Source organism: Cupressus sempervirens, chromosome 5 (assembly GCF_028749045.1).
Source record: "Cupressus sempervirens isolate cs-2001-9-10 chromosome 5, ASM2874904v1, whole genome shotgun sequence".
Lineage (NCBI taxonomy): Eukaryota > Viridiplantae > Streptophyta > Pinopsida > Cupressales > Cupressaceae > Cupressus > Cupressus sempervirens.
In genome coordinates this window covers 276,360,559-276,504,737 of record NC_143122.1, presented here as the reverse complement: position 1 = coordinate 276,504,737, position 144,179 = coordinate 276,360,559, and positions in this window count along the sequence as shown.

Below are 144,179 nucleotides of genomic sequence, written 5' to 3'. Positions count from 1 at the left end.
CTCTCCCAATTTGAAAGAAGAGAGATTAAATTTTCCCTGCTAAAAGTTGGAGGTTCCATCTTCATCATAAGTTTTCCACGATAGTCTAGTACTTGGAAGTGCCATCTTCATCACAAGTTTTCCTTGAAAATCTAGTAGTTTTTAAAGCCATCTTCATCATAAGTTTTCCATGATACTCTAGTAGTTGTAGGTGCCATCTTCATCATAAGTTTTCCATGACAATCTAGTAGTTGTAGGTGCCATCTTTAGCACAAATTTTCCATGATGGTCTAGTAGTTGTAGGTACCATCTTGATAACAAGTTTTCTATGAAAGACTAGTAATTAGAGGTTCCATATTCATCACAATTTTTCTATGATAATTTAGTAGTTGTAGGTTCTATATTCATCACAAGTTTTCCATGAGTTTATTGTTCATCCAAATGATGACCCTTATAGGGAAGACCTAATTGCAATGAAACAATACAATATAAGGCGAGGACATAGGAGAGAGATTCTTGTAGTTAAACTAGAAGATAAACCATATTTTGAATAAATGACATAGATTTCCTATAAAGGATTTGAGGTATGTTGATTCAATATGCTACCACCACTAGATTTGGAGGGAATTAAAATGTAGTCATAATTTTCCTATGTGGTACACTTAATTTCATATGTCTAGTAGTTCCAGGGGCCATCTCCATTAACAATTTTCTATGAAAGAGTAGTAGTTGGAGGTGCCATCTTTATGACAAGTTTTTCATGATAGTCTATTAGTTGAAGGTTCCATCTTCATCACAAGTTTTCCATTAAAATCCAGTAGTTGCAGGTGTCATCTTCATCACAAGTTTTCCATGATAGTCTATTAGTTGGAGGTTCTATCTTCATCACAAATTTTCTATAACAGTCTAGTAATTGGAGGTGTACCGAAGACCGTCTATCACTATGTGAGATACTAGTAGATGATGAGTATTCATCATCATCATCATCATTATCTAAAATAGGGTTACATGCATATCATATGTTAAGTGTAACCAAGGTGAATGTTAACTAGGGATTCTCCGTCTCTAGAATTATAATAATCATCAGAGCCTGTCAATATGCCACCACCACTAGATTTGGAGGGATGGAAATGAAACCATTATTATCCGATGTGGTACACTTAATTTCATATGTTTCTATCATTTTGTTATTTGTATACATGAGCTTATTTCTATTGAAACAAATATATGTATAAGTATTTGGGTTTAAGTATGTAGTTATGAATCTACAAGTTAATTGTCACACCTGACTTTACTCCTATCTATTTCTTTTCATCTGTTTCAGTTTGATGTTGTGGTTTATGCTTTATGCAAGGAAACTATCAAACTCTATTTTTCATTTTATTTAAATTCTAGTAGTTTTGTTTTGGTTTGCGATGTTACAGATATATTGTTCATTATCTGGTTTGGTTCGTAGATTGTAAAAGGATTCAGATATGTAAAATTTGCTAATACGCTACTTAATTCTTGTATCAAAATTTATTGCTTAAAACAAAAAAGATAATAAATTTTTGATGTTTTATTTAGGCAAATGAAAAATAAACTTATTTCAATGTTAGTTTCATTTCTTGGTCATTATGGTAAGGTGATATCTATTTTAGTCTATAAATGATATAATGTTAAGGATATTTATGGAATTTGTTAAATAACTTGTTCCATGGTATTGTTTTGTTTCAAGGATATACACATATGATTAAGGTTTATTTGATTTAAATCTAGTTTCATGTGGTAAGTTTTTATGTTTTGTAAGGGAAAAGGATACCCTAGTCGTGATTGTTTAAGCCTTAGTAGAGAGGCTTTGGCATGTATAAGGTGTTTATTGGGTTTGAACCCATGGCTGAATTCATTTATATCCTCGAATATGTTATGGAAGCCTTAAATGGGCTATCGGTAATGTATTATGTGATAGTGATTTTAACATCACTTAAACTCGAATGGAATATATCGAGGTTTTGGCTGGGTTTTGTGTTGCATAGTATGTGGCAGTGGTATCATGCAGCCGTAGTATGGACCTGAGATATAGAAATTTCATTTATGGCATTTATTGGAAGTTTTAAAGAGCTTGAAAGTGGTTGTCGACCAGTTCTTTGAGCTCTGTAATTTTGCCGAGTTTTGGCCAAAATAAGGGCCGTTCTTCTCTGTTCTGTCGAGTAACCGGGTGGGTTGCAGGAGAATCGGCTATATGGCAGGGGTAAAACGATATTCATTTGATATTAGTTATGGCAGAGATGTTTGTCGTCATTTGCTGTTGCTCATCTTGATTTATCAGTTGAAGTTGCTCTTCTGTGGTGAGTGTTTGTTCTGCTGGTAGATAGATTCGCTTGAGCAGCGAACTTGGTTGTTTGGGTTCATTTGAGGCATTGTCTGCTTTGATTTGGAGGTAGGGGGCCTTTTTCTTAAACCCTATTCTATTTTTTTTCTGCATTTCATTTTTGAAGTGTTTAATGGACAAACAAATTTAGTTGTTGTATGCTATTTTATAATTGTGACATCTACGTCTGTGTATGTACATAATTTGGGTTTTTAAACCAAGTTCTGTATGTACCCAGATGTGGGTGTGGGAAAAAGAAATATTTAGTTTGTGGAAACAAAATTTGGGGTTATGTTTGTATTAGGTATTAAATAATTTGTTGAGTAGGGCACGAATCAATGTTGTATTATGAATTACTTGTAACAAAATTAAGGATATTTGTGGGAAGGAGGTTATGATTATTGGTTGATCGTTCTTTTAATTAAATAGTATGGTTGTTCATGTCGGTTTCATAAAGATTCAGGAACATGATAACAGTGGTGTTGAGTTTAGAAGGAATAGGTTTATACTCTCTATTTTGTTATGTTCTTTTTGAGAAGGTAACATGTATAGAAAAGGGAATAAACATAAAAAGAAAAAAGTTTTGGTTGTATGCTATGTTTTAATTTAATTTTTGAATTCGAGAAGGAATTGTGATTAGGAAAAAGAAAATAGTTTTGCTGCTGTAGTTTTAAATGGATTATAGGATAGTTTGGCAGAAGTTAATGTGAATTTGTGGTTATGTTACAAAGCATATTGATTTCAAAGTTTCAATATATAGATATTTGGTTTTAGTCGATGATGTTTAATTTGTTAAATTAGTTGCAAACAGAAGTTGCCTTTCTTTGATGTAAATTGAAGTGTCGGATCTTTTAATGTAATTTCCTATTAAATATCAATTACATAAAAGATTATTGGGCAGCAACTCTGTAAACATTTTGAGATATTTTAAAGGTTTTAAAGATAGAATCTTGTCTAAAAGATTTTTTAAATTCGTTATATGTTTGGAGAGATTATCATCATTGATATGGTAACCTAAGTTTATTTTCGAATATGGCAGTAGAAGATAAGTAACAGTAGAAGAGAATGTAGAAACATGTGATGAACAGAAATGTTGTCTAGAAACATGTACATTCCTTTTATTTATGTATGATGTGTGTTTTAGGAATAACTGTAATGATCATATATCGGGGTGGCTGAATTTAGGTTTATCCTATTCAGTTAATTAATTCAGTGATAACTCTAAAATGAATTGGGTGGGTTAAATTACATATAAAAGATAATTGGCCTTATCAATGACTTAAACCTAATATAGTTAAGTTTGAAGAAAAGGTAAAACTCTATTATGTCAAATGATGAGTACAATAGAGAGTTCCACCATGTGTTGACTATGGGCATTCTTTTCACGGATGCAGTATCTTAGTACCATGGTGATGACACCTCAGTATATATATGAATCATTTAAAGGTTTTTCTTAGTGCGAGTTTATTTCTTCTTTAGTGAGTAGTTGAACACTTCTTGCTTGTGGACCTTTAATTTCAAATTGCACTATATTTGATTTATCTGGTGGCTGTATATTGTTTATGTATATTCAATTCTAACATGATTGCAGGTGCACATGCTTGAATTTCAGAGTGTACTGAGCCCCTTTTGTGTTGTGTTGTACTTCTTTGTGATTTTTTTTCAGGTGCTTCTAGTTGGCTAACAAGAGTATAAGGATTTTTGTTGAAGTTCACCTAGATTAGAAATTTGATTATTGTAGAGACCTTGTAGAAGGCTTAGGAATTTTTTTAAAGATGAAGTTGTTTCTCATTCTTATTCTAAATTCCATATGTATTTGTATCTCAATGGAGATGTGTGTAGATGAAATCGTTTATTATTATGAATTTTACGCACTTAGTGTAGACAGATCTATGTATGGACATATTTACTATGTTGAATTAAAAAAATAAAAATAAAAAAATTTGTGTTCATTTTCTTGTTCTTAGTATCAGTTGTATTTGTTTTCTTAGAGTAGCATTACATTAATGGGTTATTGGATATTTCATGAAGCTTCTATATACCCATGGAATCCTAGTTCAACAAATTCTTCAAAATGGAAAGAGAAAAGAAAAAAATAGATTGACCTAGAGATGGATAGAGGTCTCAAGTCAAGATACAAATAACATTTTTGAATCAAGTTTGGTTTGATATGGTTTTTGATAAATAGAATGCTTTATATGTTGTCATCCCTCCTATAAGATCTATAGAGCTTATCGCCAAACTTAAGATTTATGTTTTCATGTAGGTATTATAAAAGGACAAGGAGATCTAGATGGGAGAAAGATTCAAAACTGACAACATCAATTGAGGTGAGATATTTAAGATTATTGCAGATCCAATGGGTGTATCTCCTCCATTGACAAATATAAGTGCTTCCAGATACTTGTTGGATCTAATGTATAGAAAGAGGTCATGAGGGGTCCTAGTGTGCCGGAAGTGACATTAGGACCCCTTAAGATCCCATTAGATCCCTTAAAATTTTGTTTCTGAGTGCATGTGCACTAAAGACCTTCTATTACTACTTGAGATACTAATAGATAGCGAGTATTCATCGTCATCGTTATGTAACTTTAGGTCACATTCATATCTTACTCCTTTCCTTTGCTACTTTCCCCTTTCTATCTCTTCATGTCCTTATCTGTAACTTTTTTCATGGGTCTAAAAATCTCTTCCCACTTTTTTCCATTAAGCAACTGGCCTTTGTCTCTCAATCCTTACTAATTCATTAATAGTTTCATTCTTAATAAAATTCATAACCAGATTCTCCATAGCTAGTTTTCTTACTGGTCTCTATAATATTTTCTCATCAACAAAACATTTTGTAATTAGTTGATATACAATCACAATTTTCTCTTGGCCAATCCTTTAGGCATGTGATTGAGATTATAGATCTACAAAAGGGTTGAAATATAGATCTAGTAGAAAAATAATATTAGTGTTGACATTACAATCAAGTTTGTCTATTAGTGACACACACACACACACATACACACACTTATTTAGATGGTTCATAGCTACCGAGCTTATAATACAGTTAACAATGTTAACCAAGTAGTTTAGGATCTACCAAGTTCTATAGTTGCTACCAAGTTCCAAGAACAATATTCAATTCTCACTGAGCAGTATCAACCAAGTTGGTGATTATCAATATAAAATGAGCTTCATAGTGTTTACCAAGTTTCTTAGTGCGAACTAAGTTCTCCAGTGTATATCGAGTTCACAACTTTAGCAATGTGAATCTAGTGTTGACTGAGCTATACAGTGTCAACCAAGTGATTTAGTGTATATCAAGCTTGTAGTGATAGTGTTGATCGAGCTATGTAGTGTCAACCAAGTGATTCAGTTTATATGGTGACTTTTAGAGAATTCATTGAGTTACCAGTGTAGACCGAGTTTAGACTACTTAGAAGTGATAGTATGAATTGAGCTTCTACATTTACCAAGTGCATGATGATGCCGAGCATTGACAATGGTTATCAAGCATCAAAACCTCACCAAGTTTGTCTTCAGAACCTAAGTACCAGCAGTTGGGCCAACTTTGTGTATTTTGGTGAAACTTATATTCTAGCCAACATTGATGAATTGTAAATTGGACTGGTATATATGTAATGTATTGTATCACATCCAAAAATATATGGAACAAAGATAAGAAGACATAAGAGAAGAAGTGTGAAGTAAAAAGGGTACAAAAGTATAAGGAGCAACAAAAGATTTATCTATCACAACAAGGTGATTATTACACTCCAAAGGAATCTCATTGAACAAATTACGGTTGCAGATTAGAGATCAACCACTGGTTCATCCTAATAGGTGGAACAATTAAATCCTTTCACAAGGTAGACTTAGTAGTCTTTTGTAAATCTCTTTACCAAGTGCATACTTCATTGTATGTTTGTAAATACTTTTGTGAGGTGGACCTAGTAGTCCTTATTTCTCCTAATAGGGCAGATCATTAGAAGTGATCATTGTAAGCCTTAACAGACCAACTTTATATTGTAGTACGAAAGCTTGTGGGTATCATCCCCACCCTAGTTTTACTTTCTATTTGGAAGGTTTCTAGGTTACCATATTGTGTGTCAAAGTGTTATGAATGTTGTAATACTTTCAATTTTTCATGCATACAATTAGATCAGAATACACATGAAGGATTAATTGGTGAATTAAGATTAAGTTTCATTGGTTACTGATTCACCCCTCCCCTCTCAGTAAATTATCATATCTTATATTTCCAACAATTGGTATAAGAGTTTTTTGGTTCTCAAAGAAGAAGTTTAACAAATTAAGCAAAGATTAGAGGTAATGGAGGTATTTAGACTTGATAAGGCTATTGACAATAAAAAGCTAGATTTGAAATTAGATATTGGGTAGCTTAAGAAAGAAAATGAGCAGCTCTATCAATCCCTAAAAAGAAGAAAATATATTGTAGTACAGATGAATGACAAACTCTACATTGAAGAAAGAATTGAAGATATCCATTCAGGATGTAATCAAGATAAAGCTAATGAGGAAATCAGAGAACTATTAGAAAAGAATGGTACACTTCAAGACGAAGTTAGAAAGCTGAAAAGAGAACATAAAATTTAGTTAGTATGATTGTGTGAAGTCATGGAAGAGAAAAACAAGATAAAAGAAGAATTAGAAGGAAAGAACAATGAAATTCAACATCTATCTCTTCAACAGGTAGACTTCATTGATTAACTTACTAATGCAAATGAAGAAATCATGAATCTAAAATAAAAGATTGCAAAATAATCTAAACACTGAAAAGAAAACCAATGAGAGGATGATGAATTCTAAAGCAAACATGAATCAATTGAATGAGAAAATCTAGTATAGATAGAAAGGAAAAGCAGGAATTGGATATACAGAAGAATGTGAAGCATCCAAGCAAAGAGCTCAAAATAATCGAAGACCTACTTGCAATCACTATGGTAAGCTAGGTCATACATAAAATAAATATTGGCATAATGGTAAAAGCTAAATTCAATGGAAAATGTTACAATTGCAAAAAGAATGGTCATAGAGCTAATGAATGCAAAGAGAAACCTAATTTTGAAGGAATATGTCACAAATGTGAGAAGCATGGGCACAAATCTTCTAAATGCAAAAATAAGATATTGAATTCAACAGAACAAATTGTAAAAGCTATATTTGGTTGGGACTACAACACTTGGTGAAGATGTCACTATTGTGGAGAATTTGGACACATTGGATTAAACTGTATGAAACATCACATGAGAACAAGGGACACCATAGAAGATGTTTTATTTGTATAGAACTTGGACATCTTGCCAAGAACTGTATGAATATTGGAAGAGTTGAAGATGAAAAGAAAGCCAAGGATGATAACATCAGAAAACAAATGAGACAACAGTGGATTCCAAAATCTTCTGAGAATGCAAGTCCAAGCAATGAAGAAAATGTCACTCAAGAATTGGGTGACTCAAACATTTCTACTTGATCTCCCACAAGGATAATTGGAAATAAGATTCTAAAGAAAACATCCTACATCAGTTCCAGTGAGCTAGAAGGAAAAATCCATCTCAACATTCAAGATGCAAAGGGATCATTGAGTATCTAAGGAAATTTTGGACCTTACCGAGCTAGGTTGGGTTGCAAGACCTTGCCAACCAAGGTTAGGAGTAACTAAGTCATTTTTTGGACATCAAGTCATGAATGGGTTTACTAAGCAATTAGTTCAAAGCAAGTGGAAGATATTTTATCATCAAGCAAACAGACGTACCAAAAATTTATGGTGATTGGAAAGTGAAATTTGTTAAAAAGGGTGAAATAAAATTCATTTGTCACCATGAATTTTCAAAAGCTTATGCGAAGAGCAATTTCTATGCATCCAAGTGGTCTGTGCAAATTGTTGTTGAGGTTTTCTATGTTTTTCATAAACCCTATGGAGCAATGGCATCCTCCAATAGCAAAACCAAGAAAGGATTTGAGATGTTAATTCAAGGAGTTGAGTGGAAAGCACTAGACTTCAAATTGAGTCTGGAAATTATGAAAACACTTGATCCTACTAGATGTCAATCATAGATTCCATTTACGGTACTTCTAGTTAATGATATTCACTCACATTTTTGTTGTTCAATTCAAGACATAGGAACCATAGAAATGGATGAAGCTTTGGAAAAGTTGTGTGTGAATGGTGTGTTGAAACTGGAGCATCAACACTTGGAAGCCAAGGGTTTAACTCACATTCCACATATGCCCCGAGACTTTTAGATAAAGTGGATAAGGTTTATCCTTATCTGTATACACAATAGATAGCTATGCTTGTAACAACCTATTTTGATAACAAAGAAAATAATTCATCAAATCACAGGGTCCTCGATTTTGGTCAAGGAAAAGACTACCAAAACCCTAAGTGGGGTAGAACTAGAAAAGAAAACTATTTTTGAATGGGATGGAAGAGGTATGAATATTGGCTATGTAGCTAACATGGGACTAAAATTTGGAATTCATATAATTAAACACAAAATATATAGCTCCAGTCGACTCAATAGTATATCATGTGAAGTAATCAATCTCTCTCTCAAGGTGGTGAAGAATAACATCTTCTTCAACCTTGCTGAGTTGATGTTTAACCAATTGAACAAAAACATGGAGAGCATCAAGACATCAAAGAATAACCCATGTAAGTTTGGATCACTTTTAACCTATTTATTCTTCTTTGTGCAAATGTTTTCCCTTCAAAAGGTACAGTTGTATGGAGAAAAGATGTGCCTATACTATATCAATTCAATGAGTATATAGAAAAAATGGGTGAAGATCATGTTAGTATCATGGACAATTATTTTGATTCATTGAAAGAAAATATAAATAACATATTCATAATTCCAAATAAACTTGTAGAAGACTACAAGGATGATATTTTTTTATGGTAGATTATGACAAAGTGTATATACAAGAAGTTAGACCTACAGTGGTATGGGGCAAGCCTCTAGGCTATGATGTTAATATTGATTACACTAAGGATATTATTGAGGCATTGTTGAATGAACCTATGGATCCCAAGGCCACATATCTTGGTACATATGATGAAACCAAAGCCATAATAGAACTAGAGATAAAGCTTCCTTAGGCTATCAACAAAGGAAAGAAGAGGATAACAAAACTAAGTCAAACTAGTTCTACTCTCCTATTGACAAAAGGTAAAGGAGATGATGTAATAGAAGATGATGAAGAAGATAAGGCAAATGAAACAAAATCAGAAGAAGAAGAACCAATCAAGAAGAAAGGTAAGGTTATCATAACCAAACCTACCAAGTCATCTACTGCAATGTTTACAAGAAGAATATCTAGAAAGAAATTGAAACTAGGTGAAGAAGTACAGGGTGTGATTTTCAAATGACCTCCACCTACATTTCAAGAGAAAATAAAAGAGATTGATGTAGGAGCTGGCATGGAAAATTTTAAATGAGGTATGAAACCAAAAATACATAAGAGAAGTAGCAAGTTGAAGACATGGTTATGTCTAAGCTAGGTAAATGGAAATATTCACTAGACCAAGTTGTACAACAAATTCCCAATGAACTGATGGAGAGAATCAAGACAAGATGGGAACATGCCAAAAAACCTACAAAGGATATATATGAGAAGACTTTGAGGAAACTCATGTCGAGTCTTAATGAAAAAGAAGTAAAAGAGTCCATCAAGTAGAATTAAGTAAAAATTACTTTGAAATTTAACACTTGCTTGATATTGGTCAATGACATTGAACATGTCATGAGGAATGCCACTAATACACGAAGAATATCTACAATATTTATAAGTAGAGTGATTTTTTTGTTCATGTCAGTGATAAAGATGATGATGGTGAAGATTCTAAGGAAGGAAAGGAAAATAATGATGGAGAAACAAATTATGATAATATAGATGATGAGGAACAAGAATAGGAAGGTGCCGAGGAGAATCTACCTAAGATTCAGAGAACTGAGGAAATAGACCCTAAAAAGATTGCAACAATAGTTATAGCCTTACTTCCTCACTCTTTGAGCAAAGATTTAAAGCCATCAAGCTCAGAGAAAGCTATTGTCAAGTTGGTTATGGAAAACACTACAAATCTAAGAACTCAACCAATCTTTGCACCTGTTCAGCTCAATACTTCATTGACTGAAGTGACCAACACTTCATCTATCGAGAAATCAATGATTCCTTCTTCATTCATTTTCATTACTCAACAATAAGGTATTTCATCAATTAGTATAGTATCTACTTTTGTTGCTAGTCCTTCCATTTCCACTATTGTTACTATTTCGAGTATGCAAATAGTTAGTATAAAGATAGTTGAGAGCAAGCCTCAACCAAGTATAAAAGTTTCTAGTAAAGGAAAAGATAAGAAAGAAGACATTGATCTTGATGAGGATATAGTTATTCTGAATTGGGATATCTCTACTCTAAATCCTAATCAAATGCATGTAGTAGGTGAGCTTTTGTAGAAGAAAGCTAAGCAATAGAGGCTTAGAGAAGAGAGAAACAAAGAAAATCAAGTGCTTGAAGATGCAAAGAACATTCTTCCAGATGCACTCAGTACTAATATTGATAATTCTCAACCTATTTTGGCTCAATTAGCAAAAGTGTTTCAAAAATTTAATGAATATTTGAATGGGCAAGAAAAATTGTTGCAAAGAGTAGAGAAGAAATTTAAAAATAAAATATTGGAGCTAGTTGCAAAGAAGATTGCAATATACCAAGTAGACTTGTCTATTATTCTTAACTCATTGGAAACCTTTGCCAACAATGTCACTTCTCTATTCAGTAAATTATGTGATACATCTATCTTTATATAGGAAATCAAAGGTAAAATCTCCAAAATAGATGAAGATTTGAAGGCAAGTGTACACTAGCTGTCACTTGACGCAAGCTACAGTTCTACTCATTACACAAAGATTATAGCTGATCACATGATGGAATTATTAGTTGAAGTTTAGATTGCATTGCATGCAAGCAAGGTGTTACAAGAAAGTTGGGACAAGACAATGTCACTAATTTTAAATGTACATTCTGACTTCTTATCACATTTTGGCATTACCATATAGCATATGCCTTTGGCATTTATAAAAAAATGGGGAGAAGATGTAATATAAGATGTGATATATAAAGGGGGAGAATATATAAAAGGAGAATATCTGATAAAAGAGGAGAAGATGAGAAGTTGTATATATTGTATAAAGTATATTGAATATATATGTATGGGGAACATCATAATATTATACATATACATGTATAGATGTTTAGATAAACATCTCTTACAAAAGAAATTTAATAAAAATTCAAAAATAGAGTACATTATCAAGTTGAAGAAATGGAATGGAGACTAAAGGTTGTTTTTAACTTTTTGAGAATTCAGTTTTGATTGATAAGTGTTTTTGTCACTAATGCCAAAGGGGGAGATTGTTGACATTATAGTCAAGTTTTTCTATTAGTGACACACATAAAATTATTTAGATGGTTAATAGCTACTGAGCTTATAATATAGTTAATATTGTTAACCAAGTATTTCAGGCTCTACCGAGTTCTGCAGTTGCTACTAAGTTCCAAAAACAATATTTAGTTCGCATCGAGTAGTATCTACCAAGTTGGTGATTATTAGTATAAACAAAGCTTCATAGTGTTTACCAAGTTTCTTAGTGCAAACTGAGTTCTCCAGTATATATTGAGTTTCTAGCTTCAACAATGTGAATTTAGTGTTGATCGAGCTATATAGTGTCAACCAAGTGATTCAGTTTATACCAAGCTTGTAGTGATAGGGTTGACCAAGCTATGTAGTGTCAACCAAGTGATTCAGTTTATATGCTAAGTTTCACAGTATTCACTAAGTCACTAGTGTAGACCAAGTTAAAATTACTTGGAAGTGATTAGTATGAATCAAGCTTCTATGTCTACCAAGTGCATGATGATGCCAAGCATTGACAATGGTTGCCGAGTGTTAGAACCTCACCAAGTTTGTCTTCAAAACCCAAGTACCAACAATTGGGTTGACTTTTTGTATTTTGGTGAAACTTGTATTCTAGCCGACTTTGATGAATTATAAATTAGACTAGTATATATGTAAGGTATTATATCACATCCATAATATATATGGAATGAAGACAAGAAGACATAAGAGTAGAAGTTCAAAGTAAAAAGGCTACAACAGTATAAGGAGCAACAATAATTTTATCTATCACAACAAGGTGATTGTTACACTTGAAGATAAATTAAAAGAGATTGATGCAAGAGCTGACATGAAATTTTTTAAATCATTGAGGTATGAAGCCAGAAGTATAGAAGAGAAGCAACAAGTTGAAGACATGGTTATGTCTAAGCTAGGTAAATGGAAATATTCACTAGACCAACTTCTACAACAAATTCTGAATGAACTGATGGAGAGAATCAAGCCAAGATGGGAACATGCCAAAAAAATAAAAAGGATATATATGAGTAGACTTTGAGACAAATCATGTTGAGTCTTAATGATAAAGAAGTAAAAGAGTCCATCAAATAGAATGAAGTAAAACTTGCTTTGAAATTTAACACCTGCTTGATACTCGTTAATGACATTGAACATGTCGTGAGGAATGCCACTAATACATGGAAGAATATCTACAATCTTTATAAGCAAAGTGATTTTTTTGTTCATGCCAGTGATAAAGATGATGATGGTGAAGATGTTAAGAAGGGAAGAAAAATGATGATGAAGAAGAAAAAAATTATGATAATATAGATGATGAGGAACAAGAACAAGAAGGTACCGAGGAGAATCTCCCCAAAATTTAGACCACTGAGGAAACAAACCTTAAAAATATTGTAACATCAATTATATCCTCACTTCCTTACCCTATAAGCTAATATTTAAAGACATCAAGCTTAGAGAAAGCTACTTTTGAGTTGGTTATGAAAAGCACTACAAATCCAAGAACTCAACCAATCTTTGCACCTGTTCAGCTTAGTACTTCATTAACTGAAGTGACCAACACTTCATATACTGAGCAGTCAATGCTTCCTCCTTCATTCATTTTCATTACTTAGCAATAAGATATTTCTTCAATTGGTACAATATCTACTTTTTTTGCTAGACCTATTTCACTATTGATACTATTCCGAGTATGCAGATAGTCAGTACAATGACAGTTAAGAGCAAGCCTCAACCAAGTACAAAATTTTCTAGCAAAGGCAAAGATAAGGAAGAAGACATTGATCTTGATGAGGATATAGTTATTCTAAATTGGGATATCTCTACTCTGAATCCTGATCAAATGCGTATAGTAGGTGAACTTTTGTAGAAGAAAGCTAAGCCATAGAGGCTTAGAGAAGAGAGAAACAAAGAAAATAAATTGCTTGGAGATGCAAAGAACATTATTCTAGATGAAATTAGCACCAATGTTAATACTTCTCAACCTATTTTGGCTGAATTAGCAAAATTGATTCATAAATTTAATGAAGATTTGAATGGGCAAGAAAAATTGTTGCAAAGAGCAGAGAAGAAATTTGAAAATAAAGTATTGGAGCTAGTTGCACAAAAGATTGCAATATACCAAGTAGACTTGTCTACTATTGTTAGCTCATTGAAAACTTTTGCCAAATGTCACTTCTCTATTTGGTAAACTATGTGATACATCTATCTTTACACGGGAAATCAAAGGTAAACTCTCCAAAATAGATGAAGATCTGAAGGCAAGCACACACTAGTTGTCACTTGACCTGAGCTATAGTTCTGCTCATTACACAAAGATCATATTTTTGACTAATAAGCAAGGAAAATTACTAAGGGAAGAAGCCAAGATAAGGGCTACACTTGTAAACATATGAGGCATGATTCTTCCAAACATGGATGCATTGCAAAAACACATTGCACATGGAAAAAATCTTATCCATGATAACAACTTCTTCATAGCTGATCACATGATGGAATTATCAATAGAAGTTTAGATTGCATTGCATGCAAGCAAGGTGTTGCAAGAAAATTGAAACAAGACAATGTCACTATTTTTAAAGGTACATTTTGAATTCTTACCACATTTTGGCATTACCATATAGCATACACCTTTGGCATTTATGTCAAAAATAGGGAGAAGATGTAATATAAGATGTGATATATAAAAGGGGAGAATATGTAAAAAGAGAGAATGTGTGATAAAAGAGGAGAAGATGAGAAGATGTATATATTGTGTAGAGTGTATTGAATATATATGTATGGTGAGCATCATAATATTTACATATACATGTACATATGTTTAGATAAACATCTCTTACAAAAGAAATTAAAAAAATATATTCAAAAACAAAGTACATTATTGAGATGAAGACACAAAATGGAGACTAAAAGTTGTTTTGAACCTTTTGAGAATTCAATTTTGATTGATAAGTGTTTTTGTCACTAATGCCAAAGGGGGAGATTGTTGAAATTATAGTCAAGTTTTTCTATTAGTGACACACATAAACTTATTTAGATGGTTAATAGCTACTGAGCTTATAATATAGTTAATAGTGTTAACCAAGTATTTCAAGATCTACCGAGTTCTACAGTTGCTACTAAGTTCCAAAAACAATATTTAGTTTGCATCGAGTAGTATCTACCAAGTTGGTGATTATCAGTATAAACTAAGCTTCATAGTGTTTACCAAATTTCTTAGTGCAAACTGAGTTCTCTAGTGTATACCAAGTTTGCAGCTTCAATAATGTGAATCTAGTGTTCGTCGAGCTATACAGTGTCAACCAAGTGATTCAATTTATACTGAGCTCATAGTGATAGTGTTGACCAAGCTATGTAGTGTCAACCAAGTGATTTATTTTATATGTCAAGTTTTGCAGTATTCACCGAGTCACTAGTGTAGACCAAGTTTAGACTATTTGAAAGTGATTAGTATGAACTAAGCTTCTATTTCTATAGAGTTCATGATGATGCCAATCATTTACAATGGTTTCCAAGTGTCAGAGCCTCACCAAGTTTGTCTTCAAAACCTAAGTACCAGCAATTGGGCCGACTTTGTGTATTTTGGTGAAACTTGTATTCTAGCCAACTTTGATGAATTTTAAATTATACTGGTATATATGTAATTTATTGTATCACATTTAGAATATATATGGAATGAAGATAAGAATATGTAAGAGTATAAGTTCAAAGTAAAAAGGCTACAATAGTATAAGGAGCAACAAAAAAATTATCTATCACAACAAGGTGATTATTACACTTCAAGAGAAAGTAAAAGAGATTGATGCAGGACCTGGCATGGAAAATTTCAAATCATTTATGTATGAAACTAGAAATACAGAAGAGAAGCAAAAAGTTGAAGACATGGTTATGTCTAAGCTAGGTAAATTGAAATTTTCACTAGACCAACTTGTACAACAAATTCCCAATGAATTGATGGAGAGAACCAAGCCAAGATGGGAACATGCTAAGAAAATTACAAAGGATATATATGAGTAGACTTCGAGACAACTCATGTCAGGTCTTAATGACAAAGAAGTAAAAGAGTCCATCAAGCAAAATGAAGTAAAACTTACTTTGAAATTTAACACCTTCTTGATACTGGTTAATGACATTGGACATGTTGTGAGGAATGCCACTAATACATGGAAGAATATCTACAATATTTATAAGTAGAGTGATTTTTTTGTTCATGTCAGTGATAAAGATGATAATGGTGAAGATGCTAAGGAAGGAAAGGAAAATGATGATGATGAAGAAGAAAATTATGATAATATAGATGATGAGGAACATGAACAGGAAGGTACCCAGGAGAGTTTGCCTAAGATTTAGAGCATTGAGGAAATAGACCCTAAAAATATTGTAGTAGCAGTTATAGCCTCACTTCCTCACTCTCTGAGAAAAGATTTAAATCCATCAAGCTTAGAGAAAGCTTCTATCGAGTTCTTTATGAAAAACACTACAAATCCAAGAACTCAACCAATCTTTGCACCTATTTAGCTTAATGCTTCATTGACACTGAGAAGTTAGTGCTTCCTCCATCATTTATTTTTATTATTGAGGAATAAGGTATTTCTTCAATCAATACAATATCTACCTTTTTTGCTAGTTCTGCCATTTCCACTATTGTTACTATTTTGAGTATGCAAATAGTCAGTACAAAGATAGTTGAGAGCAAGTCTCAACCAAGTACAAAAGTTTCTAGCGAAGGAAAACATAAGAAAAAAGACATTGATCTTGATGAGGATATAGTTATTCTAAATTGGGATATCTCTACTCTGAATCCTGATCAAATGCATACAGTAGGTGAGCTTTTGTAGAAGAAAGCTAAGCAATAGAGGCTTAGAGAAGAGAGAAACAAAGAAAATCAAGTGCTTGAAGATGCAAAGAACATTCTTTCAGATGTTCTCAACACCAATGTTGATGCTTCTGAATCTATTTTGGCTAAATTAGCAGAAGTGGTTCAAAATTTAAATGAAGATTTGAATGGGCAAGAAAAATTGTTGCAAAGCACAAAGAAGAAATTTTAAAATAAAGTACTGGAGCTAGTTGCACAGAAGATTGCAATATACCAAGTAGACTTGTCTACTATTCTTAGCTCATTGGAAACCTCTGCCAATAATTTCACTTCTCTATTTGGTAAACTGTGTGATACATCTATCTTTACATAGGAAATCAAAGGTAAACTCTCCAAAATAGATGAATATTTGAAGGCAAGTGCACACCAGCTGTCACTTGACCTGAGCTATAGTTCTGCTCATTACATACAGATCATATTTTTGACTAATATGAAAGAAAAATTACTAAGGGAATAAGCCAGGATAAGGGCTACACTTGTAAACATACAAGACATGATTCTTCTGAACATGGATGCATTGTAGAAACACATTGTACATTCCAAAACTCTCATCCATGGTAAAAAATTCTCCATAGCTGATCACATGATGGAATTATTAGTAGATGTTTAGATTGCATTGAATGCAAGCAAGGTGCTTCAAGAAAATTGGGATAAGACAATCTCACTAATTTTAAAGGTATATTTTGACTTCTTATCACATTTTTTCATTATTATATAGCATCCAACTTTGGCATTTATGTTAAAAAGGGGGAGTAGATTTAATATAAGATGTGATATATAAAGGGGGAGAATGTATGAAAGGAGAGAATATGTGATAAAAGAGGAGAAGATGAGAAGATGTATATATTTTGTAAAGTATATTGAATATATATGTATGGGGAGCATCATAATATTGTACATATACATGTACAGATGTTCAGATAAATATCTCTTACAAAACCAATTTTAATTTTTTTCAAAAATAGAGTACATTATCGAGTTGAAGACACATAATGGAGACTAAAGGTCATTTTGAACTTTTTGAGAATTCAATTTTGATTGATAAGTATTTTTGTCACTAATGCCAAAGGGGGAGATTGTTGACATTATAGTCAATTTTGTCTATTAGTGACACACACACTTATTCAAATGGCTAATAGCTATTGAGATTATAATACACTTAATAGTGTTAACCAAATATTTTAGGCTCTACTGAGTTCTACAATTGCTACCAAGTTCTAGGAACAATATTCAGTTCACACCAAGTAGTATCTACCAAGTTGGTGATTATTAGTAATATCGAGCTTCATAGTGTTTACCAAGTTTCTCAGTGCAAATTGAATTCTCTAGTGTATATTGAGTTTGCAGCTTTAGCAATGTGAATATAGTGTTGACTAAGCTATACAGTGTCAATCAAGTGATTCAGTTTATATCGAGCTCATAGTGATAGTGTTGACCAAGCTATGCAGTGTCAACCAAGTGATTCAATTTATATGCCGAGTTTCACAATATTCACTAAATCACTAGTGTAGACCAAGTTCGGACTACTTGGAAGTGATTAGTATGAACTAAAATTATACATCTACTGAGTGGAAGATGATGCTGAGCATTGAAAATGGTTGTCGAGTGTCAGAACCTCACCAAGTTTGTCTTCAAAACCCGAGTACCAGCAATTGGGCCGACTTTGTGTATTTTGGTGAAACTTGTATTCTAGTTGACTTTGATGAATTATAAATTGGACTAGTATATATGTAATATATTGTATCACATCCAGAATATATATGGAACTAAGATAAGAAGACATAAGAGAAAAAGTTCAAAGTAAAAAGGATACAAGAGTATAAGGAACAACACAAAATTTATCTATCAGAATAGGGTGATTTTTACACTCCAAAAGAATCTTATTAAGCAAATCAAGGTTACATATTAGAGATTAGCCATTGGTTCATCCTAATAGGTGGAACAGTTAAATCCTTTCACAAGGTAGATTTAATAGTCTTTTGTAAATCTCTTTACCGAGTGCATACTTCATTGTATGTTTGTAAATCCTTTTTCAAGGCGGACCTAATAGTCCTTATTGCTCCTAATAGGGAAGATTATTAGAAGTGATCATTGTAAGCCTTAATGCCAATTCTATACTATAGTACTAAAGCTTGTGGGTATCATCCCCACCCCAGTTTTACTTTCTATTTGGAAGGTTTCTGAGTTACCATATTATGTGTCAAAGTGTTATGAATGTTTTAATACTTTCAATTTTTTATGCACATAATTAGATTAGAATACATACAAAGGATTAATTGGTGAATTAAGATTAAGTTTTTTTGGGTACTGATTCACCCCTCCCATCTCAGTAACTTAGCCTGTCTTATATTTCCAATAGTTAGATCCACTTAGGGCACACTTGATGGCTATAATGTATCAAAAGGGGTCATAATTGGTCCTAGAACTTCTTGAAAGAGACATTATCTCACCCCTTATGACCCCATATGACCCCTTGGAACACATTACAACCATTAAGTGTTCCTTAAGGGGTCTTACATCCCCTAAAGAAAATTTGATAGATATAATACTAATCTTCTACTAGATCTAGATTTCAACCCTTTATTACATCTATAGGCTCAATCACGAGCTTAAAGGAATGACCAAGAGAAAACTGTGATTGTATATCAACTAATTACAAAATGTTCATTTGAGGAAAAATACTATAGCGATCAAGAAGAAAAATAGCTATAGTGAATCTGGTCATGAATTTTGTTAAGAATGAAAATATTAATAATAATTTAGGATTAAGAGACAAAATCCACCCAGTTGATGGAAAAGAGTGGGAAGAGCTTCTTGGACCCATGACAGAAGCTCCATATGAGGACCTGAAGAGATAGAAAGGGGAAAGGAGAAAATGAAAGATGTAAGATATGCATGTGAGCCTATGCCAGATGATTATGATGATGAATAATCACCATCTACTAATAGCTCAAGTAGTGATAGAAGGTCTTCAGTACACATGCACTCAAAAACAAAATTTTTAGATAGGGAAGTGACAAGTGCCATGGAATTATCCATAGAGCAATGCAAACTCTATCATCCCCCCCCCCTCTCTCTCTCCATCCTCCCTTAAATTTCCTTCACCCCCTTTCTCTATATATCTCACTCTCAGCTTCTGATTCTTCACAACTCGATGGGGTTATTGAGAACTAAAACCAATGCTTCTAGTTCTTAATACCACAATCATATTTGGTTAAGTATAACACGACCACATTTATAATGTGATTGCATTATTGAAAAGTTCAAAAATTTTAATGTTTTTTTCTTGGCTTGTTAATGAGCCAAGTCCAATTTTGAAATTTGATCAAAAGTACACATAACATGATTGCCTTATGTGTACTTTTGACTTTTTTTTTCATGGTGTCCACTTTTTTGTACACCATATTGGTGCATATGCCCACACCACAAGTGATAACTTAAAAAATGATAGCTAAAATGAGCAATGAATTAAAAAACTAGAAAAATAAAAATTAAATATTTTTGGTTGATGCAAGATTGATTCAAACCCAAGATGTTCCTGCATCAAATTCATTGAATCATTTTTTACTAACATGGGATTCTTGCACCCTCAAATTCAATTATTTTTTTCAACTTTAGATGTGGTCCTTTATATCACTTATATTGACTAATCATAGAGAGGAAAATGTTGAATAAAGAATTGACTAATAACATGGATACAACATAGAGGTACATCAATGATATCAAAATGTGCTTGAGTGAGTGACCATTGAGTTTTTAAAGGAAAATAAATATCATGTGTATGTTGTCTCCATAGTGATATTATAGATATCATGAATTATTAGTGGATCAAAGACACACAAGGACCCTATACATTAGGCTAGTTGTGTATAAAAATCTACTACATCTAAGAGGGCCATTAAAGTATGATGAGTTATAAAATTTTGATGTCAAGATGGTTTCAATGAGAAAAAAATTAAACACTTGACAAAATATATTTTCTAAAATATGACTTATTATTGACCCACTCCAAGATGGGTGTAAAGAGAAAACAAGAAAGTAATAAAGGGTTTTTATAGAATGTATTTACTTACATCTATTAATCCATGAGAATAATCCTCACCTTTCCTTTGTCTAGACTTTGTAGGATCCTCACTAAAGGGGTTTAGGATGTCTTTATTCAATACCTAATTCCACAAAGGGTGATAGAATCATTCAAGATTTATACATGTAATCAACATAAAAAATTGAAAACCATATAAATTATATTTGCAATTTAATAAATAATACATTTAGTATATGATCAATAATAAAATTGTGTTTAGCATCAATAAAATAACATCATAAACACTATATATATTTTGTGTTCCTTTCCTTTTCTTTATCTAGATTGTGCATGATCCATCACAAAAGGGTTTAGCTCGCCTTTTCTCAATTACCTATTTCCACCAAGGGTGATAAATGTTGGAATATTTAGGAAACACATGCTATTGAGAGGTGGGGGAGGGAGGTGAATCAATATCCTTTAAAATTTTATACTTAATTAAAATTTGTTACGCCTTTGTCCTTTTCAAAACTCAGTAACAATGCATGTGTAAAGGATCAATACTAAAAATGAAAGTGAATTTATCTATTCTAACTTTTAGTTAACATGAAACTATAAACCATAATAGCATAACTCATGACACAATAATTTTGGTCATGCAGAAACCCTTAGTAAGAGGGAAAACTACAGTGGGGATGATACCCTCAATTCCATCACTACTATAATAAGATGTTTCCTTGTTAGGGCTACAATGTTGTGTCACTTTTGGTGACTTACTCTACTAGGAGTAATACAAAATATCTTCAAGGATCTACATTTTCTAAGGATTTTACAACACTATATAAAGTGTGCACTTGATCAAGAGATTCATAATAAGACTGTTAAGTCTATCTTGTAAGAGGATTTTATCTCCTACAATGATTAAAGAATATAAGTAAACTGATCTATATACATGCAACTTACATTTGCTGATCAGATCCCTCTTTCTGTTCAATACTTGATCATCTTCTGTGATAGATATATTTGATTCAGTCCTTTGCTTCTCAAAAATCTTCCTTTGCTTCTCAAAAATCTTCTCTACAATATATTTGTCTTGTCATCCCTCTAGCATATCCCTTTTCTTAACATATCATAATAACAAAAACAATTAACTATATAGCTCCTTATATAGTATTTTTTTTTCTTTTTGATCCTTAACCTAATTAAGGTTTAGGAATCATCTAGAATATGTCATATCTATCAAAATCAACAATCTATAATCATTCTTATATCTTCACGTTCCTTCATTTTCTTTTAAAAAATAAAATTATTGGCCTCTATTTTGCCTTGAAATCATAAAAAATCAAATTAAATTTACCAATGGATATTACCAAATCCTTTCCTTAAACTATGAAAACATGATTTCTCACTCAGTGTGGTCATACACATGGTGAATACTTTGTTCATGCTCGATAGTTGTGTTGTCACTCAATGTCCTTTCTACTTGATGAATCTTGACTTTCTCGGTAACATCTATGCTTAATGTATATAGGATCACTCATAAATAATATTCTTGAGTATATATAACTCATACTTACACTTTTGGCTTCTCTTTATTTAGGTAATATCTTATGGCTCTGTGACAATATTCACTAGTCAATACCTCTATTCTTCTTCTCTATCTTTTTCGCACTAATGACAACATAAATGTCTAATGGGAGTAACATTATCCCCCTTTGGCATTAGTCACAAAAAAATTACGCATGATAGCTCAAAAAATGGTCTTAGTTAAAAATGTAAAACTCCCCCTACATATATACTTCCTCGGCATCAATTACTCATCCTTGGTATAACATGTGTTTTGTAAAATCTTTTTCAAAAATAGTTAAAATCCCCCTTTTCATTATATACATATACATTCTCAAACACTTACACAGACACACACGCATGCACACACACACACGCGCGCGCGCACACACACACACAAAAAAATAAATAAATAAATAAATAAAAATTTACATCATCTCCTTTGATATACACACATATGCTCAATTATCCCCCCTTTTTGACACTCATGCCAAAAACTTAAAATATTGAAATATTTACCCAAGGCATACACCTAATTGATCGTTAAGCTTATGATGATTCTTCTTCATGACTGTCATAGTGGTATTTGAGTTTGTCTTTAATATCTTCAAAGTGTGATTCTCTACCTTTAATGTGGCCTCCAAATCAATCATATGGTCTATAATAGATAGATTAGTAGCAATGAGGTCTTTTCCCTTCTTGATATGTCTTTGCATTACATCAGGATGAGGTATAAAAAATGCTTGCATCTCATTTATTAATGCTCATTTTTTGCTTCTTCTTGTAATAATCCATGCTAAATTCCAATGAAAATTTCACCTTAGAGTAATGAACCATAAATGATCTTAGACCAATGTTAAATGAGCTGCACTTGACTTCATATCTTCACCAACTTTTTTTAGTTTATCCTTTATGTCTTGGGTGCATTGGGAATTCAAAACAATTTCTTGAATAACGTAAGAAAATTTTGAACAATGGTTTCCAACTCCATGATGAAAGTGGAAAGGTCCGCTTGTTGGATTGCAATTGCTTGTGAAACCTTATCCAAAACCTTGTTCTCAAATTTCTTCTCAGTTCTTTCCATTAATTTAGCCTAGGAATTCACATCAAATTAATTCACTTTATCAACAACTTGTATCAATTGTTCCAAAATAGGAGTCTTCTCATTAATTGTAATCTCTAGAACAACATCTAACATAATATCCTTAATATCAGATAGAACATGTTTTTTCTTAAGTTCCTTTCTTAACCAATCTTTCTCTATCTTCCTACTACATATCTTTCCATATTTAGCTAGAGAAAATGGATGTAATATCTCAGGGTCCCAATCAGGCATAACATTGTCTTCATCAAGAGTAACTAAATTGGACCATGTTGTAGATCTCTTTTTCTTCTTCAACTTCTTTCCCTTTGAACTTACTATACTTGTGCTCGTTGAAGGCTTGGGGGAAGTGAAGGCTTTTTTTCCCGATCTGACTTTTGAGGTACATCATCATTCTTCTTCTCATCCTTCTTTTCTTCTTGCAATGCTAACTATAATTTTGGAACATGAGACTTAACCTTTGATTGTTTCAATTTTGGAACATGAGGCTTAACCTCTGATTGTTTCAATGTATCTTTCTTGTGTTCATTGGGTGAACTTTTCTTAGGTAGAGCTATTTATCCTCGCTCTTTAATTCCCTCACTAGGAGGCCCTTGGGCTTGTGACCTTTGGCCTATTGTTGAATGTTTTTCTTTGTTATCTGTTGTGTTCCCATTTTTCTATGTCATACCCATAGTAGCATCTCCTATTTGTTGCTTGACACTCATTTCTCCTTCTTAAGTGATTTTATCTTGTTGCTCAACTTTGGTTGAATCTGTGTCAATTGGAATAATATTAACAAAAGAAGAATCAATAGTTGATGTATTAATATTAGATAAATCAATATGAGTATCAAGCTTCTTGTATGCCTTGAGTTGTTGAATAACTAGTGCATAGCTTGGTATGTGTGTATGTACTAGCTCAGTGGGTGATTCCTCTTCAGTGTTATGCTCGGTGTCAGTCATAACATCTTCATCTTTCTAAACTCCTTTACCTAGGTCATCTGTAGTAACATCTTCTATGGTTACATTTTTCTCTTTATCAACAATATCCTTGACCATATCATGAACATCATCAATAATATATTGAATGGTCATATTTTCAATCATCTTCTTTATTGTCTAAGTCATCAAATTATTTATGCTCATGACCTCTTCTTGTGTGTATTCCTTGACATCCTTGATATTATAAATTTGTTTCCATACTCTTTATCCATCTAAATCAACTTCATGTAACTTTCCTATCAAAACAGGCAATGCCCTTCATTTCTATACAAATATATGTTTATGCATTTTCAAAACATCACCTGTTTCAACAACATTCAGTTTTGCCATTATGGTGGCAATGTCTCTTTCCCTCATTTGTTCTTGGTAATCAATGCATGCTACCATCTGTTATCAATTTTCTTGCACAACTCCTTTGGGATCTTATTTCTGATCTCTATAGGAGCATGCTTAAACTTTTCCATCATAGATATCAAAGCATCCTTTATCTTTATCTTGTTATCCTCATTCATTGAATGACACTTAATGTATTCAAAAGTAGATATTATTGCATGTTTCCTTAGGGAAGTAGGTATTTCATCAACTATCTTGGCTTCTTAGTCACAACAACCCTAAATTGACTAATATTAGTAGATTTAGTTTAATTACTATCTTCTTCTACTACTAATTTCTTCTCCTTTTCCTTGATTTCTATCTGGAAGATGTAGGTAAAACCTCCTTCCTCTCATTGTATTTGTATGGAATTATTTATCTTTACAACTCCCCTTTTTAATGGTGGGGCAACAATAGTAGCCTTGGTTCTTGATCTAGTAGCCTTAGGGCTTGATGGTATTGTGGGTGATCTTCTCTTTCCTTTTTTCTCCTCTAGTATAACCCAAAAAAGTTTTTACTTTAATCCTCTTCTCCTTGTACATCTTCTCTTTTTCCTTTGCCAAGCATTAGGGAATGCTTCTTATTTTCTTCTTCAAAAGTCCCTTCCAAATTATTAATCATCTTTTGTGTTTTCTTTTCAATATTAGGACCAATAATGTCAAGTTTTATTCTTTGTATGACCTCTTCATAAGTACCAAAAGGTTTTTATGTCCTATTGAATGGTTCTTTAAAAAATTCCTTAACTGTATTGGTAGCTTGATCAATGTTGATTTCATATCCCATGGGTTCTAGCCATATGACCCTATGCTCAACTTGAGATTACTTTAGCGGTGAATCTTTCCATTTGGCGATCATCATTTGGTGAATAGCACATGCAATGTAGGTCAACCGTGTCATCAGATATTTATCAGATTTGGGTCCAACGCCAATGGTAGTCACCCATTAGTTATCACACGATTGGTCAAAAATATCAGTCCAATCACCAATGCAATATACATTTTGGATACATTTATTTTAAACATTTTACCATCCTTAGCATGTTGTTTCTTATTGGCCCATGTTCTTTCACCATTACTACAACCAAATAAATTTTCCTTGGGTTGGACATCGCCTACCATTTTCCTAATGTGGTTTGACCACCGGCCTCGTTTAGTCAACTATTTCCTATTATGGGCTTGCATAGGAAGGTGCATTTTGCCTACATTTAAAATTCTCTCTTTTTAATCTTGTGTAATTTTCCAACCTAGATTGGACTATAATATATCATTATTCTACACAATTTTCTCCTTTTTGGTCTGGAGACTGGCATTTCTTATTGCCGCCAAAGTTTCAGAGTGCTGAGTGCATTGCCCATTGACTCATGGATCATGGTTTTCATAAAAGGCAAGTGATTTTTAATTTATTTTTTATGTCAATAGTGGTACTAGTAATTTTTTTAGTTTTACTATCCAGTGTCCATTGGTGACACTGTGTCTAGACATCTCACATGCTAAGATAGCCTATAGGTTTGTGAATTATATTGGGTAGTACCGTAGACTATAGTACTGTAGCAGTATTACCCTTTTTTTGAGACTGAATCATATTATTGTTATTATATGTAGTCTAAGTAGTCTACTATTATTGTTCACAATCTTGACTCGTCACTATTTGAGTCTTTTGTTCAACAACTAAGTTAATTTATTTTTTGTAGCCTTTATCGAGTTGCAATGTCAAACAAGAGGGGTAATAGGGGTTTTTATAGGATCCCTAAAAGCCAAGAGATGCCACCATTACCAAAATGAAAAACCATATCAGTATATTTTGGTGGTGGAAATATTGGCAACCTACAAGATTCACAAGTTAGATCTCCAGTGCTTATTGAAAAAGGAGATTCATCACAACCTAGAGACTCAGACTGTATTGAAGAAGTTCAAGTTGGTGAACCTGATATCTCAGTCGAGGAAAAACTTGAACATGATTTGGAGGCACTTCCCCTGAGTAGGGAGTCACAAACTGATATTATAGAGTTGAAATCAGTTCCAAAGTAGTCAGCTGAGAAAACCAAAAGTGATTCCATAAATCATGTTCATGCACAAAAGGGGAAAATAAAATTAGAATCAAAGAAAGATTGATCTTGTTGGGATCCATCCAAAAGGAATTTTCAATTAGAATGGGTGGAAAAGTACTAGCTCATTGAACCAGTGGCCAATCCAATTGATGGTGAGCCTCTTGTAGAATGTAGATGTAAGATTTGCATAGAGATAACAAAGAAGGAGAATAGGTTGTAGCTTAAACTTGATACCGTAGAAAAACATGTTGGTAAAGTTTACAAAAAGGAAAATATAGATAGAGTTGAAAAATTTGTGCTAACTTGGAAAACAAAGGATAATTGTTTGCATATCAAGAATGCCAAAATATATGAGTTACACCAGCAATTATGGGAGAAGCATTCTACAGTAAAAGGTTCCATTGAAGATTTCATTGGGAAAGCAATGGAAGTGCAAAATATGGAAAAAGTAGTTTAATTAAGTGTGGTCTTTTATATTTTTGTAGAGGACATCCTATGATAGACTACCCGTCAATTAATTCCTTATTGCACTTTTTCAAAATTCGAAACTATCCAAATAGTCACTGGTCAGTAAGCAGTGGGTGGGAATGGGCTAGATGTCTTGCATAGGTTTAAAAAGAAGATATGAAGGAAAAAATAAAACACTCAAATTTTATTGCATTGTCTCTAAATGAAGTTACAACAATTGATAATACTTCCTAGGCATGCATGCTTGTTTATACTATAAACGATCTTTGTCATCAACCCTTTCTACTATATGTTGCTAAATTGAATTGTACTGCGATAGCTAAAAATTTATATGATTTATTAAAGAGTACTCTAATTGAATGTGGAGGTTTGGATAACATGAAGATTGCCAAAAATTTGGTGTGTGTTGGAGTGGATGGAGCTTTGGTTATGCAAGGTCATAAAGGTGGTCTTTGCAAAAAGATCAAAAATGATTTGGCAGCCTATGCTATTCCCATTCATTGCATGGCCCATCTAATGAATCTAGCTTTTAGAATTGTCAGCAATTTTGGTTGTGTAAGTAAAGTGAAATCCCTAATCAAAGAGATTTACCAATACTATTTTTGAAGTCCAAAATGAGTCCAAAAATTTCCACACTTTTCTCAAGGACTTACTGATGGGAGGAAGCTTCTTAAAGACAATAATACCAAATGGATCTCTTTGGATGGACTAGCACATCAAGTATTCTCTGAATATTCATCATTGCTTGGACTAATCCACTTGTTACAAGACAAATTCCCTTAACTATATTCAAGTCTAATTAATGTTAAGATACTCTTAACTTTACTAGCTATTCTCCCCATGCTACAAGACATGAGAAATATTATAAAAAAGGTTCAACAAAGAGCTATGTACATTGCAAAATATAATAAGCTGTGTAAAATGACATGTAATAGCCTGGATACTCTATATAAATTACTACCATTAGATGAATCAAAGTTTGAAAAGTAGATAAAAATCATAGATTTGAACAATCTTGGGAACTTTTTATATATTGGTGCAAATGATGAGGTATGTGCCAGGGTACATGGTGTCAACATACCAATGCAGTACTATGTCTGCATCAACCCTGACTCCAACCCCAACAAAGTAGGAAGCAAAGTAGAATCAAAATTAAAGAAGGTACTTTCACGTGTTATAAGTGAATACTTCAAGAAGATCAAAGACTCTATGCTTAACTCTGTCAAGTGAGCTTGCTATAATCATTTGTCAGAAATTAGATTCAGATTCCCTCTAGAGAAACTGCTCAAAGCAATGCCAATTATTTTTCCTCAATATTGGTCTCTAAACTGTCTAACTGATTTTTAAAGAAGGATGAGACTTCAATGATTTAGTATTTTTAGAAACCTAAAGTAATCAATGAAGTAACTATAAATAGAATTTTAGATGAATCTCGACTAAGAGATCAATCATATTTTTTTACAAACATAATGAGAGAATAATATGTTCTTATGGAGAATCCAAATGAAGAGGGAATGGTAACAAAGCTTTGAAAAAACCTTGGTGAGAGCAATCAGTTCAGAGAGTCAATACCATAACATTTCAAGCTTACTACTTTATGTTTGATAATGATATTGGGTTCAGTGGATGATGAGAGAGTTTTTAGTACATTGGACTTCTTGAAATCAAAGGTTATAAACAAATTAGACAAAAAATTGGATAAGTGTTTGAGGCTCTATAATTTCAAGTATGAGGTAGATAGTTTCCCTTATGATAGGGCTCTTAGCATTTGGAGAAACCAATGTCAAAGAAGAAGGATGGCCAACATTTTAGAACCAAGTGGAAGTGGTAGTGGTGGTGGCAGTGGTGGCAATGGCAGTAGTTCATGTCTTGATATTGGAAGCAATGAAGATGATGTTGACTTTGGCATGCATACTGACACTAACAATGAATCTAAAGAAAACACAATGAGAAATGAAATTTTATATGCAATAAATGAGGAGGATTCTGATGATAGTGATGCTAAGCCAGTCCAAGCAGAGTGACAACTATAGCAACTTCTCAAATTCAAGATCTAACTTCTACATGAGTCAAGTAATAGGCTAGTAGCTCTGATCTAAGACTCTATCTACTAATTAATTATGTTTGTAGAAGTTAATTTATAGCCTTCATTCATTGTCCCTTTATAAATGCTTAATTTTTTAAAAAAATGTTGATGTTACAAACTTACATGTTGAGATTTTCATTGAAACTAGTTTTTACTTTTAGAGTCTACACATGTTGAGATTTTCATTGATTGTATTTTTTAAACATGTTGAGATTTTCATTGATTCTAGTTTCAATACAATAGTACATGTTGAATTTGATATTTTCATTCATTCTAGTTTTTAGACATTTTTACTTTTAGATTTTCATTGATTCTAGTTTCTTTAAGAAATTGTAACATAATGCATTTAACATAATAAACTCTATTTAAAAAAAATTGTATTATAATTTATAATTATAAATGAGCCTGTAGCATAATACATTTAACAATTATAAACAATTACAACCCTTTGCAAATGACTCAATGTCAAATTGAAATGACCCTAAATTCCCTTTTGCAGATACAAGGGAGCAACAATAGTTGTAGGTTAGTTTGTAATTGTATATATAATTAGATTATTACTACATAATACATTACGTGTGTACAATCACATTGCAAATTTTCCATATTTCCAATTGTACAATTTTTTCAAGTAGGAGTAGGGGAATTGTTTCCATCTTCTCTGTGTAGTAATAGTATGCCAGTGCTTGGCTGTCCAACTATCTTGATATGCTGGCTCTTGATTCCTGTAACAATTAACATTAAAAAAAGTTAAAATTAAATCCAAAATTTGAAATTAAAGAGCAACAAGTAAATTTTTTTTTTATAGTACTATCACTTACTAAGTTGTTACTTCTTAGTTCTATCAGCTATGAATGCTACTAATAGCAATAGTAATAGTTCGAGAAGATGACCCAACTCGAATGAAGTTCTTTAGGGTGCTCCATTTTACATCATTTGGAAGCTCTAGTTGTTTGAAGTTGTAGCTAAATAGTTGTAACCTCATAAAAAATGAAGACATTGTAGAGATAGTTTATATGAATTGAGGAATTTATCTATAACTGCATTCATTGTTGATAGTGGTTTGATGCAACTTGCAATTCTTTCTGGAGTGGTTTTCTTAGACAAGTTGCTAAATCAAAATTCATGGTGTTCTGCAAATTTTTCATGTAATCTTCTTTTACAATGAATTTTTCATCAGAGTAAGTTAGATTTGGTAATCCAACGTTTAGAAAGTTTAGTATGCTATGATTCATCTTCATCAAGTCTTTGGAAGCAGATTTGAGAGCTTCATCTATTTTCACTACTTCTTCACAATTGTGACAGATAGAAAAAGGTCATTACAGAGGCATCCAAGCAACTGTTTATCCTATAGTTTGCCAAATCCCTGTCACTAGATCTTTGTACTTTATTCAAATTTTTTTTAGCATGATTCTTTAAGGAATTGGTCTTTTATCCACAACATCTTTTTACACATTTTCAAAGACAAGTCTGCGATTACTATTTAAATCAAGCCATTCAAACAAACTATCACTGTTCTTCATTATTTTGTCTCAATTTTCTTGTTTGATAATCTTAACTATGTTTATTATAGTATCCTTGACATGCTGGTCTTCAGAAGATTTCATTCTATTTTGTGCAATTACATTCTTCATCTTTTTCTTCATTTCAGACATCTCTATTTCACTTTTTTTTTTCTGTATTTCCTCTTGTTGCCCTTGCCAATTAGTTACTCTCTTCCTCTCATCCTCCAATTTCTTTTTCAAATCTTGAATTGTCTTTGCAGTAGTTACCTCTTCTTTCTTCTCATTCTTGAGTTCCCTGTTCAAATCATGGATTGTCTTCGTAGTGGACTCTTCCTTTTTCTTCACATTGTCTAATTCCTTCTTCAAATCATGGAGTGTTTGAGTAGACTCCTCTTTCTTTGTGTTCTCCAATTCCTTCTTCAAATCTATGATTTTCTTTGCAGTTAACTCCTCTTTTTTCTTTGCATTCTCCAATTCTTTCTTCATATGGTGGATTGTGTTACTGTTTACAATAGCAATAGACTCCATTTTATTTTTATTCTCCAATTCCTTCTTCAAATCAAGGATTATTTTTGCAGTTGACTCCTCTTTTTTCTTCATATTCTCCAATTGCTTTGTCAAATTGTGGATTGTGTTTGCACTAGACTCCTCTTTTTTCTTCTCATTCCCCAATTCCTTCTGCAAATTATCAATTATCCTTGCCTTAAACTCCTCTTTTTTCTTTTCATTCTCCAATTCAATCTTCAAATTATTATTTCCCTTGACAGTAGAGTCCAGGTCAATTTTTAATTTATTGTTGACCTGTGCACTACTCTCTACAGACTTGAACAACTATGTAGTAGAGGCTTTTTCATGCTGAATTTTTTCTTTGCACTCATCCAATTCTTTAGTCACATTTTGCACTTGTTCATTCATATTTTCTTGTTGAACAATTTCTTCTGTAGGAGATGAATTCTTTATCCTATTTTACAATTCTTTAAAGCTATTGTCTACTACTTTCTCCTTGGCCTTCACATTATCAAGGTCTCCCTGTAAATTTTCTATTTGCTTTGTAAAACTTTTGTTTTCCCTCTCCACCTTCAGAAGGTAGAGTAGACCATTTTGTTGCTCTCTTTTGATACATTGATTTTGTCAATATTTTTCACTTTTGACAAATTCATTTGAAGACTGGTAACTTGTACATTGCTACAATTTATTACATTTTCTAGTAGATTATTATCTCTAGCCAGGGGCATAACAGCCATGAAGTTTATCATTTCATTGTTTGGATCATATGTTGGAAATATTCTGTTAGTAGATCCCTAACATTCAACAACTACATCACTTTTCAAAGTCTTCATAATTTTCCTATTTCTTTCGCTTGTCTGATCAAATTTTGATGCAAACTCATTCAAACTAAAATCTAGGTTTCCTGACACAATTGAGTGTTTGAAAGGTGAATTATTAGTTGTATTATTGTATGCTTCTCCAACTCCAGTTAAACTTACTCCATCTATACTTGTATTTTGAGGATTGCCAACATACTAAAGATGGCCTATTCCAAATCCTGACATTTTAGGACTATTTTTCAGGGTTTTGTATAGAAGCTACTGGTGCATACATTGGTGAAGTAACCTCTGAAATTACTTGTGGTGTAATTGTCATAACTTTTTGCTTTTCCACACAAGGTTCATCCATGCTAGTGCTAGTGCTAGTGCCAGTGGGATCAACTACAAATGGATTTGAAGATTTAACAAATAATGTGTTGGGATGAACTTTAGAAGAAAAAGTATAATGTTTTTTGCCCTTTTTAGATGAATTATGTTCAATCTCATTGGAGAGTCTAATGATTGGTTTACTTCCTCTTTTGGGTGGGTCTGGTACTGGAACTAGATTCCAAATCCTTTCACCACTTGCACCAATAGGCCCTATAACCATTTTTTGTATCATAGTTGCCCCTTTACTATACATTTATTTAATAGAATCACTCATTTGAAGATTAACAATATGTCTGCCCCCAGTTGACCCAGAATCCTAAATACCTTGAATGTTCACATCATACTTGAGGTCCTTCTATCTTTGAATATCACTGTCACTACAATTGCCAAAATCATATAGGATAGTTGGATGCTATTTTATTCCAATAATCACTGAAAAGTTCATCCTTATCAATTTCCTCAAAACTTGCTGATGTCTTTGGTTCACCCAAATTTTGCCTCATTTTCTAAAAAATAGTCATCTTGGTTTGACACCACAATTCAGCTACGGATGCCTCTTTAATTTCTTTTGACATAGACCTCTTAGAAGGTTGAGATGCTTTCTTGTAGAAATTTAAGTATGTCAGAGCCTCTAATTTGTGTGATTTTGATATGTGCAATGTCTTAATTTGGGATGACAATTCTTGCATTGAAATATTTTTCTCTGTTGCATGTTTCTCCATCTCTTTCTTAACCTCATCCCATGAATCTTTGTTTTTTAAACTTTTCTATCAATGGCATCTCCTGATGTTGATATTTGCTCACAGAGTTCCCATTGGCAATAAGTCTTGTTTTTATTATGTTTAGTGGATCATAATTCTTGTGATTGACAAAATCAAAGCCAAAAAAAGTTACCAATTCATTTTCCACTTTGAAAGCTTTTCTCTCAAATTTGAGGCCTCCAATTGCTAAAGACAAGGAAGGAAATATCATTTTCTTTTGTTGTCCATTGAAAAGTTCATTTGTGCTCTCCATCTGCTGTACATATTCTAGTGCAAAAACCCTTTTTGTAACATGTATTTAAGTTTGCTTAGTTCAACCGCTAAACTGTAAAACCTTAAGATAGTGTACTCTTCCATGAAGAACCAGTCAGCCAATTGAATTTGAATTCCGAGTTGAATGCAATATTTACAAGACATAAGCAATCTAGGCATCAAAGTGCCTGTGTTTTTTGGAAAATAGGTGCCAAAAAGAAGTCTACAAAATGGTTGTAGTTATTATTGTTAGCAGTCATCCTCACCCTATGTGTCCACTCATATACTGGACTTGGAGTCTCTGATTTCTTCTAAGTTTTCTTATCAAACTTATAGGCCTCAATATTAAGCTTATTGTTCTCTGTCTCAAATATTGGGCAATGATTTGCTAAAAGAAGGTAGCACAAGTAACTTGTGAACCTAAATGTCTTCGTCTTTCTTGCAGTTGTACTTTGTTTAATCATTAGTGATTGTTGTTGCATAGATTCAAAAATATTCTAAACAAAATTATATCTTACATCTACCTTCTCAACTGACTAACCTGAACAATGGATATTATAAATTATTTCAAGAACACTGGTCCCCACTTCCTTGTTACTATCCAATCCCAAACAAAATGATAACAAAGAAATAGTATTCTGAACCCATGGCACAAAACTATCATACTCATAAGGAGGCTTATGGTCTATGTCCAGTGTAACACTAGTAGATGACTCTGAGTTTATTAAACTCTTAATATATGAATCTTGAAAAACTCTTTCCAGTTTTTCATAAGCCTGTGCTAGTTTATCCAAGTCAATGCACTCGTTAAAGCTTTCTGCTTTAAACCCTAGCCCTAGGTCTAACGGAGTGAAAAATTCACTCTCAGTTATGGATAACATTTCCTCCTAAGTATTTTATTTTACAATTGCTTTTCAATTTTCATCATAATTATGAGTGCATAGCATTACAATTTCAGGGCAAGGGAATACTTCGAGTACAATGAGGTTTGCTAATCCAGTAACCAAAGTAGCTAGTTTATTTTTATGTGCATAAATACTATTGTTATATTTGTAATAATTTCTTCCCTTTTATGTATCTTTTCACTTATTAAACAATGAATGTCTAATTCTCATGATTCCAAAATCTACATGGATAACAAGATAAAAAATATAATGACATTCATTGGTGAAACCTAGGGTTTGTAGCACTTGCCTAAGTTCTATAATGTATTTCTTTCCCTTTATGCTTGCACTCGTATTGGAGCTTTTTGACTTTGTTTTGCCCATGCCTACTACTGGTTATTACACAAAATTCTTCTTCAAGCCCTATTAAAAAACAATGTAAAGTGTAAACCTTAAACAATAAAAATCAAGATTTCTATTGCTGCAAATTGCAATGAAAAATAATTAAAAAAATTTAAATACCCAGAATCAAGATTCAATAATTGGTGTTGTCCTATGATACTCAAGTTTCACACTTTCAGTCTTTAAAACACAAAATGAAATTCAGCCAGTTTTTGAAAAGTTAAAATTTGAAAACCCTATCGTATCAGACTCTCGACGTGGAGAACTTTCAACTTCATACTCTAAAAACATAGAAGGTAAATAGTTAAAAGTTAAAATGAAAGTATTAAGTAATTAATGGTTTTAGGTACTTTACTAATAGTATGTACAATGTACATGTAAATGACATAAAGACTCAATAATGTAGTAATGTACATAACTATAATAATAAAAAGTAAAAAATTATTACATTAATATACATTTAAATTTTGAAATTTTTTCATTTTAAACAAATAAATTAATGAAAATTGAACTGAATTATCGATATAATTTTTGAGTCAATTTGTGGAATGTTAAATCTGTTGTTAAGAGTCATTCAAAATCATGACACTTGTCAAGGACACGTGTCATGATTCTGGATATTTCTTGACAACAGTGATAGCGGACCCAAAATTTACCTGAAATTCATCTTGGGCTATTGCCTTTGGCATTGATTTGCTTTTTACTTAACAATCATGGCATCACTAAGTTGGGATTAAGTAATAATTTTTTTAAGAGACTAAACATAATTATTAATAATATCAACCGAGTCTTGACACTTAATTGAGTTGGTCATGTGTCACGATTCTAGATGAATCTAAGCACATGGGAAACCATTTCCCAAATTGGCCCTAAATTCATCTTGGGCCATTGATCTTTCTTTTAGTCAACAGTCAAGATTTTGGGTAGAATCTTTGAGTACATGTGTCCTAATTTTGGGTAAAAATAGAATTTAACTTCAATCTTTTATAATTTGGCCTGAAATAGAGCCGTGGTCGTTGATCTATATTATTGAACGGTTTGGATCAAATCATGAATCATTAAAACTTAAACCTTTTGAATATCTAATATTAATTATTTAAACAAGGTTCCATAGCAACTAAGTTCGTGGCAAAAAAATTGATAGAATTAGTAAAAAAATTATTTTAAAAAATATTAGCATGAAAAGAATTTAAATAGCATATTAATTAATATAGAGAAAAATATTGTTAAAGAAATTGTTATTAATTATTATTATTTTATTTTTACGTTTGAACATGTCAAAATCATAATGTTAATTTAATTATTTATATAAAATATAATTTATAATAATTATTATAATAGTTATAATATAATATAAATAAAGGATTTTCTTTTCTATTATAGAAATGATTTTCTTTTCTATCATAAACTTTTTATTAGATGATATGAAAAATTCAATGAAGATATATTAAATTTTATAAAATAAAATTGGTGCAAGATATGAAATAATAATGAAAATAGTTTACTTTAAATAAAATAATTAAAATTTAAAAATATAATTACAAATGCTATATTTTTATTCATATTTATTATTTAGTTTCAAAATTAAAATGTAATATAGTTTAATTATCTATAAATTATTAACATATATTGAAAATTGTGATAATTTTTTATAAATATAATTATTATTAATATTAACCAAGTCCTGACACTTAATTGAGCTTTGCAATGACTGGACACGTGTCACGATTCTAGATGAATCTAGGCACATGGGAAATGTAAAATTCATCTCTGACCATCAATCTTTCTTTTAGTCAACGATCACGATTTTAGGTAGAATCTTCAAGTACACGTGTCCCGATTTCGGGTAGAAAAAGAATTCAACTTCAATCTTTTAAAATTTGGCCAGGAATAGAGTAGTGGTCATTAAAACTTAAACCTTTCGAATAACTAATATTAATTATTTAAACAAGGTTCCATAGCAACTAAGTTCGTGGCAAAAAAATTGATAGAATTAGTTAAAAAATGATTAAAAAAATATTAGCATGAAAAGAATTTAAATAGCATATTACTTAATATAGAAAAAAATATTGAAAAAAATATTGTTAAAGAAATTGTTATTAATTATTATTATTTTATTTTTAAGTTTGAGCATGTCAAAATCATGATGTTAATTTAATTATTTATATAAAATATTATACATATATAATATAATTTATAATAATTATTATAATAGTTATAATATAATATAAATAAAATATTTTCTTTTCTATTATAAAAATGATTTTCTTTTCTATCATAAATTTTTTATTGTAAAGATGATATGAAAAATTCAATGAAGATATATTAAATTTTATAAAATAAAATTGGTGCAAGATATGAAATAATAATGACAATAGTTTAATTTAAATAAAATAATTAAAATTTAAAAATATAATTACAAATGCTATATTTTTATTCATATTTATTATTTAGTTTCAAAATTAAAATGTAATATAGTTTAATTATCTATAAATTATTAACATATATTAAAAATTGTGATAATTGTTTATAAACTATTCTTCATCATTTAAAATATTTCATAATGAAAAAAAGTTAGGTGACAAGATAGGTATGAAATAAAAAATTGAACATAAATTATCAAAATTTTATTTAACTTTGTTAAGGTTATAATCTTTAGTTTTCCTTGAAGTCCACTCTTATTGCTCCATTTGTTTTAACCAATCAAATTAAATAAAAATAGTTTTAAAAATTACAAAACTTTTAATTGGATAATTTTCAATTGAATATTTTTTTACTATAAATCGTTAATCAAATATGAAACCATAAAGGGATTGTTCAAACCCTTTTTTTGTTTCTAAGTTCTAACTTTATAACTATTAATAGTTAATTTTTTATAACAAAGTCGCAAACTAACACTTCAATAGTGCATTGAGATGCCAAAAATAAAGTCGTAGACTAATAGGAACAACGATTTGAGAAGCCAAAAACTATTGTTTTCATTGATAATATTTTAGAGTGTACAATGTACATAATACTAATTCATAGCATAGATATTCAAAATAGTTGAATAAATCAACCTAGTTTTACTATTTCATAATTTACAATGTACATTAAAAGGCAAGGCCCAATCCAAAGAAAAAATAGGTAACTTAAGAACATTTTCTTACCCAAAGGGCAAGGGTTCAAAAAATAAGATTCAAGAAACAGGGAACGAAGAATCGAGGAACAAGGAGGCTGTAAGCATCAACAGGCTGAGGGGCTAAGGGCTTGAAGCTTTCAATCAGAAAGGTCCTCAAGTCCCTTTGTGAGGAATATGTTGGAGAAGTGAACTCGTTGGAGAAGAGAAAATCCCTTGCAAGCTGTGCTCGCTTCCGATGGTGAGTCAAATGTCATTTATTCATGCCGAGTAGGAAAGAATACTTTTGTATAATGCTCCCTATGCCTTGCTCCCAACACTTGTCTACTATGTTTGTAAAAGGGATGCCAATGCCTGGCCCTAATACCTGATCGACCAATACAAGAATTTTGACATCATCTTCTAAATTTTTTTTCTTAAAAACATTATGTAGAAGCATCAAAATGTCTATATGACTGCCTCCAAGGTTGAGAAGGGATGCGAGGAAGTGGGAGGTAATATCTGTGGACAGACGACACCTCTTATCATTTCTTAAGAATTCATAGCTGAGGACCATGAATATAGCATGGTGGATAAAAAGACTTTGAGCATCTAGCTTGCAAACCATGGCAATGCCATCGTTAGGAATCTTGCCCAAAAAGGGCTTTTGCAGAGCCATTGTAGTGCATTTCAAGTGAATTGGTGTATCCACGACTATAATTCAACAAACTTTGCAAATTGAATTCAGATTGAAGAATTTGAGAAATGATAATGAAAGAGGAATTGAAGAGGCTATTTAATGATAGTTGCATTAAATTGTTTTGCATTCACGATCTTTCAGATCTTATTTTTTCATCTTCCTACTAATTTTTAAGTGTGTGAAACATCGAAATGTACTCGCATTAATGTTAGACAGTCAAAAGTTTCTAACATTGAGTACATTCAAGTTAATGCCTTAATGGTTTCCATGCCCACGTGTCTCCATTCTGGAGAATTTCATGCGAGTCCAGGTCTTTTCAAGTGAGTGGCCCCAGAATGCATCTTCTATCATTGATCTCTAATTAATCAACAGTCAATAAAACTATTGTATTAATAATACAAAACTTGAAAGTGACAATAGCTAACTTGGTAATACTGACACTAACGTAACGATGTTATGACATTATTAATAATAGACACAAGTTGAAACTTGAAGTGACTACCAATTTGCTTTCAGATTAAACAAATTTTCAGTTTACCACTAAAGATTAGTCAAGACCATTATTATTCATTTTCCTACGAAACAAGTAATTCACCTCTGACATTATTAATTCATTTTTGGCAAGGGAAAAAATAGCCATCATTTATTTATATGTCAGCAAGAAAAAACATTAATTCACCACATTTAAAATGATTTTTTCCAGGGCAAGAACAAAATTGCCAACATATAATATTTTATTTCCCTATATGGAACAAAAAAATCACCTAACATTATCAGATTTCCACAATCCATTTGTAAATAACTTGTCTTCTGGATTTGATTGTGTGTGCTTTTTTACCATCAACGTTTCAGATCATACTACATGATCCATCATTAGGATGAGAAAGTGTAGGAGTAGAGATATTCTCCTACATTAAAATCACCTTCGACACTAAAATTTTTCTACCACAAGATGTTGGATTCACCAGCATTTTAGGCATTTAGGCATTTTTTCAAGAGCGGTTTCTTAAAGTTATAACTGTGCTCAACAACTTGAATCTGGGTATTATCAATGTCAACTAAGAAACACATATAATTCTTGTATTTCTCAATAAGTGGGGTTGGAATTTAGTGTTTTCGATGCATCTTGACTTTAAGCTCTTTAAAGTATGCATTCATCACACTATCAAAGTTATCACCTAACATTTTAATGAACTCATATTTCCAATGCATAAGTAGCCTTTTAACATCCCAATTAACATTTCCAAAGGTGGGGAAATAATTTTTCATATAGAAAAAATTACATACCAATAGTGACCCAAATTTATAGGTGTTAGACTTTGCAACCCTATTAGTCTTCAAGATTTAATCCAATTGTTTAAATTGTAGCTCATTAATGTCTAATTTGAGACTTCTCTTCACTATTTTGTAAGCATTATCCATAGCTCCACATAATACACTATTTGGCTTGCTAGAGTTATATATCTTGTAAGTAATAATGTATGTGTCAAACTCATTTCAAGGTCAATAATCAATTCAAAATTTGAACCTCTTCTATCCCATTTGGCTCCTATATTTTCTTCAATTTTCTTCTTAGATGCAACCCTAATTTCTTTGAATTTCTCTATGATGGGATATCCAGTCATAATTTTGACTAGCTCATCAAGCCACATTGTCATATTGTAAACATGAGTCAACACAATCTTGATCCACTCTATTTTGAAAACTTTAAGGAAATGCAAGACATGAGTTAACCTCTTCATTTCCAAATGCTTGATTTAATTGTCCTTCAATTTATCATCAACACATTATTTCTTGTAAGTCTCTTACAACTCATAATCACACATGTCACCAATTTCATAATGGCAGAGCACATGAATATCATGAACTAATAAAACCCTTGAGGGAATTGAAGATAATGCTCCAACATTATCAATTTGGATAGTGACTTTGGGATGTAAATAATATTTAGGTTCCTCAAAATCTTCATTTTGAATTAACTTGACCTTATTAACATTTCTTAACTTCACTGATGTAGAATTTAACACCATTATGATAACTAGGGTTTTGGTGATACAACAAAAACATGTTCAGTTTGTTCTTCTTCACAAAAAATTCACTTTTACTCTAAACTTCTTGATCAATTTTTCTAGTTCAAGCTTCATATTTTAACACCACTCACATATTTCTCAATTTTGAACAAATAACTCTTCAAATTCATAAGTGCACAGTGAAAAAATTGAAAGTTCAAGCCCTAATTTATACGAAAAATAACTTTCAATGTTAGGTAGGGTATAATAAATGCTCCATACCATGACCTTGGTTTACATACTAAATTTTTCAAAATATACATTTAGTTGCCATAGGATGTTCAATTAAGGAACACTTTCATCACTAGTTTAGTTTACATAGTAAACATGCCATCCACTTTACTTAGTCAGTTTACCTTGCATTTTCACTAACTGTTCTTCTTGGTGTGACTCATCAACTCCACTAACATCTATTACTTCATGAGTCATCCTTATGCATCTTAATTTATACAGGTATGGACTTCAACTCATTGTAAACTAGGAACTGATGTAAGATATGTCAATTAAAATTTAGTTCCATGCCTCTGTACATGATTTAGTTAGAGATAGTGGATTCAGTTCACCTAATCTATTGGATGATTTGTCACCAACTATGGGGTTTGATGTATCACTCTCTTCCGTCTTCTTCCTTCATAAACATCACATTTTCTCTTAGGTTTGGCATCTTGTTTTTCAGGTACTGACACTTAATATTTATATTTTTTGCTTAAGTAAATGACCTTATGCCAATGATAGCATGCCATTTCAATATTTCTGTAGTTTCCAAATCTTTCTTCAAAGTGTAATCTGAAAAAATTGGCTCCACTATGACCATATCTACCACATGCACTATAGGCAATCCATGTGTTTTAGTCCCAATTAAATGTATTGCTTTTCTTTCTCAGTATCCATTTGGACTTCTTTTGAGATCTATAGTTCTGTGACTTGTGTACATACTTATTGCAAGTATAATAACAACCATTAAACTCATATTTCTTAGGAGTTTGATTTATCTTGGATCTACATTCATATTCTTGGTAGCCATATTTATTGTAATTGTAAAAATAACCATCAAATTTAGGAGTAACATTAGTCTTACCAACTTTGCTCCTACATACATTGATTGTGTGTCTAGGTTTTTCATATTGGTAGCATGTAAGATTATTTGGCTTGGGATTTGAATAAACATTTTCTTGTTCTTATTTCTTTTAGGATTCACTTTTCTTGATTGTATAAGACTTGGAAAATCCTAGTCCACAACTATCTCTCAGTCTTTTCTATCCTCTTAATTGTTCATCCAGTTTCCTTATATTATCTTATGATCTTTTAGCCTTTCATTTGTGTCCTTTTCAATATTCATCTCATTCTTTATCTTTTTATTCTTAGATATTAATTCAACTATTTCTTCCATCTTTTTGCCAATCTCATTATTTCTATCAAGTCACTGGTTACCAAATCATATTGGGTCTAGGTCAACCTCATGATTTCATCATCCTTTAGATTTGGTCTTGCAATGATCTACCTCTTATCATCTTTAATGATTCTTTTCTCATCCTCAAATTGTCTCTTCTGTTCCAAGACTTCACACAACCTTATGGATTTCACTTCTTACTCTCTTTTCAATGACTTCATCTACTTAGTTAGATTTTGCTTCTTCTCCATCAGATCTGATATTACAACTTCTAATTCACCATACATATTTTTATCTCAAATAGTTCTTCAATCATCTCTTCCTAATATGTCGTGTCATTCATTTGATGTGAAAGTCCCTTCATTCTATTTAGCGACTGCTTCAATTTCTCTTTCATTTCATTGATTTGACCATCCTTAGTCCCAACTTTTGTTTCTCAATAGTCTTATCAAGTCTATACCTTTCCATGCTTTGGACCCTTTCTTTGAGGTGATGAAATCCCTTCATAAGAGAACTAGCTTTGACATCAATTGTAGTATTATTTAGGAAAGGAACAATGCTGGGGAGGGGGGTGAATCAATATCCTTTCAAATTTTACACTTAATAAAACTTGTTATGCCTTTTTCCTTTTCATAGCTTGGTAACAAGCATGTGCAAAACATCAATACCAAAAATGAAAGTAACTTTATCTATTCTAACATGTAGTAAACATGGAACTATAAATCATAATAACATAGCTCATGAAATGATATTTTTTCTCACACATTAACCCTTTGTTAGAGGGAAAATTGTGTTGGGGATGATACCAAAAAATCTATCACTACTATAGTAAGTGGTTGTGTTATTAGGGCTACAATTTTGTGGCACTTCTAGTGACTTAATCTGCTAGGACTAATACAAAATATCTGCAAGGATGTCTATTTTTCAAGGATTTTGCAACACTATACAAAGTGTTTACTTGGTCAAGAGATTTATAATAAGGCTGTTATTTCTACCTTGTGAGAGGATTTTATCTTCTACAATGATTAAATAATAGAAACGAACTTGTGTATATACATACAACTTACATTTGCTTATCAAATCCTCTTTCTATTCAATACTTGATCACCTTATGCAATAGATATACCTGATTCCATCCTTTGCTACTCAATAATCTACTCTATAGTAGATTTGTCTTGTTATCCTTCTAGAATATCCCTTTTCTTAACATATCATAACAAAAACAAAAAAAATACTATATCTCCTTATATAGTAATCATTTTATCTTTTGGATCCTTAACCTAATTAGGGTTTAGGAATAAACTAGAATATGTCATAGATCAAAATCAATAATCTAGAATCATTCTTATCTCTTCATATTCCTTCATTTTCCTTTATTTTATCTTATTGGCCTTTATTCTACCTTGGAATCATAAATAATCAAATTACATTTACCAATTAATCTTACCAAATTCTTTCCTTAAACTATGTAAACATGATTTCTCACCTATTGTGGTCATTATACATAAGAATATGTGCCATTCAAAAAATTTATACTTCCTTTGTGTAGCTCAATGAATACTTTTTTATGCTTTCTAGCCACATTGTTTCTCAGTTTCCTTCCTTCTTGGTGAATCTTGTCTTGCATGGTAAGAACTTTGTTCGATGTATATAGGATCACTCAGTATATACTATGCTCAGGTGTAACTAACTCATACTTACTCTTCCAGCTTCTCTTTGCTTAGGACATATCTTATGCCTTAGTGAAAGTGTTCACTGACCAACACCTTCTGTTCTCCTTCTCCTTCTCCATATTTTGGAACTAATGAGAACATGAATGCATAGTGAGAGTAATGATAAAATCATACAAAAATATATACATGTAATTAGAAAAGTGTGTACTCAATCAAGATATTTACAATAAGATTGTTAATTCTACCTTGTAAGAGGATTTTATCTTCTACAATGATTAAAGAATAATAGTAAACTGATCTATATACATGCAACTTACATTTTATGATCATATCCCTCTTTATGTTCAATATTTTATCATCTTTGATAGATAAATTTGATTTTGTCCTTTTCTTCTCAACAATCCACTCTACATTAGATTTATCTCGTCATCCCTCTAACATATCCCTTTTCTTAACATATCATAATAACAACAATTTTTTTTTGTATAGATCCTTACATAGTAATAATTTTGTCTTTTTGATCCTTAACCTAATTAGGGTTTAGGAATCATCTAGAATATATCATATCTATTGAAATAAACGATCTAGAATTATTCTTATCTCTTCATATTCCTTCCCATTCCTTTCTTTTCTTTTATTGGCATTTCTTCTTGCAATCATAAACAATAAAATTACATTTACCAAAATTTTTTACAAAATCCTTTCCTTGAAGTGTGTAAACATGTTTCTTTCTCAATGTGGTCATTACAAATAAGAATCTATGCCATTCTAAACAATTATATGCACTTTGTATAAATCGATAAAGACTTTGTTCATGCTCAGTAGTAGTGTTGTTGCTTGATGTCCTTCCTGCTTGGTGAAGCTTGACTTGCTCGATAAGATATCTCCTTTATGTATATATGATCTCTCAGTATATGCTATTCTCAAGTGTAACTATCTCATACTTACACTTCTAGCTTCTCTTTGCTCATGCAATATATTATGACTTGGTAAAAGTGTTCCCTAATCAATCCCTTCTATTCACCTTCTCTATTTTTTTTGCACTAATGACAACATGGATGTATAATGGGAGGAGCAATAAAAGTATACAAAAATATATACATGTAAAAAACACCAACAATTGAGCATCATAAGTATTGCATTTTCAATTTGATAAAAAATGAAATATTCACTACCTTATCTATATGTCTATTGGTATTTGTGTGAGATCATGAGGGACCAAAAAGTGGTGATAAAAAAAAGCACTTTTCATCTAAATTTGATAAGATGAAAAGGGTTTTTTAAGGACATTATTAGCTTTCCATTGATATAATTTCTATCAAATTATGACTTCAATAAGTAATTATTACTTATTTTCTAATGGAGTTGCCTTTAAAGTGTTGATTTACATAATGATTGAAAAAATTATAACATTCAAATGACATAACCTTTTCAAAATTTGAAAGATTCATCACATTCTACAATTTTCCTACTTTGAGGAAAACAAAACAAAATTTTAATTTTTTATTGTTTTGAATTAGTTAAGGTGGTCAGACATGAGAATTTTTTTAATCCAAAAAATGTTGTAGCAGAAAATTCAAAATTAATTATTTACTTGGAATAAAACTAAAAAAAATATGTATCACATCCAGGTATGAGTTTGCTTCTTATATCTAGAACCTTAATTTTCTTTTTTTATCATTTGATTGTGATTAAGGTGGCCATATATACACCTACTTATTTTTTCCTAAATTGTTTTGTTCCTTTGCATTAAAATTTCAATTTTTGACCACTTAAATTATTTTTTAATAAGAAAAGGGCTAGTATTTTAGAAATTACATTCAATTTACTATAGACTCTATTTTTACAAACTTTTGATGTAAGGGTCATAACCAGTTCAAGATTTCACATCAAGATGACTAACACCGATGTCCCGATTCTTTATTGCCACTTAAGGCCATAGTTTGGCCCACCATGATCCTACACATAACCACCGATAACATTTATCAAAAAAAAAATGGAATAGCTTCTATGGATAAAATAATAAAGTAGGTTAAATAATTATATGTCACAACATCATAAACATTATATAAAAAAGACGTCATCTTGTAAGGCTTGGAAGCCAAAACTATATTCTAAGGGTAGTTAGGATTAATAGGTAAAAAATGGTCAACGTGGTTAAATAGGATAGACCAGTATAGAAATGGTATTGTTGATTCATTTAAGGTATTTTTGATAAGTATTTTATGTCACAAGGTGATAGCTATAATGACAAAATGTCAAAAAGTTATAAAAATATTGCACAAACTGCTTTGCAAATTTGCAACATTTCATTAAAAGTTGTCAATCAAGTCATAATGGGATAAACTGATCATAAAGTTGAAAAAATGTGTTATAAATGATTACCAATCTGTATAATTATCCTCTTTTAGTTGAGAGAAATGGAGTAGCTTGATTTTGAATAAATAATTTTAATAGAAATACTATATTTTAATGTTGAATTGTTGTCAAACTTCTTGTTCAATATCCATTTCATCATAGAATAACCATTTTATTATGGATAGGGATTGATTTTTATTTGACACTATTTTGATATTGAAATATGGAGAATAATCCTTGATTTGGATCAAGTCTTAGATCCTCCATGAAGTATGCATTAAGTTTGATGGATTTCTGTCAAAATTGGTTTAAAACTCTCATTCTCAAGGGTTCTACTTAAGATTTTTTAATATTAGATGCTGCCACCATCAAATAAGATTGGTTATAATATAATTTTTTATATATTTTTAATAATATTTAAAATGGTACAACTTTGATGAGGGTTTATGCATTTGTGTATGGAGAAAGAATGTGCCCTAGCTTGACTATCTTGAAGAAATTTTGTTGTTTATAACAATTTTGATAATGTTTTGATTGATTAAGAGAATGTTTGATCCTTGTAATTATTCAAGGAATAATAAGATTAGGAAAATTCTAAAAGACACTTTGATTTCCTAGTAGAGATTTGGAAGTGGAGACTACAGTCCTGATTGATATATCTCACTCAAACTATCACAGGAACACTGTTGATTAATATCACATTATAGTGTATTGACTCATTTAAATAGAACCAATTTCTATCAAGGATTTTTTGGTATCTATCTATGGGATGTTGATAAGTATTTTTAGCATTAGTGGATTAAAAAGGGGACTACAACATCTCTAATTGGGCTTGATATAGAATTTGCATGAAATAGGTATGTGAAAAAGGAAACAAAAGTTACCAATTTGATATCTTTTTTCCTTGGTCTATATATTGTGAGTGTTAATTCAAAAAAATGCATAAATCTAGGTTGGTCAATATTATGGTCAGTCTTCTTGATGTCAATGTGTTCACATGTGGAATAAATAAGTTGAAATAGATGAGGCATGTTCACATCAAAAAATTAAAATACTTATTGGAATTACATTTGATATAAGAGACACAACTAATGGGTTGAGACAATAAAAATAAATAAATGAGGTTTGTTATTTGCTGATTGCAAACGAAACTAGACTTTCTCTTATTTAAATGTATGCAATTTAGTGATATAAGAGAACATCATTATCTAAATCCACCACTGATTATTTTGTATTTAAACGAAAATACACATTATGAGAAATGATATAAAGTAGCCTAGTTTTTTATAGACATTGTAGGTAAGAGAAATTTAACATTGTAACTTTGAAGAAATGTTTGCTTCATAAAGTTTATTAATTTATGTTTTATAAAGATAGTTTATAGATAAGTTAAAAATAAAAAAATATATCAAATGTAAAAGAAACATAATGAATTTTTTAATAGCAATCAAATTATCAATAAGTTTATAATTTTTAGTGTAAAGAAATGACATAGTTAAGGATGGATAAATCCATAATGGAGACATATTCCACCCTTAAAGAAAGAGTAAACACATGGAAGAAACAAAAAAGAACAAGAGAGAGAACAACACCAATCTAATATTATTCAAGAAAATTTGGCTCACATGTTGGGATTTCAAGCCTACTTGATTAGCCTTTTACAACATCAAACTTAGATCTAGCTTTCGATTTGTTTAAGCATAAGAAATAATCCTATAGATCTTACTACTATAATTTCTACCCAAGATACACCATTTTACCGTTGAAAACAATTATTCAATTGTATGTTGTCTTTGATGTTACACAAAATGTCAAGCCTTACCGATCAGTCAATGATTATTGAGCTCACTTGGGCATTAAAGACCATTTCTTGTGTATGCCAAGCATTCCAGTTGTAACCAATTCAGAGTTAATATTGAATGATCTCCCTTGGGCATCGAAGGAAGATCCTATGTTGATCAAGATCACTTGGTTACCAAAGGAAAGTTATCATGGATCATGTGTTGATCAAGTTCACTCAGTTACCAAAGGAAAGTTAGCATGGATCCTATGCTGAATGATTTCACTCGATTACCCAAGGGAAGTTATCACAAAGTTAGTATTGACCGACTTGGGTCAGTTAACAAAGGGTTTTCCTATGTTGACTAAGTACTCAATTATGTATTAGCCGACTGCCAACATATTGAGTTTGATAGACTTATGGTTAATGCTAGATGACTTAAGGGATGATAGTTGTTTGATTGAAAGTGTATTCAAGCTGACTTGAAAAGGTTAATCATATAAATGAAAGGTCAAGTTGAGGATCAAAGGTGAGAAAGTATGGAATTAAAGAAGATTATTTAAGAAAGTAAATTGGAAGAATATCTACAGGAGGACAAAGTATCCAAGTTAACCAAGCTACAAAGAATATTCTAATAAAGGAGGATCAAGTAATCAAGCTAGAATAGAGATATGGATTAACAAAGATAATTGCATCAGCAATCAGAGTTGGCTCCTAACAGAGCTCACTTTAGAAGAGTGAAAAATAATAACTAGTTGCAATTGGTGGTTTTCCTAAATTGAGTTTCCACATTAAATCTTGGTGTCTCATGTGTTCATGCTATTCGCTTTATGTTTCTACAACTAAGTTAACTAAGGTTAATCACATTTAATATCTTAAGACATGCATATTCAGTGTTAACCGAGTGACAACAATATTTAAATGTGTTAACTGAGTTTCAACAAGGATTTTTTTTAAAGTCATGTTGACATCTTAAGGGACTTGGATTTGTTTTTGTGGTAATTGATTCACCCCTCCCCTCTCAGTTACTCCTTTACATTTCAAGCAATTGGTATCAAAGCATTTGGTGCTTGAAGACAAGGTTTCAAGGACCTAAGCTAAGGATCAAGATGTCTTACAGAAGGGAAATTCCTAAGTTGAACAGAGATAGCTTCCAAGCATGGCAGGAACTCATTAAGCTACATTTGGAAACCATTGGAGACTCAAGCCTAAAGTACCTAGAGAACAAGTATGTGACACCTACTAGAACTTTGACTGTGGAACAAATTACAAAATAGAAGAATCACAACATAATGATGATTGACATTTCCTCTACTCTCAATTATGCTGAATTTGATGAAGTCAAAGATTGTCCTATTGCTCATGAAACATGGATCAAGCTGAAATATATCTATGGAGGAGATGGTAATGTGAGGAGAGCTAAGGCAGAAAGTCTAAGAGGTCATTTTGATCAAATGAAGATGAGAGAAGATGAAAACATCACACAATACAGTGAAAGAATCAAAGAAAGTGTGAGTTCAATCAGAGCCTCAAGAGGGAAAATAGATGATGTGACAGTGGTCAAAAGGTACTTAGAAATCTTACTTCCCATTTATTCAATTAGAGTTTTAGCAATTCAAGAAATGATATGTAATAAAAAAAATGGTATAACTTTGGATGCACTAGTAGGAAGGTTGACAACCTTTGAGTTAGATAAATTTGAGTTCCTAACTCTGATAGCATTGAGTCTACATTTCAAGCTAAAATATCACTCATAAAGAAAGGTGGAAAATCTAAAAGCAAACAATCTGGTAGTGAAGATGAAGAGGATTCTGATGATGACCTTGAAACCATTGAAGCCCTACTTGCAAGAAGATTCTCTAAAGGTAAAGAAAAGTACAAAGGTAAAATGCCCCTAATCTTTTTTTCTTGTGAAGAAGTTGGTCACATTGCTACAAGGTATCCCAATAAAGAAGGAAAGGAAGAAAAAAAGTACAAAAAGTACAAAGGCAAGAAAGAGTTCAAAAGATACAAAGATAACAAGGAAAAAAGTAAAAAATCTTGCTATATGGCTAAAGACTCTGATAGTAGTGACGATGATGAAATGGTTTACATTACTATTAAAGATGAATCAAATGAATCAAATGATAAGATGCCCTCACTTCTCATATTAGCAAGGATGACACATGGATCATAGATAGTGATTGTTCTCACCACATGACTGGTAATAAAACTAAATTTGAGCACTTGGAACACTATGATGGTGGAATTGTCAAATTTGGAAACGATGAACCATGTTATGTAAAAGGAAAAGGATGCATTGCATTAACTAATGAACTTAGATGTGACAATGCATATTGGGTTGAAGGACTAAAACACAATTTACTTAGTGTGGCATAGTTGAACAACATTGGATTCAAGGTAGAATTCATGAATGTAAAATCCAAGTAGCTGGATGAGAAATGAAATCTGGTTGGGACTGGAAATCAAATAAAAGGTAATCTATTCTATCTAGATCTAACTAGAAGTTCATGTTTCCTATCTCAAGTAGAGGAAAGTTGGTTATGGCATAAAATATTGCGTCATGTGAATTTTGATAACCTAGTCAATATAAGAAAAACTAAAAGAGTAAGAGGCATTATAAGCTTAAAGAAACCTAACATGGGCATGTGCAAGAATTATCAAATTGGGAAGATGGGAAAGAGAAGCTTCAAAAGGAAGAATTATCAAGTTCTTGAGCTAGTTTGTACAGATCTTTGTGGACATATTGGCATAGAAAGTTACTATGGAGATAAGTACTTTATTTTATTTGTTGATGATTATTCTAGGATGATGAAAACAATGCAATTGAAGGATAAATATGAAGCCTTTCAAAAATTCAAGTGGTATCTGGCTAGAGTGGAAAAAGAAATAGGAAAGAAACTGAAATGTCTAAGGTCAGATAGAGGAGGAGAATTCATCTCAAATGAATTCTGTAATGAAAGAGGAATCAAAAGATAAGTATCTATACCTAGTACACCTCAACATAATGACATAGCAAAAATAAGAAATAGATCCATTATTGATTGTGCAAGGACACTAATGATAGAGAAAAATGTTGTAATCAAATACTAGAAGGAAGCAATAAGTACAACAATTCATACCTTGAATTGAGTTTAACTGAAGAAAGATCTAGAACAAACTCCTTATGAATTATGGTATGGCTATAAACCTAATGTCTATTATTTTAAAGTATTTTGAAGCAAATATCTTAAAAGAGACAAGGAAAGGAAAATTTGATGTGAAAAGTGATGAAGGAATATTCTTAGGATACTCGAATAAAAGAAAAACATATAAATGTGTGAATCTTACTACTCACAAGGTTATATAAAGTGCACATGTAAAAATTGATGAGTTTTTAGAAAAGAGTAAAGAAAAAAAAAAAAAAACAACGTGGAAACTACAGTTTTTTTTTTACTATGAACCTAATACTTTACCTAAAGTTCAAGAAAATCAACAGTCTTCACCACTCGAGTCCCCTAAATCTCTAGTTCAACCCAAGTTGTAGCTAGTGCAACCTAAGTCATAGTTTGAGGGACCCAAGTCTCAATTAGAAGGAACCAAGTTTTAGATAGTTGAAACCAAGTCACAGTCTAAAGGATCCGAGTCACAAACAGTGAGACTTAAGCATGCATTAGAAGATCATTTTGAGCATAGTAAATTGAGTGAATCCAAAAAGAAGGAACCTGTACTTTCTAAATATGTTAGAAGGCATCATGCACCTAAGAAAATAATTGGAGAACAATCAAAAGGCACAATGACAAGGAACAAACTAAAAGGTACATGTTTTCTTATTGAGTTTGAACCTAGAATTGTTAAAGATGCATTAGACAATGAAAATTGGATAGAGGCAATGAATGAAGAGATTGAACAAATTAAAAGGAACGAAACTTGGACTCTTGCTCCTAGACCCAATGACAAAAATGTAATTGGCACAAAATGTGTATTAAAAAATAAGTTGAATAAAAATGGAGAAGTATCAAGGAACAAGGAAAGGCTAGTATGCAAAGGTTATTCTCAGGAAGAAGGTATTGATTATGGAAAAACATTTTCTCCTGTTGCAAGACTAGAAGGTGTTAGAACACTACTTTCTTATGCTACACATAAAGGTTCAAAGTATATCAGATGGATGTAAAGTTAACTTTCTTGAATGGAATCCTAGAAGAAGAAGTCTATATTGAGCAGCCTAAAGGTTTCATAGATCCTAAAAAAGGAATATGGTTTACAAATTACATAAAGCTTTATATGGTCTCAAACAAGCCCCCATTGCATGGTATGAAAGATTGCCTAGTTATTTGGTAAAAAATGGTTTTCAAAGAACAAATGACAACAAAAATCTATACATCAAGGAAGGACCAGAAAAGAAGATATTGCTGGCAAAAATCTTTGTAGATGATATATTGTTCACTGGACATGATGACTTATGAAAATATTTTTCTGGGGAAATGAATAAAGAATTTAAAATGTCAAGTTTTGGAGAGATTAAATTCTTTGTTGGCCTACAAATTCAATAGAAGAAGGATGGTTTCTACATCACTCAATCAAAGTACATCAAGGAGATATTGAATTTTTTTGGAATGGAGGATTCTAGACCAATTGGAACACCTATGTCTACTAGACATAAGCTTTCCTTATAAATGATGATTCCAAAGAGGTAGATCAGACTACATATAGATCAATGATTGGAAAACTTAAATATGTAGTGACCACAAGATCTGATATTGCACTAGGAGTTGATATGGTGGCAATATTCTCTACTAATCCAAAAGAAAATCAAATGATGGAAATAAAAAGAATCACAAGGTATCTAAAAGGTACTAAAGATTATGGTTTGTGGTATAAGAAAGGAGACAACTTTGAATTGAAAGACTTCACTAGTGCTGATTGGGTAGGAAGTATTGATGATATGAAGAAGACTACTGGTGGAGCATTCTTGCTTGGAAAGAGGTTAGTGTCTTGGACAAGTGAGAAACATAATTACATCTCGTAGTCTACAGGAGAAGAAAAAATGTTGTAGCAACAGTCAATTGTTCGAACATTGTTTGGTTCAAACAACTGTTGTTAGGTATGAAGGAAGAATTCAAGAATCTAGTAGTTATCTTCTATGATAATACTAATGTAATTAACATTTCCAAGAATCCTATGATGCATACCAAGACAAAAGACATTGCAATAAAATAACATTTTTTGAGAGAATTAGTGCAAGAAAAAGTGGCAAGATTGGAATACATAAATACAAAAGATTAAATTGCAAACATATTCACCAAGCCATTACTTAAGGATGCATTTTTGTATCTAAGAGGTAATCTAGGGGTCATTCCCCTATCTAACGCTCACTAAACAAAGATTAGTGATGTATCAAATGAGAAATTTTAAGATCAATCATGTTGATGGAGTATTGTTAGAGCACATTGCATATGAATCAATACATCCAGTACATGAAAAATCCATTGATTGATGTCTTTGGTATGGGATGTCAAAGAGGTAGAGTTTACTATCATATCAGAGAAATTTTGTATTAGTAAAGAGGGAGAGTTTGCTATCATATTAGAGAAACCAGAAGAGTAAGAGAAAATCATTCTATAGGGAGAGATTGATGTCAGAGGGATTTCTCACTAATTGAGGGAGTTCTCATGGATGAGAATTAGAATCAAACTAAGGATATTATCCTTAATTCAATTTTGTTTCAAAATTTCCTTGTACTATGATATGCTGTGTTTCCATCAATGCCAAAGAGGAAGATTGTTGAATTTTTTTATTTAATTGTATGTTGTCTTTGATGTTACACAAAATTTCAAGACTTACTAAGTAGTCAGTGATTTCCAAGCTCAATCAAGCATTGAAGACAATTTCCTATGTATGCTGAGTGTTCTAATTATAACCAAGTTTAGAGTTAATATCAATCAAGCTCACTCGAGCATCAAAAGAAAATCTTGTGTTGACTGAGTTCACTCAGTTACCAAATAAAAGTTAGTATGGATCCTGTGGTGACCGAGTTTACTCAGTTACCAAAGGAAAGTTAGTGTGGATCCTTTTTTGACCAAGTTCACTTGGTTACCAAAAATAAGTTAGCATAAAGTCAATATTGACTGAGTTGGGTCGATTAACAAAGGGTTTTCCTATGTTGACTGAGTACCTAATTTTGTATTAGTCGACTATCAACATATTGAGTCTGATAGACTTATTGATTAATGCTAGTTGACTTAAGGGATGAAATTTTTTTGATTGAAAGTCTATTGAAGCCAACTTGACAAGGTTAATCATATAAATGAAAGGTCAAGTTGAGGATTGAAGATGAGAAAGTATGGAATTGAAGAAGATGATTTAAGGAAGTGAAATGGAAGGATATCTGCAAGAGGAAAGAGTATCCGAGTTAACCAAGCTACAAAGAACACTTTAATCAAGGAGGATCAAGTAATCAAGCCAGAATAGAGATCTAAATCAGAAAAGGAAATTGCATCAACAATTAGGATTAGCTCCTAACAGGGCTCACTTCAAAAGAGTGAAAAATAGTAACTAGTTGCAATTGGTGGTTTTCCTAAATTGGGTTTCCATGTTAAATTTTGGTGCCTCATGTGTTCATGTTATTCAATTTATGTTTCTACAACTAATTTAACTAAGGCTAATCACATTTAATATCTTAAGATATGCATTTTTAATGTTAACCGAGTGATAGTAATATATTTTTTGTCAACCAAGTTTCAACAAGGATTTGTTTTAAAGTTGTGTTGACATCTTAAGGGACTTAGATTTTTTTTTTGTGGTAATTGATTCATCGCCCCCCTCCCAGTTACTCCTTTACATTTCCAACAGTTACATTTCATATAAAGGAATTGTGACTCACAAGTTAAATTAGAAGATTGACAATCCTCAATAATTAGGAGAATTGCTACAAAAAATGGGTTAGACTTAGACACAAATAAATGGTTGAGAATATAAGAACATAAGGATGTGTGATCTAAGATATAGGTCCACACAAGGTCCAAGAACCTCAAAAAAAAGTTGCAAGGATAAAAAACCATGAATCACCAACAACAAGGAGAAATTCCAACAAATGATCATTGTCAGAATGATGAACATGCTATCGAAGAGAAAAGGAACTTGATCTCATTGAAAATAAATAAGAGTGAAATGAAATCTTAGGAGACATGTCCTTAACAATATACCAAAATACCACATATTGAAATGAACTCAAGATGAATTTCACACATGATTTATAAGACTAGAAAATAAGAGCAAAAATTAAATAAAATATTTTATACAAGATTTAATGAAGGATTCTCCCACATCACACCTAGGGTTATTAAGAAATAATTCTTCACATCAAATCCTCTACACAACCTAATAAAAACCAACTCAAACTGAGAAATCCAAGTATTATTTTCAACTAGTCTATTCTTCCAATGAACCAAATACTCCAACTAGTCCTTTCCTCTAGTTTTGATTCCAATTCTATTATCCAAGATTATCTCATTCTCATCCATCTATTTCTTAGGATATTACTACTTCATATTTGAATGATCTTCAGGCTTGTGATACTCATACAAATCATTTTTTTTGAAGATAGGAAATATGTTCATGCCATTAGGAAACTCAACTTCAAAATCATTACCACTATCAAATTTCCTTAATATCTTACAAGGTCCAAAATTTTTCATCTTCATCTTCCTATATGTTTCAATAGGAAATATTCCTTCCTTAAAAATAATTATAACTTGATCTCTAATAGCTAAATCCTTGTGTCCCCTAATTCTACCAGCTACATCTATATATCTATGATTACTATGCTCCAATTTAAACTCCATCTCTTCATAAAATCTTCATAATCCTTTGTTTCAATATTTATTTTCTCTTCTTGACCAAGATCCTTCAATACTTAAATTACTTCATGGCGCATGCTAGTAAAAATCTCAAAAGGTGTCTTTCTAGTACTCCTATTTATTGAATTTTTATATGAAAACTATTCTTGTAAATCAAATCCCAAATACCCACTTTATCTCTTGCCAAAAAATGAACTAGTTACTCAAACTCTTATCCACAAATTTTGTCAATCTATTTGACTTTGGACCTCATAATTTATTTGAAGAATAAGTTGGCCACATGTATTGTTAGAAATGCTTTAGAATAACTAGGAGGGGGGGAGGGGTGTGAATCAGTTATTCAAGGTCCAAATGTCCTATTCAAAATTTTCACTAAGTATAGTGAGCCCATTCAACCATTTATTCATCCAAGCTTTAACTTTTCTAACTAGAAAGTTACTATAAATCAACATGCAAGCATAACACAGAAGAAATCAACACATGACATAGTGATTTACGTGGAAACCCAATTTGGGAAAAACCACTAGGAACATGCTACTCAATTCTCACTCTTCTGAAGTGATGCCCTATGAAAGGCCTGCCCTATTAAAGGATTACAACAAACTGTTAAATGTGACATTGTTAGAGGATTTAACCACCCTTTTAGAAGTGGGCCTGATTAAAAGACTTTAGAAAATTCACTTGGAATGCCACCCTGTTAAAAGATTTACAAATGGATATTAAAACAACCTACGTCCATAGGATTTTTAGATCTAATAAAATTGCTAGAGAGTATTAGAAAAATATTGACCTGACTACAACATACAACTTATATTGTAGATCTCAGATCACTTCTCAGCTCATACCTTTGCTTGGCCTTCAATCATTGCAAATCTTGACAGGTTGACCTCCTTTCAAGCTTAGTCTCCTTAAGTCTCCTTTCTCAATGTACTAGTGCAATCATCTCTTCATGACCACTTATAGAAGTAGAGCCTTTGTGCTCTTCCTTCTCCTAGATGTCTCCTCCTTGACACCCTTTCAACCACTTCACAAATTTGGCTTTTTAAAAGCAACATTATTAGTAGCTCTTTGCTTCTTGGTCTATGAATCCTTAAATAGAATTCTTGGAGTTCTTTTTCCTGCTCAATTCTTTCATTATTTAATTTCAATTTGTATGGATTAGGTAGGATTCATTGCATCTAACCCACATTCTATTTCCTCTAGAAACTTCTTGAATAATCGTCTAGAATTTACCCAAAAATGATTTACATAGAATTCTATGCCACCAGCTCATCATCCTTATCTTCCAACTCATTCGCAAAATTTTGCACACCTAGAATTTTTTGTTACTCGGCTCCAACTGATAATTTTCTCAACTTCAACTAACTTGCTTGACACCCACCAATGATCTTCGTTTAAGCTTTGCAATCAACCTTGTTACAACTTCTTCCTCCAATGTTTCTAAGTGTGACCAACCTCTGTATCTTTGCGTATGCTATCAATACATAATTTAACCATGATCTTAATTGATCATTGCACTTCATTACAACATCATAACTCAACCTTTCCCTTAGGTTCTCTTGTTACATCTTGTTGATCAAATCCTCTTCATCAATCAACTAAGTGATAGTACTTGGATCTTATAAGAAAATGTCATTCCTACAAATAGTAGGGTTGACTTCAATGAAAAAACAATGATTGAAAACCTTCTTTTACAATAATCTCCCTCTTTGATCTTCAATAATGAGCTTTTCAATCAGATTTCCGACATGTATCACATTTGATATTTTCCACAAAGTTCTCCTAATTATCATAGTTTCTCTATCTTCTATTATCTTTAAGGAATCAAGTGAATCTTCCTACACAAGAGCATTTCAAATATTTCTACCCACTTTCTTTCTTGAATTATTACACTTAAATGCCTTATGAACTTATTCCTTACATTCATAATGAGTACTATTAAAACAAGTTTTATCTTCTCTTTTATGACTAGTACTTAACCTTGAATAATTTCAATTAGTTCCTCTTGAATAACCTTCTCTGACTCTATTTGAATTTTATTCTTTCCATTCATACCAACCTTGTCCTGATTAGTTTTTATTTTTAATCATAATAAAGTTTTCCACCTCCTCCATAAGATCTAACCCTTCCTCTAGGGAATCTATGTTAGAATATATAGTCCACCAATATAACTGAGAGGTGGGAAGAGGTGAATCAATTATCCAACTATTATCACAACTATCAACCTTATTAAACCCTAACTATATGAGAAATATAATAAAAAACCATAACAAGATACTCATGCACAATAACACCAGTTATGTTAACTATGAAAACTCTTGATTAGAGGGAAAACCCTAGTGGGGATGGTACCCACAAGATGATATATTAATATAAATATTCCTTGTTAGAGGATGGACCTTATTAAGAGTCTATAAAAACATTCATTACATATTAGTCCCTTTAGATGATATATTAATATAAATATTCCTTGTTAGAGGATGGACCTTATTAGGAGTCTATAAAAACATTCATTACATATTAGTCCCTTTTAGGAAAATTTGAATCCCTGTTAGGAGTTGTAGAAGGAAGATGGACCCACTGTCCAAACAACTTCAGGGACAAGACCAATGAACCCATTGTACAAATGATCTTTGTATTATTCCTTGTAGAATAATAGAATTGAACTATATTTCTCCTTCCTCTTTCTCTATCTTGTCAACTAGACCTCTAATCCCTCTAATCTCTATATAGATCACAAACTTTGCATCCAATAATCCCTTGGATCGTCTACTCACATTTACCAAACACTTTGCTCTTGTTCATACTTCCTTGAACACTTCACATTCCACATACTTTATAATCAAAGAAAATAATTTCTTTTATACCACATATTCAAAAAAATTACTTGAGTTGGCCTTCAGGCTTTCCCAACTAATTATAATAGGATCAAAATAAGATAATTAATTATTTGATAATTACAATAGCAGTGTCAGCTTACAGTCTATGAAAATATTCACATGTGTGACTTTGAGACTTGTGCACTTATAGATGTCATCATTAGACTATCTTCTATCACTATATAACTTTGGGTATCCTGATTATATCTCTGTAAAGAGATAAATCATAATCATCAAAAAATTCTTTATAGGTACTCTATTTTTGCACTACTCTTTGTAAATCATATACGTCTTCCTCATCTATTTGACTTAGGTTATGCAAACATAACCTCATCATTAGGGCACAATGTAGAACATATCCTTAACTTCACATCACTTGATCATCAAGATGATGTCTGTATGAACTCAATCTTTGTTTGCTACTCTGCTAGCTTTCATAGAATACTTCTATGTTGACATCAATGGCAAACATAGGCATGAATGCAACATGTCAATACTACCACATGCTCTCTAATTCTTAGGATACTTTCCCAAAGGAATACCATCAACATTCATGATAACAATCTACCACTTTGGCATTGATGGAAACATAGATTAAAACCATCTAGGTTTCAAGAATACCAAATAATACTTTGCTATTGATGTTGCTCTCATCTTTTCAAATCCTCTTCATCAATCAAATCTGAAATCCTTTAGAACACTGCTCTATTTTGCATCTTCTATTCACATTATTCTTCTCCCCCATACATCAAAACTCTTCATATTGTATATCTCCCCCATATATATTCCTTCTTTCTTACATGAATCTATCTAAATCTCCCTATTAGAGTAGAGGTTTTCTCCCCCATATAACTATCTCTTGCCCATTCAACTAGAGGATTTCTTTATTGTACATATATGCCCCATTGACATTAATGAAAAAGGCCTCATTATGTCAATTTTCTACTCCAAGTCTTCAACCAACTCAAGTTTCCAAAGATATTGTTTAAGACCAATTTACCAAGAGTCCTGAATGACTCTGCTCATCACAGATACTCCCCCATATAGAAAGCATCAAAATTTAGTCCAGTCAAATAATAGTGCTATATACCATTGGACTAATGTAATCTCTACATCATCTACTTTAAATTAGGCAGGGTCATAACCCAAAGCATACCTCTCAAGTACTCAAATGTATCTTTAGGCAAAGGTTTTGTAAAGATATCTGCAATTTGATCTTTAACACTGACATATTCTAATATGATTTCTTTCTTTGCTACCTTCTCTCTCAAAACATGGTACTTAATAGATATATTCTTAGTCTTATAATTCAATACAAGATTCTTAGACATACTTACTGTAATTGTGTTATCACAATATATGATAATAGGTTCTGAAAATTCTATCCCAATGTCCTTCAACATCTCCTTCATCCACATAACTTGATTATAATTATTTGCTGCTACTACATACTTTGCCTCAGCTATACTTTGTGAAATACAATCTTGTTTCTTCTTTAGCCAAGAAAACAATCTTTCTCCAAGAAAGAGTGCTCCACCACTAGTGCTTTTTATGTCATCCATACTCTCTGCCTAATCCACATTAGTATAAGAACATAGATGAAACCACTTGATCTATCATACCATATTCCATAATCAAATGTTCCCTTCAAATATCTAAATATCCTTTTACTACTGCATAATGATACTCCTTAGGATCAACTTTAAATCTAGCCAGAATCCCAATTGCACTTTCTATATTTGGTCAAGTGTGAGTTAGATATTGCAAACCTTCAGTCATGGATATGTACTTCTTCTTCTCAACTTAGGTGTCTCATCTTTTCTAGATAACTTGTGACTTGTTATCGTTGGTGTACCAATAGGCTTACAAATTTCCAATCTGAATATCTTCAACAAGTCCTTCAAATACTTCACTTATGAAATAAAAATGGCATCATTATTTTGCACAATATGCAAACTTAGGAAGAACTTCATTTCTCCTATCATACTCATTTCAAACCCATTCTTCATTTCTTTAGAAAATTTATCACTTGCTTCATCATTACCTCCAAATATTATGTCTTCAACAAATATTACTATTATCAGCAAACCATTATCAATTTATTTCAAGTACAAGTTACTATTTTCCATACCTTTAGCAAATCCAAGCTTTGTCAAATACTTGTCCCACTTTGCATACCAAGTTCTAGGTACTTGCTTTAGGCCATATAGAGATTTCTTCAAATTAACATACCATATCTTTCTCTTTTGTCAGAGGGAAACCTTCAAACTATCCAATGTATACCTCTTCTTCAAGTTCTCCATTTAGGAAGGCTGATTTAACATCCATCTGATACACTTTGAACTTCTTATTTGCTACATATGCTAGGAACATTCTTACTGTTGAAATAATTTAGAATAATTGGGTGGGGTGTGAATCAATTATCCAAGGTCCAAATGTACAAATAAAACTTTTCAGTACTAGACAAACATATATGTGCATACATTGATTAGATCATCCAATATCTTCAAACCTTTGTATGTTACTATCTTAGGTCAAATGAACTTTGCAAAAATGTAAACATGAAACATAAAAAACTCATTCACACAATTTAACACAAAGATTTAGCATGGAAACCTAATTTGGGAAAACCACCAGTAACATGCTACCAATTTTTACTCTTTTGAAGTGAGCTCTATGAGGAGCCAACCTTGCTAAAGGTTATAACACACACAGTTAAATGTGACCTTGATTAAAGGATTTCAATTTCCCTATTAAAAGTAATCCTTGTTAGAAGACTTTAGAAAATTTCATTATAATGTCACCCGATTAAAGGATTTGCTCATGACTGCTAAGTAAACCTTAATCCAAAGGATTTATCTAGACTAATTTAATTGTTAGAAAGTAGCAATAGTTGATTTGATAAAAAACAAATCACTTGCAAATTTTAGATCTCTGATTCAACTTGACATTCATTCCCTTTATCTCTAATTTTTTGTTTAACCTTCAAGATTTCACCTCCTTAAGCCTTTATGCTTAGTATGCCAATAACAGGTTCTTTTCTTCAGCCACCATATGAAGCAATACCTCTAGATTTCTTCTTTCTTGCTCACACACACTGGAACTTCTACCCTTCACACTATTGCTTTTGGTGTTGTATCTCCTTATATAGATAATTTTGATATTTTTCTGCTTAATCTCAATCCTCCATCTTGTTAGGAATAAGGTGTCTTAACCTTGGATAATTCCTATTTTGATTATTGGTTTTGTAAATGTATTTTTTTGCAAATAATGTAATTAAGTGTGAGTGTATATGTCTAGTTGGCGTGTTAATGTGTCACTCCACTTGCATGTGTCGGCATCTTGAATAGTGTGTAAGGAGATCATGACTGAAATGGTTATGATGGATACCTATGATGTGTAAGAGCTATCTTTGGAAGATATGATGATGGGATGATGGATACCTATGATGTGTAAGAGCTATCTTTGGAAGATATGATGATAGGTGAAGATGTGAAGACATGTGGCAATTGGTCATTGAGTGTTGTACACTTGAGTCTTCATCTAGCATGTGTAGTTTGGGGCATCGATCCAAATTTTTTTTGAGTTCCTACTTTTTTGGAGAATGGTAAAACCCTACTACAATTCTTCTTTGGAAGTTTCCGTAAAAATGAAAAGAGCATGATATAAGTGACTTTAGGGTTGCAGATAGGTGAGAGTGAAAGTGTATTATTGGTAGTGTTTTGTTGTGATTGGATTTGTCTTCCCTATCTTGAAATAACTTGCACTACAAGTGTGTTGTAACATTTGTGTTGATGATAATACATTGTGTAGGTTTTGGAGGGGTGGGGTTATTTTACCAAAAGGTTTTTCTCCACCAATGTATCTTTGTGTTTGTGTTTTCTTTCTCTATCTATTTTATGTATTCGTGGTGGACTACAATATTTTTGTTTACATAATATCAAATCTAATATTGTAAGGATTTAAATAGAATTTGCACAATACTTTCCTTAAGGGATTAGTGTAGGAAGCTATTTCTGTACCTGAGTTTCCTTCCAAGTGGTATCAGAGCTTGATCAACTTTTGATCATAGTTGTTGGGTAGGGTTTTTTGAGCTAATCTCAAGTTTAGTGGGAGTTTTTTGTGCAGAGCATTCTAAATCTTATTTGCAGATTGAGATGGCTAGTTCATCATACAAAAAAGTAGAGGTGGAGAAATTTAATGGCAATAACTTTGAGTTGTGGAAACTCAAGATGAAAGACTTGCATGAAGATCGTGATCTATGGGAGGTGGCTTAAATTGATTTGAGACCTAAAAAAATATCTCAAGTAGATTGGGATCTCAAGGATTAAAAAAACTAAGGTTCTCATTAGACTCTATCTAGCTCATTTAGTTCTCCTGAATGTTCTTGATAAGAAGACTGCAAATAGTTTGCGGACATGGCTTGGGTCTATGTATTAGGCCAAATATTTGGTGAACATGTTGTTCCTAAGGTAGAAGTTGTATTCTCTAAGAATGGAGGAAGGAGGATTTGTTATAGATAATCTAAATGCTTTTAATTTACCGATTGCATAGTTTTGATGTTAAGATAGAGGAGGAGGATCGATGTATGACCCTATTATTTTCCTTGCTAGATTCATGGGGACATCTTGTGATGGCTCTTGAAAGTGCTTTAGTCACTTTAAAAATGGATGATGTGGTGTCTTCACTGTTATCTGAGGAGACACGAAGATAGTCTTTAGACTTCTCTAAGGAAGCTCTTGTTATTTGTGGTAGATCCAATGATAGAGGGAAGAAAAATGACAACAAGTCTAGAAAGGGTAAATCCAAATCCCATGGAAAATCAAAGACTCCTAGAAAGTCCAAAGAAAAATGCTAGAACTATGATAAGACTGGGCACTTTTGTAAAGACTATAAAGAGCCAAAGAAGAAGAGTAAGGCCTCAAATTCTTGTTCAAAAAAATCTCAATAAGATGGTGATGCTTTCATTTCAGCCTTGGCAGCACATGCATCTAATGATGTGTGGTTGATAACCTCAGGTGCTTCTTTCCACATGACCTCTCATTGAAGCTGGTTCTCAAAGTATGAAGTTTTTGATGGTGGAAAGGTGTACTTGGGTGATGACTCTCACCTAAAGATAGTTGGATGAGGATGGGTCACTATCAAATTCCCTGATGGACAAGTAAAGGGGATCAACTGGGTAATGTACATCCCTGGTTTGGCACAAAACCTGTTATCTATAAGCATGTTGAATAATGTAGGTGTGCAAGTTGTTTTCTCTAAAGATGGATGCAAGATGATGAGTAGAGATATGGTGCTTGCTAAGGGTACTAGGAGAGGTACTCTATTTTAGCTTGATGCATGCATTTCTCAATGCAATAGTTCTTTTGTTTCAAAGAAGAGAGTAGCTATCACTTCATCCCCACCATCTAAATGAGTAGTAAAAAAGAAATCAGTTATTGGTTATGATGGCAGTGCATCATGTGTACCTAAAGGTGCAAACACATTGGAAGGAAAGCTTCCTATAGAAAAAACAATACTGTGGCATATGAGTTTTGGCCACATTGGTGAGAAGGGTCTCAGAACCCTAAAAAATAAGAACCTCATTGAGGGGCTAAATGATTATAATCTTGAGTTTGAATTCTACAAACATTGTGTCTATGATAAACAAAATCATGTTCAGTTTTACTCTGGTTCTCACAAATCTTTTGATGTTTTGGATCTTATTCATTTTGTTGCATTTGGTCTTGTAAAAGTTCCTTCAATCTCCAAGTCTGTATTTTTTGCATCCTTCATAGATGATTATAGTAGGACATGGATTTATTTCCCAAAAATTAAGAGAAAAATCTTTAGTAAATTCAAGGAATTTAAAGCTCTTGTAGAGAATTAGACTAGTAAGAAGATTAAGTGTGTGAGAACTAACAATGGTGGTGAGTTTTTCTCAGTAAAGTTTGAACAGTTTTATAAAGAATGAGGTATTAAGAGGCATAAGACAACTCCTTATACCCCACAAAAAAATGGAGTTGTAGAAAGAATGAATAGGACACTGATGGAGAGGGCTAGGAGTATGCTTAGTAGAGCTAGTCTTGAACAAAGGTTTTAGGCTGAAGTTGTGGCTACTACTTATTATTTGGTTATCAGATCTCCTACATCAGCCCTTGTTGGTAAGACACCCATGTAGGTGTGGTCTGGTAAGAATCCTTCAATTGGACATCTTTGTGTTTTTGGTTGTGAAGCTTATGCACATGTTCCAAAGGAGAAAAGATCTAAGTTGGAAAACAAAGCTGTCAAATGTATTTTCATCAGGTACGGTGTTGGAGTGAAAGGATACAAGCTTTGGGACCCTGTGACTAGTAAGGTTTTGTATAGTAGAAATGTTATTTTTATAGAGATAAAATCTTCTCCTATTGTGCTAGAACTAGATGAAAAAGAAAAGAAGGAAGATATTGTTCAGTTGCCTCCTACCCTTGAGAAGACTAAACAAAAAGACCATGTTGGATCTAATGATGAGGAGAGCTCTAGTAGCTCTAATAGTTAAGAAGAAGAGGAAGAACAACATCAACCTTAGCCCTTGAGGAGATCCATGAGAGTAAGAAAGCAACCAAAAAGGTTTGGTTATTCTATGTTAGATTCCAATTGTGCTTTTTCTTTGATTACTAACACTGATGAGCCTAGATCTGTGAAAGAGGCTTTGGATGTGGAAGATGTAGGTTCGTGGATTGAGGCCATGGATGATGAGATGGCTTCATTGGATAAAAAAAAACTTGGGACCTTGTACCTTTTCCTAAAGGATAGAAACCTGTTGGTAGCAAATGGGTGTTCAAGAAGAAATTATGTGCAGATGGTAGTGTTGAAAGGTACAAAGCTAGATTGGTTGGAAAGGGTTACTCATAGGTAGAGCGAATAGATTATGGTGAAATATTCTCTCTTGCTACAAAGTTGAAATCTATTAGATTTATTTTATCTCTTGCTACATCATATGATTTATAGATAGAACAGATGGATGTGAAGACAACTTTCCTTCATGGTGATTTGGAGGAAGAGATTTATATGTCATAGCTTGAGCACTACATTGTTAAAGGTAAATAATCTTTGGTTTGTAGATTACAAAAATCTCTGTATGGTTTGAAACAATCTCCTAGCATGTGGTACCTTAAGTTTGATGCCTTTGTGTTGTCAATTGGATCTGTAAGATCAAAATTAGATCATTATGTTTATTTTAGAGTTGAAAATGATCACCTTCCTATTTTTGCATTATATGTTGATAATATGTTGTTGTTTGGGAAGGGTAAGGGTATGGTCTCTGATTTTAAATCTTAGTTGTTAGCATAGTTTGAGATGAAAGATCTTGGCTAGCAAGATACATCTTGGGTATGGAAATTAGTAGAGATAGATCTAATATAAAATTTTGGTTGAGTCTGAGTAAGTACGTAAAGTTTGTGTTGGATAGGTTTAGCATGGTATATTGTAGTCTGTTGTGTGTTCCTCTTTCTATGGGAACAAAGTTATCTATAGATGATTGTCGAAAATCTCCTAGTGAGGTGGAGGACATGAGTAGAGTACCTTATGCTAGTGTAGTTGGAAGTCTTATGTATGCTATGGTTTGTACTAGACTAGAGATTGCCCAAGTAGTGGGAGTTCTGAGTTGGTTTATTGCTAATCCTGGATGGGTACATTGAGATGTAGTTAAGCGAGTATTTAGATATTTGAGGGGTACATCAAATTACTCCATTTGTTATCATGGAAACTCTTATGGAGCTCCACATTTAGTTTTTATTCGTGGGTTTGTGGATTTAGATTGGACAGGTGATATTGACAATAGGAGATTCACCAGTGCTTATGTGTTCACTATGTTTGGTGGTGCTATCAGTTGGATGAGTAAGTGACAACCTGTGGTTGCTTTGTCCACTACAGAAGATGAGTACATGGTTGCTACTCATGCTTGTAAAGAATCCATTTGGCTTAGGATATTGTGTTTAGATATTGGTATGGATGTATGATAGATTACTATTTGGTGTGATAGTCAGTGTGCTATTTTCCATGCAAAGAATCTGACTTTCCATGCCAAAAAAAAGCACATTGATGTGTAGTTTCAATTTGTGAGAGATATGGTGGAAGATGGAAAGGTAAATTTGGAGAAGGTAGATACTATAAAGAATGCTACAAATGCATTGAAAAACTAGTGGGCATAGAGAAGTTCAAATGGTGCTCAAAGTCTATGGGCCTTTCAGTCTATTGCAATTAGTTCTTATTATGTTCTTGTTGCTCTTTGTAGTGCCTACCCTAGTTTGCATTTTGTTATCACTGCCAAACTCTTTTAGGCTAGTTTTATGCTTGATGATTAGTAGCATTAATTTTGAGATTATCATATATCGTTTCATACTTAGTTGATTATATGATGAGATTATTTGGTACTCTATACTTCATGCATGCATGATTATTATTACAGTGATTTCTATTATTAATGATGATTAGTTAGATGGATTATCATATGTGTTTTCTTATGGATACTTATCCCATACTGCATGTGTATGGTGTGCACATATGTTTTCTTTATCTATGACATTTCTAATGTGGTTAAGGAAGGAGTCATAGTCACTTACTAGTTGGGATCTATATGATGCACCACTTCCTGCCATTGCATATTTAGTTTAGAATATTGTGTTTGTACATGCATGAATTTTATGCAAATTGCAGGTATCGAGTATCGACTTCCTTGAATTACCAAGATGAGCATACCCTATCGCATTATCTCAATGGTTGGAGAGGGGAGATAAATTCTCAAGTCCAAATCCTAAACCTTTAAGCCATTTGTCCTAGAAGATTAGGACAAGTATTTGAGTTTTTTACCTTTTGAATGCATCAAATGATGTTAATTTGTGATTATAACCCTTTAGTTTGATTTTGTATGCGATTTTCTATGATGGGTTTTTGTATTTTGTTTGATAAGTCTTTGGTGATTTTTCTATTAATTAATTCAAATTAAATGATTAAATTAATTATTTAATTTAATGGAAAATTATTATAGTATTTTTAATATTTAATTATATTTAATTAATTTGGAGAATTAATTAAATAACAAGAATGAAATTGTTGGTGCGAAGGCGAGTCATGAGGCGTAGTGTTAGGCTAATGATCCCGGTGCTACGCATCAGATCCGGTTCGAGTCACACTAGGTTACCACAAACCCTTTTGTTTTGTTGCTGGTAGATAAATTTTGGATGGGGTGGTTATTGCTACTGAGGCTATTCACTCTATGGATACTTCAAGGGAGAGAGCCATGTTTGTTAAGCTGGATATGGCTAAGGCCTATGATAGAGTTAAATGGAGCTTCCTAAGGAGTATTCTTCTTTCTTTTGGATTTAGCTCTGACTAGGTGAGTTGGATTATGAGTTGTGTTACTTCTACCTCTTTTTCTGTTCTGATTAATTGTCAACCTTCTCAACTATTTGGTGCTTCTAGAGGCCTCCACCAGGGTGACCCTCTCTCCCCATATGTATTCATCATCATGGCTGAAGGCTTGGGTAGATTCATTAAGCATCAGGTGTCCCAGAATTCTATTCAAGGCTGGCAGTGGGGTAATGGCTTACCTTCTCTTTCCCATCTTCAATTTGTTGATGATTTTGCTCTTGTTGGTCTTGCTAGGATCAAGGAAGCTAAAGCCTTTTGACATGCTTTAGACATTTATTTGGCAGCTTTAGGCCAAAAAGTTAATGAGAACAAATCTTCCATTTACTTTTTTAACACTCCTAATTCTATTTAGCACAGGATTGTTGGTATCCTACGGTTTCAGATAGGATCACTTCCTTTGACTTATCTTGGAATCCCTATTGCTGTTTCTAGGTAACCACATCTCTTCTGGAAATTTTTTATTACCAAGCTTCAGGATAAGGTAAATCATTAGACTCATAGATGGCTTTCTACTGCTACCTGGGTTACTCTTCTTCAAGCTATTATCCAAGCTCTTCCTACTTATCGAAGCATGGTTCACGCTGCACCTATTTACTTTCTCAAGGAGTTTGATGCTCTTTCTCGACAATTCCTTTGGAGTGGTAATTTGCGTAGTACTAAATGGAGCTTGGTTAATTGGGCAACTGTTTGTAGGCCTAAAAAGGAGGGTGGTCTTGGTCTTTGATCTGCTCTATTGAGTAGTCAAGCTTTGGCTGCTAAACTTTATTGGTGATGGTGCTCTAGCCAACATCAACTTTGGGCTCATATTATCACTCATAAATATTTTCATGGTGCTGATCCTTGCTCTATTTTTGCACTTCCTCTTGAAGGTCGTGGCTCAATGGTTTGGCATACTTTGAAGACAGGTGCGATGTTGGTAAAGAGGGGTCTGTTTTGGATATGTAAAGGAGGTTCTCAGGCTTTGTTTTGGTCTGATGCTTGGGATGGATTCCCTTCCATTTTATCCATATACCCTCATTTGCAGTCTCTTTGTGACTCTTTTCTTGCTACTGGATGGGATAAAGTGGCTCATTACAAGACTCCTTATCAATTGGGACCTGTTGTTGGTTACAGATGGAAGTATTCTTCTGATTGGCCTCTTGGAGGTACAGACATGGATTGTCAGGAGCTTTCTCAAATTTTGGCCTCTAGAGAGTGTTCTTCTTTGCTTGGTCCAGATGTTTTGGCTTGGGGCGGTACCTTGTCTGGTAAATATCATGTCTCTGCTGGGTATCAGTAGATAACTAGACAATTATTTGGGGATGCTGAGGTCCCTTGGTGGAAGCAAGTTTGGAATAAAGTTTCTTGGTCCAAGTGTAATTTTTTCATGTGGCTAGTGGCTCACAACCGTTGTCTTACCTGGGATAATCTTTGTAAATGTGGATTTTAGGGCCCCTCTTATTGTGTTTTATGTGGTAATGGAGAGGAGTCTGTCTCCCATCTGTTCTTCCATTGCTCCTATTCTACTCAGATATGGCACCTTTGGTGGCGCGCTTGGGGTTGCTCTTTTTGGCATGCTTCCTCTTTGCCTGAGTTCTGGGCTTGCTTGGATACTGCTCCCTCCAAGTCTTCTTTTCTCCATGCTGCTTGGATTGCTGGCCCATCTTTCATGCTTTGGCATATCTGGTTGGAGAGGAATCGTCGCATATTCCAAAATGTTCAGCTTGATGTTTTGCATCTTTGGTGGAAAATATCACATTCTCTTTAGGAAACTATTCTTGTGAAGTGTGAGCTTGATGGGGGTATGGATCTGGTTGATCTTGCTATCTGTAATCGCCTCAATTTTCATCTGCAGGATGGGGCTACAGCTCATAGGTTTCTTTCTATGTCCAGGTAGCTTCATCATCAGAGGAAGGGTCGGGTTAATCGGGATGGGCACTGGACTCCTCCTCCTTGTGGAGTTCTAAAAATTAACATTGATGGTTCTTCCCGTGGGAATCCTGGTTCGGCTGGTATTGGCGGAGTGGCTCGTTGTAGTTTTGGGGATGTTAAATTTTTCTTCTCAGTTCATAAGGGTGATTATACTAACAATCTCATGGAAGCTCAGGCTATTTTATATGCTGTGGAACAGTGTTGCTTGCGGGGATGGAGTAAGATTATCTGTGAGTCTGATTCCCAGGTAGTGGTGAACATGCTTTCTTCGCAAGAGCTTGAGGATGTTAGTTGGCAGCTGGCTACTGTTGTTAAGCAAATTCTTTTCTTCTCTTCCTCTTTTCAGTTCATTAGGTTCACGTATATTCCTCGTGAATGGAATAGAACTGTTGATTGTTTAGCCAAATGGGCATCTAGTCATGATCCGGGTTGGAATATTAGGGATAGGAGGCAATTGTCCTTTGAGATGGTGCAAGAATTTGATGATCTTGTTGCTCAGGATCGAGCTCCTTGTTGAGCTCTCCTTGTTGTATTCCTTTCTGTCTTAATAAATTTTTACCCCTCTTTTTGCATAAAAAGATAAAAGTTATAAGTTTAATATTAGAATGCGATAATATTTATTTAATTTAATAATAATACATTTAGAGTTCATTTTTAAATAAATACTAAATATAATTATTATTTAAGTTATCAATTAACATTTTGAAAATAAATTAAAGCATGAAAAGATATTAATTTATTAAGAGTTTTAAAATTGCATAAAGTATGCATGAGATTAAAATTAAACAAATTAATTAAAAAGTGAAAAGATATTAATTTATTAAAAGTTTTAAGATTGCATAATGTGTACATGAGATTATATCTTTATAAATTAATTGAAAAGAGAGGTCAAGTGAAAATTAAATAAAGTTATTTTATAATTCAATAAACGTGCATGGAAAAGATAAAGAAAAGATAAAGAAAAGTTAATAAAGAGTTAAGGGTTGTGAGCAAGGAGTCCTCTTGGGTGATCACACAATTAGTGTCCTCAATTGAGAAGAGAAATCCTTATCAAGAGTTGAGGGTTCATTTTCAAGGGGCTGAAGTTTTGGGAAGGAACTAAGAATTTTGGAAGAAGAAAGAATTTCGAAAGAGAGAAGGTTTTGAGAGGAGGAATTTCTCTCACAATCTTTTTGGGCATAGCGATTAGCATTAGAGTCCAGGTAGACTCTTGCAATTATTCACACAATTTATTATGCTTTTTTTTTCTTTTCCTATCTTCATCGTGACTATCAAATAATTCTTGTGACAAATGTTTTAGTATTGTCAATTTCTAGTATGTATGCTAAATCTTTTGTATATGGGAAAATTAAAAGATCAATATAATCCTTCTTTAGTAGATTTAAAAGTGGAAATTGAACGGGGAAGGGTTTTGTATTAAATTCAAAAATTTAAATAGAGAATTCGATTGGTTGGTTGTATTTTCTCTATTAGACTAAGGCTGGAACTTTTTATAAAAAAAAAATATTTTAAATAATTTAAAAAGGGGGGGAGGTGCTATTGTCTTCTTTAAAATTTATATATATTATAAAATTTTATAAAATAAAATTTATTGTAAAAAAATGAAATTCTTTAAAGCGAATATATAAAAGTTAAAAAAAAAATATATATGTGGAAGGGGTAGGGAAAACCCACACCCCCCCTCTTATTTATTATCGGCGGCCAAAGTACTACTGTCGCAGTATTGTGACAATAGTGGTATAGAGTACTACTGCTGGTGCAAGCTTGCCGCAGTAGGGTACCACATTTGTAAGGCCGACAGGCCTTGTAAATATAAATGCTGGTCCAATAAAATTATAATTTTATTTTTTATTAAATTTAATTTTATTTAAAAGTTTTAATTATTAATTATTATTAATTTTAAATATCATTTAATAAATAAATTTTATTAATTGTTTATTAATTTTTTTTTAATAATCATTATTTTATATATGTATATTTACTAGCTTATATATATTATATTTTATATATATATATATATATAAAATAAGCCAAGAGATATCCTTCTTGAGATGCCTATTTTCACATATTTATGTGAGTCTAAGATGTATGAGGAAATGATTTGAGACTCTTGATTTGCCTCATTTCTACTTCCTTTTCCTCTATAATTTTCATGATTTTAATTATATTTAGTCTATTTCTATTCTGTTTTTCTGACATGTAAATGAACGTCAATTTTTTTTCAAAATAAAAAATGTTTACATTGAAGATTGCTGCCATTGTAGAAAGCCTCTCGACTTAATTAATAAATTAAATAAAATATAATTTAATTAATTTGTTAAAAAAAAGAAATTAGTAATGGGATTGTGGATTTACTTAATTATTAATAATTCTGATTTTAATGAAATTGCAAATTATTTTATTTAAAATCAATGAGAATTATTTTTATAATTTAAATAAATAAATAGTTACCCTTAGAATATTTTTAGGAAATTGACTTTAAATATAATGGGGCAATTCTATATTTTATTCAAATAAATGAATGGGTTAACATGTAGGGTAAATCAAATATCTTATGTACTCAAAACATTCATTGAAACAAAGACTGAAACCTTACATTTAATTCATCAATATGTTTTCAAAATCGAACCAAACTATGAGAATATTATGTTTCCTATGTGATGTCTATGTTTTGGGTTTGGGTTTGACCTAGCTTTGACCAGTCTTAGGATGTCTACTAGAGGCTTGGGAGTTTTGTGTTTGTGATTTTATGATGAATTGATCTTGATTCTTTTAACCTAAGCATGGTAATGTGTCTGGTATGCTCTATGACGAGTTTGTATTTATTATTCGTTATTGCTTTCCAATGTTCTTGTGTGAAGTTGAGGTCGATATTATGACATATATGACTTAATCATTTTGAGTCTTCAAATAGTATTTTGGGAATGCTTTCTAGTTGCTCATAGAGAACTGATTTGTTATTATCTTTTGTTGCTTTCTAGTCACTTGTATAGGATTGAGGTGAAATTTGTGTTTCTTGATTTGTACTTTTATGAGCCTAGGTTAGGTAATTTGCATGTTTAAGTTGGGAATTGGCTTGCAATGGGGGTCGAGGCCCACAGTGGCTGCCAGGGTAACTCATTGTAAGTAGTTTAATAAGTGATAACGTTTAATTAAATGGGTTTAAAATGAATTAATAAGATATTGGTACCATAGAAAGTCACTAAGGGGCCAGAGGATTAAAAGACTAGCTAGGTAACCTTAGAGTTGACTTGTTAGTATGCCCTATTAGTATGAAAGCATACTAGTGCTACATAGGGTCACTAGGAAGGATTAAAAGATTAGCTGGGTAACCCTAGCGTTGATACACACGATGACACTTGCCCACTAGCAGTATAGATTTCCTACATGTCTTTGTGTGCCTCTGGGTCTAGATGTCAATTTATCTTGGATCCTTTGAGTTAGATTACTTTTAGGGTTTCTTGGACTTAGATATTACTTTTGATATTTGGTTTATTATCCTGTTTGGGACTTGAGACTATCTCCTCAATGTGGTGGGAGTGGGCCATTTAGGTTCCATGCAGGCGGGTGGTAGTGCTTTTTAATCTTACCATTGAGATCTGTCCATTGATACTGTGGCTAGAATTTCCTTGTCTACATTTTCTATCATTCTTTGTGTATTATGATGGATATTATATCTTTATGTTGATTGATTTCATTTATAGTATTGTACTTTGTATCATGGATCCGAAAGGGATGATGTAATTCTATTTTTATAAATGTATATTCTTTTAGCCTTTCATACCCTATGATATGTACAATGGATGATTGTGCATTCTAAATTTTATTTCTAAGTGGCATTCAGAACAAATATATATTATTTAAATGGACTTTGGACTTTTAATTATTCTTTCATGTGGATTTAGTAATTGTTAGACTTAGTATTAATTAAATTAAATGTGACTCAACGTCTTGGGATCATTAAGGAATGTAATCTATTTGATTATGTATAATTGTATGTTATTACTTCCGCTACCTTATGTTTGATGTGTATGTTATTATTTCTTGTTTAAAAAAAAATAAAATCTTAGTGAAACTTTAGGTTTATTCTTTTGGATCCCTTGGTGGGGCATTACACTCTTACAAGGTGTTTGACAAGTGGGATAATGTTAGGAATAAGGTGTCTCAACCTTGGATAATTCCTATTCTTATTTTTTTTTGTAAATGTATTTTTTGCAAATGATATAATTAAGTGTGAGTGTACATGTCTAGTTGGCATGTTGATGTGTCACTTCACTTGTATGTGTCAGCACCTTGAATAATGTGTAAGGAGATCATGATTGAAATGGTTATGATGGATTCCTATGACGTGTAAGAGCTATCTTTGGAAGATATGATGATGGGTGAAGATGTGAAGACATGAGGCAATTGATCATTGAGTACTATACACTCGAGTCTCCATCTAGCACGTGAGGTTTGGGGCATTAGCTTGAATTTTTTTGGGTTCCTACTTTTTTAGAGAATGGTAAAACCCTAATATGGTTCTTCTTTGAAAGTTTCCCTAAAAATGGAAAGTGCATGATATAAGTAACTTTAGGGTTGTAGATAGGTGAGAGTGAAAGTGTATTGTTGGTAGTGTTTTGTTGTGATTGGATTTGTCTTCTATGTCCTGAAAGAACTTGCATTGTAAGTGTGTTGTAACTTTTGTGCTGAAGATAATACATTGTGCAGGTTTTGGAGGGGTGGGGTTGTTTTACCGAAAGGTTTTTTCCCACTAGCATATCTTTGTGTTTGTGTTTTCTTTCTCTATCTGTTTTACGTATTCATGGTGGACTACAATATTGTTGTTTACATAATATCCAATCTAAAATTCTAAGGATTTAAATAGAATTTGCACAATACTTTCCTTAAGGGATTAGCGTAGGAAGCTATTTTTGCACCTAAGTTTCCTTACACATCTTAGGGTTAGGTTAGATGCATTGTATCTCCCTTTCTTTTCAATATGTTCCCTCTAGAAACTTCTCTTACAATCCTTATTAAATTCTCCTAAAAATGGTTTACCTTGAATTCTATGCCACCAGCTCATCAAACTTATCTTCAACATGATTCACATAATTCAAGAAATCAACTTTATTGGCTCAGATTTGTCAAATATTCATTTAAACTATTTTGATTGTCAATCAACAATTATGCTAATCACTTGGTAATAATTAACTACTGATGCTTAGCCAACACTAGGTTTCTCAACATAAACTAAATCTTGCTTTCTTGATCAATACTACCATTTCTGATGCTCAACACTTCCTAACTTTCTAACACTCGACACATACTATATTTTGCTTAGCCTAAACTAAGTGCTTGACTTACACTATTTTCTAGGTCAGGCTTGGAAAACATAAACTTAGTGTAAACTCTTCTTTTGTCTTTTCTTCAATATCCTTTTATTGTAGCCTTATGTGGATAAACAATACATCATATCATCAAATTCTTATTTGGTTTTAGTGCTCCTTTTATACACCATATAACTCAACCTTTTTTCTAGGTACTCTAGTTATCCTTTATTTTCAAATCCTCTTCATTAATCAATGAAATGATAGCATTCAGACCAAAGTACAAATTGTTTTATTAGTAAGTAACAGGTTTAACATCAACAAAAAAATAATGATTGTTCCCATGATAGGTTCCTATACTTCAACAATCTTCTTTTTTAACACTTACTGCTTCCGTTTTGGCTACAGGGGCTTATGTCTCATCATAATCTATTCCTTCTTGCTATGTGTTGGTAAATAGATTTGTCCTTCAAAAATAATCACAAAATATAACTCAATATGCCCAAATGGAAGAACAAAATGTATTAACAATTGGATGAGTTATCATTGATTGATAACTTTCCTTTGAATTGAGAGGTACAACTCCCTTGTGAAAAGATCAATGAATTATTTAAATTGATTATGTCTTTAACCTAAAGGCACAAATGTTTTAACATCCATCCATAAACATGAAATGAATGTTCTTATAAGATTTATAGAGATAGAAAGATAGATGATCAACCACAAGATGAGTTACTCAGTCTTTTGTGTTATAGAGGAAATGAGGAAAATTAAATATTCCATTCTGTAAAGTATGACATGTGAACCATAAGATTACAAAAACACACACATGACACAATAATGGAGGTAATATCCATAAACATGAAGAAGATAACCCTATGATTAACCTTAATCAAATAAGAAAATTGACATAACATATGATCTTTTATGTAAACTTGTCTTTGTTCCTAATTATAACAGAATGATCCTAAGATCCTTCTATGCCATTCATTAAAAAAATAAAAATGCAAAAATAATATTCCTTCATTCTCCCTCCCTCTAGCCTTAGGACTACCTAGAAAAAGAAGAAGCTCTACCACTGTTCTACTACAACTTTAATACATACCAATTCCCATAATATTTTGGTTACCCACATAACCGATTCTTGAAAATAGACTTCTCATATTATCAAACATCTCCTTCATCTTTTCCATAATGAGAAGTCACCACATTTTATTTATGGATACTCTCAAGAATATAACTTAGCCCTTTTAAGAAATTTATTCATTTTACATCTTCAAGATTGTTGTGGGGATGAAATAAAATTAAAGATGCCATCTTATAGGATTTATTTTAATTGTGATAATTTGTAATAGTCGCATGCCTCCATGTTCTCAAAAGGGACTTGGTTAATTTTGGAATAAACCAGTGTAGGTTATTTGCTACTATATCATCTTCAACATCTGTCATCATCTTGTCACTTTCTATAGTGATTTCTTCATCATGTCTCAGCTTTGCATTATAGGAGACTAAGATAATGGGGTTCAATTAATATTCAATGATCAAGCTCATTATATGTTACCTTCATAAACTCCCTTCCAAACTACACTTTCCAAAAATTCACTTGACCTTTTAATTTCTAGCTAGTGGGTCTGCATGGTCCAACATTGATATCTTGTGACAATATGACAACCACCAAGGTCTATAAGCTTCGCCCTCAAGCTTCCATCTTTTCATACCATAAAAGATTCCATTTTTTAAGGAGTTTTTAGAGCTTTTCCAAAAATATATGGGACTACACATTGCTTCAACTTCCACAACTTAGTCATGCCGTGTGAGATGTATATCTTGTAGAAATTGAGTCCATCTACTGATTACTGTTTGTCATGATTAGAGAGAGTCTTTCACTAGACATAGTTGTATTTGAAAGGAACATGCTTGATAAATTTTTTGTGTCACCTTTATCACCATCCAACATTGATAAATAAGCAAGCACCCCCGATAATTACATGTATGGGTGACCTCCTACTCAGGTTGGGTATTTCATCAATTAATTTATGTGCAATATAATTTTCTTCACACTTGTGGCTCAACACCATTATGGAGACATACTCAAGGGGCTTGGTATTGTTCCCCATTTTCAATGTTATTTATCTATTCAATTTACTCTTAGGATGGTGTATCGATGCCTCTATTGGGACCTATTCACATTTATGGGAGCTGATGGTTATATAGTCACCGACCTCAGGCTTTTTCTTATACCAAGTCAGGTTTTGAGATTGGAATAACTCCTTCTTGGAAAATCAAAGGAAAGACCAATGTGACAATTTATTGAAAGCATCCTTGTGAGCTTGCTTCTTTTGACCATGACATTCTATCAAATAGTTCACATGCGCTCTTTACACTTCCATATTTTTGTGTCTAAATTCATGTACATAATGCACCTAGTGATTATCACACATTTAGGTTGTTGTGCATTTTCTCTAAAGTTCTTTGATCATCTAATTATCTAGATTTTACTTAGAGTAAAATTCTCTCAAGATCTCTCAAAATTTACAAAGTGTTCATTTCAAGAGAATCATGCTTCTTGATTGGTTGACATTTGGCCAAAAGGTTTGCCACTATTTTTGATGTATCATTTAGAAACCATGCTTCTATTCTATGCTAGGTCATGATAAAGATGTCTCTTGTTTGAATTGATATGAGTTTACAAAGAAGACGAAACTCTATATGAATGGCTTAGGTTTCTCCTTTCTTCCAGTGGCATCCACCATGATGGCCAATCATATATAAGGCTATACAATTCATGTTTATTTTTGGAGATTATATGTTCATGAAATCAATCACTAGGTGAACATAGGGAATAATTTATTTTAGTCCACAAATTGGTGAAACATGTATAATGTGAAAGCCATGTGTGTCATGCCACCATCCTTCTACCACCTGATCATGTGTAATCTCTTCATGGTATATTAGGCCTTGTCACTTCCCTTTAATATCTACAAAATATGCATCCAATTATCTCCAATTTAATAATTGATAAATCCATGGACACTTGTTTTCGCTATCAACTTGTCAAAGAATTCACTATTTGAATCTTGCATTTATACCTGAGCTCCCCAATCATACAACAATGACATTGATTTTCCTTATGGTTTGAGATAATTGGTTATGGTTATATTTGTTGAGCTGTCGTTATGCACAATGCTAAATGACAGGAATTCTTGCAAACTCCTTTCTTGAAAAGCTAATCTTGTGAATCAACTCCAAGGTTCCAAGTGATCATGCAACCTACTAGAATCCATTCAGTTGAAGATAAATGTGATTGTTCACAAGGAGGCCTTTGCTAGTTCATTTTGATTTTGGATGAGATGAAGAATCTACACACTGCTTCAAAATAAAACATGCAAAAAAGAACTATGTTTTTACATTTTTATGTTTATTTTTATGAATGCATTCTAACAATGCAACTCGTATGAAGTCCTATTATAACAAGGGGCTAGTAAAGAAAATAAAAAAAATTTAAAACAAAAATCATGAAATTGAAATCCTAATGGACATAAGCTATGGAAAATGACACATCTACGAGTTAAGATTTCAAAGAAATCGGTGGGTAACCAATGAAAGAAGGAGAAATGTTTCCTCAATTCCACTGATGCAATCATTGGTGAGAAACTTAGTAGTTGTATGATGTTTCACCCTTCATCAAATTGCAAGGCCATGGAAAGTGTGCTCATGTGAGATGAAAAGTTATGTAGGTACAATGATTTCTTCTCGAGCTAGATATGTTAGCAAAATTCGTAAAATGGTAGCAAACACCTGAATTAATGAAATGCACAACCAAAAACAAAGCAATAAACTTTTGGTTCAATCACATTCCATGATAAAAAAATTCACAAAAAAATATGACACATTTAGGCAAGAATGACTACACTCCAAATGTGAGCACCAAAAGCATAATTTTATTGCAAAATAACAATGGCCCCAATTACATATTACAATGGATTATTTATAAGAAATCATCACCTCAGTTTGTGTTGAGCATGAGATATATCTTCATTTAATAAAATGCTTTTAAATTAATAAAAAAAACTAATTATATACAAACTAACAATTTAACTAGGGCTAAGTAGGACTCCATCAATGTTTTATTCATTAATTGAATGCGTGAGCCCTTGCATGTCAAAAATAAAGAATTTATGAGAAGAGAAAGAATGAGAAAGCCTTCAATTGAAGTGGAAGTGTCTAGAAGTGCCAGAAATGGAAGCTGATCCTTCACTGGGCATCTGTCTGAGTTAAATTGCCGTTAGAATGCATTTCTGATGCATGGAAAGCTCTATTTTTGAAACTAGCAGTTAATTGTCAACACACCTCTAGAAAAGTGGACCTACAGACCTATGAAGCTGCAAACTTATGCACCTACAGACTTGTGGACCTACGGACTTGTGCACCTCAAAAGGGTCCAAAATCTCAAAATTTTAATGAGTGTCAAAATTGAAATTCTGGCATTTGGGCTTTGTTGCCCTTCATCCCAAAGATATGTCTGGATGTTTGCCTTTGATTTTCTCTATAATCTTAGTAATCCTTGCCATGTCCAATAAATCTAAAGCCTCATATTTTTATTTGACCTTATGTCTATAGTTGTTTACCTCAATTCGAGTCTCAGCAAAATCCTCAAGTTTGGTATCCAACTCTAATAAGGCTTCCTCTGTCCTAAAAGCCTACCAAATGTCCTCATCATTAGATGCTTCTTCAAAAATCTTCCTAAATGTCCCCACTACTACCTCTATAGGCAATAAATTCTCTCGTTCCTCATCTTAAAAAATCTTTGAGCACACATCACTATAATGCCTCTCTGCTTGCAAAATTCACTCTTGAGCTTGGTCCTTGAGCCGATGGATTTTCCCATGTAATGTCTCCATTACTTTATTGCTATATGCAATCTTCTCAATCCACTCATCAATTAAATCTAACTCTTTTTTTGTATACACATCTACCAAAATCCTATATCTCTACCCCTTTATGGCTTGCAAAATTTGTAGATCTTTGCTCCAGGCCCTTACCTCATCCATTATACTAAAATCCTACTTCAAAATTTCTTCCATCTTATTCACATTCTCTTGCATAGTGTGCAGTAGCTTTAGATTCCCTTGGATGATCAAGACACATTTTTCTTCAAAACTTTCCTGCCATTGCTGACAAGCTTTCAAAAATGGATCCAAATGCACACCCCTCCCTTCTCTGAGTACATCATTTAGGGTCTCCTTGAGGGTGATCAGGGTCTAGGGGACCAACAACTTCGGATAGATATCCTTTCAAGATTTTATTTTGCCTTCAAAATGTTCTAAGTTCAACCCCTTCCTCATCCATGCTTCTAAAAACTTCCTTTATTCCCATGGTCACCATCAATCTAGCTGTATGCAATGTGGGCCTCTCAAGCATGACCTCTTTGATTTGATAATCTTGTGGGCTTAAGCTCTTAGTATCTGTGTCAAGAGGAGGGATAGCCACTTGAGAAAAAAAATCCTGATCTTGAGTGCTATTGATAAATGCCAACGACCTTGATTCATGTGATGAGGACTCACGTTTATTCAAGACCTCATCTAATTCAATAATATCCTCCTCATCTGCATGTAATTATGGTTTCATGCTTCTCATCATTTCTTTGTTGAGCCACCTTGGAATCCATTCACTTGAAGGACTTCCTTGGGAGGATGAAGGAGTATGTTCAACTACCTCCTTTCCCTTATCACTCCTCCTTGAAGTTCTTTCTCTTTCTACAGGTTCTCCTTTAATGGTCTCAGTTTTCGTGGAACTTGTGGTTTGCACCTCAGTGTCTTGTTGAGTATATTCAACCATTTGTCCCTCTTTTGACACTTCATCAGTTGCCATTTACTGTGGCTCCTCCTCTTGTAAAGCTTCCCTTTGAACATGTTCTTCTTTTGAATCTAGAGGCAAAGGAGTAATAGAACCTTTATCAACCACTAGAGCCTGTACTAGGGATGAAGGAGTAAGATCAGGACCCTGTAATTTTGGTGGCATCTGTGTCCAGTCCTCCTATTGGGGTCCACCTATTAGGGTATCCCTAATCTTATTCCCAACCAACTCCATCCCTATGGGCATGAAATAAAAAATCTGACATTTTGAAAATGTCATCGCCCTCTTTACTCTACTCATCCACCCATTGTTGTACTTCATCTTCTGAAGAAGTTACTTCCAAAGGTTCCTCTAGGGTAGATGCCAGTGTCACCATGGAGCTTCTCCTCCTTTCTTGTTCCATGGCTCTAGTTAGCTAGGTTCTTCTTTGTATGGGGACATCTTCCTCTTTATCTTCCTCTCCTTCTTCTTCCTCTGGAATAGGTTTTGGGACAGATGGGAAAGGAACCATCCTTCTTATTACCCTTTGCCTCTTCTTCATCATAATCTTAATCTTTTTCTATTTCTTAGAGGTGGAAAGGGATGCCAGTTCTACCTATGAAGGAGAAGAGACTTGTTGAATTTCATCCTCTTCTGTTTGGCTGGGCACAAATGGTGGCAATTGAGGATCTGGCTGGTCTTGAGAAGCCCTAATGTCTTTTGATCTCTACATATCTCCTTTCTATTGCTAAGGAGGTGCTTGTACTTCACCCTCTCCTATTTTGGCCCTTTGAGGAGAACTCCTTTTTCTTTTTCCCTTTCCTTTCCTCTTTGGAGGGTGATAGTATCCAATTGGCTTGTCTAGTCGGTATACTATTTCTAGTCTTATTGGTGGCTGGGCCACAAATGTAGGAATAGTAACCTTCTTCCCTCTACCTTTTTCTGAGTGGGTTTGTGATTGAAATACCACTATGTCAGGTATTGGATCAAGTTGGAATGGTTTCCTGATCCAATCTTGAGTCATCTTAATGACATTCCTTGCTTAATGATTTATATAATTATTCTCCTCTCTGTCTACCTCAACATTCATTATGGGCCTTTCCCCAATTTTATCTGCATTAAACAGAGGGTCCAACAGCTCCCCTGAGTCTTACTTTAGTATCTTCTTAGGAATCTAAACCTTATAGCCTTCTCAACTAGATACAAAGTCATCCTACAATATTCCCTAGTATGGACATCGTAGTCATTTGTTGCATTCATCCAGTGGTCCTCAATAGCCTCTTCATGCTGAAATTCCCTGCCCGTTAGACTCTCAACTTTCCCAATATTTTCAAAACAAGACCTAGGAGAATTATGCTCCTCAAGGGTATACTATTCCAACTCCCATTCAAAAGATGGAATGTCTTGCTTTTGCTTAACCTAATATGGTCCTATGATCGAGGGCAATGTCCAACATGGTCTTCATTGTCACCTAACCCTGTCATATGTAGATTCAATCTACTGTGCAATCTCTAATAGGACAAGTCTATCACAAGGATATCTGGGGAGCTTCTTTGGATTTATAGTGGCACTAACTACCCTTAGATATGTGAATGTTTTGAACTGAATTTAGTAGGCCCCAAGTTCTATTATTTGTGCTACTACATCATCACATAATCTTTTTGCGTAGTCTCCCTCTATGAATCAAATGATAGCAAATATGAATGCATCATTTACAATCCTATATTCTTTGCTCTATCTCGAGAACTCTTTTTCACCAGTTGAGGCTAGATAATATAAGGCCATGCATTGGGATCCTACATGCTATTGTTCCTATACAATTTGGGATAGTTTTTTGCCCTCACAACTAGGAGACACACCATATATGAAGTCATATAGAACTTCTTCTTGTCCTTGACTGCCTCCAATTGTCCATACAAGTTCTCACTCAAATCTGGTAGCCCAGTCAAGTGGCATCCTTGTTGTCTTGATTGTCTCAATAAAATTTACCATGAAAACATTTAAGTGCTGAGCTGTCGGTGGACCCATCACTCTACTCAAAAGAATAATAGAGTATCCAATATCTTCCTTCATATACCCCCTTTTCATATCCACTTTTCCTGTTATCTTCCCTAGAGGAGTCTTCTCAATGAGATAAGAAGATTGAATAATATCTGTCACCTCTTTTAGGTGTTCCCTATACCACCTTTTAGTTGCTTCATAAGTGAGTTTGATGAATTGATTAGCCCTAGGGAGATAAAAGGCCCTTTGAATGTTTTTGGGTTAGAGGTCAAGGAAAAATTCTTCAGTCACGCTCTTCACCACCCTTTCCTCAGAAACAAAGTGTTGTGTCAGTGTCATGATTAACTCTGAGGATTGTACTGATGTTAGGTGCAAAGCTGTGTTCACCAAACCTAATCAGATTAATGCATATACTAAAGCCAATCTCTCCTTGGGATTGTTGCATATCTTTAGGAACTCTCCCAGATCAGTGTGCCCCAAATCAGTATCCTTTATCTCTGTGTAGTAATCTTGGAATTTGGACTTTGATGGCATGGCTTGGAACTTACATACAATGGGCTTTGGTGCCATTTTATCACCGGATGATGATGTCATTATCTCTGCATGACAAAAATATGATGCCCATTAGTTCAAATTCAATAATAACTAGGCAATGATAATATTTAATCTCAAAATTAAATGCATCAAAACATCTTATTACCCTCCTATTTATCAAAAGAAAAATTTAAAAAATAAGGTGAGCTCCTGCACACCAGATCAGGTGCACACCTTATTTTTTTGGTGTTTTACAATGTATAGGTGTGCACACTTATGCACCAAACTAGGTGCGCAAGGGTGCACCCTTTGTTTTTGGTACTTTTTGGGGGTGTGCAGTAGTGCACCAAGACATGCGCACCCCCTTATTCTTTTATTTTTTAAATTTAAAGTTCTTTCTTCTTTTCTTTTGCTTTTTGAACTTGCTCATATGGGGGGGTGTGTAGCTGCGCACCAAATCGGGTGCACAATTGCGCACCCCTTTGTCTTCTGCATATGCGGTGGGGGTTTAAAAATTTGAAATTGGGGTGCACACTTAGCACACCCAGATAGGTGTGTAAGTGCACACCACATTGGTTTTTTTTGTTTGAATATGCAAAAGGGGGGTGCATAGCTACACACCAAATCTGGTGCACAACTGTGCACCCCTTTGTCTTCTTTATTGCCAATGTAGGAGGAGGATAGGAGCAAACCTGAATAGGTGCAAAATCATAGATGAGGAGATAGAGTTGGGGAGCTATGAGTGCGGAAGATGAAAGAAAATGTGAAGACAACACCGAGCCCAGTGTGTGATTCATGTATTCATTGCCTTTGACATCTCAGGATGCATTCTATCAAAGTTTTCTGACAACATGGAAACAATATTCCACCCTTCCTAGCTCATTCATTAAGAATCTTCATGAAGGTTATTTATCGATCGCTTGCTTAACTAGATGAGAGAATCAATTCAAGTGCTCTTAGTGGGATGCCACTTTCTTTTGATTTTTTCAAAAATTTTGAATAGTCATTCCATGTAGTTCATAATGTCACTACTTGATGAAGCAACATTTTAGAACAAAATACTTGGTTTTGAAAATGTATCTTTTGCCATTCCAAATCTTTTAGAATCCTTTTGTCTTAACACCATTCTTTTCTTTTATTTTTATTTTTCTCTTCCCTTTTTTATAAAAATTCTTCTATATCTTGACTATGCTTAAACTATGAAGCTAGGACATTGGTGTTGTTTCTTCAAGTCGATCTTTTCTAACATCTCTTGCATTCCTCTTTTAGAACTTTTTAGAAACTCTAACGCTAAATAATGATCTTAGCAATCCTTTGAGAAGACCCCTCCTATTTGAACCGATTTGGGTTTGAATCGTCCCTTGTTGCCTTCAACCTAAATTTGACAAAACCTGAGACAATCATTTTTAAAGTTTTCAAAGTGTTGAAAGCTCATTGGTTTAGAGTCTTGAGTTCAAGATTGAAAGTCTCCCTATTTTTGCAAGGAACATTCGTTCTTCAGTTGATATAAGACACACAATTGTCCGAATATTTTGACAAAGAGATACCTTTTCCTGAAGTCAAAACCAAAAGAGTGGTTAGTAAAATATCTCAAGATAAAATCTCAAGTGCACCTTACCTCCTGGGACTGACACAACTTTGGAAACAAAGACACGATTGAAAGAAAACACACAACTAAAAACAAACACACTTGCAGAAAATAAACACGCTTGCGAAAATAAAATTTAACTAATTATAGAAATAAATCTAACTATTTATTATTTTATTTTTTAATTTTTAATTTTTGTTTTATATATATATTTTAAAAATTCTTTGAGGCCTCAAAATAATGTTTTAGAAATTGCCCATTTATTGGCAAGGGAAGAAATTCCCCCTATAAGGAACTAAGCCTAAAAGTGTTTTCTCTGAGGATTTTTCTGATCTAATAAGGACCAGTCTACAAGTGTTGAAACTTGGCATGGCTGCCCAATTTTTCTTTCATCTTATCCCAAAGTAGAACAAGGTCAAAAATCCTAAAGGATTTTATTGTGGCTCTCTTTTCAAACCATCTCTTCATGATAGCTTGATGTTTAGCCATGTGCTCAAATGCAACTATCATTTTCTCATCCATCTCCAAAAGATTCATTAATCTAATTTGTACTTTATCAACATCTTTAGTGTACGCACTCATGAATTTCAAAATAGGAATCTTGAGGTTAAGCAGGAATACTAGTTCTTGTTCGTAGACAAGCAAATACAGAGAAGTTCCCAAAGCATTTTTGATCCTCACTCGATCTGTCCATAGGGCATATTTGAGTTGCGTATGCCAATCTCTAGGGTTCTCCTTCAACAATCATCTTATTTCTATGATCAAGTTCTTGTTCATAGATTCTGCTACCCCATTTCCTCGCAAGTAATAATTTGAAGAGAACTTGATGATAACCTTATTCTCAAATGCCCATTGGGTCAAGAATACTGATGCAAAAGCATATTTGTTATCACACACAAGGGTGAATGAAATTCTAAATCTAGTAACAATGTGTTCTTCCAAGAAGTCTGTTACCACCTTGGTAGTGCAATTTCTGTAAGTCTCTACTTCTATCCATCTCGTACAATAATCAATGGCTGTAAGAATGTAGGCGTGTCCAGTTGATGATGGTGGATTAATTAGACCAATGAAATCCAACCCCCACTTTGTGAAAGGGCAGACCTCATATATAGGCTGTAGCAACATTTCTAGGTGTCTTTCTCTATTGGCACTAGTTTGGAAAATGTGACAAGAGTGCACGTGCTCAAAAGTGTCCTTGAACATTGTGGGCCAAAAATAACCTGATCTTAAAATCATATGAGCCATTGCTTCTGTTGAACCATGCCTTGTACCATAGTTGTCATGAAATTGTTCTAGGACTTCCTTCGCTTCTTCACATCCTAAGCATTTTAAGTAGATCCCTTCATAGTTTTTTTGTACAACTTGTTATCTTGCAACATATAGGAGTCACACTTCATTTTAAGTCCTCTGTGTTGTGAACTATTCATCTAACTAGGGCACATATTCTATAGGAGATAGTAAACAATATCCTAGTACTAGACATCAGTTACCACACCTTAACCAATGTCAACTTGAGATACCATCATTTTCTTCTGATTTTTAGTATCTATTTCTTTTTCAAACTCAAATTTATTTTCATCGCCAATCTAGTTATTAGCTATCATTCTTGACAATGTTTTACCTTTGACTAATTTCATAGGTTGGATCTCTAGGTCAAACTCTTGAAGTATCGCCATCCATTTACCTCACCTTTCATCAAGTTAATTTTGTATCAACAATGTCTTATCTATTGGGTCAGGTACAATAGCATACACCTTACTCCTTAGTATGTAATGATAGAACTTCTTTACCACTTTAACCAAGGCAAAAGACTATTTTTCAAGGTTAGAATAATTCAACTTAGCATTTCTTAGTGGGAAACTCATAAAAGTAATAGGTCTTTCATCTTCCTTCTCCTTTTTTTGGGTTAAGATCCTTGCACTTGAATGCTCTGAAGTGAAGGAATATATCTTAAAGGGAAGGTTGTAATAAGGGCTCACCAATATTGGAGCCATGGAAATGGCTACCTTAAATATCCTTGAACGATTTCTTTACCTCAGGAACCCATTCTATTTTAGCTCCCTTCTTGAGCAAATCATTAAGAGGATGTACAATCTCTGCAATTCTGCTTATGAATTTTTGCACAAAATTTATCTTTCCAAAGAAAGACTTGAGTTCCTTCTAATTGTTGGGGGGTGATAACTTCAAAATGGCTTCAACTCTATCAGGATCAATGGAGATGCTAGCTTCATAAATGACATGACCTAGGAGTTTTCCCTTAGTGACCTCAAATGAAAACTTCTTGGGATTGAGAGATATGCCATATTTACGACATCTATTGAACACCTATCTTAGATCAGTAATGCAAGTAGTTTGATCCTTTGAAAAGATAGTCAAGTAATCCATATAGATAACTATACATCTATTAATCAATCCCTTAAAAGCTTCATCCATGGCTTGCTGAAATGTAGCCCCTACATTAATCAAGCCAAATGACATTCTCTTGTAGGTGAAGGTTACCCATTTGATTGTAAAGGTAGTATTTAGTCTATCTTATTCTTCTATCATTACTTGATTATAGCCTAAATATCCATCCAAGAAAGACATCATTTTTGAACTATTCACAATTTCTAAGACTTCATCCAAGAAGGGCAATGGGTAATTGTCCTTCTGAAATGCCAAGTTCAAATTGTGAAAATCTACACGAAGTTGAATCTCTTCGGTCTTCTTTCATTTAGGAACTAAATTATCCACCCATGTAGAGTGATGCATAGGAAAAATAATTTTCACATCCAAAAATTTCTTGACTTCCTTCATTATCAAAGGCTCAAGGATGGGATTGATGGGTCTTTGCCTTTGATGAAAAGGTTTGGCATTAGGTTTAAGTGGAATATCATGCATAATAATTTGAGGATCATACATCTTCAGTTCTTCATATCTCCAGGCGATAACATCCTTATATTTTGTGAGCAATTTGAGAATGTCTTCCCTTTCCTGTAAACTACATGCTTTCCCAATCTGTACCATTCTGGGATCATCTTCACTTCCTAAAATGTATGAATCACATTCCTTGGTAACATTTTCTTTAGTGGTTCATTTGTTAAACAAAAAATCATCATGATAAAAAATGCGCTCTAATTCAACCATCCCCTTTGTAATAGTATTGGTTTTTAGATCAAGAATCCCATCTTTGTCTTCAAGCCTATCACCCTTAGGTTTGTCATCCGGGGTGTCATCAATCTCTTGTCCCTTAAAGTGGCCACTGTACATAATAAATTATAGAATATTTTGATGATCCTGAAAAACTTGGAAGTTTGTAATATTGTTAGGAATAGACAGAGCAGCAACCAATTCAACTAAAAAACATTTCAACTTTGTTCCTTCAACTAGTTGTAATGCTCTTGCTAAAATAGCAAAGGCATCTGCTACCATGTTTTTCCTTCTTGGAATAGATTTTATATTCAAAGCTTTGAAATCATCTAATAGATCCCATAATATTTTCTTATAGGCAAGCAATCTCTTATCATTATAGGAATATAGTGACTTTACATGTTGGATAACTAGCTGAGAATCTCCTTCAACGATAAGAGCTGTAACTCCTTTCTCTAGTGCAAAGAGAAGTCCTCGAATCAATGATTTGTATTCTATGATGTTGTTAGTACATCTAAATTGCAATCATATGTTGTGTAGAAAGACTTACCTCTTGGACCAATTAGATCAATACCCGCACCGACTCTTGATTTGCATTTGGAACTATCAAAATGAAGCATCCAAATTGGGCTTTCCTTGGGTTTTCAAACCTTATGCTTATTTTTCCTCAACTTCTCTTTTACCTGAGCTTTAAAGGATTGTTTCTTAGGAACCCATTATAATTTTCTAGGAGGCAGACTTGATGATTCTCTATCATGAATTCCTGATAGAGGAGGTGTGTACTTTTCTTGTTTTTCTTGAATTTCCCCTATTAGTTCTTTAGTTTCTTCAAATTTAGGTAGAAGACAAACAACCACTAAAGCTCATCCCTAACCTTTTATGTATCATCTTCTTCTTTGTACTTTGATCATTCCAGTGGAGGAGAAGACAATCCTCCACCATCTGAAGAGGTATCACTATATGATGCATTTAGATCTTTAGTTTCTCTTTCAATCTCTTCAACAACATTAGATGTGTTTGTAAGACTTTGGTTTTCTATAGATTAATTTTGTGGGCCATCAAATTTCTTTACTCCCACCATTTGTGTTAACACCTTAGCAATTTCTTCTTGACATGATGAACATTTGAACTCTAAATGGCTAACTTTGTGTAATCAAAAAAATCCTGGGAGGAGGAGGATATTGGGATCAACTTCTTCTCCTAGACATTGTAAATTAGCCATCATATGGTCTATGAATTCCATTATGACCTCATCTTTTGGGGTTGAAATCATGGAGTCCATATCTTGATCATCTGGTTTTCTGATCAAGCCATCACCTTGTAGGAGCCTAAATCTATTTGTAAGAAGGCTACCTCATTAGGATAATTGTAATATGTGATCATCTTTTTTAACTTTTGCTCTGCATCTATTTTTATTTTATTGTTCAGACCTTTCCATGGTAACCAAAGCTAAGTGAAATCTGTAGAAAACCATCCCCTGAGACACTTTGTCGATTCTCTACCAAGGAGTAATCTATACATCTCTAGGATATCAACCACATGTATATTAATGATGTCTTGAATCCGTGGGTTGACTGTTAACTATATCTGCACATCCTTTAGTACACTTATGAATTTTACCTCTTTTTTGTCCAACTATATCACTATCCAATTGGTAGGTTGAGGGGTGACCCCTAACTTCTATGCTATGGATAATGGAATGAAATTACATGAAGCTCCTGAATCAATAAGGAAATTATGAAGATTCTTCTTGTATATTTTGATACTAAGCAAAAATGGAGGCACCTCTACCTTGTCTTTAAACATAGTGGGCAATGCCTCTGCACCATTAACTTGCTACGAAACCATCTTTTTAGGGGTAGTATTCACATTGTGGGAAGCCTTTGTATGGTCTAGGGTCTTCATGAGTGCCTCTCATTGTTGTGGAAAGTTTTGCAACATGTCAAACGTGGACATATTGGCCTTTTTTCATTTCAAGTCCTCCACCACACTTTATTTTTTGGTAGACCAAGTAGGATTTTTCAATATTGTTGGTACATTCACTTTGTTTTGATTCTGTTGTCCTCCAGATGGTGGTTTAAGTGGTGCTGGATTGTTGCTTGCCCTTGGATTAGGAGGAGTTGGTTGTAGCACTAGTGGAATTCCATCTGTTAGAGGTTCCTTTATACTTCTCAAGTTGTATGTATTTCAATTGTCATTGCAAAAAGTGAACATCTCTTTATGTTGAAGGTCAGGTTCTTGGCTAAATGAAAAATGAAAACTCTTCAGTGGCTGATTGTTTGAACTGCGCATTCTGTGTGGAGTCATAGGATTATAAAAACATAGCATTAAATTGGACATGGGGAGTATTGTCATTTGCTTGTGAGCTTTGAGCCATCTCTTGATTTCCATTATAGTATGAACCATCATTGTTAGGTGCACTGTGACCATCATCATACTGATTGATATCTGAATACTGAATGTTGTTATTGTTATTATCTGTAGGAATACTTCCATTATTTATATGGGTGTTCCAATGTCAATTCTATCTCTAGAAGCCTATATTTTGATTAGGAGGATTAAAGTTTTTCCCTCAGTTATTGTTTCCTACATTGTTATTGTTTCCATTGAAGTTTCTGTTGTAATTTTGGCCATAATTGTTGTTGTAAGGACTAGCATTATTTCTTTGGAAGTTATTATTCTATCCTTGTGAAAAACTAAGATGAGTCAATTCATTGTTCATTTGTGACATTCTTTTTCATTTGACCAAATATAGAAAAAAAGTTATTTTTTGCTTCAGTGAGGACTACTGTCTTTTGCTCAAAAAAGGTGGCTTTCAAAGGTTCATACCCTAGATATGTTAGAGTGGGGTTCTACAAAGTAGGTGCCTATTATAATGGAACTAGATTCATAGGTATAAATTGACTAGGCATAGTGGGTACTCTAGTAGGGTATGTTGGCACTACCATGATAGCTTGGGCTAGAAGCAACAATCCTCCTCCATTAGGATTGGCTTGTTTGGTGAACATGATCACTTTTGCAAAGACTTTTTCTAATGTATTGATATTTGTTGGAGGAAGTATTCTCTAGAAAAATAGCCATAAGAGGATCCATAGCATTAATATAAATCTAAATAGAGGCTTCAATTGGTATAGTGTATGGTGTTTCCAACCTGCGATACACCATATGGAAGTGATGATTGAAGCGTGAAACTGTCTCGACTAGATCCATTTTTATTGATATGAATTGTTGATGTATTATTGCTAGGTTGAAAAAAGTTTTAAATTGTTCTAGGAATAATTTCTCAAAAGTGTCCCAATCTCCAATAAATCCAGGTGGCAAATTGACATACCAATTGTAAACAACTTCCCCCAAAGAGTAGGGGAATAAATGAAGGACCACATCCTCATTGGCAGTTTTCTTTCAATTACAAATTTCTTTGAATACTTTAATATGGTCTTTAGCAGTTCGTGTTTCTCTGTAAAAGAACCTTGGGCAAAACTTCTCGAGATTTTTAGGGAGGTCATGGAGTGCACCTCTCAAGTTTATTGGTGAGTCTACAACATTTGTGAAGAAGGCCATCAGAGGATTTGGAAGACCTAAAGGTGGTTGTTGAGGTGGAACTATTAGAATATGTGGTGGTCCACTAGGTGGTTGGAGTGGAGGTGGAGTTGAAGAAGATGATGAAAGTTCAAACAAAAGTGGTTGAATTTGAGGTATTCCTTTATCATTGCATGGTTTGCAGAAGTGGGTAAGCTCAAGAAACCTGTGGGTGCTTGGTGAAGATCTTAATGCTCATTAAAATGGGGATTTTGGATCAAAACCCTCCAGTTTGCATCAACTCGAGAAAAAATGTACCTCTATAGAAGTACATTTTCTCACAAAATGAAATGCATCACAAAATTTTGCGCACCTGTGCACCTGCAAATCTACGAACTTGCAGATCTATGGACCTATGGACCTACACACCTAAATTTCTCAAAAACTAAATTTTTTTTATGAACTTATGGAAAGCGCAAATTTTTGCAAAGTGTAAAATTTTGAAACTTTGGCAAATTTTCCACTTTCTCTAAGAATCAAAAGTGTGGCCCTCCTTCTAGTGCCACTTCTGTTGAGCTGTCGTTATGCTAGATGCTAAATGATAGGAATTCTTGCAAACTCCTCTCTTGAAAAGCTAATCTTTTTAATCAACTCCAAGGTTCTAGGTGATCTTGCGATCTAATAGAATCTATTTAGTTGAAGATAAATGTGATTTTTCACAAGAAGGTCTTTGTTGGTTCATTTTGATCTTGGATGAGATGAAGAAATTGCACACTGCTTCAAAATAAAACATGCAAAAAAAGAGCTATGTTTTTGTATTTTTTTTTTATGAATGCAATCTAACAATGCAACTAGTATGCAGTCCTATTCTAACAAGGGGATTAGTAAAGAAAATAACAAAACTTTAAAGAAAAAATCATGAAACTTAAATCCTAATGGACATAAGCTATAGAAGATGACATGTCTATGAGTTAAGATTTACAAGAAATTGGTGGGTAACCAATGAAAGAAGGAGCAACGCTTCCTTGATTCTACTGATGCAATTGTTGGTGAGAAACATAGCAATCGTATGATGTTTCACCCTTCATCAAATTGCAAGGCCACAAAAAGTGCGCTCATGCAAGATGAAAAGTTATGCAAGTACAATTCGATGGTTTCTTCTTGAGCAAGATACATTAGCAGAATTCGTAAAATTGTAGCAAACACTAGAATTAATCAAACACACAACTAGAAACAAAGCAATAAAATTTTGGCTCAATCACATTCCATGAACAAAAATTCACAAAAAATATGATACATTTAGGCAAGAATGACTACACTCCAAATGCGAGCACCAAAAGTATAATTTTATTGCAAAATAATGGCGGCCCCAATTACATATTACAATGGAGTATTTATAATAAATCATCACCTCAATTTGTGTTGAGAGTGAGAGATATCTTCATGCAATAAAATGCTTTTAAATTAATAAAACAAACTAATTATATACAAACTAACAATTTAACTAGTGTTAAGTAGGACTCCATCCATTTTTTATTCATTAATTGGATGCATGAGCCCTTACATTTCAAAAAAAAAGAATTTATGAGAAGAGAAAGAATGAGAAAGCCTTCAGTCAAAGTGGAAGTGTCTGGAAGTGCCAAAAATGGAAGCTGATCCTTCATTTGGCATCTGTCGGAGTTAAACTGCCATTAGAATGCATTTTCGATGCATGGAAAGCTCTATTTTTGGAACTGGTAGTGAATTGTTGGTACACCTCTAGAAAAGTGGACCTATGGAGTTGTGGACTTGCGCACCTATGGATTTGCACACCTCAAAAGGGTCCAAAATCTCAAAATTTTAATGAGTGTCAAAATTGAAATTCTAGCATCTAGGTTTTGTTGCCCTTCATCCCAAAGATATGTCTGGATGTTTGCCTTTGAATTTCTCTATAATCTCAATAATCTTTGCTGTGTCTAATAAATCTAAAGCCTCATATTCATCTTTGACCTTCTATCTATAGTTGTCTACCTCAATTCGAGTCTCAGCAAAATCCTTGAGTTTGGTATCCAACTGTAATAAGGCTTCCTCTATCCTAAAAGCCTGTTGAATGTCCTCATCAGTAGACTCTTCTTCAAAAATCTTCCTGAATCTCTCTCCTACTACATCTATAGGCTATAACTTCTCCCATTCCTCATCCTCAAAAATATCTAAGCATGCATCACTATAATGCCTCTCTGCCTCCAAAATTTGCTCTCAAGCTTGGTCTTTGAGCTGATGGATTTTTGCATGTAATGTCTCCATTACTTTATTGATATCTGAAATCTTCTCAACCTAGTCATCAATTAAATCTAACTCTTCCACTGTTTACACATCTACCAAAATCCTATATCTTTGACCCTTTATGGCTTGCAAAATCTGTAGATCTTTGCTCTAGGCCCTTACCTCATCCATTATACTGAAATCCTACTTCAAAATTGCTAGCATCTTATTCATATTCTACTCTGTAGCATTTAGTAGCTCTAGATTCCCTTGGATGATCAAGACACCTTTTTCTTCAAAAATTTCCCACCATTTCTGACAGACTTTCAAAAATGGGTCCAAATGCACACCCCTCCCTTCTTTGAGTACATCATTTAGGGTCTCCTCAGGGTGATCGGGTTCTAGGGGACCAAAAAATTTGGCTAGATATCCTGTTAGGATTTCATTTTACCTTTGAAGTATTCTAAGTTTAGCCCCTTCCTGGTCCATGCTTCTAAAAACTTCCTTTATTCCCATGGTCACCATCAATCTAGCCGTATCCAATGTCGGCATCCCAAGGATGACATCTTTGATTTGATAATCTTGTGGGCTTAAGCTCTTAGTATTTGCATCAAGAGGAGGGATAGCCACTTGAGAAAACAAATCCTGATCTCGAGTGCTATTGATAAATGCCAATGACCTCACTTCATGTGAAGGGGACTCATGTTTATTCAAGACCTCAACTAATTCAATAATATCCTCCTCATCAACATAGAATTGTGGTTTCATGCTTCTCACCATTTCTTTGCTAAGCCACCTTGGAATCCATTTACTTGAAGGCCTGCCTCAGGAGGATGGAGTATGTTTAGCTACCTCCTTTCCCTTATCACTTCTCCCTATAGTTCTTTCTCTTTTTGCAAGTTCTCCTTCTGTGGTCTTAGTTTTTGTGGAACCTGTGGTTTGTACCTCAGTGTCTTGTTGAGAATATTCAACCATTTGTCCCTCTTTTGAAACTTCATTGGTTTCCATTTTCTGTGACTTCTCCTCTTGTAAAGGCTCCCTTTGAACCTATTCTTCTTTTGAATCTAGAGGTAGAGGAGTAACAAAACCTTTATCAACCATTGGAATCTATACTGGGGATGAAGGAGTAAGATCAAGACCCTATGATTCTGGCAACATTTGCATCCAGTCCTCCTATTGGGGTATCCCTAATCTTATCCCCAACCAAATCTATTGCTATGGGCATGAAATCAAAATCTTACATTTTGAAAATGTCGTCTCTCTCTTTACTCTACTCATCTACCCATTGTTGTTCTTCGTCTTTAGGTGACTGCAAGAAGTTGGGTTGCAATTTCATGAAAGTCAAATCTGTGAAATTGTACTTCTCAAGAATGGGTACACAATTTTTCTAAAATTGGGTACCTGTTTCTAAAATCAAGCTTTGGGCACCCAAGCCAAAATTCAAAAATTAGGTACCTGATATTTAAAAGCAGATTGGGTGCCCGAGGCGCTCAAATATCGGGCCCCCGATTGCTTTTAGAATGGGGTGCTTGATTTCTTAAAAATCGAGTACCAATTTGAAAGTCTTTATTAAACCCCTTTTTTTGGTGTTTTTGAAGTCATTTTCATGACCTCAAAAATGGGAGCCCGATTAGAGACGCAAAAGGGAGTCTGATTTTCAGCCCTACCGAGCACCCCCCTACTACTAGTTTTTGATATACTAGGTATTTTAATATGTTTTGTACTATTTTACTTTTTTTTTTTTCAATTGTACATTTTATATGTATGTTAATTTATTGTTTTTTTTTTTTTCAGTTTTAATATATGTAAAATTGTAAATTTATATTGTTAATGAGTAGATGTTTAAATTTTTGTATCTGTTAATTAAAATATAGTTTCGTAAATGTTTATTTAAAAAATTATTATTTTAGATGTTTTGAAATGTATTTAGTTTATGTATTTATTACAATGTTGAATGATTAGATTAGATGTAAATTCATTGTTTAAACATGTAATTACAAATAAATATAACCTCAACCTAGAACCATATAATCTCGACCTTGTTTAAAGTATAATATCAACCTAAATTCATTGTTTAAACTATAATCTTGACCTAACGATATAGTTATGTACAATACAACCCTAAACATATATAACTAAGTACTTAATCACATAACAACCGGCCAAGGGATCCAAACAAAAAACTTAGTATTTAAAATGATTTTACTTAAATTGTATTGTACTTAGTTTCATGGATTGAAAATGGATGATGTAAACTATTTTATAAATGTATATTCTTTCAGCCTTTCATACCCTGTGACATGTACAATGGATGATTGTGCATTTCAAATTAATTTGCCAAGTAGTTAATATTCTTTCATGTGGATGTGTTATTTATTTTACTTATAGTACTTATAATTATTTAAAAATGAATTGTAAATGTGCTCATTAAGAAATGCAATCTCTTATGTTTTTTATAAATGTAAATTATTGTATGTATGTTATTGCTTGCTTAGTAAAACTTTTGATTAGTTCTTTGGATCCCTTGGTTGGGCATCATTTAGGATTAACTATAATGTCAATTTGCATTGAATTTAACTCTAATCATAACCCTTACTATCATCTTAACCTTAATCTTAATTTTCTAAAACCTACACCTTGTAATATATACATAATTAAATAACTTTACTATCTTACCTTGAGTACTAATTTTATAAATGTCAAACCCTAAAATTGTAACCTTATTTATGATAAACTAAGTTATCCTAGAGGAGCATCATATCTACATCTACATTTCATGTACATGTGAATCTAAAAACATTTGTACATATCTAATTACATCATTTATTGCATAGGAAGGATTTGAAATTTTCATTATATATGATCCATGCATATCATATCAAAAGAATCATATAGAGATATGTCATTTAAAACATGCCCATCATAGATAATCAAGAAGGGTACTTAGGTTAATTTATATATATAAAAATATATATTATAAGAAAATAAAAACATCATATATAGGAGCATCTCATGTACATAAACTAAAAAAATTTACCATGACACATGTAATGAGATCAAATAATATTTGTAAGATTCATTGCATATAAGTTATCAATGTGTAGGGGTGATATAATCAAAATATAAAAAAATGAGTGATATGAAAGCATTATATCTTATTATTTAACACTAAAATAAACTAACCCCTGGGTAACCCTAAACCAAATTGAATATATCAAACTAGATTGAAAGGTAATCCTGGCCCTTAACTAATTAATATTATACTTATAAACCAAATTGAATTAAACCATGATCATAAACCTAATTATATATCCCAACTTAACAATACAAACCTTGAATTTAACCTTGAATCCTTTCCCCAACCATTAACCAAATTGAACCATTACCCTAAGATTCAACCAAGTTAAACGTTGACCTTGAGATTAAATCAAATCACCCTAAACTATAACTCAATAATATATTCAACACTTTAAAACAAAATTCAAACCTAACTTTTTTGAATTAATGTTGGTTTATAATCTAAAAGCTCTAACCATAATTCTATATCTAAACCAAATTTAGCACTTTAAAACTTAATTCAATTTATTAACTCTTGACCTAATTGAAACCTAAGCATGTAAACCTAATCAAACAGTACAAACCAAATTGAACCCTAATCCTAAAACTAATTAAACATTGATATCAAGGTCTCAAAATGATACATCATAAGAAAATTAGAAGAGACTTGAACGAATTAGGCATCTAATTAAGCAACCCTCCCTCACCATCAAGAGGTGGAGGTGGAACATCAGTGTGAGTAGGAGCCCAGACTACATCCTTGGATGCCTAAGAATATATCTAAAGAAGTGAATAACTTGTCTTTCCACTGGATGCCTAAACCTTTATATCCTAAGTGAGTATTCATCATGTAATATCTAATTAGGAGGGTATTGAAGCACTCTAACACCCCAATCCATAACTAGATAATTATGTTAGGGTGGACTAATTTCTATTTATCTTGGGTTGGAAGTGCCTAAAAATTTTTTTTTGGAGACAGGAGATTCCCCTATTTGTTTCCTATTTTCCTATATGGGTAGCCTAAATGTTTATTGCCTTTGTAGAATATAAGGCCACATAACAAAATATTGCCTTATTCTATAAAAAGAAATACCCACCCCCTAGTGATATATAGTAAGATGTTTTTCCTAATTTTATTATCAATTTTTTTGGTTAGAAGATGACGATAGTTCAAAATGATTTAGAAGATAGGGATAAAATGAGAACCATCATTCCTAATGAAGATGCATTATTCCTTGATAAACCCATTTCTATCATAAATCAGCTCCTCCATCCAAAAAATTAGTAATGAGAAATCCCTACGTCAAGTAATCAATGGAGGGCTCATAAAATTGATCAAGTGATCAATGGAGGGCTCATAAAATGCCTAGGTCAAGTAATCAATGGAGGGCTCATAAAATTGATCCCCAAGCAGAGATAAGAATCTCATTAAAAATTAGAGACAGGACACTCCTAAATACATATCATACAAAATTCTTGCCAAGGTCTTAACCTCTAGACTAGAAGATATCCTACCCAAGATCATTAACCCTACACAAAAGTGTTTTGTTAAGGATATTTATACATATTGGAGAACTTGATAACCTATTGGAAGACTTTGGATTGGGAAACATTTCCAAGATAGAGTCTAGGCATGCTCAAGTAATTGATTATGAAAATTTCTACAAAAGGGTGGAATGGAGTTTCACTATGATGATGTTGCAAGCCTAGGATTCCATCCAATATTATGTCAAATGGTGTCTATTGGTGTAAATAAGTATTTAATTATTACACTTAAGTTTACTTAGGTTAATGCATTATATATTTAATTTGCATTATTTTATTTGTGAGACACTTAGAAGTTTGTGCACTCTTGTGTGTTGTCATGATGACATCACAGGGGTCCGCACTTCTTTTAAGCATATGTTGTCTACAACACAAGAATATTTTACACACATATGACACTTTTTCATTCTTATCCATTCATCTAGAATGTTAGATAAGGTGATTAGTTGTCTTATCTTCTGGTTGTTTCTAGAGACATTCTAGGTGCTTCTTGAGAGGCCTTTATATAGGCACTCCTAGTGTACTCTTAATCATGGAATATTGAATACATTGTCATTTTGATCATACTCTCTCTTTCTTTGGTCTACTATGTGCTTATGTTTGAGTTCTTATTTCTTGGGTGAATTTGTCCCTTACGAAAATTCTTACATGGTATCAGAGCAACTTGGAGACTTTCTCATCACATAGCCATTCGAGACCACGCTTGTTTCAACATCTCAGCCTGAATTTAGAGTACTGCAAAAATTGGGAGCATCTAGAGCTAGATCTGACCTCGCCATTGCGTCTGAAACACTGAACTAGTGAAAATTGACTGTAAATTTGGCTACCTTGGCCCAAGTCAACTGAGGCAATTTTTTTTGCAAATGAGAACTCGAAGGCCCCATTTTGCATTTGGGTATGGTCATCATTTTCAGATCTATAATTTAGTTATTCAGATATGTCATTCTTCTCTGTATTTTTGTCAATTTTTTTGCCCATTGGACACATAGTAGAGAATTTTCTTTTAGTAGACCCGGGCAGTGACACCCCAGATCTACCATTTGGAGGAATTTATTATTGTTGCAAGGCATATTATATTATTTAAATACTGTGGCATATTATTTAAAACCTTCAACACCAATTTCTAGTGACTAAATTTCCCAGCGGTGGGGCTTCATTTCTTTTCCATCAACTGGTAACCTCTACATTCACTACCAGTCGAAGCCCTTGGGTATGCCATTTGCTTGATCTTTGTGGGTGTTTGTTTTTAAAGAGGGCTCAAAGTGCAAACACATTACATGTGGGATTAATATCCCAAACTTGGTGACGGTAAAGTTTTCCCAGCTCGCATTTGGCCTTCTCTGACGAGCACAGAGGTCCCGACCGTCAGTTGCTTTCTCGGTAGCCCATTTAAACATCTCCGATGTGTGTTGGAGTTTTTTTAGTGATGCTATAGAAATTTTTGGCAAGCATTGAATTTCTTGGCATCCTATGCAATAGAGGATATACCAGACGCAACAAAGGATATACTGACATCGCAGTGTTTGATTCCTGGTGCCCAGGCACTTGCGCAGGCACATTTCGGGCTCCCCCTTTGCAAAACCTGATGAAGGATTTCATTTATTGTGACAACTTTAATCTCCTACCCACATCAATGTTGGACATGTGGATCTGTAGGGAGTCGCCTCGTGGTGTCTGCCCCATTAGATACGTAGACACATCTACTTTGCCACATCATTTGACACGTAGATCTGACCAGGACTACCATGTCATTGGTGGAACCCATTTATAGTACCACATCAGATTCCATATGCCATATCACCATTTTTGTATAGTACGGACAACTAGGTCATCTGCTACATCACCCTAGGGTGCAAATTTTTCCTAACGTGAGCAGAACATTGTTTTAAAATTGATGACCATTTGACCATCATTTCTAGGCATTTTACAACTGTTCTGATGAATGTTTGACCATCAAATTTAGACTAGCAGTTTTTGCTCTAGACCCCTCTCTAGAGTGCTTTTCAGTCTGGCAGCTTGACTTCGTGAGCTCCTATCTCGGACATTTGGACTTTGATTTAGGTGCAATTTTTTTTGAAATTGGGTAAAATTTCCTAAATTTTTTAGTGGTGGTATTTTTTTCTAGTTTTGGTGCATAGATTTTTCAGAAATTGCATTTTTTTGGCGATTGTACCTGTATAATCCTGTGTTTTGCAACTTCAGAAGCTCTGTACAGGCACATCTGATCACTTTTTTCAGGTTCATTTTTTTTGAAAGTGCGTATTTTTTTGTCTACTTTCCAGATCTGAAGTCAAATTCTAGGTTGTGTGGACCAATTTCTCACTTTTAGAATTAGACTTTTTTATGCATTGTAAAGCTTTGGTTCTTTTTCAAAATTGTTGACAATTTGAGCTATAGTGCTTCAGTGATAGATTTCAGCCTCATAAGGTAGTTGTAAAAGCCAAATCAGAAAGTTCACTTTATTCATTTTGACAAGTGGCCCATTGTAAATGCACTCCTTATAAAGTGCCAACAACATCTTTTTTGGGGAGATCTTTTAGCTGAGTGAAAAGGGGGGGTGTGTATTGTGTTTCTTTTGTCTCTCTATTGTGCTTTTTTCATTTCTACATCATGGGTTTTAAATGTCCTCCTCTAACTTCATGCAATTATTCTACATGGAAAGATATTGCATGGAGTAGATTAATGGAAAAATGATATAGTCTATATGTTGATGGTACAATTACCAAACCTACTGATGCTAAAGAACTCATTGATTGGAAAATTTAAGATCAATAGGCTTTAGGAATAATCAAGAGTTGTGTACATGGGGATCTTCTCTTTCACATTAAAAATTGTTCAAACTCTAAAGAAGCTTGAGATAAACTTGAACATTTGTATGGTAAAGTGGATGAAGAAAAGGGATTTTAGATTGAAGATGATCTACTTCTCTTGGATCCTAATAATTTTGAAACAATTTCAGATTATATCATCAAAGTCAATGAGTATAGGGCACTTATTAAAGATTGTGAAAATCCCATGAAGGATGACAGGTTGATTCATCATATCCTGAAGAGGCTACCTTTTGAGTATGCTAACTTTGTTTCAACTTTTAATACTCACAGGTTGACCATGGGATTTTCTTACTAGAAACCTTCCTTTGATGCATTTGTAGACATGTTAATTGTTGAACAATCTCACTTGGTGGATTTTGGACTTCTCAAGTCATCAAAGATGAAAGCCTTGGTGGCTAGTGATGATCACAAATCAAGTCAAGGGGGGAAAAGAAACAAGAAGAAGAAGCAGTGGAAGTAGAAAACACAATATGAGACACAAAAATCCTCCTCTCAACAAGGCAATAATTCTTCAAACAAGAAGGGAAGTAATGAAAAGAAGGACAAGCTCTTTTGTGCATACTGTAAAAAGCCAACTCATGATGAGCATCATTGCAAGATAAAAAGAATCGATGAGTTAGAAAATATACTCAAGAAGAACAAGATTCAAGTGCTAGGTACTTCCAAGGATTCAACTTCAACCTCTTTGAAGGGTAAAGGTCAAGCACTTATGGAAAACACAAGTTCTTCTTCGATATGGATACTTGACTCAGGTGCCTCTTACCATATGGGTTCTTCAAAAGAAGACTTTTCTTCATTGAAGCAGTCAAAGGTACCACACATCTTCGTGGGAGATGATGCTAAGATGGAAGTTGAAGGGAAAGGATGTGGAAATGGAAAATGGGGAATTCAAGGATGTTCTCTACATTCCAAATCTAAGCTCCAATCTCCTATCAGTTTACCAAATCACTCACCTTGGAGATGGTCATAAGGCTGAGTTCCTTCCAGATTTTGTGATGGTGCAAAGTCTAAAAGATGATTCATTGGTTGTAGTGGGGAAAGTCAACGATGACAAGAGACTTTATTCCTTCTCCCACTTTGTGCCTAAGAGTCCTTCCCAAGCCTTGTTAACTCACTCTACTTCAAACATCAACCTATGGCATGAGCGGTTTGGTCACCTTGACTTTCGCTCTCTTCAACAACTTTGCTCAAAACACATGTTCAAAGGTCTACCTAATATCATCTTTTCTAAGGGAGAATGTTCATCTTGTTTAGTGGATATAAATCTCAAGGAGAAGTATGAAAAAGGGAAGTCTTCTCGAGCTCTAGGTGTTCTTTAGTTAGTTCACATGGTATTAGTAGGACCTTTTGTAGTGACTTCAGTCAGCCAAGGCTGCTACATACTCACATTTGTTGATGACTTTTTGAGATTCACTTGGGTCTTCTTCCTTCATCATAAGAATGAATTGGTTCATAAGCTTCAAGACTTCAAGACTCATGTTGAACACGAGTCAATGAAAGCCATCAAGGTACTAAGGGTGGACAATGAGAACAGATATGTTGACAGAAGACTTAAGAACTTTTGTAGAATTGAAGGGATTGATCTTTAGAACTCACTGTCATTCAGTTTGCACAAGATAGATGTTGCACCTATGAGGATTAGGACTCTCAAGACCATGGCAAGTTGCATAATTAAGGCCAAGTCTCTTGATCCTTCTTTGGAAGTTGAAGCCATTAGTAGTACTACTCACATACTTAACAGATCTCCTCATCGAACCTTAGATGGTAAGACTCCTTTTAAGGCATGGTGTGGCAAAAAACTAGTTGTGAGTCACCTTAAAGTCTTTGGTTGTCCACCATGGGCTAACCTATCTTCCCGGGGTTTCAAGGCACCAACACCTCAGCCTTGTACCTTCATTAGTTATGAAGACAATGTGAAGGCTTATAGACTGATGGATCCAGAGACACACAAGATTTTTGTGGAGAAGGATGTTCACTTTGAGGAAAGTTCTCCCAGCTTGTCCTCTACTCCTCTCCGCACTTCATACACAATGGAAACTGATAGTTACACTAGTGATAGTGCTTCAACAGGTTCAGACATGTGGGGTTTTATCGACAGTTGCAGTGAGAGGTCACATCAGTCTAGTCCACATGCTTACATTGCCATAGTGAATAGTCCATCAAAGCATGGTACATCTTTTCTTCCAACTCCAGCTTCAGTTGACTTGGGAGACAGACTTGAGGACTTACATCTTCTCATTGATGAAGGTGATCCTTCTACAGTTGTTGTGAGGGCTCACTCTAAACCTCATGTCCATTCTCTACATGATCAATCTTCATAGGTTGGCATGATTGTGGATCCTTATGAACAAAAATTAGTGGAGGTCTCTTTGTCAGTTGAGGAGACAGATGGTTCAGTGGAATAGGTTCAACAGACATCCTTGACCAATCTACATTCGTTCTTTTCAGCACAGTTGGAAGGGATGAACTTTAGAATTGGTATAGGGATACTTGAGAAAGTTTTAGGACCAGCATACATCTTCAGGAGTATACCTTTGGAATTTTTTTCTTCCTAAGTGAAGGAACACTATTCTGTATTCTTGGACCAGCTTCTTCATCGGAGTAGCTTTCACTTGCTGGCATTCTTCTTTTTTGGGGGGGGGGGAGCCTATTTTGTCTCTCTTCCTTCTTTCCTTCTCTTATGTATATATTGGATGTATCTCATAATGGGGGGGTTTGGATTACTCTATCCATCGATGCATCCTTATTTATCTCTCTTTTTGGGGGAGGGTTTTTCCCATCACATTTTCCCTCTTTCCCTGCTTTATGGGATATTGCATTTTCATTATGTACATGGGTACCTAACATGGCCTAGTAGCCAGGACCCATTATGCATCTTCATCCTAGTTTTTGTAAGCTTAAGGGCATTCCTGTAAGTTGCACTTAAGGGGGGTTTTTGGTGTAAATAAGTATTTACTTATTACACTTACTTAAGTTTACTTAGGTTAATGCATTATTTATTTAATTTGCATTATTTTATTTGTGAGACACTTAGGAGTTTGTGCACTCTTGTGTGTTGTCATGATGACATCACAAAGGTCCACACCTCTTTTAAGCACATGTTATCTACAACATAGGAATCTTCTACAAACATATGACACTTTGTCATTCTTATCCATTCATCTAGAATGTTGGATAAGGTGCTTAGTTGTCTTATCTTTTGGTTGTTTCTAGAGACATTCTAGGTGCTTCCTGAGAGGCCTTTATATAGGCACTCCTAGTGTACTCTTAATTATGGCATATCGAATACATTGTCATTTTGATCATACTCTCTCTTTCTTTGGTCTATTGTGTGCTTGTGTTTGAGTTCTTAGTTCCTGGGTGAATTTTTTCCTTAGGCAAATTCTTACAGTGTCCTCTCTTATGATTGGTGTCAGGGTTTTAGTAAAGAAATTAATCAGGTTAGATCATAATTTTTAGGACTCTCTAGATCAATTATGAAAGGGTGTCCTCTTGCATCCTCTTTATTTTTTATTGTTGTTGACTCATTATATTATCTCTTTAGAGATAACCAGTTGTCTCTAAAATTTAGAGGATCCACTCTCCAAATAATTAATATGTATCTAACGTATAGTTTTTTGATAATATTTATATTCTTTTTAAGCTAGAGGAGTGCAACACGAGTTATTTAATCATCAAATCAGACCTCTTTTCTTTGTATTGGGTAGTAAGATTTATGTCTCTACATCTATCTTATTGGGGCTAAATATTGAGTCCACTAAATATGGTATTGGATGGAGATGTCATAATTAAGTGGTTAGGTACCTAGGGATTCCATTTGTAGTAAACCCTAACATATAAATGAAATGTGTCTTTATATCAACAAGAAAATCTTTGGAAAACTCAACAACTGGAACTCTAATTATGTCACTTTGGTTGGTAGAATTCAAGTATGTCTCCTCATATTGGGTGTACTTCTCTTCTTCCTGCTTATTTTATTTAAATTAGTTTGATCTTCTATATAAATCTATTAGGAATATTTTGTGGTCACATGGAAAAGGAAATATGAAGAATCGTGCTACCAAGAGTAGTTCACATAAAGAAAGGAGATTAGTAAGTTGGAATGAAAACTTTAAGAAAGTTCAAGGGATTACTCTAGCAATAAAATGGATAGCCAAAGCTTCATAAGGTAATGAATTATGGATTATGATTAGAATTAGGATTATTATATGGTTAGAGATAGCGTTCACATGTATTAGTTCATTACCTGACATGATCTACACTTATAGTTTGCATTAAAAAGAGGATAATATTTACAATTTAAACTACAATCATAAATAATTTTTAATCAAATCATAATTCTATCTCTAAGCTTTCATTCTAATTGAAACCTTGACTCTCATCCTAATGCCATCTATTATATATCCTATAAACAATAGGACCATAATAAATATTTGAAACCTAAATATAATTCTAACTAAAACCATAATCCTAGGTAAGTTCCCTAACATTAAAGGACCATAATCATTATAATAATCTTAAGCTTAGCCATCATGAAAACCGTTAACATAACAAAATTGTAAACCATAACCTTGCCATAATCTTAACTTTGTTTCATCCTAAGATGAACATATAATCCATAATGAGTTCATACAATCCCCCAGTGTCACAAAATAAGTGTATATGAAAGCAAAATTAGCTTGGTGGCTCTTGTTTTAAGAAAAGAAACCTTGAACTAACCTAGATATAGTTTTTTGGAGTATTATTTTATGATTAGACTTAAAAATTTGGTATTTAATGTTTAATTTGACTTAAGTGTTTAACTTTATTTATTTAATTGATATGATTTTAATAAAGATATGCGCATTTATATAGATCTAGCTGATAAATTTTAGATTTAAATTTTATTGAATAGTAATTTTGTCATGTTTTATGTTGTGATGTATTTTTGTCATGTTTTATGTTTTATGTTGTTTAAATATATATGTAGATTATATTTGAAGGACCCACCACCACCCGCTCCCCCTCCCATACCCTAATCTCCACCCCCTTCATCCCCACCTCCACCTTGACCCACACCTCCACCACCCACCACAGATGAGCTCCGCGAGACCATGAGGTGTAACCTCAACGATTTAAATTTTAGATTATATAGATCTAGTTGATAAATTTTAGATTTAAATTTTATTAAATAGTAATTTTTTCATGTTTTATGTTTTATGTTGTTTAAACATATATGCAGATTATATTTGATGGACCCACCACCAACCCCCTCCCCCTCCCATGCCCTTGCCTCCACCCCCTCCATCTCCACCTCCATCTCCACCCACACCTCCACCACCCACCATAGATGAGCTCCACGAGACCATGAGGCATAACCTCAATGACCTCATGCGTGATATAAAGGCTATCCAACATGAGAGGCACTCCGCTCTCACCTACTACATCTTGCAGATAGCATGCAAGGCGTGATTGACTCCATCCATCATTTTGATTTAGACATTGATTCATTTAGATTATGGAGGGAAAGCATACATGCCTTCTACTCTGATGGCTTATCATATAGACAGGTTTATAACTTGCATATAGGTGAAGGGAATTTTAAACATTATTTTGTAAACCCTAAGACGGGTGAACAAATTAATGATAAGAAGCCTTGCATTTCCATTAGGTGGTGTACACATCCACGTATAGAAGCACATTTTTGGGAGTGGTGGTGGATGGTATTTGACCATCCACCACACGCTAACCATGAGGTGCCCATGTACTTCCTTAGGAATTTATGGGCTGAGTTTGAGTTGGGTTTGAAACCCAACTATTTTGATATGAAAGCATTTCAGGGGGTTGGTAGAGGGATGCCTCAGGATAAGCCTGGGGCAAAGTTGAGCGATCAAATGAGAAATCAAAGGTGAGCTAAGCCCCTTGTACCTCTTTTGGCACCTGTTGTGCCTGCTTCTCACCATCATTGAGCAGTTTCATCTACTTTTACCCATTTGAGTGCCCTTTTGGGAAATTTAGTATAACAGTGGACACAAGCGATACATGCTCCTCCACTTGGACATGTTTGCACTAGCTATGAAGGCATATGCACAGGCCCCCAGAGCGATCCTGATGCAGCACACAATGGCCATTATGCTAAGGGTGCAAATTTTGATGATGATGTATATGCTACCCATGGTGATGGTAGTAACGAGATAGACGTGTCATCATTTGTTGATCTCATGTAGCAGGGAGAGCCTGGAGAGTGTCAAGAGCAACAGGTAAAATTTTAATTTTAATATAAATATAAAGTACACATAATTATTTACTTTCTACATACATGTGTAATTTTATTAACCATATTAATTTTTACTTTTTAAATAATAGAGGATGGATGATATTGTTCCTCCTAGGAGGCAGTATACTCTTTTTTCGAGATCTACAGACATTGGTGTCCCTTATACGGTATGCACTTTGAATTACACTATAAAAATGTACATTCAAACTTGAATTTAATAACATGTGCTCATATGTTCTTTTTATCTAATTTTGTAGGGATTTTCTACATCTACACAAATTGATGTTAGTACAGGTCCTACTCTAGTTACCATTGAGGCACAACCTCAAATACATGCGGTATGAACTTTTGATTGAAGAAAAATAATTTGTATTATTTTTATGTATGTACATTATTATTTACTTATAATATAAGTAATTTTGACTCACATGTATGTATATTTTATGTGTTTTTATTTTACGAACAAGAGCCATATCATACTCATCCATACAGGCCTTGGTATAGTCTATTTTCGACTCCATCTTATGATTATCATGCTAGCATACATGTAGACACATCTGTGACATTGGCTACCACTCAGGTATGATATATATATATATATATATATATATACACACACACACATGCTAAATTTATAGTGTATAAAAATGTAGTGTAAAAATTATGTACTTTGTAATTATTCATGTATATTTAATTTTGACTAAACGTTTATGTATCCATAATTTTAGGACTATGTCACCACGAGTGTTGCTGAGAGCACAAGACTTAGCCAGATGGAGGTACCTACATCATCATTTGAGGTCAGTATTGTGATTTATGTACATAATGTATAGTTCATTATGCTCTAAAATCAAAATTTAAAAATGTATGTATTGTAAATTTCAGGACCTCACCACTACTGCATTTGGTAGTTTTGACAGTGCGCCTCCGCCCGTTACTGAGGGACACCCATCTCATGTGGTATTTATTTTATTATGTAGTGAATATTTAATTTATTTTCAAGCTATATTTTGAGACCCATTTCAATTAAGCATGTACATGATGAGACGTGCCTCATGTTACACAGGGTGATCCATCTACCTCATAGGGTGTCCGACATGACGAGACGACTCATATTACACATGCTGATCCATCTGAGTCCTCTTCACATGGAGTAAAGAGGACATTCGATTAGATATATTAGGTCTTGTTGGCACTTTTAGATTGTATTTTTATGATGTATATTGTTTATGATGTATACACTTTGTGTTAGGGCAGTTAAAACTATATGTTAGACCATGTATTTTTTCATTTCATAGATCATCTTATGATGTATGTTAGACCATGTACTATTTTTTTATGACTTCTTATCATGCTTGTGTATGTAGTATATATTATTATGTTTCATCATGTTTTAAGTATATTCAAACCATTTTCTTTATTTTGACATATTTTATTCATGAACATATGACACATTTTGTAAGTATATATGCAAGATGAACAATAATTTTAACTATCTATAGAGCATTATTGGATAAATATCACATCAAATTTATGCATTGAGATTCATACAAATAAAATTGACCTAGTAGATTAAAAAATGTATTGATAATGTACCTAACAATGTATCATACATGATCTTAATGTGTTGTTTGGTAATGTAAGACTCATTATCATCTAACAATACCTATTATATGTTGATAAACATATGAATACCTATCATAACTTATAACAGACATAATGACCTATTAGGACTCCTATGTCCCCTTGAGACACACATGTATGGATAACGTACCTAACAATGTATCATAAGTGATATTAATGTGTTATTTGGTAATGTAAGAGTCATTATTACCTAATAAGACCTATTATGTGGTAGTAAACATATGAGTACCTATCATAACCTATAACAGACATAATGACCTATTAGGACTCCTATGTCCCCTTAAGACACACATGTATGGATAATGTACCTAACAATGTATCATAAGTGATCTTAATGTGTTGTTTGGTAATGTAAGACTCATTATCACCTAATAAGACCTATTATGTGCTAGTAAAAAAATGAATACCTATCATAACTTATAATAGACATAATGACCTATTAGGACTCCTATGTCCCCTTAAGACACACATGTATCGATAACAAACCTAACAATGTATCATAAGTGATATTAATATGTTGTTTGGTAATGTAAGAGTCATTATTACCTAATAAGATCTATTATGTGGTAGTAAACATATGAATACCTATCATAACCTATAACAACCATAATGACCTATTAGGACTCCTATGTCCCCTTAAGACACACATGTATGGATAATGTACCTAACAATGTATCATAAGTAATCTTAATGTATTGTTTGGTAATGTAAGACTCATTATCACCTAATAAGACCTATTATGTGCTAGTAAACATATGAATACCTATCATAACTTATAACAGACATAATGACCTATTATGACTCCTATGTCCCCTTAAGACACACATGTATGGATAACGTACCTAAAAATGTACCATAAGTGATATTAATGTGTTTTTTGGTAATGTAAGAGTCATTATTACCTAATAAGACCTATTATGTGGTAGTAAACATATGAATACCTATCATAACCTATAACAGACATAATAACCTATTAGGACTCCTATGTCCCCTTAAGACACACATGTATGGATAACGTACCTAACAATGTATCATAAGTGATCTTAATGTGTTGTTTGGTAATGTAAGACTCATTATCACCTAATAATACCTATTATGTGCTAGTAAACATATTAAGACTTATTAAAATGTATAGAAATTATTATGACCTATTAGGACTCCCATATCCCCTTAAGACACACATATATGGATAACATACCTAACAATGTATCATAAGTGATCTTAATGTGTTATTTGGTAATGTAAGATATAATCAATACAATGAATACAATGAGTAATGATCTAACATATAATCAATAGAATGAGTAATGATCTTTAAATTATCATGTACAAGTGACTTGTTTTTCATATTACAATCAATAGTAATTTGAAACTTCAAACAAACATTAATTTAAACATACTTGAATGTAAAAGTAATGGAAAAAAATAGGAGGTCATTACTTAAATTGACAATTAATTTATAATTTATCAAGTGCATACCTTTAACTTTCAAATAGAAGTAAACTCTCATTTTTGAATTAGTTTGTACAACATATTTCACAATATATGTAAGACAATGTCAATGATATATTTATAGTTTAGTGAACTCAAAACATAAAATTGGTTCAACACATCTCTTCAAATGAGGTCCTATAAATAAAATTGTAAAACAAAAACACATGTTAATAAACACATAAATTAATATTCAAGGTATCTGAACTATGTAAATATATGTGTAATTTGTATGTACTTACTATGTGAAATTGCACAAGATGTTGATGTTCGATCCACTTTAACATTTAAATTTGCATAAATTGTAATTGAGACCTGAATAAGAGGTATATAAGTTCTCTAAATTGGTATTGACAACACAAACATACATGTAATTAAATTATATAAGTACACACACACACACACACACACACACACACACACACACACACACACACACACACACACACACACACACACATATATATAAATAAATAATACAATAATGAAAAAACTTACATGTGTTTGATTTAAATGTAGTCATTCCACTGTACCATTTGCATCCTCTCTCTTTTGCAATGCATTTATGATTGTCTCGTGCTCGTCCATTGAAATTGTCCATAATACCTTATTGGCAGGTCTCCCTTTGTATCTTTCTAATTTGATATTTGTTGCCACAAACAAATGAGAATAGTGTATAATCTTCTTTTCAGTTTGGTAGTCTTCAAATGCTGGCAAACTATTTCTTCTTGCCAAGTACCAGCTACAACGACAGACCCAATTGGATACTCAAAACCATCATCGTCTACTTGATGACATGTCAATTTTTTTTCTTAGGTTCCACACATCTAGCTAGCCAATAGTCAATCTGTTCATCATTATCACTAGGTGCAATAACATCATAAACATGTCCTACAAGATAAGATAAAGTATAGAAACACTTTAATCACATGAGTGTACATATGTAAATTATATAAATTGAAGCATGAGATCACAAAAAAATTTAATTAAATTGTGCATACCAGGTTCTATGAGGTCTGAAATATAATCATAGTCTTCTAATGCAAAAGTAATATTCTGGCCTTCATTTACTGTATCATCTTCAAAATGCATGTCAGTAGGTGCTAATGATCTTTGTTGCCAATCTTCAACCCATTTTGTATTCTCACATTCTTTCCATTCACTTGCAAGAAAAAATTGACAAAAACAAGCAAGCTCCCTATTCCATATAGTCCAAGTGTTAGAATATGAACTCCTAAATGAATCCCAGTAATTGTATCACAGTCATATCTGGAAGGGATACTATTTTCTTCAACTAGGTAGAAGAAATGTTTGATTGTAGAGTTCTGACTTGATCCCGTGTATAAATATTTGTTACACCATTTGACAATCTCATGTGCATTTTTGAATTTAGCTTTTTCCTCAAATTTTAATTGCTCTCTACTAGGGGCTCTTTTCACACATGCACTAGCACCATCATGTTCTCCTTTACCATGTCCAGCCTCAAAAAAACTCCACACATGTTGGATGTTAGTTTGACTATGTGTCCTACTCAACCAATAGAACATTCTAGCATTCTTGAATTGTGCTGTACAATTATCTGACCATATCCAATGTTTTTTCATTTGAATTTGTCTCTTTTAAATTATCATAAAAGACCTTGAAACAATATTGAACAAACTTAGATGAATGGAGTTTATTATCACTTATATAAAAATGGTTCTCTCAATATTTTTTGATCCTCCTCTGTACTATTAGGTGCATGCCTATAAACCATATGAACATAAATTGTTACTTGCATTGAATTGTAATATTGTGGTTGTACCTCTTCTTGTAGTGCAAGTGTGTAGTTCTCTGCAAAGTTAACAACTGAAAGTATAGTACCAATTGGAAATGTATTCTTACATATGTGAAATTTTCCATCAAGCCATCTAGAATATTGAGAGTGTTTAACATATGTTGGTATGATCACACTCTTAAACTCATCATAAATGCATGACAACTAACTTTATCTGTAACTAGATCACACCTTCTTCCAATCTTCCCATCCTTCAATGGATATTCAATAGTTTTGAATCTTTTTACCTCAACTATTTGTTGTCTAAAAGTAGTCAAAGCATTTTCATGCAAACATTCATCTAACAAAGAAAGATTGCCGCACATACCACATGTACTAGAAAGACATGCATTGAAAAGAAAGTATTGATCATTAGGTGGCTTACAAAACAAACCTGATATGAAATCTTTTATAGTTTGAGGTGGTATTTTTATACCACATTCTTGCAACATTTCTTTACTATGCATGGTACCACGTATAGATTGAAATACATCATAATGGTAATGAAATTGAATATGAGTTTTACAAAAACATGTGATTCTTTCCTTGTTAATCCTTACATACCATGGTTTACACTTTTCAAAAGATCTTTGACTAATGGTAATATTTAATACCTTACCATCTACAAATTTTTTAAACAATTGAGTTTGAGTCATGTCCAAAAGGTGTTTAGGATGGGGATCACATATTTTTGAACCAATTCTCAATTTAAGAACATCTCTTGAATTAGGTGATACTCTTGTATTATCATGCCAAAATTTTTCAATCAAACTTTTGACTTCACTAGTAAGTTTCATATCACATCTTAGGAGTCTACCACTAGAAGTCCATAAAATATTTGCTGGATCACATTCAAAGTTAACCCTTCTCTTTAAAACTCTTTCTAAAGTCTTATGATTCACATTAAGATATCCACTTACGTTACTAATCAATCTTTTTTCAGATGTTGATTTGTTAACTAAAGTTGTTTTTATTGCTTGTCGTGCTGCATTCTTATCTTTAGACCGACTTCTCTTTTTGATAACATCAAAGGCACTAGCAACAGTGGATACAACTTGTTTTAAAGACTCATTTTTATTCTTAGGTTTTGCATACATTACCAACCTTCTCATTACTTTTCGCATTTTAGACATTTTAATTAGTTGCAACATTAGTTGACATTGAAACCCAAATTTCTTATTATAAAAAAAATTCCTATACAATCTATTAGCATGTGTCCTAATTTGTCTCCATAAAACCAATCCCTTAAGATTATCTAACACATCATTAGGAATATGAAAATTATGTTCAGACACTTTACTATCATTCTGACATGTTTGTTTAGTAGTTGGTGTTTCTATGTCTACATTCATGCAATTTTTGTTTTCAGATACTTTACTATTTTCACTGTTATTTGGGATTTGAATATCATTTTCAAATTTTCTTGGTATTTCTTTCGGGGCATGCATTTCAATTGGAGTTTTTTTGTGCATGATCGTTTGACAATTGCTTCTCATGAAGAAAATCTAAATCATTTAAATCGTAACCTACTTCTAAAAAATCACCAATTTTATCACGAGAGAAAATTTGAGAGTTTGGAGACACACCTGTATTGAATGTATGATTAGAATGTGCGCTTGAATTTTCTTGTATTGGGTTCTCTTCTTTGACCTCTTCATCCATTGTGGTATCCTTAATGGCTTTCTCCTTTGAAACATTGTTCAAGTCTCTAATTCTCTGTCTTCTCTCTCGTTGACGTCATGCTTCATTCTCTTTGTTTGTTGCAATCTCCTCATCTATTAGAACTTTTTCTTTCTTCTTTCTTCATTGTTTTGATCCCATGTTTGCACCAATTTTGAATTTGAATCAGTAGCTTGCAAATTGTATAAGAGGATAAGAAAACAGAATTCATTGTTGCAGATTGAAACTATTATTCAATCATTTCAATCATTGAAACTCAGTCTGTGGGGGAGCTTTTGGGGCCCAACAGGTACATTAGAAATAGGTACTTGATTGCTTAAAAATTGGGTACCTAATTCTTTAAAAATTGGGTACCCATTTATAAATTGGGTACCCGATTTATAAATTGGGTACCCGATTAAAAAAAAAATCGGGTACCCAATTTTTAAGCAATCGGGTACAACGGTTGAAAGCAGTCGAGCACCCAATTTTTGAATTAAAAATCGGGTGCCTGATTCTTCAGACATGAGTAGGAATTTGGTATGGCTCCCAAATTTTGCATGGAGTTTTGCCTTGGGGAAAGGCATGGCATAGGCTTGGTCCCACCAAGCCATGCCTTTATGATCTTTTTTTTTTCTAAGGCATTTAATAGATAATTTTTGGTATTGTTGTAATTTAATTTTTTTATAGTCATCCCCATTGAATTTTTTGATGAGACAAAAACCATTATAGGCCTTATTGTTCTGATTCCAAAAATATAAATTTTATAGTGTTATTAGTTTATAATTTGCTATTTTTTCATTATTTATTAATCAAAACTATCTCCTAAATGTTAAAAAGTGACATTCACTAAAACTTTAATAACTTTTTTATTTTATAATTTTTCTTAAATTAATTTATATGTCATCAATCTACATATAATTCTTTTGATGTTAATTTTTTTTTTTTTTGAAAAAAGTGAGATTTTGATCAAATTATGTGGTCTGTACACAAGAGGTTTTAAAGTTTACTTTTATAACCAATTAATAATTAACAAAAAATAAATTATTCATTAAAAAATTAAGGAAAAATATTGTCATCAATCTTACGTGTATTGGGTAACTCCCTTTAAAAGGATTTGCAAAAATTCATTTATTTGTATCAAATTATGGTGTCCATACATGAGCATGGTATGGTCCTAAAAAGGGCATTTTGAAAAAGTGGTTTTTAAAGATCCATACCAAAACAATAATCTATCATATGGGTAGACAAATTACATATTCAAAAACTAGATTTTGAACACTAAAAATTTTATCTCTGGATTTTTTTAATATCCAATCTCTAAATACCTCAACTTTTGACATCAATTGACAAAAAATTTCAAAAATAGGAAAAACACTTCCACTTTTTAGCCAAAAGTGAGACCCAACTTCTTGCACTAATCCGTTTTGAAGAAGTTACTTCCAAAGGTTCCTCTAGGGTATATGGTGGTGTCACTATGGAGCTTCTCGTCCTTTCTTATTTTGTGGCTCTGGTTAGCTGGGTTCTTCTTTGTATGGGGACATCCTCCTCTTCATCTTCCTCTTCTTCTTCTCCCTTGGGAATAGGTTCTGGGATAGATGGGAAAGGAACCATCCTTCTAATTACTCTTTTCCTTTTCTTTATCAAAATCTTAATCTTTTTCTATTTCCTAGAGGTAGAAGGGGATGCCAGTTCTACCTGTAAAGGAGGAGAGACTTGTTAAATTTCACCCTCTTTTGTTTGGTTGGGCACAAATGGTGGCAATTGAGGATCTGGCTGGTCTTGAGAAGCCCCAGTGTCTTTTGATCCTTGCACATATCCTTCCTATTACTGAGGAGGTGCTTGTACTTCACCCTCTCCTATTTTAGCCCTTTGAGGAGAACTCCTCTTTCTTTTTCCCTTTCCTTTCCTCTTTGAAGGGTGATAGTATCCAACTGGCCTGTCTAGTTGGTATACCATTTCTGGTCTTATTGGCGACTAGGCCACAAAGGTAGGAATAGTAACCTTCTTCCCTCTACCTTTTTTGGGTGGGCTTGTGCGTGAAATACCATTGTGTTAGGTATTAGATCAAGTTGGAATGGTTTCTTGATCCAATCCCGTGTTAGCTTAATGACATGCCTTGCCTGATGATTTATATCATCATTCTCCTCTCTGTCTACCTCAACATTCATTATGGGCCTTTCCCCAATTTTATCTGCATTAAAAAAAGGGTCAAAGAGCTCCCCCAAGTCTTGCTTTAGTATCTCCTTAGGAATCTAAACCTTTAAAGCCTTCTCAGCTAGATACAAAGTCATCCTACAATAGTCCCTAATATGGACATCATAGTCGTTTGTTGCATTCATCCAATTATCCTCACTAGCCTCTTCATGCTAAAATTCCTTACCCACCAGACTCTGAACTTTCCCAATATTGTCAAAATAATGCCTGGGAGAATTATACTCCTCAAGGGGATACTGTTCCCACTCTCATTCAAAAGATAGAATGTCTTGCTTCTGCTTAACCTGATATGGTCCTATGACTAGGGGCAATGTCCAACATAGTCTTCATTATCTCCTAACCCTATCATATGTAGATTCAATCTATTGTGCAATCTCCAATAGGACAAGTCTATCACATGGATATCTAGGGAGCTTCTTTGGATTTACAGTGGCACCAACTACCCTTAGATGTGTGAATGTTTTGAATTGAATGTAGTAGGCCTCGAGAGCTGTTATGTGTGCTACTACATCATCAGATAATCATTTTTCATAGTCTCCCTCTATGAATCGAATGATAGAAAATATGAATGCATCATTTGTGATCCTGTATTCTTTGCTATGTTCCAAGAGCTTCTTCTTCACTAGTTGAGTGTAGACAATAAAAGGCCATTCATTAGGATCCTGCATGCTGCCCTTCCTATACAATCTGGGATAGTTTGTTACCATATATGAAGTCATATTGAACTTCTTCTTGTCCTTGATAGCCTCTAATTATTCACACAAGTTCTCACTCGATGTGGTAGCCCAATCAAGTGGCATCCTTGCTATCTTGATTGTCTCAATAAAGTTTACCATGAAAAAATTTAAGTGCTTAGCTATCGGTAGACCCATCACTCTACTCAAAAGAATAATAGAGTATCCAATATCTTCCTTCATATATCCCCTTTTCATATCCACTTTTCCTATTATCTTCCCTAGAGGAGTCTTCTCAATAAGATAGGAAGATTGAATGATATCTGTCACCTCTTTTAGGTGTTCCCTATACCACCTTTGATGCAGGAGCATCCAAAGGTATAAGGGAAATCCTATGTCACCAAAAAAAATGTACTTAGACTTAGTTTCTGTTTCATGTCTTTACATTTTTGGATACCCATTTGGCTCAAATAAAGGTTCAAACTCTCATAGTTCAACTATCAGTGCGTTTGAAAATCTTGAAAAAATAGGAGCATGTATTTGGGCCATCATTTCGGTAAACTAGAAGGTGTGAATTGGCCAGATGAATGTAATCATGATTTAGAGCATTCCAGAAAAAGAATTAGGTCAATAGGCCCCATGGTTTGAAAGTTATTGCAATTTTTTGGGTTTTGGAGACCTCCTAAGAATGCTTCAAAGTCAGGTTTGGGGCATTAAATGACCTCGAAAAGGGTCAAAAAATGGGGGATGAGCAAAGCTGTCAATAAGGCTATAGAGCGCTTCGAGAGCTTTCTGAAAATGTAAACTGTTCGTCAATCGGAGCTACGGTTCAAAAGTTATGCCTCCCGAAAGTTCGGCTACCGTTTTTGGATTCTTCTAGATTTGCACCGACTTCTAACGCAGCTTCTGGAACCTTCTATTTTGTCGGTGGATGCCTACTAGCACTTTCTAGAATGTACTCCTAGTCCTTAACCCTTTGGGGTCTATTTAAGGAGATTTCTGGCATTGTAAAAGGCAGTTCGGATTGGAGCTTGAAAGGAGGTGCTAAAAGGAGAAATATTCTCCAGATTTATGCTATTGTAAGCCCGTAGGGCATGTTTTGAAGTTTATTTTCTCTACACTGTTTGTACTAGCTTATTTTCTTAGTTAATATAATTTCCCTTTTCTATTGTGTCCATTTTGTTGTTGGGTTGTGTCCCCATCAAGTGGTATCAGAGCGGGTTTTCCTGAGTGTGTAGACAGAGCGCCGACTGTGAGGCAGTTTGCACCAGGACTATGTGGTTGTGGGTTTGAGTTAGAAGATGCCTCCACAAAGAGAGCATGGTGGAAGGGATAGAGCTATTGAGCCTGAGGAGGTTAGAGCCCTCCAGAGATAGGTACAAGCATTGCAAGAGGAGCTTCGTAGAGGAGAAAATGTTGCCGCAGATGACAATAGTGAGGATGACAATGAAGAGGAAGTAATGGAAGTTGACGGGGAAGTTCTGAATCCTGTAGAGGAAAGGCTTTTTAGGGCCATTACTAAGTTTGGGAAAAGACCTAAAATTGAAGTGGGTATATTTTTAGGAAATTTGAAACCAGATGAGTTGATCGATTGGATCAATGAACTGGAAGAATACTTTGAGTATGAGGATATAAGGGACCCAGATAGGGTTAAGTTTGCAAAGGCCAAACTGAAAGGCCATGCCAAAATCTGGTGGCAAGAGATTCAATTGGAAAGACTTAGCAGAGGAAAGGAGAAGATCACAAGATGGGATCGCATGGTGGACAAATTGAAGAAGCAGTTCATTCCTGTGGACTACGAGCTTGATCTGTTTAAGAAGATGCATGGGTTAAAGCAAGCAGGAAGATCAGTCCAAGAATATACAGAGAAGTTTTACCGACTCTTGATTAGAGTGGGGCATGCAGAAGCAAATAAGGAGAAGGTTGTTCATTATATCAGTGGGTTGCGACCTAGCATCCAGGAGGAATTAAGTCTGGTAAGAATGACCAACGTTGAAGAGGCATACCAGTTTTCCCTACGAGTTGAAGAGAAGCTGAATAAAAGGTTTGAAGGAAGACAAAGAGGGTGCGGTCAAGGAGGAAGGGGAAGCGGTAGATCATTTGGAGGCCACAATGAAACCCAAAAGAAAAATGAAGATGTGGGTACTAGTAGAAACCAGAGGAATGAGGGTTTTAACCGCTCCCATGATCAAGACTTTGGAAATCAAAGAGGAAGAGGTAGAGGAGGTGGACAAGGAAGAGGAGGCTTCCATGGAACCTGTTTCCATTGGAATGAAGAAGGTCATCGTGCCTTTGAATGCCCTCAACAACAAGGAAGGATAGATAGGAGAGCTGAGGGCCAAGCTAGGGTTGCTCATGTGGATAAGGATGCATAATCATCACATTCAGAGGATGCAAAAAGAGGAGAGACCTTGGTAAATGAAAGAGTCCTACTAAGTGGTGAGAATGAACTAGGACAATGAAGGAGTTTGTTTCATACCAGATGCAAGTGTGAGGATAAATGTTGTGATGTGATCATTGATGGTGGTAGCGCTGATAACCTGGTATCAGAAGAGACGGTCTCTAAGCTGAAGCTCAAGAGGGAGAAACATCCCCAACCCTATCGGATTTCTTGGGTAAAAGATGATCATAAGGTCCTGGTAAGTGAACAATGTTTAGTAAAATTCAAAATTAGGAGTTATCATGATGAAGTTCTCTATGATGTTATTTCGATGGATGTTTGCCATCTATTGTTGGGTAGACCATGGCAGTTTGATAGACATGCAATACATGATGGACATGCAAACACATACTCTCTGACAAAGGATGGAGTTCGCCACAAATTGAAGCCCATGAAAAAGGAAGGTGAAAAGGTATGTAGCAGTGCTAGGATTTGTCTTGTTGATGGAAGGAAGTTTTTAGATGGCATGAAACATCAGCGTATGTACTATGCTTTGATTCCTAGGAAAGATAAAGAAGGTAGTAGTGAAATACCATTTGAAGTTTTAGATTTACTAGGGGAATTTGGAGATATTATCTCTAATAATGTTCCAGATGGATTGCCACCAGTAAGGCAAATCAGTCATCAGATAGATCTGATTCCAGGAGCTAGTTTGCCTAACAAGCCTGCTCACAGGATGACTCCTACTGAAACAGAGGAGCTAAATAGACAGGTTCAGGAGCTGTTGAGGAAGGGCTTGATTTGAGAGAGCCTGAGTCCATGTACAGTACCTGTAGTACTTGCACCAAAGAAGGATGGAGAGTGGAGGATGTGTACAGATTCTTGAGCTATAAATAGGATAACCATCAAGTACCAGTTTCCTTTACCAAGGATGGATGATCTTATGGACTGCTTGAGTGGAGCTTAGTACTTCACAAAGATAGATCTGAAGAGTGGCTATCATCAGATACGGATTCGAGAAGGAGATGAGTGGAAAACAACCTTCAAGACCAAGGAGAGTCTTTATGAGTGGTTAGTCATGCCCTTTGGATTGACGAATGCCCCAAGCACCTTCATGTGGCTCATGAATGAGGTACTTAAGAAGTTCTTGGGAAAATTTTTTATTGTCTATTTGGATGATATTTTAATTTTCAGCAAGACTTTGGAAGAACATTTACTGCATATTCGTAGTGTCCTTGAAAGGATAAGGGAAGAGAAACTGTTAATTAATCTAGAGAAGTGTGTCTTTGCAAAAAGGGAGTTAGTCTATTTGGGATTTGTTATATCACTTGAAGGTCTCAAAATGGATCCAGAGAAGGTAAAAGCCATCTTGGAATGGCCTACTCCAAGGTCTGCTACTGAGGTAAGATCATTTCATGGTCTGGTTAATTTTTACAAGAAGTTTATTAAGAATTTTAGTGGCATATGTGCACCCCTAACTGATACAATAAGAGGGGATAGAAAAGAGTTCAAATGGACTGCAGCAGCTGCAAGAAGTTTTGAATTGCTGAAGAAGAAGGTGACTGAACAACCTGTGTTGGCACTTCCAGATTTTAGAAAAGTATTACAGGTGGATTGTGATGCTAGTGGTAGTGCTATTGGGGCTGTATTAAGCCAAGAAGGTAAGCCTATTACATATTTTAGTGAAAAATTGAATGATGCAAAGAAGAAGTATTCTGTTTATGATCAAGAGTTCTATGCAATAGTTCAGGCCTTAAAGAAATGGAGGCATTATTTATTGCCAAAGGAATTTGTTTTGTATACTGATCACTAGGCATTACAGTACCTAAATAGCCAAGGTAAATTGAATCAGAGGCATATGAAGTGGGTAGAATTCTTGCAGAGTTATACATTTGTGTTGAAGCATAGAAGTGGAAAATCTAACAGGGTTGCAGATGCACTAAGTAGGAGACAGTCACTGCTTACAGTAATGCAGGTTGAAGTAGTTGGGTTTGATGAACTCAAGAATTTGTACCCCAAGGATCCTGATTTTGCTGAAGCATGGAAAGCTTGTAAAGAACCTGTTCCTGTAGATAGAACCAAGTGGTTAGATTATTTGATTCAGGATGGCATGTTGTTCAAAGGTAGTCAATTGTGAATTCCAAAGAGTTCCATGAGGGAAAATCTGATTAAGGAGAAACACAGTGGAGGGATGGTAGGACATTTTGGTTGAGATAAGACCATTTCCATTCTTAGAGAACATTATTTTTGGCCTCAAATTTCACAGGATGTGAAGAAGTTTGTACAGAGTTGCCAGGTTTGTCAAATTGCCAAGGGGTTTAGTCAAAATACTGGCCTATATCAGCCATTTCCTGTTCCATCAAGGCCATGGGAGGACATAAGTATGGATTTTGTTCTTGGATTTCCAAGGACACAAAGGTGTAATGACTCAGTATTCATGGTGGTTGATAGGTTCTCCAAAATGGCACATTTTATTCCATGCCAAAAAACTCATGATGCTGTCCATATTGCAGACTTGTTTTTCAAAGAGGTGGTAAGACTACATGGTCTTCGAAGGAGTATAGTTTCTGATAGAGATACTAAATTTGTGGGGTATTTCTGGAGGACATTGTGGAAGAAGTTGAGAACAGACTTGAAATTCAGTTCCACGCATCACCCACAGACTGATGGCTAAACAGAAGTGGTAAATAGAAGTCTGGGCAATTTTCTGAGATGTTTAGTTGGAGATAAGCCCAAGGGATGGGATTTGATTCTACCACAGGTAGAGTTTGCTTATAATAACTCTGTAAATAGGAGTATTGGAAAATCACCATTTCAAATTGTATATGGGAATAGCCCAAGGACTGCACCAGAATTGAGGAAGATAGAACAAGGGGAGAGGACAAGTGCTGAAGCTGAGGAATTTGCTGAACACATCAAGCGTCTACATGAGGAGGTTCAAGCACACATTATCAAGATGAATCAAGAGTATAAAGCTAGGGCTGATCAAAGGAGAAGACATAAGGAATTCTAAGTAGGGGATCTAGTCATGGTGCACTTACGAAAAGAAAGATTTCCAGCTGGTACTTACAACAAGCTAAAAATGAAGAAATTTGGCCCCTGCAAAGTTTTAAAGAAACATAACTTAGGAAATGCATATGAGGTGGAGCTGCCAGATGGTATTCACATTTCTCTCATTTTCAACATTGTAGATTTAATAGAGTATCATGATGATGGTGCAGATGAGGAGCTAGTTTTAGAGCCATGTCCAATTCCTGCTTCTAAGAAGGAGGAGATAGAAGACATTCTAGATCATCGTGTGGGTAGGAGTACCAGAAATAGGTAGTATGAAGAGTACGTGGTCAAATGGAAAGGACGGCCGATCGAGGACTCAACTTGGATTTCAGCAGCTGAGGTTTCCCATTTGGGATTTCCTCTACCATCCATAAAGTGACAGGGTCACTTTTCAATCTACCCTGGGTGTCTGATGTAGGAGCATCTAGAGGTATAAGGGCAATCCTGTGTCACCCAAAAAAATGTACTTAGACTTAGTTTCTGTTTCATGTCTTTACATTTTTGGATACCCATTTGGCTCAAATAAAGGTTCCAACTCTCATAGTTCAACTATCAGTGCGTTTGAAAATCCCAAAAAAATAGGAGCATGTATTTGGGCCATCATTTCGGTAAACTAGAAGGTGTGAATTGGCAAGATGAATGTAATCATGATTTAGAGCATTCCAGAAAAAGAATCAGGTCAATAGGCCCCATGGTTTGAAAGTTATTGCAGTTTTTTGGGTTTTGGAGACCTCCTAAGAATGCTTCAAAGTTAGGTTTGGGGCATTAAATGACCTCAAAAAGGGTCAAAAAATGGGGGATGAGCAAAGCTTGTCCATAGGGCTATAGAGCGCTTTGAGAGCTTTCTGAAAATGTAAACGATTCATCAATCGGAGCTACAATTCAAAAGTTATGCCTCCCGGAAGTTCGGCTACCATTTCTGGATTCTTCTAGATTTGCACCGACTTCTAACACAGCTTCTGGAACCTTCTATTTTGTTGATGGATGCCTACTAGAACTTTCTAGAATGTACTCCTAGTCCTTGACCCTCCGGGGTCTATTTAAGGAGATTTTTGGCATTGTAAAAGGCAGTTCGGATTGGAGCTTGAGAGGAGGTGCTAAAAGGAGAAATATTCTCCAGATTTATGCTATTGTAAGCCTGTAGGGCATGTTTTGAAGTTTATTTTCTCTACACTGTTTGTACTAGCTTATTTTCTCAGTTAATATAATTTCCCTTTTCTATTGTGTCCATTCTGTTGTTGGGTTGTGTCCCCATCAACCTTTTAGCTGCCTCATAAGTGAGTTTGATGAATTGATATGCCCTAGGGAGATGAAAGACCCTTTCAATGTTGTTGGGTCAGAGATCAAGGACAACTTCTCTAGTCATGCTCTTCACCACCCTTTCCTCAAAAACAAAGTGTTGTGTCAGTGTCATGATTAACTCTGAGGATTGCACTGATGTTGGGTGCGAAGCTGTGTTCGCCAAACCTAATCGGATTAATGCAGATACCAAAGCTGATCTCTCTTTGGGCTTGTTGCATATCCCGAGGAACTCTCCTAAATCAGTGTGTCCCAAATTAGTATCCTTTATCTCTATGTAGTCATCTTGGAATATCGACTTCAATGGCATGCCTTGGAACTTAAATACAACGGGCTTTAGTGCTATTTTCTCACCATATGATGATGCCATTATCTCTGCACAACAAAAATATGAAACCTATTAGTTCAAAGTCAATAATAACTAGGCAACGATAATACTTAATCTCAAAATTAAATGCATCAAAACATCCTATTACCCTTCTATTTTTCAAAAGAAAAATTAAAAAAATAAGGTGCACTCCTACACACCAGATCAAGTGCATAGGTGCACACCTTATTTTTTTGGTGTTTTGCAATGTATATGTGTGTGCACTTACACACCAAACCAGGTGTGCAAGGGTGCACCCTTTGTTTTTGGTGCATTTTGGGGGTGTGCAACAACACACCAAGATGAGTGTGCTATTGCACACCCCCTTATTCTTGCATTTTTACAATTTAAAGTTGTTTTTTAATTTTTTTTTTTTGAACTTGCGCATATGGGGTGAGGGTGCATTGCTACACACCAAATCAGGTGTGCAACTGCACATCCCTTTGTCTTTTGCGTATGCAGTGGGGGTTTGAAACTTTGAAATTGGGCATAGGTGCACAAGTGCACACCTCATTGGTTTTGTTTGTTTGAATATGAAAAGGGGGGGGGGGGGGGTGCGTAGGTGTGCACCAAATTAGGTGTGCAACTGCACACTTGTTTGTCTTCTTTATTGCTAGCGTTAGGAGGAGGACAGGAGCACACCTAAACAAGTGCGGAAGCACAGATGAGGAGACAGAGTTGGGGAGCTACGAGTGTGGAAGATCAAAGAAAACATAGAGAAAAAAAAGTGATGAAAAGAGGAGGAGGTGGGGGCTTATATATCCCCCCCCTTTGGTGGTGTGCAAGCATGAACCTGCACACCCACGCAGGTGTGCACTTGCGCATCACCAAAGGGTGATGCAGATTTGCGCACCAGGTTAAGTGTGCGGGTGTTTTATTATTATAAATTTAATTTTTAATAATTTTTTTGACTTTTTATTTTTGACTACTAACTTTTTGACCTTTTGACTATTGACTTTTTCAAAAAGACATATCCTTTGAAAATTTGACTCCCTAGTGAAGACACAAGACATGATTATTGAGGACTAAATAAGACCCCAATGATTTTCCTAGATCTCAAATTGTGATCCCAGGATTTGAAAATAAAGTAGGGAGGTCCCCATTCCTACTAGGAATGTGTCATGTGTTGTGGAACCAAAAAAATATCTTCCCATTGTTACTACCATTAGAGCCTCTAAATGGAGACTCCTAGTTGAAAATGTAGAATGTGAAAGTTTGTAACTTAACTTTTCTTTGGGCTCAAGCTTGGATCTACACTCTCAAAATGATTATCTTAAACCTCATACTTTGAAATTTAAAATGGAAGACTTTGCTTTGAAAACTTGAACTTGAACTTGTAATCCAAATCATGAACCTTGCATCTGAACTTTCAAAGTTTGAACCTTGAACTTTAATGTGAGACTATGCTTTGAAATTTTCATTTTGAGTTAGAGCATGTGAACTTTAGAATTCACAGTTTCAAACCTTGAACTCAAAATCTAAACTTTGAACCATGAAGGTGAACTCTAGAATTGAACCAAAATATGAACCCTTAATCATGTGAACCTTCAAAGTTGAAGTTGAACTTGAGACTTGTGGTTCAAGTTTGATTTTAACATGATACTAGGACACTTCATTTAAATAGAAAAACCCTCACAAAGGCATTGCTAGCAACAAAAATTAACAAGAAACTAAAAAAATTTCCCCATACGACCAATTTACTAAGTTTAAAACTAGGGTGCTAAAAATATGCTTATAGTTGGCTCTGATTGGGGATGTGGGCCATGAGGGATATGAAGAATCCTAAATACACTAGTTGGAGACTAGTGCTTGTCCATTGGGAAAATAGAGTCGATATACAACATATATCAAAGGAACTGCTTGTAGAGAGGGACGAGCAAGGGATACCCCCAAAAAAAATGCCTAAACTACCAGCAAGCGAAAAAAAACTAGCTAAATTAAACTTCACCAAAAGCTTAGAAAGTGGCAAGCTATTTAAAAGTATATACAGGTGAGAAGAACACACCATCGAATTAAAGTTGAGGAAAAATTACACAAATCCATTTACGAGATGCGAGAAGAAAGATCCTTTTTGGAACAATGAATTGCATTGGCATGGACAACCCAATACTACCTCCATTTGGAAAACTCCCCATCTTGGTAATTCAAACTGATCATGTGTGAGAATCTTATCAACCAATCACCATACCCAAAGAGCCACATCTCATCATAAAATTTTGAGTTTTCTCGGGCCTTCTGTAGAGAACTTTTAAGCCCCTTCCCAATAACCCACTATAACAAAACTTGTTCAAATATTTTTAAAGTGGGGATTATATCATTTTAAATATATATACTCTTGAGATTAGCACAAGTTAGAGGCTTTTTAGAATTCAAAATGCCCTCAAAATAGAAGTGAGCTTCTTCAAGAACAAGGTAAGTCTTGGCCAGGATAAATTCATCATTCTTTGCTACCAATAAGTCTGAAGACTCTTATCTAAAAAAAAGAAATTGGAAGGGCTTATACCTAGAGTTTCCATAAGATAAATTCATTCTTCATTGGTTGAGAGAAAGTGGGGTGGAACTTGTTCATTGTGAGGAAATATAGTTGCTGAAACCTTCAATGGTCCTTGAGACTGTATTACTTTAGAGACTTGAAGCTCTCCCTTTTGTATACTTGTTCAACATTTTCTATTCCAAGAGGGAATAAATAATCCTTCCCAATGAAAGACGATTCTCATGTTTGGACAAGAGGGTTTTCTCTAATAGTGACATCCTCACAGAACCCTGTTGGTAGGTATAACAGGTTAAGCTCACCCCGAGTCACCTTATCCTCCAGCCCTTCAAACTTTGTTTCTATTTCACTTTTTGATCTATCAATTCATTTGAAAATTCCTCCTTCACTTAGGCACATGATATTTTCTCCCTTTTGGAAATAATTATTGTCATGAATGAGTGTGATTGCCTCTAATTTTTTAAGATTGTCCAGTTGGGATCTAGTTTTAGACTGCAAATCAACATTTGAGTCTCTCAAGCACCTCATAGGAGTGTACAAGTCCTCTTGTTCTCTAGTATTTTAGGTTATGACCATTTCTCTTGAGATGTTGGGTAATGAAATAAAAAGGTTTCATATTCTACCACTCCATCAACTTGAAGGATGCCGTTTGTTTCTTCCCCATGAATCTTTCCTTTATCAAGTTGATCTGCCATACTTTCCTAATTGATGTTGATGACTAAAACTGCATTAGGAATTTCAAAAGAAAAAGGTTCAAATATTGGATAAGAGGTGGTAAGATTGTATTCAACTTATTTTCATCGAGCTCTTCCTCTATAGGAGGCACACTTAGACAATTTATTAGGTCATCAGATTAAGAAATATGTTCATCATTACTCTCAATGCATAAATAAAAACCCTTTTCCATATCAAAGGAATTATTTTCAATAGATGTGGGCTTTTAAAAATCCTCATCATCATACTCAATGTGTAGATGATATAATCCAAACACATTATTGGGTCTGTCTTCAATCATCAGAGGCATTAGCAAATCCTCTACACTAAAAAGTGTTATATTTTGACAAACACAAGGAGGGCTGCTAGTTTCACTATTTTGAGAACAAGACAATTCAGTTTAAGTTTTATCTCTAGATGATACTATTATTCATAGAGAAAAATTCCTTCCTATAAAGGTTTATCAAACTTTACTCCACTAATGATCATATCATCATCCAACAGTGTACCATGGACAAAAGGTTCTCTATTGTACAATTTCTCTCTTCCTGTCTTATAACAATCATCCACTAAAGACTTAAAGTTATCAAATATAAGCTCATCTTTTAATTTCAAATCCAAACTTGAGACTTTTGTGATATTTTTTTGTTGAGATCAATTGGATAACAATAAATCATCCTAAATTTTAAAAGCTTCTTTCTTAGCAATTTCAAAATCACATACCTTACTCCTTTTGAGATAGAATCTGACCTTTGGATCAAATGCCCCAACAAAGATTGACAACATGTTAGCTTGGTTGGGCTGGTCAACTTGTGGAATCTTTGTCAAAGTTTAGCCGAATCTATCCAAAAAGTTTTTTTTATCTCCTCATCTTCTCCATTCTGAATCTTGAAAAGTTTGCATAATAGGTAGTCCACATCAACTACTAGTTTAAATCTTGTATGGAATTTATTTTCCAGCACACTCCAACTAGTGATGCACCCACCTTCCAAATATTGAAACCAAATAGCAGCATCACCAACAAGGGATCTAACAAATAGATGAACATACACATCCTCCTCTAAAACACCAAGAATCCCATTGGCTATGTTGAATTCTCAAATGTGGCTATTAGGATCTTGATCACCTCCTCTTGAAAACTTAGGAAATTATCTTTTTGATTTGGCATGCATGGTTGTGTAATGAGATAAACCAAAAGGACCAAAATGTGGCTCCATGATTGAGTTGCAATCGAGGCCATGTTAACACTGGACTTCTTTACCCAAATAGAATCAGAATTGCCAACCTCCATCCTCTGGGAGGTACCTTCAAATATCCAATGAAAGAAAGCACTAGAACTTCACTTTCTTTCCCTAATTGTGACACCAAAAATATGTTAGTAAATAGATTTGTCATTAAAAAATAATTGCAAAATATGACTCGATACACCCAAATGGAAGAACAAAATGTGCTAATAATTGGATGAGTTATCATTGATTGATAACTCTCCTTTGAATTGAGAGGTGCAACTCCCTTGTGAAAAGATATTCAATGAATTATTTAAATTGATTATGTCTTTAACCAAAAGAAACAAAGGTTTTAACATCCATCCATAAACATCTAATGAATGTACATATAATATTTATAGAGATAGAAAGATGAATGATCAGCTACAAGTTGACTTACCCAATCTTCTGTGTTATAGAGGAAATGAGGAAAATTAAATAATCCATTCTACAAAGTATGACATGTGAACCATAAGATTAAAAAAAAACATACATGACACGATAATGGAGGTAAAAACCAAAAACATGAAGAAGATAACCCTATGATTAACCTAAATCAAATAAGAAAATAGACATATCATTTGATCTTTTATGTAAACTTGTCTTTATTCTTGAATATAACAGAATGACTGTAAGATCCTTCTGTGACGTTCATTAAAAAAAGAAAAAAAAATGCACAAAGTATAATAAAAAACATCCCATTTTCTCTTTGTACCATTAATATTCCTTTATTCTCCCTCCCTCTAGCCTCAGGACTACTCGAAAAAAGAAGAAGCTCTACCATTGTTCTGCTACAACTTTAATACTTGCCAATTCTTGTAATATTTTGGTTACCCAAATAACTAATTCTTGAATTTTTTTTTATCAAATTATCAAAATTCTCCTTTATCTTTTCCATAATGAGGAGTCACCACATTTTATTTATGGATGCTGTCAAGAACATAACTTATCCCTTTTAAGAAATTTCTTGATTTTACATCTTCAAGATAGTTTTGGGGATGAAATAAAATTAAAGATGCCATCTTATAGGATTTCTTTTAACCTTGATAATTTTTAATAGGCATGTGCCTCCATGTGCTTGAAAGGGACTTGATTAATTATGGAATAAACCATTGTAGTTTATTTGTCACTATATTATCTTTAAAACTAGTCATCATCTTGTCACTTTCTGTGGTGATTTCTTCATCATGTATTGGCTCTTAATTATAGGAGATCATGATCTTGGGATTCAATTCATATTAAATGATCAAGCTCATTATATGTTACCTTAATAAACTCCCTCCCAAACTAAACTTTCCAAAAATTCACTTGATCTTTTAATTTATAGTGGGTCCACATGGTCCAACAGTGATATCCTGTGACAATAAGAATACCACCAAAGTCTATAAGCTTCTCCCTTGAGCCTCCATCGTTACATACCATACCAAGTTCTAGTTTTTTAGAAGCTTTCAAATGTTTTCCATGAATCTATAGGACTGTACATTGGTTCAACTTCCACAAATTAGTCATTCCATGTGAGATGTATACCTTGTAGAAATTGTGTTTATCTACTGATAATTTTTTGTCATGATTTGAAAGAGTCTTGCACTAGAGATGGTCTATAGGGAATGCCAAGAAGTTGTATCTAAAAGGCATGGGCTTGATCATACTATTGTGTCTCCTTTATCACCATCCAACATTGATAAATAAGAAACCACCCCCTATAATTATGTGCATGGGTGACCTCCTTCTTGGGTTGGGTGTTTCATCAAGTAATTTCCTTGCAATCTATTCTACTTCACACTTGTGGCTCGACACCATTACATAAACATAATTTAGGGGCTTGATATTGTACATCATTTTAAATATTATTTATCTATTCAATTTAATCATTGAATGGTGTATCAATTCCTTTATTGGCACCTAGGATTTTCAACTCACTCGACTAACACATGATTTACATTATACTCAACCATAACTATAATACCATTCATCCTCAACACCAACTGTGAAACTTTCCATGCCCAGAAACAACGTAGAAAATAACAAAACTATATATTTCCTCTAGGTTCTAATCAATACATTGCATCTAAATTTATGCTTATATGATATTTTTAGATCTTACGTTCTTGGATCTGATGTATAATTTAACTTTTGAAATATCAGTCCCATATATACCTCTTGATTTCCTAGTTGGGGGTGATGTGATCACCTGATCCATTGGATGAAGTGACCTCATTTGAGCTTGATGTGCTACAATCTTCCTTTTTGTTCCTTATCTTGTTCATCTGTACCTTTACCTTCTCAACATTGACCTTTTCTTTTCCTTTTCTGGTTTCATTACTCGATGTTTGTGTGCTAGTTGGATAGTTTCTATTGACATGAACAGTCTTGAGACAACTAAAGCATGTAGTCTCACTCAAATATCTATTTTAGTTGCCTCTAAAATGTGTTCTAATGCAATTCTCAAGAACATGTCCATATTCTTGACAATAGTGACATATGACATTAGATCTACATTCATATTCTTTGTGTCCATACTTTTGACAATTGTGACAGTATCCTTCAAATCTCTGTGTGCTCATGGTCTTGGACCTGCATTCATGTGTTTGATGTCTTTTCTTGTTGTACTTATGATAGTAATCCTTGAATTTCTACTTAGGGTTCTAATTTCCATTGTTGCTCCTGTAGACATTAGTTAGTTGTATGACCTAGATTTTCACAATTATGATAAGTAGGTTTGTAGTTCTTACCTTTTTTGTTTCTTTTCTTACCACTTTTAAATGATTATCATTCCTCAGTACTAGTGTATCCTAATCCATCGGTATCATTGCTAGGTTTTGGAGATTTTATTAGTTTTTAAACATGTTTGATGGCTTCACTTGGTTTGTTGAGTCTTTCAATGAATTCCTTTTTTGCTCTAAGTTAATTTCTCAGTTGACCATTCTATAACTTTAGAGTTGTGATCTCAATGTCTTTTCCATTTAGTTCATGGTTTGCAAGCATCAACTGATTCATTATATTTAGTTTCATGTTAGCAAGCTTTTGCACATATGATGTCTTCTCTTCCAATTTGTTTATCAGTGTTCTTTTGTCATCTTCAATCATGACTTTTTCTTCTTTAGCTTTCTTTTTCTATTTAGTTACCTCACATAGTAATACTGATTGGACTTCTTGTTCTATCTTAAGATTGATGACCTCTTGAGTTAGGGCATTGTTCTTTTCCATTAGATCTACAATTGTTGCATCAAATTCACTTGAGTTTCCATTCTCAAACAATCTAGTAGTGTCTTCTTCTTGGTATTGATTGCCATTTTTTTGAATAGCCAATTACTTTCTTCTCTTCAATGAATGTTGTAGTTCATCTCTTACTTCCTTGAGTTGGTGTAGGGCAAGCTATACTTCAATCTTTTAGTTCTCAATAGTCTTTGCCAATTTGTAGACTTCCATCTCCAAGATCTTACCTCCAAATTTGTTAAAATTTCCTTCAAGAAAAGATGACTCTGATACCATTTCTTAGAAATAAGAATGGGAAAGTAAACTCTGAGAGGGGGGGGGGGGGGGGGGGGGGGGGGTGGGGGTTGAATCAGAAGTCCAAATTTTAACCATAAAACATTCACCACACATCCATCTCATAATTTAACATATAAATTGAAATATATAGCTACACATTTTCATCCATAACATTAAAGAAATAACACATAACATAATAAATTGGTTACCCAGAACCCTCTAATGAGAAGGTAAGACTGGGGTGGAGATGATACCCACAAATCTTCACTACTATAGTTGTAAAGTGTGGCCTATTATGCCTACAATGAGTTTGACCATAAACTATGATCTACCCTATCAAAGGCTTAAAAATATTGTTAAGTCTCACCTTGTTAGAGGATTTCAAAATTTTGTTAAAAGTGGGCCTTGTTAGAGGACTTAAACTTACAATAAAGAAAGCACTCGGTTAAGAGATTTACAAAGTTTGTTAAGACTACTTTGTTGGGAGATTTTCTCTGCATCACCTATTAAAATGATTCAACACCATGATCCTTCAGTTAGCACAATATTTCTAGATGTCAGATCTTCTCTTTGCCAATAAATCCTTGATCCTTCTGATAAGATATGTCTCCTCTATCCTATCTCTGCTTTCCTCTATTCTCTCTAACTAATTTTGCAATTCAAAATATTGTCATAACCTCTATAGCCACCATGAATTATCTCTCTACACTTAGCATTCATTTCCTTTCACACAAACAAACTCTTTAGGGTTTTTCTTGTTAAATAAAAATAGGTGGAATGGGTTAGGTAGGAATCAATGACTGTGGTTGAATCATATTGCCACTTAATTCATCCCTTAATTTGATTGTTTTCATGTACTCCATAAGGGTTCATAATATATGTTGAAACTTATCTTCTAGAATCATAAAATAATCGTTATGTTGGCCCAAAAAATGGTTTACATAGCAATTTGTGTCATTGCAAACAACTATGTCCAAAACTATTCACTCAACATCCAAAGAATCTAATGCATGGCCATTACTACATTCTCAATGCTATAACTTGACTTCAAAATGGCTTAGCATACACTATTTACTTGACACTTGAATCACTCAACATGAATAGACTTCTTGACTCATGAGTGATTTGACACATACTATATACTCGACACAAATTGGTGCTCAACACTAAGTATATTTCTCGACATTTATTGTCTGGAAACTCATGCTCGACATGCTTTGATCACTTGGCTCACACTGATTGCTCAACTTTCTTTGATCACTTGTCTTGCACTATAATACTACTAGAAAATGACTAAGTGTTTTGTCACTGCCTTTGTCAAAACCAAAATGAGATCGACAAGAGCTTCTAAAGAATTCTTCCAAGCTCTCAAGGACCGTCATACCAACTTTGGGATTAAAAAGAGAAATTAGGGCAATACCATTCTTTCCAATCTCCCTATCATCCTACAAGATTTTGTGCACCATTATGAAAATGTTTTTTCTTTGTAGAAAAATTCACTTTCCCAGAAGGAAGCTCTTAGAAAGTGTATTTATGTTACTCCAACCCACTTAGCAATCGAGCACTGAGATTTCTATGAGAAACTTCTCACCATCAAGGACCTCAAGGAGGTTGTCTTTTCTATGGTAGATGATAAGTCCCCTGTGTGTGATGGGTTCCTCTATGAATTTTAAAAGCACCTCCAGGAGTGCATTGGCCAAGACCTACACAAAGTCTATCTTGACGCATATTATACTAAGAGTCTTGGAGCCATCATTAACAAAGAAAACATTAAATTAATACCTAAAGTTGGTGACCTTGAGGATATTTGCAACTAGCTACCCATCACCTTGCTTAATATGTCATACAAGATCATTGCTAAAGCCTTAGCTCTTAAGATTTGACATCTTCTTCCCTTAATTATGTGATCTAAGAAAACTAGTTTTTATCAAATCTAGGTATATTCTTGACAACGTCATTGTTGCTTGGGAAGGCATGGAGTGGGCTCATAAGTCCAACTAGCAGACTCTATTTTTGAAAATTGATTTTTCCAAAGCTTATGATCAAATTGAATGACCCTTCATTTTAGCTATGCTCCAGGCTTTGGGTTTTGGCCCCAATTTTCTCCAATCTGTGGAGATGCTTTTTGGAGATGCTAATGCTTGTATTACCATCAATAAATCTCAATCTAAATCCTTTAGGATCTTTTGATCTATCTATTAGGGTTTCCCTCTAGCTCCAACTTTGTATCTTCTTGCCCTTGAAGATTTTGGATATCTACTTGCCCACTCTATTTCTTTTGGTATGGTGCATGGCATTTCCTTGCCCGAGTCTTCTTCCTAGCTTGTCAATGGTCATTTTACTGATGAATCATTTCTCACTCTCCAGGAGGATGAGGAGAATATCACTAATGCCTTACAATTCTTGGATACCTTTTGTCAAGCTTCTAGTTTGGCTATTCAATGACACAAGACACTCTATTATAGGCAATCCTTTCTTCTGGTTCTGCCTTGGCTTGTTAAATTTAAGCATAAATGGGTCACTCATGGGGAGATTTTCTACTTTCTAGGCATCCCCTTTTCCTTTCAAGCTTCTCTGATGGAGTCAAATTCTGTGCTCATGAAAATTGAGAAAAAGCTTGACTAATATATTACCAAACCTCTCTCTCTTGCGGGAAAATTCAAGATTTTCTCAAAGGTGTTGGCTGCTACTCATGTCTATTACTTCTCTTATTGGGCTCCCTCCAAAGCCTCCTACCTCAAGTTGGAATGCTTTCTTCATGAATTTTTTTGGTCCTCTAGCTCTTATCATCATGGATTTCACAAGGTTTCCTGGGATTTCTGCTATCTCCCTAAAGAATCTAGAGGTCTTGGCCTTCTTTCCACATAGAAGCAAGGGCTTGCTCTTTGTGCTAAGTCAATTATCCATGCTCTCACTAGTGATGAAGCTTGGAAAATATTGGTTCAACATTGTATCTCCTTTGGATTTCTTGTTAATAGGCCTATGTGGAAGGGGATTGGTTTTTAGACCCTTCTCATTATGTGGGAACTTGTTCATATCTAGGGCTCTTTTGTTATCAAGAGTATTTGGAAAGCTTGGGAAGCTATGAAGCCTTGGCTTTGTTGGGATGGTGATGGGTTTCATGATGGGCTTTCTTTGAATCAATAGAACCTTTGGTGGTCCCTATTATTTTTATTTAGGGTGTTCTTCTGGCCAAGACTCAAGGAGACAATGCTTTGCATTTTTTCAAACGTGGCATCAACACTCCTAAGGACCTTTTCTCCAGGGTTATTATGAGTCTCAGATCTTGGGAGGATATGCAAGTCCAGTCCTGCCTTGCTTCTCCATATTGTTAGAATTTTGATTTGTTGCGGTTTGCCATTCTCAATCACTTGCTTCACAAGTTGGGAATCTAGTCTGTGCAACCTTGGTGGAAAGACTGGAAGTGGTATCCTGCCACCCCTTTACCAGTTATAAGCCCAAATTAGGGTATTAATAGCTTTCTCCCCATCTCCCTATGGTTGATACTCTAGAACAATGATGACATCTCAAGTCTTCCCCTCATCATTGGACAGTTTGATTTGATACTATTTGGGATGCTATCATTGAGTCTAAGATTGGCCATTTTGCCTAGTGCTTGCTATTTCAAGGGCTTCCCCTTGGCTCGTGACTCAAACATCTTGGTTTTCTTGATCCTTGGTGTCCTTTTTGTGGGCATCCTAAGTCATTTTTGCATATTTTCGGGTTTTGTAGGCATGCTCAGAACTACTAGAAATGGATACATCATTTTTTAAAGCCTAATAGGCCATACCCCTTTTCTTGGCACATGATTGTGTTGAGTGATTCCCCATGAATTCCTTGCCAGTTTACCTAGATCTGGCATGCTTTCAGGATGGAGATTTTGTTTACTTTGTGAAAAGATATGAATGTTGTTCTTTTCACTCAGAACTTTCTTGATATGAATGTTGTTATATACACTAAAGCATGCATTTTTAATAATGTCATGTGGCAGATTTAGGTCCTGGCCAACAAGGTGGCACTGGAGGTGGCCAACCTCTAGGAATTGCTCAATAATTGGGGTAACACACCATGCACGATTGTCAAAGTTCATCTTGACTCTTTAGCTAACCACACTTTTCCTTGGGGCCATCGTTAGGGTTACAACTCTTCTGCTCGTTGCTCACATATGTTGCTCTCGCAGGCTCCCCTTCACTGCTCTCCTAGTGGTGGCAATGCTGGTTGGAGGTGCCACTCAGCTTCTCCACCTTGCTACAATTTTGGCTAGTCCCCAGTTCCTGTGCCTCCCCCTCCTATTGCTAATCCTATTTTTGGTGGCTCTGAGTGGTCTTTCCCCTGCTTGGATCTAAAAATTTCTTTGTCGTGGGCAGAGGAGAAAGGTAAGGAGAAAGTTGTTGATGAAGACACTACTGATGGTTGGACTGTTCCTAGTTCACCTGCCAATCATAGGAATTCTTGAGGTTATAATGATTTTGACAAACCCCCTCCTTCGGCTAGCATTGCTTTTGTGGCCCGAGGGACATGCTTATATGTTTTTTGGGCACGAATAGTTGTTGTTTCCAGCTTCTGCCATGTAAACTTTTGCGAGGTGATCTTGTATCCCCCAATCCCTTTTTTGTGAATATGTAACAAGTATATATTATTTTTTTAATAGAAAGGGACTATTCATAAAGAAAACACATTTATTATATATATGAATAAGAAAAATTAAAATATTTTATTTTGAAATGCTTATTATTAGATGCATGTTTGACAAAAAATATCTGTTAATTGAAATATTGATTAATATTTTGATTTTCAATGAATAAATACTTACAATCAAATACATTAGATAAAAATTCTCTTATAAGACTATTAAATACTCGTAAACCACATCAAACAAATTGAAAAAATATCACTGAAATGTATGCAAATTGCAAAAGACTTTGACTCCATTGCCAATTCTATGGGTGATTTCTACTATATGCTCTCCAAATGGCCATTTAAGACATGTCCACCAATTTGATCCATTGCCTCCATTATCGTAGAGTTCAAAACTCCATTTTCTAACAAGGTTTTCATAGCCATTATACCTACAACACAATAGTGTAAAATTAACAGAAAATATTTACAACCATAATAACCAACAAAAATGTGCTAAATCTATTATTTGAAATGTCTGCACCAACAATAATAATAGTAGATGATGAAATTTTCATATTTTTTCCTCAGAAAACAAATTGAATTGTAATATAATGAAAGGAATGGATTTGAGAACTATAAATTTTTTCATAAAATTATGCATATTAAATAAAAAATTAGAATGTTGCAGTGATAAGAAATAAAGCTGAAAAATAAGGAAAGTAAGATTTGATTAGTAAAGAGTATATATATATGTAACATTGATTTTAAAAAGCATCATCAAAAAGTAGTTAGAAAATCCAAAAAAATCAATAAGTAAAGACAAAATATATGGCAAAAATTTTAATTGAGAAAAGTTGCCAAAATTATAGGTTGTTATTTTGTATTGTTGAAATTTTTTTCTGGCAAGAAGGGTTGACAATTTTTGGGGAAAATTTGTAAAATCAGGGAGCAAAGTTCCCACATAAAAGTCTATTGGCTTAATAAATGCTACCTATTAATAACAAAGGACAATGTGTGGTTTAACGACTAAGGTGGTTATGACTTCAAATCTCATAAGGACACTTTTGTCAACAAATTCTCACATTGCCACGTCACTATGCTGAAATTATGATGATGTCATCAATACTAGTCTTTATCGTCCAACTTCAAATAACCTTAACTTTCACATATGATCTCCATTTTCGACGAAATGAACATCATCAAAAAGAGGTCTTCAAGTTGAAACCCATTGTTGACCACTTTTGAGATGGCCAAATTTCACCCTTTTTGATGATTTATGTACCTAGTTTGACCATATTTTGACTAGCTATAATTTTGGCATTTGAACTCCGATTTTAACTATTCCAGTTGTGTTGGAGTCAAAATTTTGAACACTTTGTAATGATGTTGGTTCTTGGAGCATCGGGGATAATTTAATTTTCACTTATTTTTATCCCCTGAATCAAAAGTATTTAGTTATTATAATTGAAGGTATTTTATTTAACATAAATTTGAAAATTAAGATTTAATTATATTTTCGATTATAAGAAAATATGTAGATCTTAAAGAAATGAAATATTAAGTAATTTCTTGCTTAGGATGTTATTACTAATGAGTTTTTTTCCCCAAATGATGTCATTCTTTTACCTTGCATGTAAGTTGTGATCTTTCCTTTTCAAAATATTATTTGCTCTTTTATATTGTAGTAGGCTATGTTAGATCGCTATTGTATTATCTTTTGAAAAGATTTCTTTGAGCATTGGTATTTCATTTCCATCCCTTGATGCTGGAATCATGCAATCATTGTACATTCTTTATGCATGTGTTTTGTTACCCTTTCTCTTTGCTTTTGGAGACACCTAGAACTACATTTTAGGTTGGATGATATGTGGGTAGCATTCTATTTACCTTCCCTTGCAACCACTTCTCTCTTACCATCTTACATTTGTGTTTTAGTGAGCCAACACCAAGTTTGATTTCCATTAGTTAATTGCAGTTGTGCAATATCTTTTAGATATTGGTTTTATATTGTTAGTAGGCGTTCATCGGGCTGTGCATCCCCTTCTTATCTAATCTCTTCGAAACACTTTGTATTAGATTTTTCATCTTTACTTTCTCTTATAAACCATTTAGTTTCAACAATTTTGATTTGAATTGTATCTTATCTCTATTTATTATTCTAAGAAAGCATGAATTTGTGTTATATGTGCATGTTCATGTACTTACAACTTTGTCAAGATTTTTGGCTGGTCTATTTTATTCAAACTATATTCTATTAGTTAGGAAACTAGATACTATGTTACTTGAATCATTTGCATGGTTAATAAAACTAAGTTTCAATTCTATAAACCATGCAACCATTTAATAAAATATTATGCATTTAAAAATATTATTAAGCATACAAATATGTATAAAATGGAACAGAGGACAATAACCAACTACACCAAAATAAGTACTCTAAAATAAATCAAATTATAACTTAAAGTTTGGTAAATCATATGTTGAAAAAAACTCTTAATTTGAGCAATTGTAAGATCTTGTACAATTTCAATTCAATTGCTCATAATGCTTTTGTCGAATTTGTTTGTGTAGATTTAAGAAAGGATTAAACATCGGAAAGAAACAAATATTTGTTCTCTAGGGAACTATATAAATTAAAACATAGTCAATGCATTTAATAATCTTCTATAAAATATAAATAAACATTTGATTTTTTAAAAAGTCAAAATTCCTATTGATTTATGTTGCATGCACAATAGCACGAAACCTCTACTTAATTTTCTATGAATAATAATTGAAAGTAGGATGATAGTATCACATTTTAGGTACAAGAAACAAGATCAACTACCATCATTGACAATGTCAGTTATATATATATGTGCATGACAATCAAGATATTTGAACTTGGATAATTTCATTTTAGATAAGGACCACAATGTAGTGGCTATTCGACCAGTAAGTCAATTTTAACTATTTATCACTTTCAGACTATAAATCAAAACCTTGGTATATAATATTTAAGCCTTTTCCAATGTAACTAAGAGATGATGGTTTGTTAAGCCATCTCAGTCAAATAGTTATACATAACATGAATAAGATTTGGCCAAAAACAAGTGGCGAGGAAGCAATTGAGTAAGCAAAAATGCAGACGAAACAGGGTAATACGAGCACATATGGTGGTGATTATCACACATCGATAGGAGAATACTATAATGAGGATTGTACTTGTCATACAACGAGGTTTCTCCATTTGTCTTCTGGATTCTTCATGACTAGTTAAAAGCGAATATGAACCAGCCATGAATGAAAGCGAGGTTCAACTATCAATGTGGGCACCAATCTTAAAAAAATAAATCTTGTCACAACACAATGTCTTATTTGACAAGGAATGAGATGACCAATAACACCCTATTAACAAGTATACATGGGCGCTTGTCGATATGAATGGACACCATGATGGGCCTGGTTATATTATGACAACAGGCACGTAAAAGACAACTTAAAAACTGGGACTTGAGAAGCAAATAATATGGAGAATATAGCCAAAAAGCTACAAAGGAAAGGCGTGGAAGATAAAGTTAGGGTAGCGTAGGAACACAAGATAATAGATCTTGAATGGGCAAGGATTATACACACTTATCATATAATGGATGAAAACAAAACTGGGGAGCCTCGCTTTCCCACTTAAATTCCACTTAAGCATAGTCGATGCCAGCCTTTATAACATGGTCCTATTATCTTGTACTTGAGCAAGTTAAAGCTCTTTTAGGTAACTATTGTCACTTGATGAGTTTTTCAATTGGTGCATAGATAACATCAAAGTTATTAATGATATTTTCTTAAAAAAAAACATTTTAGTATCAAATTATATATTTTTATTTTATAGCTGCTTTTATATTTCAAATATCTATTTTTATTCTATTGTTTTTATCTTTTGAAGATCCATATTGAGTTTATCTTTACGAATTACAAATTTCAAATACACTATATCTTCTTTATGAAGCTATTGGTTTATCTTGATCAACTAGCTCTCTTTATTTACAAGACTAGCTCCTCGATGGTACCAAAGATGGTTATATCATCGAAAAGTATACTATTGTAAACTTGTCGTTAAATTATTCAACCCCGCATTCATGAATGTAACTAGTTTGTAAGTGTAGAATTGTAAATTACTACATTACAATGTCTACTCTATATCATGCACACATTTGAGTATCCATTTTAATAGTGTATTTTAGTGATTTACCCATTTCATTAGCCTAAAAGCCAAATTTTAAGATCGAAATTGACTAACCTTATATTGTCCATGTGCTTGAAATTCACCCAAGTTTCAGTTAAAAACTTGGACCCACCTTGACACTAGTATTGCAATGCCTCACTAGGAAACTTGTGAGGAGAACATATAGGTGATATATAATTTGGTAATAACTATTTTTCCTTTAAAATAATGATAAAGAATCTAGCTTAACATTATGATGCATATAATAGAATCAATTAAATGATACAATGCATTTGGCTAAACATTAAAGTAGTACACTACATTCTCTTATGTTGCCAATACCATCATCAAGAAACAAATAAATTCATGATCTAATCAAATAAACCATAATGAGATAATTCACACATTTAATTGCATTAATCTAGATGTTCATATTAAAAAATCTATCCACAATTTTTTAATTTGTATATCAAATAATAGACAAGTACATGATGATTGTCAACAACAATGTAGCTAACTTAGATATTATATTCTAATACATGATAATTACATAATACAACTACATTTACATTCTTCTCTACAAAGAGTACACATTGCAATACCAATGATCCATACTACATAGCATGATATAAAGGTACAATAGAAGTGATCTATCCACATGAATCATCAAAGTATAACTATGAGCCAATGAAGATGTAGAGTCCATCCAAAAATATCACAAATCTATCTTTGATTCTTAATAGAGATAAACAATAACACCCCACCATGAGGACCCCTAAGAACCACCCCTTTGAGATAAGACATAAAGACAAGGCCTATACCACACAATAAAATATATAGTAGGAATAACATCAAGAAAATTCAAGAATAACACAAAGGAGGCTTGGGGAATACAACAAGCAAAGCATATAAGATATTAACATGGAATACTAGAGGATAAATAAACAAAGGCTAATTTTGAGGAGAATTTATTATGTACATATAGAAGTGTGTCACATTATAGCTCCCCACTATCATAGGTTATCCTTATAGTCTCTTACCACATCCTACCTCCCATGTGGGAAATCACATAAAACTGATAATTCTTTCATGAAGAAAAGAAATTCAATTTTTCATATTAATTCCATACATAATGCTACACCTTTTCCAACTAAATCATGACCCACACATGATTTCCCATGATCACGCACAAGGAAATATAATTATCAAGTGATTAATTGTAAGATCCCTCCTTGTATGTACTTATTTAAATAGGAATTTCTTTGTTAAATTATTTATAGGAAATTTGAATGGATATGAATTAACGTTTTATGGTTTAGATGTCGTAATAAAAATTGAGATTAGTTGATACATTCATGTTTTAAATATTCCATGATTCGAGACTTACTACATTATCTAAATTGTTTAAACATTAATTTGCATTAACAATGATACGAGGTGTTTCACCATATGATGATGATATTAATTATGGTACCTTGATGATTGGTTATATGCATTTAGATAGTTTAGTATGCCTTATTGATGATGTTATGATGTTTGGGTATACGTATGCATTACGCTAATTATTTCAATATTTTAAATTTTAATTGATAAATATGTCATGATGATTCATTTATGAGATTAGTGATGATCAAATATGCGTGTAGAAATGAGAAAAATCTTATTTAAATGAAAGTTTGATGTTTTGATCAATGTGATTATGCAATTTGGTTTAAATATATGAATATGATGTTATCGAACTACTGATGTTCGAATTAAGTCACAAGTGTGCAGGATTATTTACCATGGAATTTATCGGAGAATCAATAAATGACCCTATGTGCACACTATAAGGCCAAGATTGTGTTAGTAAATAGATTTGTCCTTCAGATAGAAACATAAATGAGGACTCAACATGCCCAATTAGGAAGGACAAAACACACTGACAGTTGGATCAATTATCATTGATTGATAACTATCCTCCTAATTAAGAGGTACAACTCCCTCATTTATAGGTTTACAATGAATTTAATGATAGGACATACCTTTAACTTGAAGGTACTAAGGTTTTTTGACATTCATCTATAGACATAGGATGAATGTGATTGCTAGATTTATAAATTGAACAGAAAGAGAAAGATGAATAAGCAACCATAGGAATACCTAACCAATGTTTCACATTACAGAAGATAGAGAGAGAAGAAGCTATAAATATCTTTATGTAAAAAATGTGAGTACATGACCACAAGACTACAAACATCACATTCAACATAGTAATACAAGACTGCATCTAAAACATAAGTAAAAGGACTTAATATCCTTCCAAATTAGAAATATAAATTTACAGAGCATAGGGCCAAGTACATGTATATTCCTTTTTATTTCAGAAACATGACAAAATAATAATAGTATTGTTCCATCCCTTCATTACAATCAATCTGCATAAAACAAATCTCCTTCCCCTATTACAAATTGTAGTCCTTCTCTGTAGTCATAGCTTCATAACTTACAGATCCCAAAAAGAAGAAGAAGAACCCCTTACCAATTGTTTGTCCCTATTAAATAATTTTTCAAAGAAGTTTGGCAACCACCACAACTTCTTACCACACTCCTTTTGTCTTCTTTGGCACTTCACTATAATAATTAATTCTTATAAAAGAATTAATTATTTTTAGATCCTTTTTCAACTTTAATCAATTTTTCCCAAGCGCTTTCACCTATACAAACTTTCCCACAACTTCATTTTGCAAAAATAATTAATTCTTTTTAAAGAATTAATTATTTTTAATTCATTTTTTTTTACATTTACCTTACCCCCACCAACTTCATTTATCATTTTTACATTCAATATCATATTACAATAGTAATAATTAATTCTTTTGGAATTAATTATGTGAACGATCATATTAAAGTGTGATATTTAATTATTTTGAAAGTATTAATATTTAATTATTTTGAAAGTATTAATATTTAATTATTTATAATGCAAAATAATTTATAATGTTTTTGCTTTGAAAGTTTTTAATTTTTTAATAACTTTTTTGGAGGGGTAACAGTGGCTCTCTTTGGGGGTTGCATTTTGTGTCAGGATGCAGAGAACTTGCAAGG